Source organism: Halichoeres trimaculatus, unplaced genomic scaffold, assembly GCF_033239565.1.
Source record: "Halichoeres trimaculatus isolate MK-OKI-2021-1 unplaced genomic scaffold, fHalTri1.1 fHalTri1_scaffold_13, whole genome shotgun sequence".
In the NCBI taxonomy this organism is placed as follows: Eukaryota; Metazoa; Chordata; class Actinopteri; order Labriformes; family Labridae; genus Halichoeres; species Halichoeres trimaculatus.
This window is the reverse complement of record NW_027437191.1, coordinates 29,586,131-29,703,054: the sequence shown is the minus strand read 5'-3', so window position 1 is coordinate 29,703,054 and position 116,924 is coordinate 29,586,131. Positions and strand designations below refer to the sequence as shown.

Below are 116,924 nucleotides of genomic sequence, written 5' to 3'. Positions count from 1 at the left end.
GCCCTGGAGTTCAGTCAGTTAGTTTCAAAGAAAACATTGTTGGGTCTTGGTCAAGGTCCTTTTTAAACAAATATTTCTGCAGATTCTCTGAACCTTTGAACAATACTGTGAACTTTAGTTTATGAAATGTCCATAATCCTTTGCAAAGGCTAAAATATATTAAAGGTCTCATATTAAGCAAAAATCTCTTTATTAAGTCTTTTAGTGAAATTTGTGGGTCTTTGGCTTTCCTCCCAGCCCACAAAATGTGAAATTTGATGACAAAACCTGTACTTAGTAATGCTTGTGAATGTAAAATCCTGACCTAAAACGAGCTGTTTGGATTTTGGGGATTTGCCGATGTCAGTGATTCCCTTTTCTGACCAATCAGGAGCAAGTCTGACCTAATTGGTCCTTCGGAGCAGATACCCCCGAACCCCCTCCCCGCCCACTCCCCTCTCCACTGCTGTTCAGAATTCCATGGCTGAAGAGCTATGCTCTTTTTGGCAGTAAACAGTCACATAGTTCCATGCACAAGCTTCCCATCTCAGAAGAAGACAGACTAAGTGGCTAGAGTTCATTTATCAAGGAAATGTTCCAGCTACACTCAGTAAAACTGTGCATGTGTGTGCTAGTCACTTCACAGCCGACTACTTTTCCAACTTTGGACAGTTCAACAGAGGGCTAGCCAATAGACTGGTCCTGAATCCAGGCACATTACCAACCATCCTCCAACAAACCTGGGACCCTGGAAATGTGAGTATTTTAAATGCTGTGTGCTGTGGAGCAGATGGAAGAGCTTTTCCTCAGTGTCCCCCCCTGTTTCTATGTTAGCTTCAGGATGCTAACTTTAGCTGTGGTTAGCCTGTTGTTTTAGCCTGTAATGTTACGGTAAACGAGCTTTGCTGTTTTCTAAACATTGTGCACTCAGAGCTGGTGGCGCCGCTCTCAGTGATGTAGAAGAGCGGGGCGGTATCAGCGGTGGCTCATTTACATATGAAGGCCACGCCCACTAAATCAGAGCGTTCTGAACAGAGGGGCTATGAGAGCCTGGAAACAATGCTGCTGTGCTTGATTTATTGGCTTTTTGGACCAAAACATGTTACTACCATTTCATGAAGACATCAATGATCCATATTAAACTGCAGAAAAAGAGCAGAATATGGGACCTTTAAAACTGTTTTCCTCATTCTGAACCAGTCTCCAAACTTTTTTGGGATTGGGTTTGTACAAATCATCAAACCCCTTATCACCACGAACCCTAGCCTTAACCCTGACCCTTGACTCTGTCCTGCAGAGGTCTCTCACTTTCACAGGAAATGTTATCCAAGAGCAGCAACGTTTTTCAGACCATCCCAAACGCCAAAAAAGTTGGAAGAACTTTGTAAAATGTACCAGAAAATTAGTCAAATGATGACATATTGATGTTAAAACTGCAAAAGGAGTATGATATTATGTATGAAATCCACGTAAAGCAAAAAAAAAAAAAAATTTTTCCTTAAAGCTCCAGGACAGTACATTTGAGTTTTGACTTTTCCAAACCAGTAATCAGATTAAAGTTGCTTATCCAGGTTACTCTGTGTTACAATTTTCATTTTTATTAGTTAAAAAAAAATCAGCTGCTATTAAAACTCCTCAATTTTGGCCGATTTGTGCTTCATTTGCGCTCACAAATGTTTTCACGCCTTCATAAAGCATCACTAATTAGGGTGTCTATGGCGTCTTGTCAAACTCTGATATCTAGCCATGAATCAGGAAGTCATTGTAACTCCTTCATATGAGGTCCAAGTTCATGTATCCTTGCTAGGAAATGAGTTACTTTTTAAAAGAGTAATCAGTAATTAGTAATTGGATTACTTTTTCAAGGTAACCATGGCAACACTGGCAGTTTGAGAGAGTTGCTGTGTTGCCGAATGTGTTAATTTCTGACTAAAGGATAACATCTTTGTCCTCCATTCATCCATCAATGTGTGTCCAAAAACAATAACGTGAGTAAAAATTGAAATATTTTGGGATACACACATGAAAATATAAAATATTGCCTAATCAATCCAAAACGTCACAGACCCCCTAGGGGCCACAGACCTCCTGTTGAAGACCTGTAATGACCCTTAAGGGGAAATGAGAGGTGGAATTGTCACTACTTCATTCACATTCAAGGTTAATAACTTGAGCTCTGCAGTGATAAGTTTTCCCATCAGTGTGTTTACAACAAAGCATGGCTCAAACCGCCGTAATGACACTCCAGAGGACACGATTGAAAACCCCAGATTACAAAGCGGTAAACATGAATTACCTTTCTTTGTTTTCTCTTTAGCTGCTGCCAGCTCTGAGGAGATAATTGGAGAGAAACGGCCGAGTGGAGTTAATTTTCCATAATGAATGCATTCATTCAGCACATTGTGTCATTTTACCACAGCGCTGATAAACCATGCAGCTGGTGTTTGTTATGAGCAATAACTGGTTTACTACTGCAGATCAGGAGGAGCGTTCACTACCTTTCTCTGCTGCTGCTGCTTTGGCTTTCTTCTTTTCAGCTGCAGGAATAAATTAATTTCACTGAATAAATTCGAGGAAAAAAAGAATTAATGAGAGTAAAAGCTGTCGAATAGTTTGTACCTTTCTTGACAGTAGCAGCCTTCACTTCTTCCACAACAGCTTCTGGCTCTTTAAGAAAGTGGAGTTCAGGGGGAAAAAAATCACAACATTTTAAAACCACTCAAAAACATTTGATGTAAGTTTCTGAAAAAGTTGTATCATGTTGAAGCGGTGAAAAATATACAGGTGGAGTATTTTATCATACACTCACCAGCCACTTCATTAGGCACACCTGTCCAACTGCTCGTTAACGCAAATTTCTAATCAACCAATCACATGGCAGCTATGAGGAAGAAAGGTGATTTAAGGGACTTTGAACGTGACATGGTTGTTGGTCTGAGTATTTCAGAAACTGCTGATCTACTGGGATTTTAACCCACAACCATCTCTAGGGTTTACAGAGAATGGTCCCAAAAAGAGAAAATATCCAGTGAGCAGCAGTTCTGTGGGACAAAATGCCTTGTTGATGCCAGAGGTCAGAGGAGAATGGACAGACTGGTTGGAGCTGATAGAAAGACAACAGTAACTCAAATAACCACTGGTTACAACCGAGGTCTGCAGAAGAGCATCTCTGAACACACAACACGTCCAACCTTGAGGCAGATGGGCTACAGCAGCAGAAGACCACACCGGGTGACCCTCCTGTCAGCTAAGAACAGGAAACTGAGGCTACAATTCACACAGCAACACCAAAACTGGACAATAGAAGATTGGAAAAACGTTGCCTGGTCTGATGAGTCTGGATTTCTGCTCCACATTCAGATGGTAGGGTCAGAATTTGGCCTCAACAACATGAAAGCATGGATCCATCCTGCCTTGTATCAACGGTTCAGGCTGCTGCTGCTGGTGTAATGGTGTGGGGGATATTTTCTTGGCTCACTTTGGGCCCCTTAGTATCAACTGAGCATGGTTTAAAGTCCACAGCCTACCTGAGTATTGTTGCTGACCATGTCCATCCCTTTATGAGCACAGTGTACCCATCTTCTGATGGCTACTTCCAGCAGGATAACGCTCCATGTCATAAAGCTGGAATCATCTCAGACTGCTTTCTTCAACATGACAATGAGTTCCCTGTACTCAAATGTCCTCCACAGTCCCCAGATCTCAATCCAATAGAGCACCTTTGGGATGTGGTGGAACGGGAGATTCTCATCATGGATGTTCAGCCGACAAATCTGCAGCAACTGTGTGATGCTATCATGTCAATATGGACCAAACTCTCTGAGGAATGTTTCCAGGACCTTGTTGAATCTATGCCACAGAGGATTAAAGCAGTTCTGAAGGCAAAAGGGGGTCCAACCTGGTACTAGCAAGGTCTACCTGATAAAGTGGACGGTGAGTGTATTTTCTAACATCCTCTACCTTTACTGACAAGTTTGAATCTGCAGTGATGATTCATGGCGTCTTTGCTGTTTTCAATCCTCATCTCAAACTGTTCTTACCCTTAGCTGCAGCTGCAGCAGGTGGAGTCTCAACCTGGGCCTCTTTCTCTGTGATTTCTGGCTCAGCCTGTGGGGCTGGCTCTGGCTGGGGCTGAGGCTGCATCACTGGCGGTGGATACGGTTGATACTGAGGGTAGAGCGGCGGCTGATAATAAGGCTGCAGAGGTGGACCTCCAGGGTGGACAGGGTGAGCAGTCAGGACGGGGGCTGACGGAGCTGAACGATAACAAGAAATGAATAAAAACCCCGGCTAATCTCCATACATGCACTGTCTTTCTGACCTCTTCGTTACAGAACAGGAGTGTGAATACCTTGCATGGTGGGAGGAGGGTAAGGGTTGTCTGTGACCACATGATGAACTGGAAGAGGAAACGTTTGACATTTCAGACGGTTGTCATTCAGAGGCGAGGATAAAAGACTAAAGCAGGTTTATTTTCTGTCTTTGCTTTTTTTTTGCATTTCTTTGTAACTTACCGTACCAGCCAGGTGGAGACGGGCAGTAGACAGGTGCAGGTTTGCAGGGCCCGACTGAAGCAAAGAAAAGAAAAACATGTCGGTACTCTTTCTCTCTGAACTACTGCGACACATCCTCAGTTGGAGCGTGAGCTGCCTGAACTTTTCTGACTTGCAGCGTCTCTCTATGTCTCTGTCATCTCACATCTTCTCCTCATATCCACGCTGAGCTCTCATCCAAAAAGCACACCGCTCTCACCCACAGTAGTTTACGAGCAGGATTTTTCATTGACAAGCTCTGCCAGACACCCCACTGAAAAACATGATTTGCTTCTATAGACGCGGTAAACAGTTGTACAACTTCTATGGCAGCAAACACAGGCATTTTAATACTGGACAGTTAATTTTTAAGTATTTTTTTTAATCGCCTGACAGCAGTAGTTGGTACTAAAATAGATTCTCATGTTAAGTCTACTGTATTTGGAAATATATTTGTCCTAATTCAATCGTTTAAAATAAAAAGGATTTTCTACCCTCTTGTCCAGATTCTGCTTCATCTTCTTGTTTCTTGGTCTCCGTCTCTGTAAGAAAGGAACAACTTTTAAAAACTCTTTTTTTCGGACTCTTGTTACATAAAACATGTTGAACTTGTCTCATTAGTGTCTGATTTATTCACCGACCTGTTTTTGAAGCCTTGGTCTTTTCTGCCTTTTTGGCTTTTTGTTGAAATGAAAAGAGAAAACATCTCATTAATTCAGGAAATAGCTTGTTAATTTTCAAATGAAATTTTCATGTTTTGGTGATTTTTTTATTTGTTTTCAGGCAGAGTTAGATTATAAGAGTTATTTCCTGATTGTCAGAAAAACACATTTGTTAGTGAGTTTAAGTAATAGACTGTTTAAAAGGAAGATGTCTTCATGGTGTTTCAAAGAAAACTAAATTACTGTTCAGTTAAACTCGTCTTTTACACATCCTTAAAATAAAGACCATCATGAAAGACGTCTGAGTACCTCTCAGGACGATAGGCGTTCTTTTAATCCTCCTGACACTCGCTCCAAGACCAGGAATCCTGGGCATCGCTGTGACACAAACAGACAAAAAACATAAACAGGTTTTAACGATGAGTTTTCAACACAAGTGGGACAAACATGTCAAGAAACACTTCATTTCTACCTTTCCGTCTCGGTTCTGTTGTCACAGCCTCAGGGTCTGAAAATACAGACAGACTGGTATCATGTTTGAGATAATTAGAGCCTTTCCAGCCCTGAATCCTTCCTCTAAATGTGTGTTTACTCCAAAACCATTAATCCATCAGTCAGTGTTTACGCTAAGCTAAGGCAAACTGATACCCTCACAACACTAATTCATCAACTTCAGTATCAGGAGTTAGCTTCGCTTGGACTCAGAGATTAGAAGTTGTTTGTGTGAATCTGTTCAGTTACAAACTTTAAATTGTTGTCGGTACCTTTTTTCCTTCTGACAGCTGAAACCCTCCTCGGGGCTCCTGGAAACACAAACACAGGATCATAAACAGGAGGACTAAACACTGAGATTTTCACTGAGATTATCTTCCTCCACCAGCTCGAGGGACACAACAGAAAACTCTGTTTGCGAAAATATATAAAGTTGATTTTTCAGCATTGCTAGAAGGAAAGAACTGAGCTTTATGAGAGTATAAAAACTATACGGACCAGCTCTTTTACTTTGGAATACAATAAGAAGGCAACAATAACAGCAATAACTTCAGTTTTTATTTATGAACATTTTTGCTGATACTGAGGCAAATAATATGACAGCTCATCAAAGTGAAGACAAAACAGTTAGAGCTCCCTCTGCTGGCTGGCTACAGAATATCTCGTACAAATCACGCCTTCTATGTTCGGTGGTCTGATTTAAATTTTTGCATGTTGACTTTTCCCTCTTGAGCTCTGAACCTTCTCAAAACAATTTTTTTTAGCATTCTAAATGTTTTTAATATTTTATACATTTCAAGTTTTTGAGTTTGAATTTTTTTAAATCATAACAATAACTTTTTTCTTTGAAATCTGAATTTTAATTCTTGACTTTTTTTCTGACTCAGACCAAAACAATTTGAATTTTTCAACAAAATTCAGACTTTTGTTCTTTTTTTGTTTTTTATTATTATTATTTTTTCCATTTATTTATACAATCATAATTATTATTATTAATTCATTCATCTTTTAATCAGAGATCCAGCTATACTCTAATAGTAAGGATTTTTTAAGAACTCACATTTGATTTCCTTTTTTCCCTTTAAAATTTTATTTTCAACCAAACATTTTGACTCCCCTTCCTGAGTCCTGAGCTTTTACACACTACTTACTTTTGTCCAAAATTCAAACTTTTTTTCAACTTTTTTCAACTTTTTCAGTTTGATTTCTTAGGAATACAACTTTTTTTCTTTGAATTTTGCTTTTAAATTTTGAATACTTACTCCTCTTTAAACCAAGACCTTTTTTGCCATTTTATTTTATTTTATTATTTTATTTATTTTGTTTTTTAATTTATTTTGCCATTTTTCAGACTAATGTCTCAACATTTGACTCTTTAAAAAAAAACTTGGCCATTTCCTTTATTTATTTATTTATTTTTAATTTCTTATTTTTTTAATTTTTTTATTTTTTTAATGTATTCTTATTTGATTTTTAAAAATCCTGTTTTTTTTCTTTTCTTTCTTATTTTTGCTGCCAACTTGGTCTATTTAATTCAGATTTTTTTATCCAAGTGTTTGCTGGTTTCTTAAATCTGATTTTCATTTAATTAATCTTTTTCTTAATTTAATTTTTTATTTTTTTTTATTATTATTATTTTAGATTTTGACTAATACCCAGGAAATTTTGGCTCCTCACTCAAAATTTTGCTTTGTAAGAATTCTGAATTTTTCTGAGAACTAGATTTTAGTTTTATGTACCAAGAAAAAAGTCAGGATTTTAAAATCTATGTCGGCAAATGTTGCTCCTTCAGTGAAATGCTTTATTTTTGGTTTCACTTTTGTACAGCGGGCAGTGATGGAGAAATGTTGCCCATACTTATGTACAGTGGTGCTGGTTCTGGAGCTGCATCATTGGTGAGACTCTTTGATCTGAAACCTCTTTTTCTAATTCTTAACAAACTTGATGATCTAAACACAGGGAACTCCCTGTTAACACTGAATTAAGTCTTTCCACTGAACAGTGTGTTAAACACAGATGTAATGAAGAGATTCCTGATGTAAAGATAAACCAGCAGCTATCACAGTGGTATCACCAACCTTTCTTCTCCTCAGTCTTGGTTTCAGACTCCTCAGTCTTTGCAGAGTGCATACAGGGACACACTGAAACCACAGAGCAGAGCGCTGAATCAGTCTGAAGGTTAAAGTTATTAAACGTCTGTAATTAACCTCCCTGTCTGACCTGTGGGTTCAGTCTTTGGAGCCTCCTCCTCTGGCTCAGCCACGGGCTTGCTCACATCCACAGAGGCCTTCTCCTCTTCATCCTCATCTTCATCATACTCCTCTTTTTTATCTTCTGGTTCATCTACAGTTTTCTGTACATCAGCTGCCGGCTCTTCATCCTCTCTGTCATCATCCTCCTCCTCAGGAGCTGCAGCCGGGCTGACTGAGGGAGAAAAATCAAAGAGCCTCTGGCGTGAGTCAGAGAGGTTTTAACGGGCGGGAATCAAAGTTTTTCTGCTTTAGCCAGAGTTAAAAAGAAACAAAGGGATCAGTTTAAAGTTTAATTGACCATTTTGGTTTAAAGTCATTCATTTTAAGGTTTTCAATGTCACTGCCAAGTATTTTTCTCAGCCTTTCTTTGAAGAAACTCAGTCTGCTCCAGTGTCCCTCCATAAGTTTTCTCTTGGAGGTTATCGACTGACTTAATGTTTGATGTTACATCAGTACAAATTACTCTGCAGGTATGCTGTATGTCTGATACCAATTGTTTGTGCGTCTTCATCTTCAGCCTTGTCTTCATCAGCAGCCTGTGTGACATCATCGTCTTCCTCGTCTGTGTCTGCCTCAGTCTCTACTGCCTCCTCCTGGAGAGTCAACGCCGCTGCAGCAGAAGCTGATAGATACACAGTTTGAGGTTATGACACTTAGTGAAAAAAGACTGTGCTGTTAAATTTTAAAGTTTTATGATACAATGAGAAACATTGAACTATTATGGTAAAGGTATAATGTGGATAGGGTTTTGAATGAAAAAATAGATAAACAACACTTCACATCAAGTGACTTTCAGTGCATTCACACATTTTTTAGGAATTTTTTAAGTGTTTTATTTTTCTGCTGACAAGAATGTCACACCAAATTAAGTAAAATAAAAAATAATAAATATAAACATTGCTGAAATCAAAAGTCTGAGTAAGACTTTGTGCCCTGCCCCCATGTGACCTGCTTGTAGCATGTTGACCAATCACAGGCTGTGACATCACAGGAAACACACACAGGTTTGAACCTCACTCAGGCCCAAACTGAGAGAAGAAGTTCACAGTTGAACTAAAATCAAAGACTACATGATGCGTCAGCATGGTGAGTGAAGCTAGCTTCTTTCTTTGTGCTGTTTGATGTTTGATGCTTGTTAGCTTATAAACAGCAGCGGCTCAGGTTGTCTGGAGGAGTTTGAATGTAAAGTTTTGTGGATGGTGATGTTTTTGTGTTTGGTTGTAGTTTTCGTAGATTGTTGGACTGGAGGTTCTCATTTCTCTTGAGCAGTTTTGTTTTGTATCAGATGTTCTTTAAAATTCAAGTCTTGCTTACCCTGAACAGGAGATGTTCAGGGCCATTGGAAAATAAGTCTGACATTTTTGAATGCTGACTTAAATCTCTGTATTTTGAGGGGGGGGAAGTAACAGAACTGAAAACAATAAGGTCAGAATTCTGTCCTTAATTTCAAAATTGTGATGAAAAGAGTCGATATTTTTCACTTATCTCAGAGTTACAGGGAAATAGTCAGAATTCAGTTTCCAATCATGGGACTCTGACGCCTTTCTCTGAGTAATGAAATCTGTCTTTCCTGATAAAGGCCTTGTCTGAATGGCAGCACATCGCTCAAATCCTGAATGTAGGGCTGTAAAGGAGCTGTCAGAGAAGTGTTTGCAACCCATGCCATAAACAGAATTGACTTTTGAGCTGATAAGAGAAGAAAACGTGGCATCCATGATGTCCTTAAAAATATATTGTTTTCAGGCGACAGGACAGTTTTCTATGGGAGTGTATTCAAGAAAAAATTCTAATAGAAAATGCAATACAGGAAACATTTTTATTCCAAGAATAAAGGCACAGTATCTAAGTCAAAGTTAAAATTAAATGTAAAATATTTTTTCATTTTCATGTTCAAGACAGCACTTTATGTGACATTATTTAAATAAAAAATAAAAAGGTGTTTACCTTTTTATTTTCAAGAAATTGTCTGCTAAATACTGAACAAATGAATATGCAAACCAAAAAATTAAAAAATGATATAAAGAAATTATGTTTTCATTTCAAGAACTCAGGCGCAATATTTGAGTCAAAATGAAAATTAAATATTAAATATCAAATTATTATTTTCATTTAAATGTTCAAGACTGCACTTTATGACATTATTCAAATCAAAATGAAAATGCGCCTTTTATTCTTGAAATAAAAATGTATTTCCTGCATTGTGTTTTAATTGAATTTTGTTCCAAATACACTTCCATAGTTTTCTACTCTCTAGTATAGTTTATCTGAAATGGGCTTAGACTCAGGAAGTTGTTTGCAATTCATGATCATGTATATGAATGGTTTTTTTAAATTTTGTGTCAGGGAACATTTTTCTGAAATTGTTGAATTATTACCTCAAGTAGCTCACTGTGTTTTGCTCACACAGTCTCGTACAGACTGTTGAACCGGGCTCCATCTTCACTTAGGTGTGCATTCATACTGTTATGATACTTAACGTTTTAACTTATTTATTTATTTAGTATCTCTCAACTTTTTCACTGTTTTATTGTCCCTACCCCAACTTTTTCTTAAACTGGTTTTTGTCGTCAATCAAGTATCAAATTCTGCTTTTATTGGCATTTTACCCTAACTTAACAGTCACAAATTTGAAACATTTTAACAGTTCTAGCACTGAAGTCATAATTGATATGTTTTACCAGTCAGTATCAATCAATTCAACCCTGTTAAACTCAAACAGCTACCTCTGGTCTAAAAATATAAAAGGTGCTACAACCTGCTGTTTTTCGAGTGTCCACTTGAAGCTGGCTCTGGAAGAACCAGCAGTCACATACACACCAAACCAAAAAGCCGGTTTTACAGCAGACTGACATACTTACAGCCCGGTTCAAAAAAACCTCTCATGTCTGAATCCCTAATTTTAATATCAGCACACCCTGTACAGGGGTGAATTATTTTCTAGAGGGCCGTTTACACGACAACAGTTTAAGGATGAAACTCAAAAGTTTTGTTGCGTTTCAGCCTCGCGTTTACACGGAAACAGCGTTTCAGCCGACCTAAAAAGCAAACTTTTGAAAACAGCATCCAGAGTGGAATTTTTCTAAAACGCTGCCGACACTGTTGCTGTGTAAACAGTAAGCCAGAGTTTTCAGTGGAAACGCTGACTTCACACTCCACTTCGCACCAGCGCATACAACAGGACAACAGTACCGTTGATACGATCGTCACGAACTACCGTGTTGTGTTTGTGCTGCTTGATCTGCTGTATCTGTTGACTGTCTCCATACAAGATGTGCACCTGTTGCTCCACTTTTGCACTTAGTATTCCCAATACACCAGACGATCGGCTCAACTCTACTTCGGTGAAGCTCTACCAAAAGCGACTTCTAGACAAGACAGTTATAGCACCACCTACAGGCCTGGCATGTTTACTACAGCGCCTTTTTCTGTCAGCATTTCCGATTTTTTTTCACTGCGTTTTCACTTTCACGGGGATATTAAGACTTTGAGCTCGCCCAATCAGAAGCACAGCTCAGCTCACATGACAATGCCCCCATTACTTCCAATATGGCCACGACAGCCAATCTGCTTCAAAAATCTGCTACAGAAACAGACAGGTGACGTCGGGGAGACTACGTCTAATTATTATACAGTCTGTGGCTCAAACCCAAAAAGTCCAATATTTTGGGTTCATTTTACAAATAAATTGATTTAAGAGGACTCATCGGTTTATTTAAAGTGTTTTGTTTGTTTGTTTGTTGATTACATTTTGTATGGACGCCAGCCAGCCAATCAGAAAACAGTTTATCTCAATGGCATAATGTCAACACACTCACAACAAAAGCAATGACTATTTAATGACTGTACCTGCCAGCAAGAGGTCATCGGCATCTTCATCTTCTTCCTTTTCTTCATCATCATCTTCATCATCTTTGTCATCTTCATCTGCTAAGGACTCTGCGATGACATCATCTTCTTCTTTTTCAGCATCAATGATTGTTTCTGTGATTTCTTTGTCTTCCTCGAGGTCAAAGGTGAACTCAAACGAGCTGGTGTCGATTTCTTCATCATCTTTTTCATCATCATCATCATCATCATCATCGTCATCTAGAGTGTCATAGGAAAGGTCGTCAGTGAAGACGGTCTCTCCGACAGATTCTTCATCTGATTTGAGATCAGTGTCCTCATCTTCATCATCATCTTCATCGTCATCTTCATCACCCAAGACTCCACTGTCTGTTGTTTCCAAAGGAGGGATTTCTTCCTCTTCCTCCTTTTCTTTATCATCATCATCTTCATCATGGACGTCCTCTTTCGTGACATCATCATCATCATCATCATCAAGGTCCACATGGATGTCCAGGTCGAGGTCTTCGTCTTTGAGGTCACTCTCCTCCTCATCGTCGTCATCATCATCTTCATCGTCTGCAAAGTGCTCAGAGGAGGCAACAGAGACGTCCCCGTCTGTTTGGTCCAGATCATCTTCATCATCTTCATCCTCCTCAGCAGCTTTATCATCGTCTTCCTCCAGGTGTTCTTCATCTTTCTCCTCAGCTACCTCCTCCTCTTCCTCACTGGTGGCAGGAAGAGGAGGAAGCTCGAGCTCCAGGTCTTCATCGCTGTCCGCTGCGATGATGTCATCAGTATCTGATGATGTGACCCCCTCAGCTAATTTGTCATCTTCATCGTCATCATCGTCGTCATCATCATCTTTGTCCTCCTCTTCCTCACTGGAAAGAAGAGCAGATTCACTGACGTCCGAGGTGTCAGTGAACGCCTCATCACTGGTTTCCTCTTCTTCATGTTCATCTTCATCCTTCTCATCATCTTCCTCAGGAGGTGTCACATCTTCAGCGCTTGTTTTGACGTCGACGGGGACGTCAGAGTCAGAGTCAGGTGACACAGCCGACTCTTCATCCTCAGAGGTGGAGACGGGTTCAGGAGAAGCATCTTCATCATCATCTTCATCAGCAGCATCTGCCTTCTCTTCTTCCTCTTCATCTTCATCTTCATCATCGTCCTCTTCTGCTGCTGCTTCCTCTTTTACTTCATCCTCGTCTTCATCAATCTCAGCTGCAGCAGCTACAGGTTCCTTCTCGTCTTCCTCATCCTCATCTTTCTCTTCCTCAGCAGCTACCTCTTCCTCCTCCTCATCCTCCCCCTCCTCTTCCTCGTCAGCTTCAGCAGCAGCAACTTCCTCCTTCTCTTCTGCCTCTTCCTCCTCCTCTTCTTCCTCCTCCTCCTCCCCCTCCTCCTCCTCCTTCTCAGCTTCAGCAGCTGCAGCTCCCTCTTCCTCTCCCTCCTCCTCCTCCTCCTCCTCCTCCTCCTCCTCCTCTTCCTCTGCTTCAGCAGCACCAGCTTCCTCCTCTTCTTCCTCCTCCTCCCCTTCCTCCTCTTCCTCCTTTTCCTCTTTTATAGCTTCAGCTGCTTCCTCCTCTTCTTCCTCCTCCTCCTCCTCCTCCTTGTCCTCCTCCTCCTCAACAGCTTCTGCTGCCTCTTCCTCCTTTTCTCCCTCAACTGCTTCTTCCTCCTCCTCCTCCTCCTCTTCTTCCTCTTCTTCTGCAGCTTCAGCTCCCTCCTCCTCCTCTCCCTTCTCCTCCTCCACCTCCACTGTTTCTTCTCCCTCCTCTTCCTCTCCTTCCTCCTCTTCCTCTTCCTCTGCAGCTTCAGCTCCCTCACCCTCCTCCTCCTCTCCTTCATCCTCCTCTTCCTCCACCTCTACAGTTTCTTCCTCCTCCTCCTCCTCCTCCTCCTCCTCCTCTCCCTCAGCCTCCTCTTCTTCCTCTTCCTCCTCCTCCTCATCCACAGCTTCAGCTCCCTCCTCTTCTTCCTCGCCCTCCTCTTCCTCCTCTTCTTCTTCTACTCCCTCTTCCTCCTCCTCTTCCTCCTCATACTCCTCTTCATACTCCTCATCTTCATAGTAGTCCTCCTCATCATACTCCTCATACTCCTCATCTTCATAGTAGTCCTCCTCCTCCTCCTCTTCTTCTTCCTCCTCCTCCTCTTCCACAGCCTCCTCCGCTTGGTCTCCTTCTTCTCCCTCCTCCTCTCCTCCCTCTCCCTCTTCCTCCTCCACGACTTCAACAGCTGGTAGTTTCTGCTCCGCTTGCATCCCTACGACTGGAACAGGAAGTTGATGTTCTTTAATGTTCAGCAAACGTCTCAATGATTCAAACTTTCAAACCACTGAAGTGTGAGAAGACGATAACATCCAGTTCCTAATCGTCTGTGGCTCTTACCTTTACTCCGGGATGGAAGGAATTCGCCTGAAACACAGAGGGAGAAACAAAATTAAAAAAAAAAAAAAAAAAATCAGTCATATCTGAAAACCAAACTTCTCGCCTCTGATTGGATGATACTTTTCATGCAGGTTTAGTAGAAATGAAGCAGTTAGTAAAAAAAAAAAACAGACAAACCTTTGAGGAAAAAGTCATTAGTGGAAGTAAAACCCCTAAGATACTGGTAGTTGAGTGGTTTATCTTCTTTAAGGGTCAGGATTGATTATTTCTATGTAGTTTATCTACACGTTATCAGAAATATAAAGTATACCTTTGTTTTTCTTAATCTTCACCTCCACTTCCTGTTTCTCCTCCTCCTCCTCCTCTTCCACCTCCACCCATCTTGAATCTTTGAGACGGTTCACAAGTCAAGTCAGCTTAACACTATCAGTTACATCAAATCAGTCCAGGTTTTTAAGTAGAGATCCATTACTGAGCTTTTTAATTTCCCCGTCATTAACACAAGAATTTAAACTTTCACTAACAACTACTCTGAAAAAAAAACATAGAACAGTAAAAAAGCAGGAACAACTTTTTCAAAACAGATACATTTTTAATTACAGAATCTGCAAATAAACAATGCCAAACTGATTTGTCAAGTCTGGCTAACACTAGCAGAGTTAGCGCCTTCTGTTTTCTGTCGTCCTAGCCAATTAGCATCCATGTGCTTGTGCAGATTACGTATTGCTCAGCCTGCATGTGACTTTATCTCCAACTTCCTGTTAAAAACTTTGACAAACCAAACCTGTTCTACGAGATGCAATCTGTCATCTGTGTCTGTTTACATCCAGGTAGTACAGCTTTATGGCATTATGGCATTTACTGGAGCCGCACTCTTAGTTGCTGCTACATAACTCAGCATAGACATATATAACCTGTGTTATGAACCAACGGTTGTTGAAATACACTTGATTAAAATTTTAAGTCCTTGAAACCGTAAGTTTTTATTCTACTATCGAAAAGATTTCAAAACGAGGAGAAACTGTTGATCTTTATAGGAAATAAAGACAGAAGACATGTGAAGAGTGACACATATAATGCAGTGCAACATGAACGAAACATTCATAGCAACAAGCAACGCTCCTTCATCTTGTCATATATGCAGCAGAATGCAATCAATACATGAATATACATCAATACAAACCTTTTTTTCTCACTGCATATAGATTTCCTGGAGGAAGAAGAGACAAAAAATTAGTAAATGAAAGATAAATTGGCATACCATAATAATTGGGTGAAGTTTAAGAAATAGGGACACCCTGTGTTTTGGCTCACTGGAAACTGAATTTCACTTAAATTTCTGTTGAGATAAATTAAATATCTAGCTAGCTAGCTGTCGTGGTTATTAGGGCAGTCCATCACTGAGATGTGGCAGACTGAGGTTGTAGCTGGTTGCATGCAGTGCTAGCAGGATGCCTCTGGTTTTACTGGTTAGCATTGCATAGTTAAGAATCTGTTGCTCTTAAGGACTACAAAGCAGTTTTGATTTGCTCCTGCTGTGATGTAACGAGAGGAGCGATTTGGAAACACTCCTACCACTCATGAATTTCTGCTGTAGTTTCGCTTTAATGTTTCTGTTTAGACTCAGGCTGTTTACGAATTCGCATACTATACCAGCAGTGCCTACTGATTCGACCAAAATGCAGTATGCAGTATGCATTATGCAAACAAATGTCAGAGTTGTAGTATGAGAAAAACACCCGGATGATGTACTGAATCTGGAAAAATCCACAGTATGTATCGGACCAGTCTGCTTCGCATACTGTTACCCACAATGCAACGCGCCTGGTCCCATATCAGAAGTGAAAATGGCAGAGGGCAGAGCAACAACAACAACCGGAGTAGCAGAGGAATAAAAATATAAGAGCCATTCAAATCCTCATAATCTCCACCACTGAAAGTTAATATAAAATGCTCTCTCTGGCAATATATTTGCAGATAAGTTACTCGTGGTTCGTTTATTTTCTACATTTTCAATAAAGTTTTTTTGGGGAAAAAAGTCAGCCGTAGCCAACTTCCGTTTTCTTCGAACTGAAGACCAGCGTCGCATACTACAAAATTTAACCCAACTGAACAGTCATACTACATACTGCTTGTGAAAGTAGTATGTAGTAGGCAGTGCCTACTACATACTACTTTAATAAGCAGTATGTAGTAGGCGAATTCGAAAACAGCCTCAGACTCTGGATCTCAAGCCCCGTTTCCACCAAGCAGTCCGGTGTAGATCAGTACTGGTTGGCTCGGTTAAGCCTGGTCCTGTTGGCGTTTCCACAGCCAACCATGCCTCCCTGTGGTAAGCGGTGTGTAACCCGCAGTGTAAGGTCTTATGCACACTGAGCCTGTTTTCCAAACCACCTACTACACCAGCAGTGTCTACTTTTTTGGCAAAAACTCAGTGAGTGGCCCTAACTCTGTTTGTCCATGCGGGTGGCAGGTTTTGGTAAATTACCGCCATCTCCTGGAATTAATCAGCATTATAATTACAACAGAACACTAACGTTAAACCGTCCATGAGATAGAAGTGAAGTGATGCGAAGAAACACCTGTAAATCTTGTCTACTACAAAACAGACCCAACAGAACCGTTATACTACGTACTACAAGCAAAAGCAGTAAGTAGTATGTAGTGCCTACTACATACTACTTTCACATGTAGTATGTAGTAGGCGGTTTGGAAAACAGCCAGAGTCTGTTTTTTTTTTTTTGGGTGCATTTTTTGGATCCGTAATCCCCCCAAAAAAAGGTCACGCACAGACACCTTGCACACTGTCTGCAATGCGTTTATTTTGTATTATTTGTGAAAATTCACAATGCGAAAAAAATTGAATAAAAAAGCAGTTGATCCTGAGCAGCAGCTGTCAGTATGTGTGCCTGTGTGTGAACACACACACACACACACACAAGTCTTCATTCTTCATCTAGATGTTGCCCAAAATTTTTAGAGAAAATATGTCAGAAAATGTGATGTTGCAAGTTGCCTACGGCATCTCTGAATAGTCAAACTACCCAGGAAATGAGCTGGGCGGATCCAAAGAAACGCAAAAAATTGAACCTGTTCCTAAAAAAATACTGTCAGACGACAGTTTCGAACAAAAAAAAAAGACTCTGTGTGCAAAGGCCCAAAAGAAAAAGCAACAGTAAACAAAGAGTAACAGTGGAAGACATCCTGCAATTCGTCTTCTCTGTGATTGGCATGTAGCTCTTTGATACAAAGAACAATCAAGCTTTGTTCCAGAGAAGTCTGTGTGCTGCCAGGAGAAATACAGCAGCTGTCAAACAGGAAGTGACGATTCTTTTGACCAGTGAACGGTCTGCAGTGTTGTAGCATTATGAGATCGGATCGGTTTAGTCTGGCACCCATACGGAAGGGTCCCAAAAAGTGGGATGGTTTGTCTTGGTTATTTGGGGATCTGTCTCAGGATTAGCCATAAAATGTGTGCCAGGATGCTTTTTATTTATTGCACTAACGTAGGTTGATCATGGCTGCTTCCCATGTTTGTTTTGGTGTTTTTCCACCTCTGCATTTGTCTGCACTTTGCTACACTCTCCCTCTGAAATCAGTTCATCATTTCATTATTATTTCAATTTGAGAGGCTTAACATTCTCCACAGAGACTGGATTTAAGATTTATTGGCAACAATATTCAAAACTTAGCTTAAAACCCCCCCCCGTAAAACCTAAGAAAAAAAAAAAAGGACACGTTTTAGATACTTTTATTTGGGACCTGGTTTTGTACCTTCATCTTCTTCAGGTGCAATCAGGCTGGCAGCAAATTTGAACACTGCACCAATCATGCTCGTCGATCCCTCCACAACATCATTCACAGCCTTTAAGGGGTCTGAGCCGATCTTGGTGAGTCCTCCTGGTGGAGCAGAAAGACATTTTATTTATTTATTCAGTGACTTTGCTTGTTTTACCCTGATTATCCAAAGCAAATATGAACAGCCTTCAGTAAGAGCTTCTGCGCCCTTACTCACACATTTTCTCAGTACAGATGAGTCTTTTTTCTTCTGCATTGAGGGAATGTCCAAAATCAAAACTTCTGAGCAAAGGGTTAAACTAGGGTGGGCGTAAAAAGATGAAATCTTGATTTTGAGGAGTTTTTATATTTTAGAGAAGACTGTCCCCACCTTCCAGTTTAACCAGAGCAACAGGCCGACATATTGTTGCACAGTAAGCATCAGAATATCACTGTGATCCTCCTTCATCAAGCTAGAATGTGTTGAATCCAACCACAGACAGTAAATGGTTGTACGAAAATATACAAGTATCTCTTTGCTTTTATATTACTTTTAAAATATTTAAGGGGTGCAACGAAAAAAAAAAACAAGCTAAATCTATAAAACTGGTTTCTATGCCAGGCTGTAGATGTGCTTAATGTTGCTGTAAAAAGCATTTTAGCATGGGACCCAATGGGGATTTTGTGGCTTTTGGAACCGCCCTCAAGTGGACAATGAAAGAACTACAGTTGGTTTTTTTTTTTTGTTTGTTTGTTTGTTTGTTTGTTTGATTTTGTTTAACTTTTTAATTTATTTATCTATTTATTTATTTATTTTAAAATTTTTCAAAGCTTACATTTATTTTTATTCTATTTGTTTTATTTTACTTTATTTTATTTTATTTTATTTTATTTTATTTTATTTTATTTTATTTTATTTTATTTTATCTTATTTTATTTTATTTTATTTGCTGTTAAAACTTCAATAGAGAACAAAATCACTGTGTTTTCAAAAGATACTTTGATGGAGGAGGATCAGTGCTTTGCAGGGGACTTACTTTGAGACAGTGTTCATTTTGTAAAGCCAGAGCAATGACATTTAAATCCAAGGGGAAATAAATAAGATCTCATTTCATTTAAAAAATAAAATAAATAAAAAGAAAAAAAAACAAGATTGCTTTAACACATTTTCGGCCCAATTCAAAGCACAACCATCAAAAGTGCAAACAGAATCTGCACGGAGAAAGAGCAACAGAAAAAACAACATTTAAGAGAAATTTCAGCCTTAAAAAAAAAGAAAGAAATTCAATTTACATCCTGTTTCTCAGATCTATTTCCAGGTTGTGAAGTCAAATATGTCTAAACTTCAAAATACTTACCTTTAGTGATGCAGGTGATACTATAAACATGCTAAAGACACGACTGAACTACCTCTTCAACACAAACTCATCTACAAACTAAAATCATATTTGTCTAAACTTTAAACTGTCAACATCGAGCATGAAGGCAGAGCCACAGATAAAGCAGCTTCTTCAGATCTACAGCCTCAGCTGAGACCTCTCTAACATTGACGGCTGATATTAGCGCTCAATGTTAGCTGGTTAGTCGTTTTTAGCAGCGGTGTTAGCGATAGCAGCTGATCTATGGGGTTAGCAGCAGATAAGGTGTCTTGCCTCTACGGCTCGGGTCTTTAAAAACCTTCCTGACAGGAGGACCTGGGTGGATGAGAAAGACAGTGAGGAGAGAGACTTTGGCGTGGGAGTGGAGCAGAAAGAGAAAGAAATGACTGGTGGTGTGGGTGGACGAAGATTCTTGCATGATTTATCGTACATGTTGTATGACGTGAAGTTTAGAAGAGGACATGACGGTGTATAGGGGAGGGATCTTTGTGTTAGGGTTGTGTTAGAGTTGAATGATAGTTTTGAAGCATTGTTTGTTTTAATGTGGTGAGGAAACATTACACCAATGCTTTCAGCTTAGTGAAGTCACTGTTAAAGAAAAGAAACATGTTAACAAGTTGAATTAGATTGCAGTTTAGTGTGCTGTAGAAAAACACTGAGGAAAGAAATCAGAATTAAGTCAGAAAAAAACAAAGATTAGCAAAAACAAAACTTTACTTTTAAAAACAAGATTATAATAAATTGAAGAATGTGGAAAAAGAAAGCCACCTCTCAAAAATCAAGTTGACTTTTCCAGTTCAAACATTTGCAATCCTTGCCTGAAAACTGTAAATACCAAACTTAAAGATGCTGTGAGGAGGATCTGTTTTAATAGGGCTGCAGTGCCACCTTCTGGCCGGGAGTCTCACGCACACTGTCGTAAAGATGTGACTTTTAACCAGGCGTGTGTTTTCCTTTGTTCAAGTCAACTTTTACCAGGTACAACACGATGAGGTAAGGGATTTATCAGTACAGTTAGGTAGCGCTGTTCTTTGAAGTGTGACAACAAGCAAATGTAGTGACTTTGTACCATATGTCAGTAGTTGGCTATATGTAGTGCTATCGGCAGCCCGTTGCTGCAAGGTATCTGTAGGAAAACGTGTCAACAAGCAAACTGTCAGTTTATACAGTAGTTTAGAAGCCATCTGTACGTAGTGCTGACAGCGAGATCCTGTGAGACATATCCGTAACGTGTAACATTAGTGAATCCTGGTTAAGGCTGGTACACATTACAGGATTCTGCAAAACTTCGCACATTTAGGCCATGTCCACACATAGCCGGGAAACCGCATGTTTTTTTAAGACATTAACGCCTGTCCTCTGCAGGAAACTGCAGCTTTACATCACTAAATAGAATAGAATAGAATAGAATAGAATAGAATAGAATAGAAAATACTTTATTTATCCCCGAGGGGAAATTCAGGAGTCACCGCAGCATTTAAAAAAACAAAAGTAAGAAAGAGTGTAGAAAGTGCAAAAATGTCCATAAGAAATTAGATGACGACATCCCGTCCACCACTCGTCCACTACTCTCCAGCCCAGCCAGTCTCCACCTCCACAGGGTCCAGGACTGAGCCTCCCCAGCAGTCTGTTCAGTCTCTGTCTCCTGGATCCTGTCTGCTCACAGCAGGCGAAGCTCCTCCAATGTGGCGCCGGCGTCCGATGTCAGCTCCATCAGCCACGTCCGTGAACAGCACGATGCCGCTGGGTTAGCACAGCTAGCTCATCCATCCCCCGGAGCTAGATCCCACGTTCCCAACAACGATGGATGGAAGGACAGGTCCTCATCTCCTCCTCCTCAGCTCGAGGGAAATCATCAAGCCCTACACTAGTTAGCATTGACATGCTACAGGCTGCTAACAGCTAATTTCGCATGTAAACAATGCAGCCATGGTTACATGTAGGATCTCCAGACAAACACAGGAGAAAAGTAGTAAAAAATATCACTGAAGCCACAAAAAGTTTGGTGTCCGTGACCAACAATGAACCATACAAAGTGATGATCCACTCCAAATACAAAGATGACGAAAAAGAGACGAAAAAATTACAAGAAACGGACAAAGACGAGAGAGCTGCTGCAACAGGCAGCTACTTGGGCAGCGCCATATAAATATATAAATATAAGGTTTTCTGAAAACTCTGTCCTCAAACGTCACAGCTGAATGACGGTGGCTCATTCTGATTGGTTGGCATGGGTTTTACATCAGGAAAATACTGCCCATTATGGGTTTGCCGTGCTTGGAGCCACACTCACTGGCAGATTTACCCGCTCTGTGTGGACGAAAGTATTTTTTAAAACTAAAAAGGGGGGGGATACTCATTTTTGAAAATCCCCGGCTACGTGTGGACATGGCCTTAGAGAGCACACACTTGGTGATAACAAAAGACGGATCGGACAAGTTTTCTCTCTCCTGCACTCCAAGGACACCACACACTAACAGATTCTTCAGCAGAGCTTCAGCTTCTTCACACTCAATATTCTAAATCGCACATAATAAAACGTGACTTCGATGTTAACAAACATGACGGACAGAAAGGAAAAAGCAAAGATGTTTGTTTTCGGACTCTAGAATTTCAAAAAAAAAAAAAAAAAAAAAGGATTGTGGGAAAGGTTGTGGACATCTCGGTCTCCTCTTCAGTCAGTCAGCTGAGTCAGCTGTCGTCTTGATTGGTTTCTCTGGTCTCTGGTATGTGTGACATTACACGCTGTACCTGCTCAGCTCCTCTCAGAGCAGCACACACTACAGGATTTTTAGTCCCAAATATTTAACATGCTCATTTTCTACGATCTCTGAGTCAGAGGCCTCCCAAGTGGCTCCGACCAGAAGAAATCACTCTTAACACACCCCACACCACAGGAAAACCACACATGATGTCATCAGACAATCAGGACTTTGCTGGCTTTGATTGGAAAGGGGAGATCGGGACAAAAATCAGCCTGATTATTCTGTAGTATGTACCCGCATTTAGCTACATCCTGCCAGTCATCTACCAATCAGAGCTAACGTAACCTCACTCTTCATTTTATTGATAGACTCTCAAGTTTGAACAGACCACTGCAGAATAACTGCTGACTGTGGGTTGGAACGAACATTATCACAAACAGATTAGACCCTGTGTTAGCCTTTACCTCGTGCTCTGTCTCTCTCATGTTTATCTTTCTTCTGCTCTTCTGTCCTTTTTCTGTCTGACAGTTAGGCTCCACCATCACTACAAAATTAATCACAGAAATCTCTTCTCACTTCTAAACTTTGTCAGCTGTCGTGATGTTGTCATAGAGACAATGACATGCCGTAAACTACTAAGAAGCTTTGAAGTAGCATTTTGAAAAAAAGCCTACACTGGCGCTTATAGTCTCATTTTAAAGTGTGGATCAGGCATATATATATATTGGAGAGAGACTTTTTCAAGATCACTTTCAAACTCCTCACAGCCCCTTTAAGGAGCAGCAGCAGATTATACAGAGTGTGCTCTACAAGTTGTCTTGCAGTGGGTTTCACCTCTCAGGTTACAGACAGACTGTCCTAACTCTAAAGCAGAGAGAGAGTCGGAGCTGGATGCACGTAGCAGGGAAGAGAAAATACATACATAAATAAATAAAGACATTGGTTTTAAAGCTACATTTTGCAGAAAATTATATGTAAAATGTCAAATTCTGCAAATTCTTTTGATTACATGATTGCACACTAAATTTGTCCTAAGCAGCTATCTGTGTTTGATGCTACACCAGCCAAAAAATATTTTACTGCTGTTAAAGGAAACTGGTTTTTATTCCTAACCACACAGGTCTGAAGCTTCTCAAACCGAGAGGAGTATGAGCTAACAAACCCGGAACAGAGTTTATATGTAGTTTGTTATAATCTGTCTGACCTAGCTGGCAGATGAATTGTCATGTGGGTGTAAAAATATACATTGATGAAAGTTTATTTTTGCATATAGAACAGAAAAACAGTGATTAAATAATTGTTCCTAGGTTTTGTTCTGTCTCTGTATCCATAAATACAAATCCTGAATCCACAACAGAGAAAACAAAGACAGCTGGAATGAAACAGAAACAGCAGATGACTCCCCCTTACCTGAGATTGTCTTGTAGTCCGTCAGGTCAAACATAATAACAAAAACACAAGACCAGGTAATGACGAGGGCCAGGACCAGGATCCAGGCCAGTGGGGAGCTGAAGGTCGAGTGGAGGTCATCTGTAAAAGTTTTCTTGGGTTTCATAGGCGGCGAACCAGCCTCCCCGTTCTTACCATCGATGACCATCGTGGTAGTGGTCGACGACCGAGCTGAGGGACAGAAACAGAACAACCAGGATCAGAACTTTGTGGCCTTAGAGAATCCGTAGAGTACATGAGCCAAAATCAAAGCCTCCATTTTTTTATATATACATTAAGACAGACCATTTTCTGTAAAATCCCTGTAAAATCTATCTGCTCAGGTTACCCATGCACCCAGCTTTTAACATAACACACCGATAATTTTGTGTTCAGCAGTGTTGTCTGTTCAGCATCATCGTCATAAGATATCAAAAGCCTCAGAAGAATCAGCTGTTTGGCGTTGAGAGAGAAGACTTTGCTAATTTTTCTTGGGCCCAACCCACACACTCAGCTTTGCTGCTCTTACCAAGAAGCACTGTTACAACAAAAAACTAATCTACAAAAGACACATTTCCTTACCTCTCCTTTCTTCAGTACAATTTTATCCAATGATAACACACTGAAAAAAAAAAATCTATTCAAACGATTTGTCTTATTTTCAGTAGAAAATCCCTTTTAGACTTAATATAAGCCCGTTTAACCTGACCAGTCCAGAAAAATGTCAGATTTCAAGTTATTTAAAAACAAAAATGGGGTCTAAATTGCTTGTAAAAAGTAAAAAAAAAAAAACCTGCCAATGGAACAAGGAAAGTTACTCATATTAAGACATTATTCTAGTTTCAAGCAAATTTCAAGCAAATTTTTCTTGTTCCATTGGCACTTTTTTTTTTACTTGTTACAAGGAATTCAGACCTCATTTTTGTCTTAACATAATTTGAAAAAAGACATTTTTCTGAGTTTCTCAGTTGAATGTGGCTCATATCGAATGTAATAAGACAATATTTACTTAAAACAAGACAAAAATGCTTGATTAAGATTTCAATTTTTGGTAGTGCTGTAGTTAAGTGAGAAAAAATGTCAAATACACTTGTGTTTGTTACAGTTTCAGAGTTTGTTAATTTTTTAATTGTATTTCTTTATTTATCTATTTACGTTTTTTTATTTGTTCACTTTTTATTTATTGATTTTGTTTGTTTTATTTTATATATTTATTATTATTATTATTATTATTATTATTATTATTATTATTATTATTATTATTATTATTATTATTATTATTATTATTTATTTAATTCAATTTTATTTTTTTATTTTTTTTTTTTATTGTTTATTTTTTTTTTGGGGGGGGGGGGGGGGTAGGCATGTCAATTTTTTTATTTTTTTTTATAAATATTTATTTATTCTTTCGTAAAGTGATCTCACATAGTTCATATTCTGTACTGGAGATTGTAACCAAAATAAAATACTCATTCATTCAGCCATTCATTAAATTTAACTGAAACGCCCCAATATGTAATAATGTAATAAACTTTCACCTCATTTTGTAATAAAGCTTCATTTTTGTAATCAAATTCTTGAATGCAATATGTACTAAACTTCGCCCCATCATGTAATAATTTCTTGTATATTCTATCACTTTATTGCATAAAGCGGCAGATCGTTACGCAGTGAGCATTATTACATAACGAAATGAAAATTTGTTACATTATTATATAATGTGGCATTATTACATAAAGTGGCGTAGGGATGGGTACCGATGGGACCAAATTCTATCAAAAGTACTGATTCACATGAAACCAAAAAGTACCATTTTTAGGTACCTAAACACATCCTCGCAACTGTGAGGGAGTGGAAGAGTAGGCAATTTTCCATGCTGGACATGAACACAACATTGAAAGGTTATATATTGAAGAATAATATGTTTAATTGATTTTTTTATTCTATTATTAAACAAATTGATATTTTTTACCACATAAACACAAAAAAAGTACTGAAAATTGGTACAGTTGAGTACCGATTGCCAGGTGCTGTATTGTTTCAAAGAGTAGCAACAAGCCAACAAGTCGTTAAAATTGCGTCAACGCAGTGGGTGTTTTCACACTGAGAGGATTGGAAAACAAATTCTGCAAGTTTTCTGAAACAAGGAACTAAAAGTCCTCAAATTTTAACGCAACCAAACATTTGGGTCATTTGAAAACTCATGATTGTGTTTGAAATACATTTAGAAAACATCAAACAGCAGTGGCAGCAGCCAGAATCCACTCCAAGAAAACTGTGAATGGTGCTGTGCCGGTTTAAAAACTGTAAGAAGTTTAGGAAAAAGAACGCGGAGCTAAGACAATGAGTGACAGGACTTAAAGCTCTCTGAGGGATAACACCAAGGATTTCTCCGGCTAACAGTGAACAGTAATATCCAGAGTCCAGTGGTATCCTTACATGCTCTGTGTGATGTGATCTGTTCACACATTCACAGTCTGATCCTCAACATTATGAGGACAGACACATGGGCTCTCCCCTGACTGTGCTACCAGGAGACTGAATCTAAACCACTACATCTAGACCTGTCAGATCTGGACTACATAATCCAAGAGAGGCTGTAGACTTTTTTGGAGAAGAAATGAAATGAGAAGAAATTAACAATGTTTACAATTTAATCTTCAACATTCTCTTCAGGAGGACGGCAGATGATGGATTAACGTGTCGTTAAATCAGCCGTACTGTATTTATTTGTTAATGTCACGGTGAGTGTGCTGGGAAAGCTCAGACCACCTGTTGACTCTCTTCAGCTCACTGCTGGCAGCTACTGTAGGTTACTCTGTTACTGCTGACTCAAACAGCTTAGCAGGGCTCTACACACACACAAACACACACACACACACACACACACACACCTCAGTCTAACGTCATTACCCTGATTCCAGCTCAGTTCAAAATAGGAGAGACTGAATGCAAAACCCCAGAGGGCGGCGTGGGACCACTGTCCCAGAGCAGGTCTATGATCATATCTCTACAATGTTGCACTTCACGTTATCTAAATTGAGCGCTCATTAACACATGTTTTCAGGAATATGTTTTTGTTTGTGTTATTTCTATGTTTGTTTTTTTAGCGACTGCACTGAAAAATTGAATACGCTATATGACATGCAGTTTCTAGTGCCATCTAAATTAAGTTTAATCCATTATTTATAACATGTTTTAACAATGTGTAATAAGTAATAATGACAAGATCACTCTAAGTAAACCCACAAGTCATGTCTTCATCTGAAAACACCATGCTAGTTAGCTTCAATAGCTAACAACAACTTACAACAAGGTACCCTTAATGTTTGTGTCTAAAACTCACACATGGATTCAATTCAACTTAATGCATGCCTGATATCCATGCTACATGTCTTTACAGTCTTCAAAAATAGAAATACACTGCAAGTTTTCTTAGCTACAGCTCAAGTCAAAACCTTATGACAAGTGTGAATACTCGGTGAGGTATAGCCTGAACACACACCCAGTAAAAAGGTCAGAGTCTCAGGCTGGTGTTGAGAGTGAAATTATGAGAGCTGGCTGGTGAGATGCTATGAGGAGGATCTGTTTTGAATAGACTACAGCGCCACCTTCTGGCCCAGAGTCTCACGCATACTGTTGTGAAGATGTGATTTTTAACCAGGCGTGTGTTTGTTTAAGAACAAATTTTCATTGAAGTCAGCTTTTTACCAGATACAACGCGATAAGTAAGGTATTTATCAGAACAGTTATGGAGTGCTATTGTTTGAAAAGTTGTAAGTTTTAACAGTACGTCAGTAGCCTGCTATATGTAGTGCTAATAGCAGCCTACAACGTATCTGTAGGCTAACGTAACAACAAGCAAACTGTCAGTTTGTACAGTAGTTAAGAAGCCGTCCATATGTAGCCTTATGTCTGTAATGTGTAATGTTTTTAAATCCTCGTTAGCTATGTCCCGCCAGTCATCTACCAATCAGAGCTAACGTAACCTCACTCTTCATTTTATTGATAGACTCTCAAGTTTGAACAGACCACTGCAGAATAACTGCTGACTGTGGGTTGGAATCAACATTAGCACAAACAGTTTAGCCCCTGTGTTAGCCTTTAGCTCATGCTCTATCTCTCTCCTATTTATATTTCTTCTGCTCTTCTGTCCTTTTTCTGTCTGACAGTTAGACTCCTGTGTCCACCATCACTACAAAATTAATCACAGAAATTGTTTTCAGCAGAGAGAAACACAGATCTCTCCTCTCACTACTTCATTAGCTGGCGTGGTGTTGTCATAGAGACGTGCCGTAAACCAATCTGGTCCTGCAGTAATATTTCGAATTAACCTATATCGGTGCTGATAATCTCATTTTAAAGTGTGGGTTATGATCAGGCATATATCTAGAAGGAGACTTTTTCAAGATCACTTTTAAACTCCTCACAGCCCCTTTAAAAGTCAAATATTAGTCATAACAATATTAGCGAGCTCATGTTTCAACTATAACAGGCATTAAATTATCACTTCAATGTTTTTTGTTTGTCTTATTTTTTAAACCTTTATCAAAATCTTGATCACAGATTACAAACTAACTCATCAAGTATGAAATAACTCGTCAGCTTTTTCATCATTGGGTACCTGGGTAATAATTCCTTAAGGGTGAGACGTTGCATAACCACCCATTCACTATACATTAGGGTTGGGAGAAAATATCTAAATACGATACATTAGGATTTTATCTTTGACAATATCAAACTTGGGGTTCGTTGTCAAAAATTTGGTCCCTTTTTTCATAATCAATTTCTTTATTTCAGTCTTTGTTTATAAACTGGATTGGAAAATAGTTACCATTTTCCTCCAGCAGAGGGCGAAATGTTTCTCTCTGACTCATGTGATGTGCATTTTATGGGAAAATATGGTTCCTGATATAGTCTGTTGACATCATCATCATCATCATCATTTAACCTTTTCACATGGTCCGGAGTTAGCCAAAAAAAAACCTCAAAATCACAAAAATCGTAAATAACGAAGAATCATAATTTAAATCCAATCAGCACCCCAGACATTGTAATAGAATCAAATCCCGAGAATAGCATATCGTCCCAGCCCTTTTATACATTATTCTTTACTCAGACACCTGGTTTGCACGTTTTTAATCATAATTTCTAGCAACATGTCTGAACTACAGCTTCACACAGTTATACTAAATTTGTGATGCTCTGTATGATGTAAGGCAACTTAATGACTTCATCTGCTTAATACCTACTAATGACAGGTCAAACTAGTCCCTCAGGAAACATGTTGGAATCCTTCTGATGACCCTTTAACCTTTTCTTATGTAACAGCCTGAAGCTAAAAACAGCTGCACAAGAAACATCCAAACTGGAATCAGACTGACATAATATTCATGACTATTTTTTTCCTTGGAGGGACAAAGATGTATTTAATGAGCTTTGGCTTCAAAACATCATTGACTTGTAAATCTTTCCCTTTCCGTCACTGATACTTCCGTGGATCAACGGATTGGAAACCCAGCTCTAAATGGTTTGCTCAACCATCCCTGCATGATTCCTCCTTTTATGGCTGACCTGACAACACGCTGAGGATGACTTTTCTGTTGTTACTCTCACCGGGTATCCATGGCAGCTCAGCCCAGAGGAGTCATTAAGGGCCAGTTGTTGCCTATTCAGTCAGAATACAGAGAGTAGTCATAACATTTACTCAGTGAGAGCAGGGAGCTCAGGAAAGGGCAGCAGAGAGCTCACTGTGGGGTCTGGTTACCTTAGAAGTTTGATTCAAGCTGATGTTTACGTTTTAACCTAAATGAGAGTGATTTGTCTGCCGTAGTGTTGTGTATCGGGCTTTGGTGCCAGCATCATTGGACTTCTATGAGATTATAGTCTGTGGGTAAATTATTTCAAATAGGTTTGCAGAGTGAGGCTAAGGGCAATGGTTTTAGGATGAAAAGCCAGAGATTTCAATAGAAACACTGACCCTAACTCTTTGCATGTGCATTGTGGCAACTTCTACTATCAGTGAAAACAAATTCGGCATGTACGCTAGATAAACTCTGCCCAGATGCAGATTTTATCCACAGAGTTTTGTGTGTTTTTGGTTGAAACATTGTCATGTAAACAGTCCCTAAAACTAGCAGAGCTAGCATCACAAACTTTTGCAGGTCAACATCTGCGTGTCTGTGCTGGTTAAACATTAATCTGTTCCAGTGTTCAACCAGACACAGCCTGCATGAAACCTTATCTCTGTTATGTAAATCAAAATATCTCCACTATATGTGCTCATTTTCATCCAGGTAGTAGAGCATTGTAGCATGTTAGCTAGCTGACCAGCAGCAGGTGGCTGTTATACTGCTCAGACCAAACACATGACCAGCATTATTGGCCAACAAAAGTTAAAATATTCTTGTTTTCTTTAACTAACATGTAATTTTGTTGTCAACTAGCAAAGGCTGGATTGTCTTTCTGCACCGACCTGTTTAGGAAACCACCATCATGAGCACATACTTTTAAGTTGGACTTTTCCACCCAAACATTGGTCAGACATGTGGTTTCTATTCTCATCCTATCACCAGTGTCCAGCTCTGTAACAATATTTGCTTGTTTATGTTCAGGAAACTTGGTCTCTGCTTGAATTAGTCCAGAGCTTCTCCCGCAAAATTTAGAAAATGGGGCAAAACCAGAAATTTTGTAAATGCAGGAAACTCAAAGCGACTCAGTGAACCAGTTACATTTTTGAGAAGGTGCATGTCAGAACGGATGGGCTGTGTCCCAGTGAAACCCTTTAGAAACTCTGCAGACAAACCCTACGTACAATGTAATAATTCCCATGAATTCTCTTGTAAGACTTTCTTATTGAAACAACAACAGAGGAAACTTTAATAACTGCCTTTAGCAATACTCAAGAGATTAATTAGATCATTAGGTTATTGGTATACAATTAATTGGGTTAGTCTCACAACAGTTCACTATTCAGATGTTTCCTAGATGTAGATGTATGTTGTTTTATATACATGACTGTCCTAATCAATTTTGATCCACTCCTTTTGTTGTGATTATGACATAACTGATTAGGCTTTAATACATCAAGGTAATTAAAAGAATTCTCAAAGTTATCAGTGTTTTAGCTCAGAAAGTCATTATTTTTAACAATTCTATTATCCTTGATTTTTTTCCTAACATCTGCTTTGGTAAAAATATCAACTTTAAAACAGAGATGCACAATATATCGGTATCGACCAATGTGTAAAAATGGGATGATATTTACTCAGTAGCTGCCGGCCGTTTTTTAGAGCATCTTGAACAAACTTTCAAGACCCAAATAAAATTGAAGAAAAGATAGAGGTGAGTGCTGCACTGGGTCAAAACGTGTGATGCAAAGGTAAGATCGGGTGCTTTTCAAGGATTCAAGGGAGAACTTTAGAAAACAGCATGCAACCCGAGGCACTTCGATGAAATAAAATCTCCAAAAAGATTCGGATGAGTCAAAATGCGTAGACATGTCCCTGACATAATAAAGGATTTTATTTCATCGGAGTGCCTCGGATCGCATGCTGTTTACCCACATAATCTTGTTTTCTCTGACTATGCAAACACAAAAACTACCTAAGAAGAGTTGACTTTCTTCTTTTATGTCTCTTTTTATGTTTTTGATCCAAAAAACAGACAAAATGTACTTTTTTGATCACGTCTATCTCAGGCGCTCCATCCTTTGATCCTCTCCATGATCGTCTTTTCTCTCGATCACGCTCTTTCTCTCTGAATTATATCAACACATCATCTCAGATTGTTTTTTGTTTTTTTTTAGTAAATATGGGTTATCGGCCATAACAGCAATATTAATATCAGATATCGGTGCATCCCTACTTTAAAATGTTGGCATATGGCTGATAGGTGTCAGCTGATTTGCAAAAGCCAAAACATGAATGAAAAAGCCACAACACAACGGATGTTAAGAGGACAATTATCATTGTGGACACAGAAAAGTTGTGAGAGTCAGTAAATGTTTGTTTTCTTTTTTTACCTTCAGCTATGATGAACATAGCTTTGATGCTAACGTTATTGATTCACAAAGCTGAATATAAGATGACGTGTTTTTCCAGTAAATAAAGAAATATAAGTGTTATGAAGAATAATACAAGGTGAGACCCTTACAAAACTTTATTTATCATAGATGAAGTTAAAAAAAGATAAACATTGACTTACTTTAACAACTTTTCTGTGTCTGTTGGGATCAATAACCTCTTCTTCAGTGATAATGTTATGGTCTCATGGGATCTTAAGCTGCAACCATTGATAAAAAATGAGTAACAAGTGCTGAAAATGCTCCATAAGTTAGGAACCTGGATTTTTTTTAAAAAAATCATTATCCAGAAAATGATTCACCATCCTATCTCATCCTCTGAGCAATTCTATACTTTGGCTTCCAGGGGTCAAAGGTGAACAGACAGAGCTTTCACAGCTTCAACATTGCTGTGCTTTAGGATCCTTTCCTCGCTTCATTTCATCAACCACGCAGCAGAAAAACACGTATTACCACGCTGGAGTGTCAGCTGATGTTGTAAAATGTAACATAAGCCACAGTGATGCTGCTGATCGATCATATACAGCACTGCAGACGTCATATGGGACCCAAAGCTACATTACAAATAGCCGCTACATGATAGCAGCATATTTTTAGAAACCTCCAATCATGAAATTCTCCAACACACCAGACAACATCAGAGGGACTGTGTGCAAAACAAAACAGAGCTCAAACCAGCTCCATAAACACATCAATACACGGTGTTTGGATTGATTAGTGACACTTAATGTGATGGATTCTTTACCTTCAACAGCTTCAGTCATGCTGTCATAAAAAAGTTAGATCCCCAGTGCAGATTAAGTTGCCATAAAAAATATTTAAAGTAGATCCGTAACTCCTCTGTGCGGTTTAATCCCAGCGTTTAATCCCAATTAAGCCACGTCATATGCTGCAGAAACCACCTCTTTTTCACACTTAAATCTGCATTTTCTGTCTGGTTCCAAAAGTGAAAAACTTTTATGGGTCCAAATGTTAGCGAGCTGGTTTAGGGAGCCGACTTCCTCTGCAGTGGATGAGGCTGGGGAGACGGACAGAGACCGGTTGGAGGTGTCTTTGCCCTTTGCCTGGTTGAGGCTGGGGTTGTAGATAGAGCAGCCGGACCCCCCCTCTGCTCGCTCTGACAGAATTAGATTGACCAAGGGGACTGACGGACTGACGGAGGGGAAACAGAGACAGGGAGTGAGCTTTAAGGTAACTTTATCCCGGCAGCCAACGCTGCTGGAGTCACGTGATCACAGAGTGGATGAAACACAACTAAATATCCCAAATGGAAATAAAAAACAATCAGTAGGTTTCATTTATTGGGAATATTTGGGTTTATTTTGGAGCAGACCGTTGAACTAATTAGGAAATGTTACATTCATGCCGTGTTTCTGAGCCCCAGGCCCTGAGTTATTCTTAGAGCGGCCTGCTGCAGCTGGTACTCTGCTTCGCCTTTTTAGGCCAGAGGCGTGACCTTAACACTCCACCTTCTACACACACACACACACACACACACACACACACACACACACACACACACCCCTCGTATCAACTAATCCCCCTCCTCCAGACCTCCTTTACTGGTGCAGAGCTGTCATCAAGAGGAGAGGCAGAGGGAGAAACACCAAGATGGCAGAGGTGGAAGCAATGCACACCAAGTTGAATCAGACTGAAAACATGACTCCAGAAAAAACTGTGTCACATGGCCCTTCATCAAAAAGCCCCGTCTGAGACAAATACTGGACCAAAGACTGCAGAAAATGGACATCATCCCTGTCAAAAGCCAAACAGATGAGTGCAATTAGAGGGATTATCTATCTACGTCACAGGTGTGAAACTCGTGCCATGAAGGGCCAAGAGGCAGCAGGTTTTCACTCCAACCAAAAACTCCACCAGCTGAATTCACTGATTAGTCCCTGCTCTCTGCTTGAAGGTGAGGTAATCAGTGAATTCAGCTGGTGGAGTTTTGTGTTGGAACGAAAACCTGACTCTATAAATATTAGCATTTTGACACAGAGCCCATTGTGTATTAGTCGTCTTATGGAGGCAGCCTCAAGTGGACACTTGAAGAACTGCAGGGGTTTTTTTTTTTTGGTTTGTTTTTTTGCTCTACCACATTGACTTTGTTTTAGACACTGCCTGTGCTTCTCCTGCTTTCACTGCTCCTGGTGGGTTGAACCTGCAGAAGTCTGTAGATATTTTTCACCTAGAAGGTCCAAGCACTTTGAGTTCCTGGTAAAATATTCCCAGGAACTGAATGGTTCCTGTCGCCCATTGTTTGTGTGCATTTCTACCGAGGGCTGAAGACCTGGGCCCTGTTCTACGAAGCAGGATTACTGCCTAGCGAGGTAGCTTTGAGGATAGGTTTCAGATTCCCTGTTCTACGACACGGGATCACTCCTCAGCGAGGCGAGTCTCCATGGCAACGTACGCTGAACGGCTAACCTGCTCCGGGGCAGGTTAGGTTCCAGATTGAACTCGCGGACTATAAAAACCCCGCCCACTGACCAATGAGCCCTCACGAAAAAATGGCTTGTCCGTTCTTAGAGGATCCCGTGGACATCAGAGCCCGACCCACTCTCTTTTTCGGATGACCACCTTTATGAAAGTTACCGGTTTTCCAGAGAGGGGTTGGTAGTAGGCTATATGACACTTTCTACAGGTAGTTAAAGGAAATGAAGAACTCTCATTGCCGTAATAAGATCTTCAATGCCAACACTTCTGTTCCATGACAATAATTTAGTGCCCGTCTTAAAATTGTGACAGGAATTCATGTAGGGCTCATGTGGGCTACATATCACACAAAAAATGTAAACACGATAGGAATGAACAAATGAATAAATTCATCTAAGAAATAAATTAGGTATGGTGCATGTTACAGTAAAAGTGCATGGTGAACAGTGCTATTTCAGGATGATAATGGCACAAAATATTTTATTTGCACTACACCACTACACTTACACATTTAGACTGTCAGCAATTTTCTGCCAGCACTCCTTCCGTGCTTTAGCAGCGGCGACGGTGTTGCTTTTAACGTTAATTACATTGTTCACCTCGTCATACTTCCTCATGATCACCTCCTGCTCTTCCTGTGTGAAGTATGCGCTCCTTCTCTCTCCGCCTGCTCTGACGCACCAGACTGCTCCATGTTCGTGATTGGTCAGATGCAGCGGGCTCCGCCTTATATGTGTGCACGCGCTCATTGCCAAGCTGGATCCACTTATGAGGCTGATAACCAGCGTCGAAAAACCGTGTAGCGAGACCACCGGCTACCGCGCTCAGTTCAGCGAGGTAGCTCCAAGGCTATCTCGCTAGGCTGAACTTGCTTCGTAGAACAGGGCCCAGGGGCCTGTACTACGAAGCTGGATTAAGTCATCCAGGATAACTCTGCGACAACTCGCTGAACTTCACCGGATCTCCGTTACCCAGACCAGCTGTACTACGAAGGTCGTTATCAACTCGATAAGTGAATCCGGCTGGGATCTATGCGCGTACACATAAAATGGGCGTGGTTAGCAGCCCCGAAGCATTTTCCACAATGGAGAAGAGAGCAGCCTACTTTACAGCGGAGGGGCAGCAGATAATCCTGTAAAAATATGAGGAGTACCGCAGTATTATCCAGGCCAGGAGCAACACGACTGCGGCCGCGAGAAGCCGGAGGGATTGCTGGCAAAAACTCGCTGACTCTGTGAATGCGTAAATTTCCAAAATGCTGATATTAATAGACCTATCTCATCATGTGACGACACGGGCAGTTAGGTCCTTATTCATTCATGTTGTCAGTCAGTGTGTGTGTGATCAGCATCATATCCGACCTCATAATTAGAAAGAGTCCACTTTCCTTTACATCGCAAGGAAAACGCTCATTACAGGCAATTTCTATTGCAGATCCAATAGCAGAGGGGAAAAAGGACGTGGGAGCAAATTAAAAGTAAATATAAAAACATCCTTCAAAGTGCTCAGAATGCAAGATTCCATTTGCACACATTTCTACTTTTCCTGACAAAGTCTCAGTTAAGATGATCAGTAGATAGTTTGTTCACAGCCCATAATAAAAAATGTTGGGCCAAAAAGACAGGGGGTGGTCCCGCGCCGGAGGACTTCACTCCGGCTGAGCAAACTGGTGACTGTGTGGTCTTTCCTGCCCACCCGAGAGAACCGATTGTTCAGCGGGCGGTCTGTCACACCCCGTGAGCTCTTATCCTGGAACTTAACCTGCTCCGAACCAGGTTTGGCGTTCAGCATCAGTTACCGGGGCAACGTGTCTGGATAAAAAGAGATCCACATTCGTAGTACGGAAAACCCGAAACTTATCCAGGAAGTTATCTCTCTAAGAGCTAATCCAGCTTCGTAGTACAGGCCCCGGGATAGATAACACAAATCAAGCCCGTGGCGTACAGAAAAAAAGAAAAGTAATTGCATTACACTGGCAGACCAGTAGAGGGCAGTAAGACAATGATGAAGGCAAAAATGACACCATAGAGGCCAGCATCTGTATGTGTAGCACCACAGTTAGCCTGCAAGCATAGAGGATATTGAGCCTGTGCTGGTTTTGATCATGCTTTATTTCACTTCTGATGATTTGTTGGGACTTAGCGGACTTAGCTTCTCTTGCATTTCACCACCTCACTCATTCAGCTTTATTCTGATTCATGCTTCATAGATGGCTCAACAGAAGTAGTGACTAAAGAGAATAAAACATGAAAATGTGTGTGGAAATTATTTCAGTCATACATTCCTGAGTGAAGAATCACATCGTTAGGATTTTTTAGTTTTAACAAGAGGATCCAACCATCAATTCAACTAACATTTCAACAGATAATTCAATGTGGTTATATTTCAAAGGCACAGTATCTGTGAGAATTAAGAAACTGTGTTATTATGTGAGCTGAGTGGCTAAAATAACAGCAACAAATCCAATCACGAAACCAACGATGAAAGCGATTATCTTCTTGGTGGTGCACACCCCTAAAAAAAAAAAAGGAAATAAGTATATGAGTCGTTTTTTAATCATTATTCAAAGTTTCAACAACTTAAACCAAAATTAGTGTCAATTCTATTTTCAGTGATTTTCACAGTGAATGAGAAACTGAACTTAAGAATTTAACCAATAAATATTAAAGTGGAGCCAACCTTTAGTAAAAATTGTGTTGTTTTTAAATGCTTACAAATCAGTCGGTCGTGTATTTTATTAAAAAGAAAACCCATTAAGATTCAAAATAATTATACAGTTTCATCATTTAACAGATATAAGCCTTCCAGTTTTATTTTTCTGATTCAACCTTTTTTACAGACTTTTTTGATTTTCTGACTCTTTTAATTATATTATGTAGTTTAAATGATGAAATCTACAAAATTGAGGAAACCACGTTATATCAAAGGACTTAAGACAAAATCACAATATAATGATAATGATAATAACGCCGCAATTTTTCAACTGAAATTGAGCATAAATTTGATCATTTGTGCTATTTCAATTCATGCTTAGGGTTTAAACAATTTGCAAGGAAACAAAATCCTTATTTAACAAAATTGAAAATTGAGCATAAATTTGATCATTTGTGCTATTTCAATTCATGCTTAGGGTTTAAGCAATTTGCAAGGAAACAAAATCCTTATTTAACAAAGTGTTGCAATATTTTGATGCAAGGGTGATAAATAGTTGCACCCCTTACTCACTTAAGGCAGAAAAATTTTAGAGAATTACAAAGACGTGATCATTTAATACAAAATTAACCATATGAAGGGATTTTTAAAAAATGATTGAAATTATGTGCAGTTCACTTACTGTTCTCTCTGACGTTCTCGATGGTGATCTAAGAAACAACAAAGGCAGAAAGAGATTAACCTGGATAATCTCATATCAGTGTTTATGGGTTTGTGGTGGGGATAGGGACAGCTCCATATAATAGAGGGTATGCACGTTATGTCACAGCAAGTGGAAGTCACGGTTACGCCTACTGAGCGGCAGCATTGGCTTAAATACCGTCTAAACAAAAATCAAAAAATGGGGAAGAGCTGTTGTGCGATTGATTGAAGGAACATGTTTGAAAAGCAAAATAACTCTTCACTGTAGCTTTAAATGTTTCTTACTTAGTTCATGATTTAAATCCATGTTTTTTAACCATCCTGACCATTTTTATGAGTGACCAGTTCAAGCTTTTGAATATTGTGGATAAATATAAATCCACAGAGGGTCACTTCCCCTCATATAACACTTTCTTTTGCAACTGAGTTGGTTGCATCAGAGGGTTCAAGGTACAATGTTTTCAACAGGCAATAAAATGATGTTCCAGTAAAAGCTCATTCAGAGGAACTACGAACATCCATTTGAGCAGTGAATAACCTTTCATTTTGTACTTATTTCTTCTTATTGAAATGATGATATCAGATATTTTTTTCTTGGATGGAGAGTAAAATCCATTGCATGCCTAAAAGACTCGCTGAAAGAAGATGTAACCACAGGCTGTAATGAGTTTAAAGTAAAAAAAAACTCTGGTGGCGTTTAAGTATAAAGAGGACAGATCCATGCATGTACAAAGCAAAGACTGTAAAATTACTGGTTGTAGTCTCTGCGGCGTCACCTATCTGTGTCCGAAATGGATTTTTGAAGCAAATCTACTGGGGCAGCCATATTGGAAGTGGGGCAGGGTTTGAGTCACCACACCAAAACCATAGGGCGCTCATCAGTCATGTGAGCAGAGCTGTGCCTCTGATTGGGCAAACTTGCAATCTTAATATTTTTAAAAAGTCACCCCCTGTACAGTGTGTGCCGTAAAATTAGCAATTTAGACAGGAGACGTTTTTAGTCCCAGGCTGGAAACAGATTTATTTCTACTGTGAAAACTGCTTTTTGATTTGGTGTGTATATGACTTCCTGTTCCTCCGGAGCCAGCCTTGTTAGAGCCCAAAACCGAACAATGACCCAAAATGTAACAAAAGACTAAAATGTTCTAAAAAATAATGTAGGGGAGACTGGGCACAGTTGCAACAAGGGACGGTTGCAACAAGCCTTATTTCTCCAATCAGAAACATGCTAGAGTGATGACACTCACACTGCACATGCTCAGTTAGACCCTCTACCCACCAAGAAGAGGGAGGCCATATTGAGCATCTGGTCCTGCTTCTATCAAGTAAAGTTGTTTTGGAGGTACGAAAGTAGCTTTTTTCATGAGCTGTTTTTTTGTCACACTGTCCTGACCTTATGTATGAATGAATCCAAACCTTTCTAGTTTGAATCACTGTTTGTTGAAAATTAAATGACATGGTGAGCATGTGTTAATGTCAATGTGGCTAGCTAGCACATGGCGTTTTGTCATGACTGGTACCATGGGGACAGTTGCAACTTTTGCAACTGTCCCCATGCTTTTAGGTTAGTCATATTAGAAGAGACCACAAAACCATATTTTTAAGATTTTTAGTTCAAAATAGGCAAAATTAATATATTTTATTGCTCATGATGAACAGAACAGGCAATCATATGGAGAAACTAACGCTAATGATAAACAGAATAATTTCCCAAATAGCTTGTTAAGCAAAAATGAGCAATTCGTTATTGTTGTATGTTGTATGCGTCATATTAACTTGTCATATAGTGAATTAATCATCTAAATAGAGAAATTGTAAATATATATATATATATATATATATATATATATATATATATATATATATATATATATATATATATATATATATATATTCTTTTTTTTTTTTTTCATTCTTTTTTTCATTCTTTTTGTCCCAAAATGCAATATTGAGTTTTTATAGCTTCAGTAATATCTGCACATTGACTCAAGGTAGGCCCATGTTTTAAACAAAACAAAACTAATTAAATTCCTTAAAGCTGTACAGAAAAGAAAATTGAATTTGAGCCCACTCTGGATCATAACATTAGTATTTGTCCTATTAGTGAGAAATTAATGTTTTTTATATGTTGCAACTGTCCCTGATCTGTGTTGCAACTGTCCCCAGGTTTGAGGTCAGTTTCAACGTCTGAATTCCTCTTTTCAAATGAATATTGTGATTAATATGTTATATGTAGCCATCTTTAAATGGTATGGGCATTTAGCAGACAGATGTAGGTTTAGTATGTAAAGATTTGGTGAGACTAGTCCAAATAGTCTCTGAGTAACTGAGAGTAATGTAAAAAGTGTTGCAACTGTCCCCAGTCTCCCCTAATAAAGCCTGAAATGAAATAAATAATGATGTAATAAAGCTTGAAATGTAACAACTTGTGGATAATTTAACAAAAGTGCTGAGCCTGAAATGTAATTTGAAACAAAAATAAAACCCAAAATGTAACAAATTGTTACATTTTGGGCCAAAAGGTACAACATTTGGGTTTCATTACTTTTTTTTTAAAAATTACATTTTGGGCTCAGCACTTTTGTTACATTTTGGGTCTTACATTTCGAGTTTTATTACTTTTCTATTTTTTGTTTGTTTGTTTTTTACACTTTGAGTCATTGTTACGTTTCAGGCTCCAAAAAGCAAACAGACACTCAAGGAACAGCAAATTTTAGCACTTTAAGCCAGGTCTTTGCTGCCTTATTTTTACAAATCCTTTTGGAGAAGTCAAACTTTATCCGCGTTTCCACCAAGCAGACCGGTTTGGTTTGTCTCGGTACAGCACGCACTTTGTGACGTTTCCACTGATTTATCCCGGGACAGATCCCCAAATAACCAAGATGAGCCGTCCCACTTTTTGGGACCCTTTCGTATGGGTGCCAGACTGAACTGATCCGCTCTCAGAAGGTTGAGCTACAACGTGGATGCCCTCCATTGTTGCCCTTTGTTTACTGTGTCACATTTTTCTTCTTCGTTGGGTTTATTAGCGGGGTAAACTGTGTCGTGCTGTTAAGGCGTCATGCTGTGTTTAACAGCTGCGGCTTTCTGCATCCGGCTTACACGCTGCCAACCACGAGAGGGCCCAGTTTGCTGTGGAAACGCAAACGGGATCAGGCTGTACCAATCCGCACCACGCAGCCCATCTGAAATGGCGGGAAAGACGGATTTTAACCTATACTGCAGCCAGCCACCAGGGGGAGCAGTTTTTGTGGAGACCTCACTTCAAGCCATGCAAGCGAACGTACATTTTTTTTACAGTCTATGTTACCACCTGGTGGCTTTAGTTGGTACTGCAGCTAGACTCCTACTGTAACAGACCAGTTTGAGGGCCTCCCCTACTGTGGTTACTGATCACATGAGAGATTTTTTCATATAATTCCTGGTGACACCCCTGTCAGCAATGCACGAAAATATGGTCCAACGTCAAAGATTTCTACAATAACTGCTGCTTATTATTTAATCTTTGAGGGGCCCCTGTCACTCGAGGGCCTTGTATTTCCTGTACTTTTACAGCCCTGTCTGCATTTCTGTGACACCAGTGAGTGTTTTACCTGAGTAATAGGAGTTTTTAAAAACATCTCGATTTCCCTCCACGCAGTTTGATTGCGGTTACAGTCCAGTAGGCGTCCTTCATCGAAGACAAAGTCCACCACCAGGTGGACTCTTGAGTCGTTTACCCGTCTACTGCTGTTTGCCGTAACGTGGTCAGGACTGGAGGAGTGATGCATCGCCACCACAATGATTCGTTTGTCACCTGCACCGACAAAGGTGTATGAGCATACCTTGAACTGTTTTTAATGAAACCTCAAAACAAACCAAATAATCAGTCCGGTATCAGTCAAACCTGGTGCCTACCTGTAATCCTCCCCAAGGCCTCGTGGAGCACTGTCCAGAGTTGTGAAGCCGTGGGACAGAACAACAGGATGTAGTCACTCTCCTCCGCAGAGGACACCTCAATCTGTCCAATGCTTCGAAACTTTGCCACCAAATCAGAATGAGCTCCATTAGTTTCTCCAGAGAGTAAAACAAAGAACTTTCTCCAGGATACTGAGAGAGGAAAAGAAGACGTCAGATAAAACTGAGGGCTCATCATCTCGACAAACTCCATAAACAGATCGAGCCACTGCTTCTCTTCCTTGTTTCAAATATAACAGACTTAAATAGAAACCCATGGACTATATTTGACAGTGATCAAAGTTTTGTTAAAAAACAAGAAACTCTGGAAAAAAATTCCAATACAAGGCCACTCTTATCTTATCCATCCATGCTTTTATTTCCTCTTGTCTGGATTATTATGGGTAAATTATAATAATTTGGACAAGTTTACCTGACTAAGGTAAGACATAACCTGGAACCAAACTGTGCCAAAGTAAAAGTTTCAACTGAAAGGTGATAAATCCTTTGCTGCAAAACCTATAGAAGCCCATTTCCACCAGTTTTTAAATAAATAATGAATAGATAAAAAAATGATAGAAAAAGTTGGCATCATGAGATAATGAAACTCAAATAATGAGCTAAAAAAAGGAAAATTTATGCAATAAAAAATCAAAATAATAGGATAAAAAAGTTAATAAAAATTAGGAGATAAAAATATCTGAATTATGAAGGGAAAAAAGTTAAAACTATAAGATAAAGTCTGAATCATTAAATTAAATATCTAAATTTCCAGATAAAAATATCTGAATTATGGGGTAGAAAAAGTTATAATTATGATATGAGAAGTCTACATTATGAGATAAAAATATCTGAATTATGGAAATGAAATTTTATAATATAAGATAAAAAGTCTGAATCATGAGATAAAATATCTGAATTATGAGATCAAAAGTCTGAAATACGAAATTAAGCTGTGATTATGAAATTAAATGTCTGATTTATAAGATAAAATATCTACATTAAGAGATAAAAAGTTAACATTATAAATTCAAAGTCTTAATTTTGAGACAAAAAAAATCTGAATTATGAAATAAAAAGTTATAGTTATGAGATATGAGGTCTGAAAAATATCTGAATTCTAAGATCAAAAATCTTCATTATGAGATAAAAATACCTGAATTATGAGATTAAAAGTCTGAATTTGAAATAAAAAGTCTGAATTACGAGAGGAAAAATCCTCATTATAAGATAAAAGTCATAATTTTGAGAATAAAAAAAAATACCTGAATTCTGAATTAAATCTTTATGAGATTAAAAATCAACTATGGAATTAAAAGTCAATAGTATGAGAAAATTAAACCATAATCATGAGATAAAAATTCAAAATTATGAGGTAAAAAATGGCATTATAAGATTTAAAAGTCTAAATAATGAGATAGGTCATAAGTATGAGACAAAAAGTCAGAATTATGAAATAAAAAGTCAGAATCATGAAATAAAAAAATCTTAATTGTGAGATAAAAGGTCATAATTATCAGGTTTAATCTGATAATTATGAGATAATAAGTCATCGTCCCATTATGTTTTTTCTTCTACCGCTAGAAACAGGCTTTCTGTAAAGCATTTCAGCTTGCAATTAAAAAAAAATAAAATTAAAAAAAAAAATCTCAAACACATCTTTTTTTAAATTTGGTGTAAAATCAAACTGCTGTTTGCAGCTGCAGGTCCTGCCCCACGTCCTTTGGTTTCTCTCTTAATGCTTGGTTATCATTGGGCCACATGTTTGATTTTAACACCCAAATAAAACAACGTGTCATGAAATTTTCTCTTCGTGTGTCGATATAGGAACAGATGATCTGTGAGTGAGTGAAGCCGTCAAAGATGATCTAACAGAGTGACACCTTGTTGCAGCAACACTTTTATAACAGGGGTTTGTGTGAACTCTGATAAGACTTTGACCTCTTTTACTGCACTTACAGGAAGGATATAGACTGCCCCAACAAAGAGCAAATGCTGTACATCTTATTTGTACCAAGAAGCAAACAAAAAACTAATAATTTGCTCAACTTTTTCCACTTTATGCAACTTTGAAGCTGTTATGATAATTTACTTAGTGTCAGCACATCACTCAATCAGTTTGATATTATCTAATTGACTTCAAATTCTGCCAACATCCTCCAAATAAAAACTCATTGATCATCTTACCAGTTCCTCTTTCCAGGTCCATGTTCCTAAAGAGTGAATAAAAAGGAGAAACAGGTGCTCCACTTAGGAAAAGCTGTAATCCGCAACAACCTGTAGGAGGTGTTTAAGTCCGTTCGCAAAATTGTTTGAATTCTATCTCTGAAGTTTCTTGCTCGTCTTCACCTGCTGGAGCTGCTGTGTGTGTGTGCAGCATGTTCAAATGTGTAGCAGTTAAAGTGCCCTGGTGCTTGGCCCACCACCAAAAAGGAAGTGGACACACATAATCGTCAGTGTCAGTAAGAGGTAGAGATAAGAAAGACAGAGGTCAAGAGGCATTTGTGTAACATCTGTTTATTTGATGTTCTCTGGAAATCATCAAGATACTTCAATTTGAGATGATCTTTATCACTCCATAACATTTAAAACAATAATATCACATTGCAGGCTCAAAATACTTTTTATCAGATGATTCACATGCGTTTCATAACACTTAGGGTCTTCATTACGAGGATATTTCCATGTCAGGGTACTCAATTTTCTATTAAAAACCTCACAGTGACCCCAATACCCACAACCCCAACGAGACAAGTGATGATTTTGAATTTGTTTTCTTTCACCCCTGCAGTAAAGAACAAAGGAGAGATCAGTTACCTTGTGTGGTTCAAACACTTAACAAGAACAGGACTTTCATGAAAATCATTGAATATCACTGTTGCTGGGGAAAATAGTGTCAGTTGCCTCAGATCATGTAGCTCCGCCCACACAAACTCACAAACATCTCATATTAAATAGAGCTTAATAATTACTGTCTTATTTAAGTCAGAAGTTTAAAAATATCAAGCTTATTGAAGACATACTTACATTTCCAGAAGTGCGCTGGGGACCCTCTCTCAGGCTAAAAAGAAAGACAAAGAAAGGATTTATTAATTTAACATGACATTAGTGCCACCTACTGTGATCTTGTTGTGCACCAGTAACTGTATTCCTACCTGACGATCATAAACTCCCAGAAACCCCTGAATCTCAGAGCGTGCAGTATCATTGACAGCTGAGTCCAGGAGATGCCCGTTATGGAAGAGAGTGTCCACAACAAGGCGGACGTTTGGGTCGGCCACCTGTCTCCTGCTTTCAACTATGACGTGGTAAGGATTGAAGGTGTGATGCATCACCACCATTATTATCGGTCGATTACCTGAAACACAAAAAAAATTTAGACTGAAAAATAAAATATTTTGATGAATCTTGAGAAGAGGCAACTGTTTGGTTTCTCTCTATCAGCAGCTAGTTTCTGATAAATTATCTATAGTTTTTGTTCAACTTTTCATAGACATAGACATGATGATGTTAGTAAATACCAAGAGCACAACTGATTATTTGTGTTTATGTCCACAAGAGGGCAGCAGAAAAGCCCCAATAGAGACAGTTGTCATTTCAGTCTCACTGTAACCCTTCATGTTTATCATTTTACCCACTTTGGGGGTTCCTTATTTCTCTGAAATGATTTTCATTTAAAAAAAAAATTTGTGAATAAAAATCATTCTTAAAGATAGTCGTATCTTGAAACATGTTACAATTCATTTCCTAGCATTTGCATTAAAAGTTTCTCCCCCATGAAGCCTTTAGATACCGTCTAAAAGAGAGTGCAAAAAACTTCATATACTTTATATCACTTGTCAGGTCACATTTAGCTGAGGTTAAAATTTATTGTGATTCAGTAAGGACGGGGAAACTGTTTTGCTTTGAATGTAGCTTTTAGGAACAGTTTCCACTCTGCTGGTGTTAAGCCTTGAGGTGTTGTGGTAAAAACAGGAGAGTTACACCTGTAAAATTATAATTAAATTTTTTCTAATATATTATTTATTTATTTATTTATTTATTAAGGTCTGTCTTCATTTTCTTATCTTTTTCCTACTTTGTTTTCTTGTTTTGGGTTTATTTTGTCTTGTATGTTCATATAATGTTGAAAATAAATGTTTAAAATTTAACGACTTTTTAAATTGAATTTTTTTTCTTTTTTTCTTCTTTTGTTTTGATTTTTTTGTTTGTGTTGTTTTGTCTTATATGTTAATAAAATGTTAAAAATAAATTTTAAAAATGAAACAACTTTTTCTTAAATTTAATTTTATATATTTACATTTTTATATTTACTTTTCTTCTCTTGTTTTTTTCCTTTTTTATATTTTCCTTGTTTTTCTTGTTTTTTTGTTTAAAAAAAAAAAAAAAAAAGGAAAAAAGACACAACACAAACTAGGGCTGCAGGATATTGCCTCAATATTGCCCAATATCTCGATATTTCTACCAATATCACAATACATGATATACGCTTCAATATTCTCCTCTAAATAACTATATAAAAGTTAGACTCAACCCTTTGACGCTTAAAATGACACCAGACACCCTTCAGTTGGATTTTCAAAATTTGCGCAAACCCCAACCCGCGACTGATGAGATAGGCAAGCCGTTTTTTTCTTCGTCCCCCTTCACAAAAACACGCATGAGCAGGAGAGTTTTCTGGGTGGGCAGGAGAGTGTGCTGCTCGTCCAAAAACATTTACGTGACAATGTGTACTCAATGGTCACGATGTGGTTATTTAATACATCTCATGTGCAAAAACCTGCTACGTATTGAGTATATTTGATATATCTCCCACCTCTAACACCAATAAAACAAACAAAAAAAAAAAAATTTTTGAACACTTGAATAATCAGCATAAAGTCAGAACATGACCTCACCTGGTGCCCTTTCCAGGGCCTCGCCGATATCTGTTCCAACTCGTGAAGCGATGGGACAGAACAGCAGGATGTAGTCACTCTGTGCGACGGTGTCCACCTGAGACTGTCCAATCTGTTTCAATTCTCCAATGATGCTAAGATGAGCCCCATTGGTTATCCCAGACACTTCAACAAAGAACTTTCTCCAGGAAACTGAGGACAGAAAAAAAGAAATTTCAACACAATTATGAAGCCAAGTCGTTTCTTAGCCTCTCATGGTCTTAAGGTGGATCATACAGCATCATGAATGTAACGCCCTTTTGTCTACAGTAGTTATCTTTATTTAAAGCTGCCTGTACACAGCCTGTTGGGGATGCAGTGCAAGATAGTCTGGTAAATCACATTGTTGTGCTTCTATTTTTTCCATTTGGCTTCTTTGTGGTTTATGAGTCTGGCCCTCCAGTTCATCTGTTGAATAACTTTCTTTTAGTGTTTAGTTTGTTTTATCCTGAAAAGGTTTCAGTCAAATGCTGTGCAGGCTAAGAATGAAGTCAAAAGCCAAGAGACGTGCTGTGATCTAAGGCTGAACGATTTTGGAAAATAAGCTATATGAATTGTTTTTTTGTTTTTTTGTTTTAAACCAACATGACAGAGGACACTGTTAGCATACAAGCAGTTCTTTCCTGTAGGCCAGGCCTACATCTTTTGAAATGATGAGATGAATTGATAAAAATAACTTGTCTTAATTTAACTTTTCACTAACTATAACAATCCATGTAGAATACTGACTGATTGATTTAGGCCCCATTTACACGACAACGTTTCATCCAAGGCTAAAATGCAGGGAAAAAATCTGCATATACACGGAAATGCTGAGGGACTGAAAACACTGCAGTTGGCATGCCAGGCCTGTAGGTGCCGCCATAGCTGTCTGGCCAAGAAGCCACTTTTGGTGAGCTCCACTGAAGTAGAGTTGAGTCGGTCTTCTGGGGCCAGTTGTTCAAAGGTAATCCAATCGGATTTTGGTTATTGGATTGGATTACCTTCAATTTGTGTTGTTCAGAACTTTTCAGTAGGATTAGGATCACTTCGATTAAAAAAAAAAAAAAAAAAAGAATTATCCTGATCCTAACAGGGGGCAGGATTTCAAGGTGGATTCAGGAAGAAAATGTAGTAAAACTTAAAGATCAGTCAATCAAAAAAACATTTGTACAATTTAGTCTCGATACTTTTATTTATATTTTGCACTTGACTTGTTAAACCATTACTGTAATAGATTATAAAGTTAACTTAGGCTAGCAAACATGAGAAAAACTTCAGATCCACCTTCAGAGCTTCAAAATGCTGGACTCTCCTTCACAGATGAAGAACCATGAACATTTTTTTTTTGTTTTTCTAACTATTGGACATATAGACTCTTTTTAAAATAAATCCTTTTTCTGCATTGCTGCATTATAAACCTACCAGAACAGTCTTAGTACATACTACATTTAAGTGTAGTAGGAAGTATGCAGTGCCTACTACATACTACTTTCATACACAGTATGCAGTAGGCAAATTCAAAAACAGCCTGCGTTTTCCTTGTGACATCACGCAAACGTCTTCTCTCCAGTGGTTTCCATGGTGATGGTAAATCTCCATTCATTTAAATGGGGTAGAAATAAAAGAATCTACTCATTTCTATTGGTCTGAAACTGCAAAAGAATTTAATATAGCTAAAAATATTGTGATATAGACCTGAAAAGTCATAGCTGCATGGTCCTTTTGATTGGGAAATGGTCAATCAACAAATGTTGTTTACACATAAACATCTACTTTAGTGACTTCAGATGTTATTTCTGTGAACTTTAACTGTATATTATTCAATTCATCATGAGCAGAGCTTCCATTTTAACCTCATAGAGACTCTGTAACAAAATGGAAAAAAATGCCCCAAAAAAACACCAAGAGTGGCAGCCATCTTGAATTTGAAGGTTAAAATAAGGTCAAATCATTTTGTAACCCTGAAATGTATTTCTTAACAAAAATGAGGTCTAAAAACATGTTTTGTCCATCATTGTAGGTCGAGCCTTTAAAAAGATAATTTCAACGACAGCCACTTCGGATTTTGGACTCCAAAAATTTTTCCCGTCCATTTTAAAAAATACACCCAAGCTAAATTTGTTTTTTAGCTTTTTTTTTAGCGTTTTTTAGCGTTTTTTAGCTTTTTTTTAGCGTTTTTTAGATGACAAATCCATTGAGAAACGGACCTTCGCTCACCTCGGTCACGTTTCGCTCCAAAATAACTCAACTATCAGCAGAGTGAGCAGCACAAGCACAACACGGTAGACTGCAACGATCGCAACAACGGTACTGTTGTCCCGTTTCTTCTGAGAAAGCCGGCTTACTGTTTACTCAGCAACAGTGTCGGCAGTGTTTCAGAAAAATCCTGCTCTGGCGGCCGTTTTCAAAAGTTTGTCTTTCATTTCCGTGTAAACACAACATAACTTTTGCGTTGCACCTAAAAAAACGTTGTTGTGTAAAGGGTCCCTTAACTTCAAGCCAAAAAACATCTTGACTTTTGCTGGTTTTAAGAAAGAAGGAGTAGAAGTTACTATAATCCCTCCAGGTCTGTGAATATAAAACTTTTTTCTTTTTTGTCCTTTTTTTCTATGTTAATTTCAGCCTTTGCAATTTCAAAAATTACATTCTATCATACTGCAAAGTCAGTTTCAATTCGATTGTTTGTTCAGCCCTAATGTGATCACTAAAGTAACATCTAATGCTGATGGTTTTGTAATGATATAATATCTGATGTATTTCTTTAGCTATTATTGGTCTTCTCTTGCAGTTTTTTCTTGTTTCAGTTTCATTTTCATGCTCCTCATCAGTTATTTGTTCACTTTGATGCCAATGTGTGGCCTGTTATGGAAAGCTCTGATAGCAGAGAAAAGGGTGTGACTGGATAAGAAGCATTGAATAAGCCCTGATAGAGTGCTGATAAGCAAGCATCTCAGTGATGAGGACACGTTCAGTTAATATTCACCCAGACTGACAGATTAAGAAACATATATATAAGAGCAGAGCTACTCACATTAAAAGACTAATATTGAGTAAGGTGGATACATAAAGACATATTATTGATTTTGTCTCCTTTTTGTGGAAAAGCAACTTTAATCAATCAGAAATTAAACACAACAGAGGCATCTCAAATTCTGAAAACAATATGTCTTACCTTCTTCCATGTCTCTGAAAAAAAAAAAAAGAATTAAGGATTAATCATCGTCACTGAGCACAGAGGAAGCTGAACAGATATCATCACAAGCTGTTTTGTTACACCTGCTCTAGAGGCTCAAGCCTTCATCAAGCTACAAGACAAACGCTGTCAAAAATACCTCAAAGGAAAATAATCTGGACCCCGCCGCATTTTTGGAGAGTCTGCAGTTTTCACAGCCTGAAAGGAAGGATTTAAAATGACGTCCACTTACGGGATGGATTGATAATCTGTTTGAAGAGTCTCTGTCATGTGTCTCCCAGCCTGAGCTTCGACTTCTCTGTGAAGAACTTTCACTTTCCTTCTGACTGTGAGCTGGGTGGTATCTGTCTGAGCACCTAACAGAAAATAACAGGAAGACCTGTCAGTATAAAGAAGAAGCAAATTAAGAAATAAACCAGTAAGAGTGTGTGCACTGTTACTGGCTTGTTTCATGTGCTTCAGAGTTTTAATTTAATCTTAAGGAGCTGTGAGGAGTTTGAAAGCGATCTTGAAAAAGTCTTCCTTCTAGATATATGCCTGATCATAATCCACACTTTAAAATGAGATTATCAGCGCCAATATTACAGTTACAATTTTACAATTTTGGCCGATAACTGATATTTACCAATGCCGATATTGGTAAAAAAAAAATTACCCCAAAAAATCTGAGATGATGTGTCGAGGTGGTTCAGAGAGAAAGAAATGCGCAATCGTGAGAAAAGACGACCATGGAGAGGATCAAAGGATGTAGCGCCCGAGATGAACGCAATCGAAAAAGTTCAGGGTTTTTTTTGGATCAAAAACAGGGAGAGAGACATAAAAGAAGAGAGTCCACTCTTCTTAGGTAGTTTTGGTCTTTACATAGTCATAAAAAAAACAATATTATTTGGGTTTGAAAGATTGTTCAAGACCCTCTGAAAATGGCTGGTATGATAGTCGATAGTCAATCAATCAATCAATTAATCATATGATAAATGATGGTTCACTCTGTGTGTCTCGTTTGTTCTGCAGAGGAATGAACAGAGTGGGTGCTGCTAAGGGAGGTTGGGGCCACTAGCATCAGGCTAACGTAAACACAAAGAGCTTAGCAAGTGAGCAGGTTAACGCAGTAGAAATTAAGAAGAAAAGAGATGATTGTAAAGTGAAACGCCAGAGCCCTAGAGTAGAAATATTTCGGCTTCAAACCAAATGAGCGAGGTGAGCACATCAACACAGACGAGCCAGTGTGCAGCAACAAAAAAAGGCAGCACAACAAACTCACACACCCACCTGAAACACAACCACCTGACCCAGTTTTCCCAGCTGGGGAAGAAACTGCTGATTGATGGAGATAGAGCACAAGCTAAAGGCTAAAAGGGTTAAACTGTTATTGCTAATGTTGATTCCAACCCACAGTCAGCAGTTATTCTGCAGTGGTCTTTTCAAACTTGAGAGTCTATCAATAAAATGAAGAGTGAGGTTACGTTAGCTCTGATTGGTAGATGACAGGCAGGACATAACCAGGATTTACTAACGTTACACATTACAGACATGTCTTAGAGCCGGGGGCTGTCAGCTAGGCTAAATATAAACAGCTTCTAAACTACATACAAACTGACAGTGTTCACTTGTTGTCACGTTAGCCTACAGATACGTCGAAGCACCAAGCTGCCGATAGCACTACATATAGCAGGTTGCTACAACGTTTGCTTGATGTCATGTTTCAAACCGTAGCGCTACGTAACTGTACTGATAAATACCATACCGTGTCCATCGTATCCAGTAAAACGTTGTCTTGAACAAAGACAATTTGTTTTGATCCAATCTTCATTTAATTGTAAAACAAACACACGCCTTGCTAAAAGTAATTTCTGCGACTCCAGGCCACAAGGTGGCGAGGGAGTGCAATTGAACAAGTTCCGCCTTATAGCATCTTTAAATAAAAAGCTTCCTGATGTTGCCCCATCTAGTGGATACAGAAGGAAGTGAAAGTGACAGGAAGAAATCTCACACAATGGGGCCATAGACTGTACATATAGAAGACCATTCCTGCCTTTAAAAAAATAAATAAATAAAAAGTTGAAATTATGAGATAAAAATATAAATAATCATGAGATAAACAGCCAAATTAATGAGATAATAAAATGATGAATCTGGGGGGAAAAAAAGTCAAAACTTTTTTTCTTACTATTACAACTTTTTATCTCAAAATTTCAACTTTGTATCTCGTAATTACAAGTTCTTACCTCAGAATTATGAGTTGATTACCTCATAATTTCAACTTTCTATAATTGAAGTTTTTTTCTAACTAGCTGAAATGAGCTTCCAAAGAAACCACCTGAGCTTGCAATTGGAAAAAGAAAAGTAGCTGGGTGAATCTCAGGAATAGACTTCAAGGCAAGTCCCACTGAGGGTAAGGATGGAAAATCGCCAAACACAGTTTTGGATTTTGGGGTAAAGTTAAATTTCTGTTTGCAGTAGTATGTCTTGCCCCAGGTCCTTTGGTTTCCCAGAGATTAATGCTTAAAGCTTGGTTACCATTGGCAACATGTTTGATAATAACACCCAAACAAAACAACACGTGTCTTGAAATTTCCCCTCTGTGAGTGGATATCAGAAGAAATGAGCTGTGAGTGAGTGAGGCTGTCAAAGACGATCTAACAGAGTCTACAGTTCTGTCTGCAGTTAAAGTGCCCTGGTCCTTGGCTCACCACCAAAAAGGATGTGGACACTCATAATCATTAGTGTGAGTAGAAAAAGAGATAAGAAAGACAGAGTTCAAGAGGCATTTGTGTAACTTAGGTTTAGGTTTAAGTTTATTCAGACAAACTTATTTACTGAGCAAGAAATAGCAACAAAACAACATGGTAGTCTGAAAAGGAGCAGGCTGAAGCTGAAGCTTATTTTACCCGCCCCCAACACAAATGACACAGTTTTTAAAACATATAGATGGCTACCAGTCCATACATCACAAATTTAACAGAAACTAACAATTCATTTTAAACCAATATGCATCACAATGCTTTAATACAAGAGACAAAACAAAATATGCTGGATGCAAAAACTTTTCAGCATTTTTTTTTTTTTTTTTTTTAACAGTCATCAGTCATGCTTGGTTTTCTTTTTGAATTGAAATAATGATAAACAGTCTTTTTGCTCTGGGTCCAACTTATTCCAAATATTAACCCCAGCAACAGAAATACAATGCTGTTTTGTGTTTGTTCTTACAATCTGTTTTTTGAATATTTCACCTCCTCGGAAATTAAAAACCATATCTCTCTTTTGAAAGAATCCCTGAATGTGAACAGGTAATTTGTTGTTCTTTATGTTATACATAAACTGGGCTGTTTTAAAGACAACCAAGTCCCTAAATTTTAAAGCTTTCAATTTGATAAAAAGTTTGTTTGTGTGTTCCCTGTAGGTCACTTTATTTACAATTCTAATTGCTCTTTTTTGAATCACACAAATCGGATCAAGGTTAGTTTATTACATGGTTTATTTTATGTTCTCTGGACACTATATGATGTTAGAGGCAAGAAATTACACTCAGTATGACTACGAGTGAAAATAAAAGCAGCTCATGAATACAAACAGTAACAAAGAGGCAGTAATGTAGACAGAACAAAAAACAGATGCTCCTCAGTGTAAATGGAAACTTGAGAGATAATAAAGCACATTTTCTCCCAAAAGAGAGCTCTAATTACTGTCCACTATAAAATAAAGGCTCCTCATTGGGTTCTTTCTCCAATAATAAAAAAAACATCATCTGGTAAATGCTAAAAAGTGAACAAGACAAAAAAAAAAGACCCTAGCTCTTGGTCACAACAGTACCACAGAAAACAGTATGGATGGTAAACAACAGTATAAGATAATGATTAGATACTTTAACTCAAGATAAGCTTTATAACTCCAATGTCACACTGCAGGCTCAAAACACTTTTTATCAGATGATTCACATGCGTTTTGTTACACTTAACTTTTTCCTTCCAAGAATATTTCCATGTCACGGTTGTCTTTGATTTTTTTTCAAACACTCCCCAGTGACAACAATCACAATGACCACCGCCACAATGACAAGAAAAACAGCCAAGAACGTCTTGACAATACTTTTGTCTTCCACCCCTGCAGTAAGGAACAAAAGAGAGATCAGTTACCTTAACATGAAAAACTTAAACATGACAAAACCACAGCTAACATGAACAGGACTTAGCTTTTGTTAACGTCATTGGCTACGTTTACATGCAGCCAATATTCGGGTTAAGGTCAATACCGTTATTCCTGTTTACATGTCACCCTGATCAAAACAGCAACGCACAGAGAACGTCATGATGAAATGCACATTGTTTCCTCTTCATCCTGTATCCATAGCAACCGCAGCAGCAGCACAGTGGAAAATGAATAGCCCGGAGCAGTCTCCTGTGTTATTGACTAAGCGGTTATTGACGGACGCTACGCCATTCTCGCGATTTGATTCTATTACGATTTTTGGGGTGCTGATTCGATCTAAATTGCGATTCTTCGGCATTTACGATTTTTGCGATTTTCAGTTTGCTTTGTTAACACCAGACCATGTAAAAAAGTTAAATGATGATGATAATGTCTACAGACTATATCAGCAGCCATATTTTCCGATAAAATGCACGTCACGTGAGTCAGAGAGAAACATTTCGCCCTCTGCTGGAGAAAAATGGTAACTTTTTTACAATCCAGTTTATAAGCAAAGAAAGAAATGAAGACTTTGAGTTTGGAAAAAAAAAGTTTTTTTAACAGAGAATCTTGATTTAGGAGTCGAATTTACCTACGCAAATTGGGAAGATATTTGGCGTGATGCTATAATAACTTCCAAATCAGTCAGAGGTAGAGTGATACAATTGAAAATCCTTCATTGAGCTTATATTACTCCCTCTTGACGAAATAAAATAGACCCAAGCGTTTTAAACCTACGTTGGTATAAATGTGAACAAGTTGGGAACTTGATTCATATGTTATGGTTCTGCCTCACTGTCAAGTTATTTTAGCTGAAGTCTGTAAATTAATTTAATTGATCATTAACGTAAATATTGCCCCATGTCCGTCTGTGTGTCTGTTGGGTCACAGGGCTGAACAATTAAAAACAAGACAAGAAAGGAAGACAGTTGATTTAGCCTTCTTGGCTGCCAAAAGAATGATTCTGTCAAACTGGAAAATTCGTAATCTGAATTTTTCAATCTTTTATGTATGGAGCGAATAACAGATATTCCAAATAACACTAGGTTTAGGTCTGAAACAATCTGGAAGCAGGTGTGGGGGCATATATCATCATCTCCTATGGTGATTTGATAGAATTTCATTGGATGGACTGTTAATGGATTGTTAAATTAGGTTAATAAGAAAAGTGTTGTTGTTTCTTGTTTATGAAACCAGAGGTATGATAATGAATCGAATTGAATATTTCAGTATGAGTATGCACTAATTTCCCTTATATGTTGTTTTTTTTTAAATTCTGTGTTGTTGTTTTGTTTTGTTTTTTGTCTGTGTCTGTTTAAGTCTTGACTTATGGGTATACAATAAATATTAAAAAATATAAATTAAAAAAAATAAAATAAATAAGTTTAAAAAAAGACAAAGAATCCTGATTTTGATAGTGCCAAATGAAAAATCCTGATATACCATACAGCAATTTTTTTTCTCCTACCCCCACAACCTATGGTCAAGAAAATGAGACAATGCTTAAGTGCTAAAATCTGCTGTTTTTCGAGTGTCCGTTTGAGGCTGGCTCGGAAGTACTGGAAGTCACATACACACCAAGCCGCAAAAAGCAGTTTTTCACAGCAGAAATGAACCTATTTACAGCCTGGTTAAAAAAACCTCTCCTGTCTGAATCACTTTTTTAATTTATTTTTTCTAACTCAGTAGTTTAGAGGATATTATGATCCTGAGCTCAACCAATCATAGGCAAAGCTCAGCTCAGGTGACTGTACTCGAAGCCTTCGTCACTTCCAATATGGCTGGATAGCCGATCTGCTTCAAAAATCGTTTCAGAAACAGACAGGTGACGTCGGGAAAACTACACCTCTTAAGTATACAGTCTATGGTATTTGACACTTTTAATCGTCAATTTCGTCAATAATCAAAGGCGAGAACGTGAAGAAAACACTCTGTCCTCTATAAACCAAGATTTCTTGCAAACAGAACATGCGCAGATAGGCGCAGATAGGCGTATACATGACCAAATGTTTGGGTTAGAAAAGCAGTAACCCAGGGTTGATTTTCAGAGCAAAACAGAGCATGAGCATATTCCATTTTTAAAAAGGGGTTTTGGTGTTTACATGGCTGTGCGCAGTCGGGTTATTGCTTATATTCTGAATATGAAAGAGTTAATGACTGCATGTAAAGGTAGCCAGTGTTGTTGGGGGGGAAAGTACTATCACAAGTTCACCTCTCAGTCATTTTAACTGAAGACTTCTACAGATTCATAAACATTTCATATCAAATAGATCTTAATAAAAAAGACTGTTTCCATTGAGTAAGAAGAAGTTTAAAAATCTCAATCTTGTTGTAGACAAACTTACATTTCCGGGGATCCATTGAGGACCCTCTCCCGGGCTGAAAAGAAAGACAAAGAAAGAATCAATTAATTAAAAATGATATTAGTGCTTTCTGCTGTGATCTTGTTGCGCACCAGTAACTGTATTCCTACCTGACCAGCATGAACTCCCAGAATCCTCTGAATCTCAGAGCGTGCAACATCATTGACCTTTGAGTCCAGGAGATGCCCTTTATAGAAGAGAGTGTCCACAACAAGGCGGACGTTTGGGTCGGCCACCTGTCTCCTGCTTTCAGCTATGACGTGGTCAGGATTGAAGGTGTGGTGCATCACCACCATTATCACTGGACGATTACCTGTAACACACAAATATTAAAAATTTAAAAAATGAGATGAATCTTGAGAAGAAGCAACTGTTTGGTTTCTCTCCATCAGTTTCTGATTAATTATCTATAACTTTTTTTTCAACTTGTCAACAGACATAGACACGATGACGTTATATTTTTTTGTTGTTGTTGATGTTTTTGAGAAGTTACGGATAGAGTTATAAATACATAGAAAAGAACCAATTGTTTGTGTTTATGTCCACAAGAGGGCAGCAGAAAAGCCCCAATAGAGACAGTTGTCATTTCAGTCTCACTTTAACCCTTCATATTTATCATTTTACCCACTTTGGAGGTTCCTTTTTTCTCTGAAATGTTTTTTTATATTAAAAAAAAGAATTGTACACAAATCATTTTCAGAAATTCCCTGTCAATAGTTACTTAATTAAGTAACTTAATCAATAGGTACTTAATTCATCAAGTAAAGTGTTACTTTAAAAAAACTGTCTTTGACATGTTTCATTCATATAAGCATGTTTACAGGAAGTTTTATTTCAATGGTGAAGGGTGGTCGCTCATATTTTGGGGCCATGGGTCATCACTATAGCAATAAACCGGCCAAAACAGGAAAACAGTGACGTTAATGAAAAGGATAAAAGAGCCTGAATAAGTTTGGTCCGTCTGTCTGTCTGGGTTTCTCTAGAGTTGTGTTGTGTGCTGTATGTTCTGATTAAATCCTGCAAAATATCAATAGATTTTGCCTCCTAGTCATGTATTTATTTAGGTTGTCAGGTATAAATTTATCTAGGAAATCCTCAACAATAACTATATTTAAAGATAGTTTGTCTTGAAACATGTTCTTGTTGATTCTCCCAGAGTGCAAATTTTGCATCCAGTAATCATCAGATTAAAAGTTGAGCCTTTGAGGTATTGTGGTAAAAACAGAAAAATTACACCTTTAAAAAAATAAATTTATTCATTTATTTACTTATTTATTTATTTATTATTATACCAATAATAATAATAATATATATTATTATTCTATTTTATTTTTTTATTATTATTATTCTCACATTTTTTTCTTTTTTTTTTTATTTGTTTTCCTGTTTTGTTTTTTTTTTGTCTTTTTATAGAATTAAAAAAAAAATTAAGATAATTGAAAAAAAACAAACAAACAAAAAAAAAAAACAATCAGCACAAAGTCAGACCACTGCCCCACCTGGTGCCCTCTCCAGAGCCTCACTGATATCTGTTCCGACTCGTGAAGCGATGGGACAGAACAGCAGGATGTAGTCACTCTCTGCAACAGTTTTCACCTCATTCTGTCCATTGTGCTGCAATTCTCTGACCACGCTCAGATGAGCGTCGTTGGTTATCCCAGATACTTCAACAAAGAAATTTCTCCCAGGAACTGAGGACAGAAAAAAAGAAGTTTTCAACAAATTCATAAAGCATTAAGGTGGATCATACAGCATCATGAATGTAACGTCCTTTTGTCTTGTTAGTAGTAGTTATCTTTACTTATGGGTGCCTGTAAGCAGCCTGTGTGGGATCTAGTGCAGGATAGTCTGGTAAATTACATTGTTGAGCTTCTATTTTTTCATTTGGATTCTGCATCACAGTGACAGAATCTGACTTTCACTTTCATCTGTTGAATTACTTCCTTGTTTTGGTCTGTAAAGGCTTCAGTCAAATGCAGAGAGACATGCTGTAAACATTAAAATAACGACTAATGCTGTTTTTTTTTTTTTTCTTGTTTCAGTTTTCATTTCATGCTCTTCATCAGTTAGTTGCTCACTTTGATGATAATGTGTGGCCTGCTGTAGCTGAAAGCTTTGATAGCCATGAAAAGGGCGCGACTGGATTAATAGCATTCCATAAGAGAGCAGATAAATAAACATCTAAGAGCAAGTTCAGTTAATATTTACTCCAGAGTGACAGATTATATAGAAATATATCTAAGAGCACAGCTACTCACATTAAAAGATTAATATTGAGGAAAGTGGATACATAAAGGCAGATGTACTGTTTCTGTTGTGTTTGTTATGTTAAAGCAACTTAAAGCGGAAATAAAACACTACAGAGGCATCTCAAACTCTGACAACAATATGTCTTACCAGTTTCTCCTTCCATGGCTCTGAAAAAAATAAAGAAATAAGAGATTAATAAGAGGAAACTGAACAGGTATACATCACAAGCTGTTTTGTTGCACGCGCTGTAAAAGGAGGCTCGAGCCTTCATCAAGCCACGAGACAAGGCTGTCAAAAATACCTTAAAGGAACAAAACCTGGACCCCGCCGCATTTTTGGAGAGTCTGCAGTTTTCACAGCCTGAAAGGGAGGATTCAAAATTATGTCCACTTACGGGATGGATTGATAATCTGTTTGCAGAGTCTCTGGCATGTGTCTCCCAGCCTGAGCTTTGAATTCTCAGTGAAGAACTTTCACTTTCCTCTTCTGTAAACTGCGTGGTACCTGTCTGAGCACCTAACGGAAAATAACAGGAAGACCTGTCAGTATAAAGAAGAAGCAAATAAAGAAATAACCCAGTAAGAGTTTGTGCACTGTTACTGGTTTGTTTCATGTGCTCTAGATAATACTGAGAGTTTTGATGTAAATAAATCAAAAGCTTGCTGTCGCTGCTCCCTCTAGTGGAGACAGGAGGGAGTGAAAGTGCTGCAGTTGTGAAAATCTATACAGGAAGAAATCTCATATAATGGGACCATTACTGCTAGTTGAAAAATAGAAATGAATTAAAAAAAAAAAAAAAAAAGGCGAAATTATGAAGAAAAAAATAATTTCAGGATAGAAAATAGTTATGAGTGAAAAGTCAAAATTTTGAGATAAAATAATAATTCTGACATAAAAAGTGGAAAATATGAGATAAAAGTAAAACATAATGGGATGAAAAGGTTTAAAATTATGGCATCAAAAAATCATAATTATGAGATATAAAGTCAAAATTATGAGATTAATAAAAAAAAAATCAAAACTATGAGATCCAAACTTAACCCTAACCTTAAGCCCATTCCCACCAGTCTAAAATCACAGCATTGTCTCTTACAGCCTCACAAAATACAATGAAAAATAAATTGGGTCTATGTCATAAATATCTAAAAAAAAAAAAAAAAAAAAAAAAAAAAAAAAAAAAACCTCACCAGAGCTTCAAATGTTACCAATTTCATTTTTGCTTGTGCAGAAAGTATTTAAGGAGTACATAATAACTTATTACTTTACAATGCTTACTTTTGCAACAACAGGATTCAGAGGAAGCATCCATAAAAAAATTATAAAAACAGCCAAAGATATAATGGACAAAATATCCCTTTAAATTGTTTTCAAAGTGATGAGCTATCAAAGAAAATCAGACAAAAGACAAATATTTAGATACTAAAGGAGCTACATGGCTCACTCAGGGGAGTGAATAACCCTTTCTTGCAACCTTTAAGTTTACGTCCATGGGATCATGAAGTTTGACAAAGTAAAAATAACGCAGAAAAGAGGCTCAAAACCCTGATTTCATGTCTATAATTATGCAAAATGCCCAACAAATACAAGTCAAAAGGCCTGAGTGATGCAGACACTTCACACAAAGTGAAGGAGGACCCGCCCCCCTGTTCTTCAGCTGCTGCCTTCAGGGTCTGCTAGTAATTTTCAAAGACTGAGTGATGTAGGCTGAACATGTCTCTGGAGACAAACAAAAAATAGATAAATAGTTATAGAAAATGCAAATGATACATAAAAGGATGTTACTTTTTTGTGACAAAGATGAAAAATAGATAAATGAATTTCTTTTTTTTTTGTTTTAAGTTGCTTTTTCCATGGCCTCTTGTTACATGCTGCTGCATTTCTGTCAAAAGCTTCCTCAGAGTCAGTTAAAGTGGGTTTCTGATTTGACTGGATGTCATTATTTTTCTCCAGACACCATCATTACTCAGCTTGGATTTTTGTGCATTGCACTTGAATGAAGCACTTTGAGGAAAACGTAATCTTTCCACGCTTCAATTACCAAGCTGTTTGCTCAAATCTGTTTTAGCTTAAAGCTTTTCTTCCTGGAGTTTACCCAGGGACCAAGACAAGCTGAACATCAAGGAGGACAAATTGATGATATTTACAAAGAGATCAGGATGTTTATTCGAGCACACTTGAAATAAAAAGTATTAAAATTGAAATTATTGAGTTATCTCTCCACTAAAAATACAATTTGAAGAAATTTTGAACAAATTTTCTCTTATTCAGTTACATTTTTTTAATGTGTAAGATAAGATAAGGGATATTGACCATGCTTTCTCCACTGAAAGGTAATTCTTGGTGACTTGTGAAGTTTTTTCGTGTAAGGCTGAGCACAGAGAGTATGCATGGCAGGCCCTCATGGCTCAGAGTAGACAGGAGGTTGGCGTGTAACCAGGGGCATTTCTCCAAATTGTCTGTACTCTCAAATAAATTATGTCAAAGATTAACATAGATTCATACAGTAGAGGATTAGGGTCACATTAAAAAATCTATCATTTTTTTATATTTTTATCTTTTTTCCAAGAAAATAGTTGAGATCTGAGATTAAAGTCAGAATTCTAAGATTAGAATAAGAGTTTTGATTTTAATCTAAATATTCTGGCCTTAATCTCAGATCTCAAATTTTTTTTCTCTGAAAAAAAAGAAGTTTTTTGTTTGTTTTTGTCCCTCAGTGGCCCCAATCCTCTTCTGTAGTTTCAGGACCAGACAGGCCTCTTTTGGTCATATAGTTAAATAGGCAGTGTGCAGAACTGTAATGTATAGAGCCATTACAATGTGAAATAATTAACCAGTTATCACAGTTTAGTTTAAAGAAATTGGTAAAAAAAAAAAAAAAAAAAAAAAAAAAAAAAAAAAAGCTAATAAATAAATAAATAAATAAATAAATAATAATAATAATAATAATAATAATAATAATAATAATAATAATAATAATAATGATAATGATAAACACTAATTTATGAACACTGATAAATTTTTACTGCAATACATGTTGTAGATGCTGATACTTTTTATATTAAATTATGTATATCTTAATGTGTTTATTATTATTTTTTTATAGCTACTACAATAGCTATTTGTATTTTTTGTGTTGTTTTGTGTATATTCTGTGTTGTTTGTTTGCTGTATGTGGACCCCAGGAATAGTAACTGCTGCATTAGTAGCAGCTGATGGGGATCTGATGAAATAAAAGAATAAAGAACAAAATAAGTCACTTCTATGCTGGATGTGAAGGTGTTCACTTTGGGGGTCTACAGCCAGACCCCTCTTTTTAAAAAAAAAAAATAAAAAAAACTGCAATGAAAAATTTCACTTCATCTGTTTAATTTGATAACTAAAAAGAAAGTGGTGCCAGAACTACATACTTTCCAAATATTTGCAATGAACTCCTACAAGTACCTCCTGACTTTGAAGCGGGTGTTTCCGACAGCCCGTGAAGGCACCAGCAGATGCGGGTCTTATTTGTTCTCTCCAGCAGGAGGGCGTTCCGCTGTAGAAGACACAAATACAGTGTGCTGAATTATGCCGGCGTACATGCGTATTGGTTCATATTTAGATGCTGTCAAAGCGGAGGGTTTGTATTAGAGTGTTATTAGCACCCGGATCAGGCCTTCCTTCCTTCATGTTAGCCTCACTGGTGGTTCACACTGCCGGGGGAAAGGCGACAGAGGAGGCCAGGCTCGAAGACATGGAGGCTAGCCGTCCTTGCAGAGGGGAGTGAGCTGTAGGACGGTAGGCTCTGTCTCGCATTTCTTCCTCCGTTAAGAAACAATGAAAGGTGGACAGGTCAGGTAGACCAGAGTCCACCTTCGGAGCTAGCTCCAGTTTTTACCCAAGCTGCAGTTTCTTGGCGTCTTTCTTCCTCCTGAGCGTCGTTGCTTGAACCAAAATCTTATTTTTATCCAGACAATGATGATGGTGGTTTGAAGTCTTTTTGCCTCAGTCCTGGAATGGCCGTTTTTGAGGGTCTACTGGACCGAGAGGAAAAAAAAGGAAAACATCCTTTTTCTTCTTCTTTTGGTCATTTTCTGTCCTCTTTTCATAGCTCTGTGCAGTTTTTCCACAACTAAAGCAGCTCTTCAACATTACATGAGAGGAGGGACTCATCCACATACAAACACTGATCAGATGATGAGAATACAACACACTGTAAACATAGCGGGGCTGCAGAAAACACCATGCATGAGAGGTCTCTACATGTTAGTTTAACAAGTGTTTGGTTTTATGAAGATGCATTTTTGCAAAGAAAGAATAAATCTGTGCAGGATCTCAAATAACACATGCTTTAGGAAATCAGAGATTGATGTTTGCAGATCTTTTGTTTCTAGTAAAGGTGAAACAGTAGAGCAAAACTCAGTTACAAAAGTATTTGCATCATATTGTTTTTATTTGGCACGAAGTCCAACTTTAAAAACAAGCTCACTGAAGTCCCATTTCATCAAACTTACACATTGCTTCAGCTGTATCAATAACCTGCATGCAATTAGCTTACACGCCATCTAATTGTTTACATATAGCTGTTGCATGCACATAGTAAGTTGCAAATGTTAATTTTATTTTATTTTGAGTTTTGTTTTACATTCCTGATTGTATTTAATTGTTAACTCAGGTTTATAATGTGATTGTGTTGTATTGTTGTGTTGCCAGGGACAGAGTTGGAGTTTTAGCCTCCTATTTTGCAGGAATGGAATAAATGCGTCACCAACCGAATATTTTTTTTTACATTTTCTATCAACTGGAATCATATTACTTTAAAAATTTACACCAAATCGTCAAAAAGATTTGACTTACCTCAAGGTTTTAACATTGAAAATTACTCTTTTTAATTTTCATACTCTATATGAAATCCCAAACTTTACTATGCCAAACCCCCCCTAACAGCATTTGCCTCTGTTTCCAAGGGACCCCCTTTGGAAACCAACAGGCTAGGCTTCAAAATATGTAAAGAAATGTCACCTTTAAGAATGTTTTTCCTAACTTTTTGTCACTTTTCAATAATCATTAAGTCAGCTGAGGTGGGATACTCCCCTCTTATATGTAGTCACTAGACAGGGGGACGAGCCTAGACCATAGACAGCATATAGAGTGGACAACGTGGCTCCGCCATTTACCATTGTACAGTTCTGAAGCCAAAATTCCCCCGTCACAGACGCAGCCATTGTAGCAGTTGTGCAGCCAGAGTCTGCGCAAAAGAGACGATGAGGGATTCTGGGAGAATATGAGTGGAGCTGGGTAACAAAAATGATATATATCTTTTTTCTTTTAAGAGTCTAATCACTTCTTGACTCTACCTCCAGACATATTTTACAATCCCTGAAAATACACGAGAATGGCAGCTGTCAATCATCATTAAATGTTACGTAAAGCCTAGTTTTTAACCATGTAATTAATGAAAACAGAACTTTTCAAAAATAAGAGGACTTGGATACCAGACAGCCAAAGATATCTTCAAATCACCACAACAATCAGACGTGAGAAACATTTTTACGAGATGTATTAATTTTTTTAAGTTTGACCACAGCCCATCTGGAATGACTGGAAAGCTGGATTTTTTAACCTATACTGCAGCCAGTCACCAGGGGGAGCAGTTTTTGTGGAGACCTCACTTCAAGCAGAGCAAGTGGACATCTATTTTTTACAGTCTATGGCCTTGAAGTTGAGTTCAGTTTTTTAAATAGCTTATTAACCACCATATTGACACGGACCTTGACATCATCATGCTGAAGTTGCAGCTGTCACACAGGGCGCGGTTAGGTACTTGAGAATCCTAAAATTATGGCACTTTACGTGCTCATTTTCAAGACAAATTGTTTTTTTAAAAAATAAATAAATAAACATTCCTCATTTTTTCCATTCCCTCGAATTTTCCTTGCCACCCCCTAGGAGGCTGTGGCCCCCACTTTGAAAACTACTGGCATAGATCATAATTGAAGATGTTTGGGATAGCTACGTTGTAGGGCTGAGGTGATATACTATTCTTGCGATTTGATTCTATTATGATTTTTGGGATGCTGATTTGTTTTGAATTGAGAATTTTTACTTTTTTTTGCTTTTTCAACACCAGACCATGTGAAAAAGTTAAATGATAATGTCTACAGACAATATCAGGAGTTATATTTTCCAATAAAATGCACATTATGTGAGTCAGAAAGAAAAATTTCACCCTCTGCTGGAGAAAAGTGGTAACATTTTTCCAATCCAGTTTATTAACAAAGACTAAAATGAAGAATTTGAATTTGAAAAATAAAAGATGTTTTGACTAAGAATCCTGATTTTGATTTCGCCAAACACAAAATCTCAGTATATCGATTTTCAGTTTCTTCTCCCACCCCTACTACTAGGGTGGCCAATCAGATTTTAAAATGGGGCCTTAGCCACCCCTGGCCTCACCCTGACACCGCCCCTGTGTGTAGCATAGTTAGATTCATGAAGCAGTGTTGTATGAAAGAAAATGTTTCATTTTTGCATCTGAAGAAAGCTGGAGCTGGATAAAATTATGACAGAGATACTTTTCAAATCGGAAGATATGAACACCCAAAGGTTTCAGACATTAACACCCTGGGAAGAGAAACTCATCTAGTAGTTACGTTATAAAGTAAAATCATTGAAAAACAGTTACGTATATAAACATAACGTTTCTCTTTGTGTGTGTTTTTAAAGGGGATTTCTACAGAGTGTCTGCTCTCCTGTTATGGACCCTGCCCACACTGGAGGGGATATGTCACCTTTGTATGTGCCACGTAAGAGAAAATCTGCCCAGTCACAGCCTAAAAGTGCAGTGCCATGTCCAGGTAAAGAATATTTACACACCTATGCAGTATCACTTCTAACACTGGATATCAGATAACCTCACCTCACCCTGTTTAATGTCGAATCCTCAACAGTTGTTCAGCGTATGCCAGAAAGGAGCTGTGAATTAAATTCAGTCGAATATCCCAAGGTGAAAACAGACTTTTTAAGCTTCTTGTTTCATGCTGTTTTTAATTTGAAAATGTACTTTATGTTTAAAGATTGATGTGTTTCTAACTTTTATGTTCTTAAATATTTAAGAATGATGAGTCAGATGATCGAGACGCTGTAAAGATGAAGAGGACGTACGGAAGAAAGAGGTGAGACACTCATCCACCTGCAGATTTGGTACATGATAGATAATATGCATGATAACTGCATGATGGGCATTCATTAAAGCCCATTTTTATAGATGTGTTTCTTTATGATTTTGATGTTTTATCCCTTTGTTTTGTCTTTTTTTCCTTCTGCTTCTTTTCTGGTGCCTTTAATTTTCTTTTATCTCTTGTTTTTTTTTCTTTTTAAAGCTTTTAATCTTTTTCAGCAGCATTTTTTTCATATTTTTTTATTTAAATCTGCCTTTTCTCAGCCCTATCTTTCACTATCCTTCAGTCTGATCTCTGCTTTATTATTTTTTTTATCATATCTTTTTCCATCTTATTCAGACTTCATTTCAACCGCACTGTACTCCAATGTGTCTTTTGTGTTAGAAATGCGGTTGTTTGGGTTGGTCTGTTATTTTACTGAGTTTCCTTTTTCTTACTTTGTATTTCCAAGAGAATTTTTTATGTAACTATTTATTTATTTATTTATTTATTTATTTATTTATTTATTTATTTATTTATTCATATAAAGACTGATAGATATAGATATATATTTTATATTTTTGTATTATTATTATCATTATTTTTTAAATGTATCAGTTCAAGGCACTGAGTGTGTTAAGGCTGGAAGTCTCTGTGACATTAACACAAACCATTAAAGCACACACAAATATATTTAATTGTATGAAAACTACAAAATATATTTTCTCTTACTTCTCACAAGTTAAGGGGAATTCCCTTTTTATTTCTCTGAGGTAGGGTAAACTGTGCGAAACAAAGTTTGTTCTTTTCTTAAAAGTGTGAGTGAAGTTATATTTTCTCTTGAATAACAAAAAATAAATTGGAAAAATGACTTTCTAAACAATTGTTACATCAAAATAACTAAATGAATAATACAAATAAACAAACAAACTCAGGTTTGCATGTGTTCCTGGTTTAGGATTTACATTCTTTTTTAGGAAAACAGCTCTAAGCTGTTTAGATTGGGCATTGAAATTTTTTTTTTTTATGTAAGCCAATTTGAATAATCACACATTTGTTTCTATTCTAACTACGATGCGATGAATTGTTACATCCCTATCTTTCAGGCTGTGCACGTTTTTGTTTCTGCTGTAAAAAATGAAGCGTTTTAATTTGGGGTTTAGGCTTAAAAATGTTTGCTTTTGCAATAAAAAGTGCAAACTTTAATGTCCACAGCAGTGAGTAGTAGAGACTGATTTTGGATGAACGCTACTGTACTAGCTGGTGTTGATAACAAACATTTTAAGTTTAAACTTTATTGCCAGTGCTGACCTTTTTTAACTTTATCACGTATTTTGGGTCAGCATTGACAGATCTGGGGATTTCTAAAGTCTGAGCACACAGCCTCTGTTGTCTTTCTATTTAATATGAGTCTTTATGAGGAACTCTTGACTTTTGGAGTCAGCCTCTTGTGGATATTTGTGGAACTGCACTTTTTCTATTAAACACAGGCCTATTTTTGCATCAGCTCTTACTGAGAGGTTTAAAAACATTAATGTCTGTACATTTGAAATGAAGGTAAGTTAGAACTTTGTTTCACAGGTATGAGGAACTCCAGAGCGTTTCCATGACAACAGTAGACTACCCAACCGCCACCTGCTCAGTGATGTCATCAGGAGGTCTCTCAAATGGGGCGGACCCTGGATCCATGGCTCCTTCCACTGCCAGGTTGCCTCAAGACCAGAGCTGGACCTCCAGCAGGGACCGAGGCCCCGACGCCTGGGCCCCAGGTAGAGACCGAGATCAAGACCAGGTCTGGAACTCTGGCAGAGACAGAGGGGCTCACTCCAATCAGGACCAAACATGGATTCCAGGCAGGGACAGAGCCCATTCAGGACCAGACCAGGCTTGGATGACAGGCAGGGACAGAGGACCAGAGCAGGGCTGGGGAGCTGGCAGGGATCGGGGCCAGGATCAGGCCTGGGACGCAGGCAGGGATCCAGGGAGAGAGCGGGTGCCATCAGGACCAGAGCAGGGGTGGAATCAGGACCAAGACTGGAGCAAAGACAGGGGGCACGTGTGGAGACCAGGTACGGACTCATCACATCGGCTTCATGTCATAGTTAAGTATCTGATCTCTGTTTTTATGTTCAGGCTCCTCTGAACCAGTTCCCCTTGGGGGGACTCATGAAGCTGTCTGAACTAAATTCAGTAATGTTAGCCTCAAATAAAAATCTTTCACTGATGTGAAACAAGGTTGCATCAGCTCTCAAAGGCTCAACATGAATCTAAAAAACTGGAACAAGTTTGAAGTCTAAACTTGGCTGATTTGTTGACCACAACATGATTTCATTATTTTATTTAAGTAGATTAAAAATAAGTTACTAAGTTAAATAAAGTTTTAACTTTTATGTGGAGTAAGACTCCTCTTTGATTTTTTTTTTTGTTATGATTTTGGACATTTATTTTTCTCTGCTCATCTTTCTTTGAAGACTTGAACATGAAGAAAGTCCACAGAGAGATGGAGCGAAGCACACCTGCCAATAACTTCACACAGCCACCAGAAGGCAGAGACTCTTGTAAGTCCACGTCTGATTTATACGACTATGAAATCTATTTTTATTTTTTTCCTTTATTTTGCAACAATAAAAGACAATGACATAGACAATGACAGATGGACTAAAGGGTAATGAAGTGGTGATGGCAGTAATAATTGTGGCAATAATGTAACCATAATAGCAAAGATGACTTAAAAGAAGAAAATTAATAATAACAAAGAAAACAAAAGCATAAATTACGACATTGTGTAATGCATTCGGTAATCAAAATACTGATGGTGGCATTGATAATTGTGATGTTATTGTTAAAAGTAGTACCAATATAAGAAATAATAGCACTACCAAAAATGATGGCTAAAGATCAAATAAAGGATTAATGCTACTTCTTCTACTAATGTCAACAAATAATAACAATAAAATAAAAAAAAATTAAGTTAAAATACAAAGTATAGTACTAACAGAGCTAATAATAATTCTCAGAAAATAGATAAATAAATGAATAAATAAGATTATAATAATAAAAAATATAAATACAAAAAATTGATAAATCAGATAAAGTATAGTACTAAAATATAAGAATAATAGACATATTAGTATTAATGGAAAATATAAAAATTATATGAATATATATATATATATATATATACATATATATATATATATATATATATATATATATATATATATATATATATATATATAATAAAATATCTTTTCTGCGTTAACAGGTAAAAAGTGAGACAATTGAAATACTTCTGATAAAATGCATTAGTGCTCGTCTAAAGAGATCATGTAACACGAGCAGGAAAAGCCACACTGACTGTTTAAAAGCTGTAAATGACTCATACAATGTGGATATTTCAGGTTTAAATGCAGCCAGTGTGGGGGAAACCTCGACAGCCCTACTCAGCGAGGACCAGAAACCCCCCATCATCTCCACCAAGAAGGAGCCTCCTACCTACCCAGCAGGTGAGACAGAATGACCAGAGGAGCCCGGGTGGGTTATTAAACTGCCTGCCCTCGTTGTTTTGAATGTTGTGATTCCTTCAGTTATTGAAAGTTTTGGTTTTGCCTTGATCAAAATTTCTGCACCAGTAGAAAATATTGTAATGTCCTCCTCAGAACCAACAATGCATTTTAGTAATAAATAGTATTAATAATAGTGTGCAAGCATAAAACCTGTTGTGCTCTGTAGAAGACATCCTGGGCTTTCCACTGATGTCTGATTTTTTTTAGTTTACCCAATGAAACAAAAGATCTATCTTTCCAAAAAGGCCACCAAAATGACCTCTGTGTTTTATGAGCGTAAATTAAAAACTAGGGCTGGGCAACGATTAAAACTTCTAATTATAATAATCGCATGATTTCCCTGATTAATCATAATTAATCACATTGTGAGAGTGCAATAACATCTGTCATGCAAACACTAAATCAGTACTTGTTATACAGTAATAGTTAAATCACATATTTAGTGCAAATCAAATCTACAAATCCAAAATTAAAGCTTATTGCCACTGTCAGGGCATTAAAGTGATACTCCGGGATGGAACAAGTTGGGTCCTATCACAAGGTTTAGGGCAGAAATTACCCCTACAGCAGTGTTTTTGTGCAGCAGAAGCCCAGAGCGCTCGCACCAAACACCCCCTCCCTGCTCCTCTGCCGGTTTCCTCTGCACTCAGATGGGGCCATATTTTACTTGACCAAAAACACAAATAAACGGACTCCCACCGAAAAAAATCTGATATCGGTCTGCATTCATGCTTTATTTAGAGAATTTTCAGCACATTGCTTTCACACAAAAACACCGCTAAATAAGGCACTAGTTCTCATTGTGTCTATTCGTCCTGGCAGTCTACCTGCGTTTGTTTATATCTGGCACGCCGTGCGCGCGGACTGATACACTAAGCGGCGAGTGCCTTTAAGTTCCGTGGCGTTGCCCCTCTTCTCCATGCTTGTTTTGGTTACTCATCGTGTTTTTCCACCAATTACACTTCTGGTTCCACCGCGGTCAGCAACAGACATTTACAAAATAAAAGCATGTGAGCAACATGCACTAATGTGCGATAAAATATTCAACGGCGTTAATAGATTGACCGGTTAACGGGAAAATAATGCATTAACTTGCCCAGCACTATTAAAAACATTAAAACATCAATTTTTCTGAAGTCCTCCACAGTGGACATGGGGATTCGCTAGATCTACTTTTAGATGAAAAATGCAGGGCACCTCAGGTGACCGATGATTGACAAACTCATAAATTGACTTGCAGGAACCCATCAATACACACATACGTGAACACACACTTACATAAATACACATTCATTTACCCATAAATACATTAAATATTTATTTTGGTTCTGTCTTGGAATTGTGCTATTTCAGGGAGATGTTCATCGAGCTATTATCCGATGATGTTGCTTCTTAGTTGTTTGACAGACGATTTTTCCAGGAAATGGTCAATTTTGTCTAAAATTCCTTTTTTATTTATTTTTCTTTTAATTTTGTTGGCATCAACCAGGAAGTCAAGAGGAGCGATGGCAGCTCCAGATTGTAGCCAAAGGCAGAGTCACGTGTCCGAAGTGTAAGAGCGTGAGCAGGAAGACCGTGGAGGGGCTGAAGAAACACATGGAGAACTGCAGACTGGTGAGCACTCGGTGATCGTACAGGAGGGTAGCACTGTACATACTGCATAACTAACTTTATCACAGCACATAACACTTTGGGTCAGTGTTTTTCCTCTTGCAATCCTCTTATTCATGCAGTACAAGAGCAGAGTAAATATTTACCTCAGCTGCTGAGGATACCAGGCCTTTATTTGAAGCAGGCCTCTTTCGTTTTTTCAGATAAAAGTAAACATATTTATGTTTGGATTTAACACATTTTCTGTCTGGGATTTATGTGTAGAGTAAAACTCCTCTTTGTATCCAATATGTTTTTTTTCTGCTGTGTGCAGCAACCCTTCACCTGTCAGCACTGTGGGAAACAGCTCAAGTCTTCAACAGGGATGAAATATCACATCATGGCCGACCACAGTCATCTGGTAAAGTAGTTATCTTCTTACACACAAGTACTCTGTAGCAGCGTCTGAATTTCATAAATGTTTGATTCAGGTTTTTTCTGTCTTGTCTGTTTTCAGCCTTCAGCCGATGATGCAAAGGATCTGGATGATCGCGTCATCAAAGACAAACTTCGTAAAATCCTGAAACGACTGGGCAAGTTAAAATGCTCCAAAGAGGTAAAATGATAGTTTGGAAATATAAGATGAAAAAAAAAAACTGAGACCTGAGGTAAAAGTGTTTTCTTTATGTTTTTATCTCAGGGCTGTAATGCTGCATTCACCAGCATCATGGGGTATGTTTACCACATGAAGAAATGTGGGAAGGAGGAGTCTGAGCTCGAGAAGATGCTGCTGAACTGTTCTCACTGTGGGAAAACGTACAAGTCCAAGGCTGGTCTGGAATATCACCTGAAATCTGAGCACGCCCCTGTAAGACTCAGAGTTTAGTTCCAGCATATGATACATGAGTACAGACAGCATATGTTGAATTTGGACAGTGTCTGTTCAAACACCTGAAATCTCTGAATTCTCTGTCTTTAGACGCCTTTAAAGAGCGAGGAGGACGATGCCCTGAAGGCCCAGAGAGAAGCTAACCCAGAGAGGACGGCCAGCGGCAGAGTGCAGCGAGCGTCAGCTCAGGTGGCAAACTTCCACCTGGCTGAAATCGCCAACAATGAGCTGCCCAAAGACTGGCCCAAGAGGAAGTTTCAGTCTGATCTGGTGCCAGATGACAAAAAGGTGAGAGAAGTTTTGGTTACCACTATATGTGAGCCTGTCATTCCTGAGTGTCTTCAAGTTTAATGGGTGAGGAACTGAAAGATATTAGTAGACATCTTTGTTAACGCTACCACTGACCTGCTGTGGTTTTTTTACGGCCTCTACAGTTGAAGTATTCCCGACCGGGTCTGCCAGCCTTCAGCCAGGAGGTGCTGAGGAAGTGGAAGAATGAAGTGAAGCTGCAGAGAAAGGTGCACTGTCCAAACCAGGTGAGAAACAAGAAGTTTACACTACAATAAAACTCCTTTCTGAAAAATTAAAGTTAGAAATATTATGGATGTTTTGACCTATCTGTCAACATGCGGTGCCTTCGTGACCCTTCTTTTGGGAATCCTTTGCTTGTTTTTGAGTCATTTTGTCTCTTGATATAATTTGTCCCATGAGTGCAGCTTCATAGGGTATAAAGTTCTTTTGCACACCAGTGGCCACGTAGTCATCGTCAAAAGCTGTGGGTGTGTGCTGCCGCTGGCACTGAGCCAAGGAAGAGGAGCCAAGTTTGAACTCCTCAAAAATGTTGTCTTTATAATCGTTTTTTTGTAGTTTATTATGTATTTTGTTGTAAAGAACCTGGTGCTGGGACACAAACACAACCAAGCAGTCCTTCGTGGTAAAGGTTTTGGTATGTGACATTTCAACAACGAGCGTTTTGATTGGTTGGATGTGTACTCGTCGCAAGCAAAACTTTGGGAAAATCAACTGTGGTCTGAAAAATAAAAATGCACAGTTTCACTCAGCAAAATAACGTTACTGGTGTGAAACCTTGCTTTGACAAACATTAGGTTCGAAAAAAATAACTAACTTGGGAAATATTCACATGAAAAATATGCAACTGATGTGCAAAGGGCTTAAGACACATGAGGAATATGGTTTGGTTGGTTTTTCAGTGCTTCTAAGGTGAAATTCATACAGTTTTAGCTTTTTCATCAAAACATTGCAATGTGTGGCAGGAAAGGACATCCCATATTGGTTAAATACATTATTCTGTAATATTTCTGTTTTTGAAAACCAGTTCTTAATTGCAAAACCTGAACAGCTCGCCATGTAAAAATAGTTTTATTTGTATTTAGGATTATACTGTGTACTCTGCAGGGTTGTGGCTGCACCTACACCAGCGTGTCTGGACTCAAAGCTCATCTTGGACTCTGCACAAGGGTTTGTCACCTTATTCTTTATCTTTAAATTAAAAATGATGTTCCATCATAGTAGAAAAACCCAACCTTTACAGAGCGGTTTCAAAGTATAGGATGCCGTGCATAGTAAGGTAAACATCAGCTCATTTTAAATAGTTTGCATAAGTCTAAAAACAAAGATGGTTGACCTTTGCCACCATATTAATCGTAGAGAGATGAACTCAAAGAGTAAGATTTTTTCGCTGCAAGCCAGGATTTGGTTCTCACTTTCTTCTTTTCCGTTCTTTGAACTTCTGTCAGGGCGACTTCGAGGCTGGTAAATACAGATGTCTGATCTGCAACAAAGAGTTCAACTCTGAAAGTGGAGTGAAGTACCACATCAACTCTGTCCATTCACAGGTAACCAGTTTAAAGGTAGAGTCTGCAGGATTATCCTAAAAAATCGAATGTCAACTTTTCCAGGAATAACCCGGCTCAGTTGTCTCCTACGGGCCTCGATACATGTGTCAGTGTCTGTGTCTGCTTCGAAACCCTCTCCTCAGCCTGTTTGTTGATATTTTGGTTGTATCAGGACATTTCTGGGTGGCAAGTAACGTGGTTACTCACTGCACAAGTGACTTTGCTTGTTGATTAGTGAGTCCAAAAAGCTATCCCTTTCACATTTTAAACAATATGGTACCTGGCAATTATTAACGGTAGTCAACAGTACCAATTTTGGTACTTTTGTGTGTATTTATGAGGTAATAAATATTAATTTGTTTGATAATAAAATCTCTCTTTCTTTCAATTTAACAGTGTAATCTTTATTTATAAACTTGCAATACTCTTCCATTCCCTCACAGTCACAAGGATGTGTTAAGGTACCTTAACATGGTACCTTTTGATTTTGAGTGAATCAGTACTCTGTACTACAGACAGAATTGTCGGTACCTAAATAAGTAGCTAATTTAGTACCCATCCCTGATCCCAAGCAGCTATGATAGTGGACGTAGCACGGAGCAAGAAAATCGCAACCAAAGTCAAACAAAATATGAAACAGATGAAACATTTTACTAAACAAGGGGAAAGTTTGGCTTGACTTTCACTCGTTTTCGGGCACCTGGAGAGCAGCACGAGTTAGCTTTCTGCTAATCGGGTATGTGTCAGATTCCAGTGATTAGCTTGTGCTAACATGCCAAATTAGGTACACGGCTCTCGAGTCTCTCCCACATAGAAACACTATGGTTTTGGTGGTTGCTGGGCTGTTGAGTGAGTTCAGGTAGTCACGGTCTGAGGCTGTGGGTGTGTGCTGCAGCTGGCACTGAGCCTAAGGAGGAGGAGCAAAGTTTGAGCGTTGTGCTTAATAACAAGTAACAAAAATTCTGCAGACTCCACCTTGAAAGACCTTCTTTGACCTAATTTGGAACATTTTTTGTGTTTTAACGTGACTGTGTGTTGGTTTGACCTTACGTCCATCTTTCCTCGCAGGACTGGTTCGTGACCAACAAAAAAGCCTCCAAGAAGTTTGAAAAGTTCCTCAAAAGCCAACCCAAGGAGTTTGTTCATAACGTGGAAAAGCAGAACATGGATCACTACCACCACAACCATTTCCAGCATCATCATCATCAGCATCACCACCACCACCAACACCATCAACAGCACCAACTTCAGCACCCACCCCAACACCTGCAGCACCCTCTGCAACCTCTGCATCACCTCCAACACCAAACCCAATTCCTCCATCCAGAGCATCAGAACCTCCCTCCACAGGTGGACGCCATCCAGCAGCCGATGCTTCACTACACCCCTTTAGAGCCTCCGCCTGCGCCCATGTGGGTGGATCTGGACCGGAGAGAGGACATGCCGTGTCCTGAGCAGGCGCCGATCGAGATGGATATGGACGAAAAACCTGTCATGCACAACAGCGAGATGGAGGAGGAGAAACGGAGGGAGAAGGTGGAGAGGAGGAAGGGTGATGGACGGCAGAAGGATTGCTTTGCTTTCGGTAGCGGTGAAGGCGGTAACACCGGCAGCTCGTGTGGAGAACCAGAGGTGGAGCAGCAGGACAGGCAGAGACAGATCGACCAGTGGAATCTGAAACAGCCGGGTGTCATGGAGCCACACCCTGAGGATGGAAAACGACCGAGAAACACTTAAAAACAACACTTTTCTTAACATCGAACTGAGAGGGTTTCGGTAGAAGCGGAAAAACACCGAGTGTTTGTCTGCTCTTATGAGATATGAAGAGAATTGGAGAAACCATTGAGAAGGCAGCTGGAGTTACAACCTGTAACTTTTCAGAGTTGATGAAGCATTTATACAACAATGGATACCTTGAAAAGAACCTCACAGTCGTCAGTGTGGAAATGAAACTGTAAACTTCTGGTTGAGAAGTTTTGTCTTCAAATGGTTGTTGTTATATAGCCTTGAGAAATGTAGTATATCTATGTGTTTATGTGTAACAGGTTCTTTTCACCAACGTTCAATGTGTCTTACTCCGTTCAGACGTCTTTTCATGTTTACCCAAAAGGGAAAAAGTTACTTTAACCTGAAAGGAGGACGCTACAGTTTAGTATTCTGTTAGACTTGTTTAGCTGTTCTCTTTCTCGCTAAGATTTTGTGCCTCTAAGTATGATCTGTAGAACTTCATACTACTCTTTGTCACTTTCCCTGGCCAACTCCTGATACAAAAATATTTTTGACCCAATCCAACCAAGTCCCTTCCCATGCTTTACTTTCCAAAAGTGTGCTTTAAATTGAAGTCTTTGTCTTAAAATGGCACATAGTTCATGGCTTGCATTGGGTCCAATGCTATGGCTAGAACTGCTGCTGACCCAGACTGATTCCTTGATGTAAGTTACTCAAGCAGAAAACCCCATAAGCAACTTGATTTTCATCTATTTGAATTTTATTTAAAGCCGTTTACTGCTGCTTACTGGTGTCAACTCAAGTGGATTACTGATACGGAAAAAGTTTTTGTTTACATTTCTATTCACGAAGATTCTTAGGTTTATGTTTTAAGTCAGCAGATGTGTTCTTTATCTTACAAGCACAGGACAAGACCAGTAAGGTATGAAGGGTCCTGGGGTGTCCCAGTTTGGGTTTTTTGTCCCCCAGGCCAAGTCAAAGTCATTTGATTTTGAGTATCAGCCAATACCAAGTCCTGATCCAATACTTCTACGCTCCACTTTATGGCATTCAACCAATAGTGCCACTGCAGCAAATTGGTGACGTGTTGTTTCTGTGTTGAGCTGAGACGGTCTGACTTAAGTTCCCCATTTGTTTTGAAATATTATTGATCAGATAAAATTAAGGATAATATATACATATACATGTGTGTATAAATGTATATGTATAGGGATGGGTACCCAGTTCGGTACTTTTATAGGTACCGACCAAATTCTATCAAAAGTACAAGGAACCGATTCACGTAAAATCGAAAGGTACCATGTTTAGTTACCTAAATGCATCCTTGTGACTGTGAGGGAGTTAAAGAGTAGGCGATTTTCCATGCTGGACGTGAACACAACATTGAAAGGTTATATATTGAAGAATAAATGTGTTAAATTAAGAAAAAAATTGAGATTTTATTGTTAAACAAATTGATATTTTTTACCACATAAACACAAAAAAGTACAGAAAATTGGTACTGTTGAGTATCGATACCAATTGCCAGGAACCGGGCATCGGTACCATATCACTTCAAATGTGAAAAGTACCCATCCCTATATATAAATATATAAATATATAAATATATATATATATATATATATATATATATATATATATATATATATATATATATATATATATATATATATATATATATTTATATATACATATAAAATTTATTTATTTATTTTTTACTTTTTTTTTTTTTTCGACCTTTGATCGGGATGTGAAGTCCGATTCCAGTTGAGTCTGTAACCATGAACCTGATTTCCAAACGTGATCTGATCAGAACATCCCTTAAGGGAACCACTTTTTCCACAGGGGGCGCCAGAATCAACACAATGCAAAAATTCTTAAAGATCGCCTACATCTTGAAAAAAAGTGAAGCTGTTCCTTGTTTTAAAGTTGCACTTCAAGATTTTTTTATGTCCTTCATTTGAATTTCGACTCATGGTCCATTTGCTTTCATTTCCTTAAAACGTCATCGTCTCTGCATTTCCTTAGCAGAGGCTGTTTGTTTAGCTTTAAAGGCCATAGCTTGCACTGACATCATTAATTGTAATTTCATAAGGAACACCCTAGTTTTGTTTGAACACACTGGAAGGGTCTTTAAGATGACTTTCAATTTCAAAGTTGAAAAGTAACTCACACTAATGGAACTTATTTTAGGAGCTGCAAAACAAAAAGTATGAAAACAAAGATAATTTGCTCTTCATTACTACTAATTTGATTGTATTTAATACCTGCTACAGAAATACACTGACATGGATGAAGGAGCAAATCACACATTTAACATGAAGGATTTATTCTTACTTTCATCTTTGCTTCTGTACATTTGTTTTTATCAGCCTCACAGGATATTTATCCAACAGCATGTAGCCTAGTCTTTATGTACTCTGTGTTTTGTATCTGAAACAATGTTGTAAAGGAAGGATGTTTGTCATTTGTTTGAGATGGTTAACCAACTCTTTTTTGTCCTTTTACCAGTTTTTTTATTTGTGAATGTATTTTTGTTCTGTCCCCAATTTTGCACTTTTGACTGTTTTAACAAACATCGTGGAAAAATATCCTGTTAATATAATTACCTGGTTTGGATTCAATGCTTTAGACTTTATTATACTTCTGATGCCTTTAAGAAGAGCAGTCTGTGCTTAGGTTAAAAAACAGCAACAAGCATTTCCAACAACGTGAGGAGCAGTTCAGAATTCACAGTTTTACATGTTTTTTTTTTGTTTTCCTGATGATCAAAAGCTCTCCAACACTTTTAGTTTGAAAAGTTAAAGTTTCCAAGTGTGATCTTTCCCTCACTGTTTAAATACTTCCCATGTGCACTTCTGCTTGTGACCAAACCTGGATCAAACCTCACATACACTATGCGCAGAAAGTATCGCTGAGCATTTACACATTTCACGAGTGCAGCCATAGAGCAGCCATCGTCCCATAGCTGAAACCTCTTATTTAGTTATGAGACATGTGTCCAACTTTTCTTTGTGGTACTGAATCCACAGTAGCATTTCTGCATCTAAATACTGGAAGAAAGTACAGATATTCAGATTAAGCTTAAACAAAAAGATGCGATTGTTGTTTTTTTCTGTTTTCAAGTGCCAATAGACAAGTTTTTGTCTTCTGTAGGTGCTAAAGAGGCAACAGATTTCATTTTCCTTTAAATGCTTTGCGTTACAAACCAGGATTCCCTCATACAGTATTTGTGTAGACTTTGAGTCGGCCCTTTCTTGGATGTCATGCAGAAAATGGGTATTTTTAAATTGTACTTTTAAATTAAAGACGCCATGTGAATCCAATGAAAAATCAAAGTGATGTAAAATTGTTCTCAAATTTTGCGACAATGCAACCAAACTGAAACCTTACAACTTATTTTACCCAGGCCAGGTTTGAACAAAGAGTGAGTTTATAGTCTTACATCATTTGTAAACGCATTCAGAAAGCACTTAATTTTACCATTTGTGCAACATTTTTTCTATCCATTGGTTTCAGCCAGCTCTGCATTTAAAACCTGTACATTTAATATGATGTTTTTTAGGACTTATGTGCTGCTATTTCATAGTACCAGCAGTGTTATAATCACAGAATATTAAAGTTTAATTCCTGGAATTTTGTGCTTTGTGTCTTCATCACGGTAATGATTGTTTTTCAGGACTTTTTAACAACGAGACAATGACTTCTGCTTGATTATTATGACTGAATTATTATGCTTGGAAGGTGGTAATTATGGCTGAAATGCGCATGCTCAAACAAAATTGTAACACTGTTTGATTGTGTAATGTTGCGTTGGACTGATAGGGGGCGGTGTGGGTCACAAAGCTCGTACAGTAACATGGCGGGCTGATGTAAGCGTAATGTGACTTTCAGAAACCTCAATGTCTGAATCCTATGCGACTGGTTCGTATATTTTACCGCTCAAGAAAGAATACGGAACTTATCTATGGCGAGGATATGCGTGAGTAGCTCCGGTAACTATCAACAGCGCCCGTTAAGGTAGCGGAGATTGGGATTCGATCCCGTGTGGTCGGGGTCTGGTTTACCGGATTCGGTACGAGGCGATTCAGCCTTCGCCACTGGGGAAGAAGCTTCAACCCCTCGCATGGTGAGTTTTTAATGGTGCCTGTAATAATTTTATAACTTTTTGACCGTTAATACCTGGTCTAAAAAGTGTAAAAGTTCTCAACTGTAACTATATTCATGTGTCAACTGCCACTTTAGCCGGTTAGCATTAGCTAGCTGGGTAGTGTTAGCTTGATAGCGTGGCTACAAAAAGATGTGTCACTGGTAAATAAACCAACAACCGGAGTGTTTAATACAGTAAACCAGCATGTTTGGTGGTAAAAAGATGTGCCGAATTTATTGAAGGATACAAGTAAACCAGATTTTAATATATTAGTGACTGTATTATCAAGAAACACAGGTCTTTACGGAAAATAGTGCTAACACTGAATAGGATTTGGTCTGCCTGTCATAACCAACGGCTGTCGCGTCTCCACGTTTCCAGGACAGTAGCTTTAAACCCCTGTAATTCATTTTGCAAGATTTTGAACCATGTAAATGAAACGGAAAAATTCAGTTTCTGTGAGTTGTCGTCCTAAAAGGGTGTTCAGTCTCAAGTGACAACTTTAAATCAGTAAAATGTGACGGAATATTACATTAGCCTTCTGCATGTGTCCTGTCAACGTGTACTGTAAGATATTATACTTACCAAAACTATGATTTTGCTAATAGAATAAGGTTAATGTCTGTCTTTTCTGTTTAGCAGAAAGAGGAGCAAACCTGAGAAGAAACTTTCCCCACACATGAGGAAGCATCTACCAAGACAACCACAGCAACACAAACCCTATGGATCCCAGTGACTCTGGACAAGGTTGACAATACCATCTTTTATCCTGCTGTGACTTAATTATTAAAGTTTAATTTGAAAAATTAAAAAAATACGTGAGAAGAATTAAGGGCAGAGTTGCTCAAATATGGAGAGACATGCCGACTTGAAGGTAGGGATGGGAATTGACAAGATTTTTTCACTACTGATGCACTTATAAATTTTGCTTATTGATCTGATTTTTTTATCGATTCCCTTATCAATTGCTATTGTGAATTTTCTTGGTACAAAAAGTAGCTTTACGGGTTTTCTGTGGTAACAACATTTAATTAAGTTTATACTGTAAGTAAATAAAATGTAATTGGTCTCTGAGTCTGGATATTTCTGGGCATAATTATACAGAAACAGGTAAAAATTGCACACAATGTTACATTGATGTACTGTGTTGTAATACATTAATAATTCAAGTAGGCCATCTAGTGTCTCAAAGTGGTTATAGCAATCGTTTAAGTTGTTTGGAAGCTTTCCATAGTTATGAAGTCAGCCATGAGCCTTTTAATTGTCTGTTACATTTGAAATTCTCAGTATTTTTTACGGAGTTGATGTGATATGTTTCTGTGATGCAAGCTTGAAATTCTATTCTGAACCTGAAGTTATAGTGATGTATGCTAACTGCTAGCATATCAATGCAGTTTCCCATATACGATAGCATGAAGCTTGTGCTATTTTGTTATTCTGGTAAATAAGGTGATTTATACCGTTTTAAATGTACTGAATATTAATCTCTTGAGAGAGAGTAATGTAAATTTCTTTATGAAGCCAGTTCTTCAGTAAAACTTCAAGCTGAAAATCCTGAGTTTTCTTTGGAAACGTTATCTCACTGCAAAGCTAATATAGCTGCAGCAGAATAGTCGACGTGAGACCTGGTGGCTCCAGCACAATGTAAAGAATTGTTAAGGGAATCGTTAAGCACAAAGGCTAACAATATCGACGGATTGAAACATTTTGTATCGATTCTCAACAGGCACTGGTTTTCAATTCCCATCCCTACTTGAAGGCTTACACTGGATTATTAATGTGACAGATTTGGAATATTGTCACCTTTTCTCTTTTCTATTCTATAGTCCCAAACTGGACAAACATGTCATCAATAATTTGTAAAACAATGTAAATGCTAATCGAGAAGCTTAGTAAAATGCAAAATAATTACAACGTGCATGATGATGTTAAAATAAGGTTGAATTGACTTTTCATATCAGGTGGTGCATGTCAGCATTTACATCATGGAGATTGCTTCGTCAAGTTCAACAAAATGTATGATTAATTCATATCCTTACTGGTGACTGTAACTGCAGGAGCAATTTTAAGACTGATTTCATTCCTAGTGAGCTGTAGCATGGAGGGGTTGAATCTATGACCTTGTGTTTAGGGGGCAGTGCAGTTAATCGCTTAGCCAAGATGGCAGAGGGTGGAATTAGGTCATGATTTAGAAATACAAAAGTTCCATATCAGAGTAAAAAAGTAGATTATTTGCGTTGAGTGTAAATTAATTTTTGATTACCTAATCAAATGGCTTTAATTGATAACTATATACTATCCACCTGTAGAGTGATAACTCTTCTCTCTTCTCAGGGCAAGAGCAGCCATCAGAGCAGCCATCAGATTTTTTAGCACCCACCTCCAAGGGACGGCAACGTAAGAAAAATCCCAAATATTTTGATTTCGAGACTGAGGATACATCTGAAGTGCAGAAAAATACACCCAAAGTTAGCCCGAGAGGAGGAAGAGGAGTAACTGTTAAAAAGACTCCTACAAGGAAGAGCAAAGCTAAAAATGACACACAAGAGGCCGCAGACGGGGAAGATGAAGCAAACGTCCAAACATCTCCAGAGTGCGATGGAGTTATTTCTAAGGAAACTCCGAAAAAGGCAAACAGCTCTAGAAAGACAAAAGCGACTCCTGTGAAAAAAACTCCTGCCACTGATGAAGGGGTACAACCTATAGAGGGTGGAGTTGTTGAAGCAGAGCAGCAGGAGAATGGGACACCAAAACCAAAAAGGAAATATGTGAGGAAGCAGCCTGTGCAGAAAGTAGAACCTGTTGTAGAACCACCACCATGTGACGGGGAGGAGGGTGGTGGTGTCGAAGCGGTGCAGCAGGAGAATGGGACACCAAAGCCCAAGAGGAAATATGTGAGGAAGCAGCCTGTGCAGAAAGTAGAACCTGTTGTGGAACCACCACCTTATGAGGAGGAAGAGGAGGAGATCCAACCAGGGGGACGACGCAGGAGGAGTGCTGCTAAAGCGTGAGTTACACGTCCTCTGATTTTATTTTATATCTTCTTCAGAGATCATGGTAGTAATTCTGTAACAAAACACTGGAATGATTTTTTCCAGGGCTTTGAAGTATCTGCACTGCTTGGCTCAGGAAGTGTTCTCCCATCCCGGTGATGAGGTCGCTCCCCAGGGAGAAAGAAACGATGATACAAGCAAAACAGAATCACATACAGGCGAAGCACAGAAAAGTCTAAAAGGGAACAAAGGTACCGTAAAAAAACTTCAGGGTTAACCCAGTGCAATGTTTTCAAAACTTCACATAATCTGCTGAAACCTTGTTGATCTTTTTGAAGCGTTTCATCAGATTGTAAGGTTGAGACCGTGTGTTCTCTGATTTGTTGAACTTCCAGTAGAGTCCAGGGGTCAAAGGAGGAAGCGTTGCAACTCCGATCCTCCAGACGATGAAGACTTCGTTCCAGATGCTAAAGAAATGGAGGACGAGGAGGATAACGTTGACGATGAAGACGAAGAGTTTGAAAAGGAGGCCAACGACTCTGAGTCTGAGTTGTGGATGAATAGAAATGATAAACGTTCAACAGCTACTCCCGTCAAAAGAACCACTGTGTGTATTTTGTCTGTTACGTTTCAGAGTTTTCATTGGACCAAAATCTGATGCTTGAAGTCTTGTTCGCTGTGATCACACTGCATGTTGCATGTTGTTAGATGTTGTGACATGAAGCCTTCGGTTTTCCTTTAACCACATCTTATTTTAACAAGAATCAAGTAATTAATCAACATGACTTAGATCAAATCTGGGATAAATTTATTAGAACCTAAACCTTCAATGTTTGAAAAACAGCTCAACCCATCCCTCTCTGTCCTGCAGTTGTCCTACAAGGGAACTAGAGGTCCCAACGGGCTCCCCGTAAACATGATGCTCCCTGTGGTGAAGTCTGCTGAGGCCACCAAGAAATTGTGAGTTGCTCCAATCAGAAAGTGGGTGCAATGGTTGAAATTGTGTTATTTTTTTCAAACCATATGAGAAAAGATAAGAGAGGATTGAAATATGACGATGCAAACAATATCAGGAATTCAGACCAACTGTGTGTCTCTTTTCCAGCCGAGAAGAGCACTTCAGCAGCTGGGTGTTTCCAGAGTGGATACCTTCTAACAGTCACTGGCAGCCAGTACCAGAAAGGTACTTCAGCTTTAGTTCTTGTCTCTGTTGACCTGTGTTAATCCAGCTTTTAATAGATTAACAGATTCCAAGTGCCCCCCCCCCGAGATCCCTGAGCAGTAAACTAAAACTGACTTTTGGTTTATGCTTATTTGGAGTGTCTTACTTACTTTTCTTTTATTTACTGTATTAAGTGCTGATCTGTTGGTGCTGACAGGTGAATGTGAATGAAGATGTCTGCAGCTGTGTATGTTTTGCATTTGTTTGTTTTTATTCACTAAATATTTCAATAAATCAGGGTAAACTGCAAATTGAATTGCTCTTCAGGGATTAATAAAGTCATCTTAATCAAACCTTTTATAAATGTTATGCATTGAAGTATCTAACCTCAGAGAGCCAAGGTTGGATAATTTCAGGCTAGATGTAACTATTAACAATTTTTTATTGTTTAAAAAACTTCATGTTATAACTGAGTTCTGTGACATTTGTGTGTTTTAGGGATTTGCCGAAGTACTTACCTCGGGAACTCCAGTCAGTCGCTTTCAGTGTGTCCAGAGAAGGCCTCAATAAGGAGGAGCAGCCTCTGCAAAGACTCAGCAGGTCTAACCAGGCATCATGATCTCCTGTTCATTTACAAGACTACACAATGAGAGGCTGAAGTTTGTTTACAACACATCCATTTGTTTATGTTACAACGGGCACTCAGGGAGACCTGGAATGAAGTCAAACAGATTTTCTTAGTTAAATTTAACTCTCACTTTGCATTTTCTCCTTGTTTCTAAAGCCTCTTGTTTATTTGTCCGACCAGGTTCTCAGCATTACCTGCTCACCCACACCGCTGGGACATGTTCCTGTTTTCAGGCGGGCCGGTTTGGGCTTTGGAGTGGTGTCCCACACCTGATGGAGCTCCAGCATCTCAGTATTTAGCTCTGGCCTGCCACCGGGGGATGGATGAGAAGCACTGCTGCAATGAGACCTACACCGGACATGGGCTTGTGCAGCTGTGGGACGTATGTGAACTGGACACCAGCAGCAGGTACGGCTGAATAGAGCAGGTCTGGGTTTTGAATACTTTATTTGCTTTCATACGTGCAGCCTAACCTAAAAGAAGGCATCTATATTTGGAATCTGTTGTTTTCCCCTCTTTTGTATTTTTTTATCACATATCTTATTCTGTGTCTTTTGTCTCTGCAGACCAGAGTCCACACCAGCCTTGTCTTACGGCTTGGCTCAAGACAAAGGCTTCATCTGGCAGCTGAAGTGGTGTCCTGCAGGAGGCTGGGAGCCTCCAAACACTAACAGAAAGGTGAGATCTTCCCAACAACATGAGTACTTTGAAAAACTGTAATATCCTTTCTGATCAAAAGCTGACACTGAATTAGATTTGGATGCTGAAAACTTAATGCTCGTCTAGGGTGGGATCACTCATGGCATTGTATTCAGTTACATAAGAAACAGGTAGCTATATCTTTTATATCAGAGAGTGTCTCGAGAGGGAGCTTTGACACTCCATGCATGTATGTTACTCAGATGTTCTAGTCTACGCATTTCTGGTTGTTACACAAATGAAAGGCGCTTGAATTTCCTGCACAGAATCCCTGGTGATAACATTCAAACCTTCTCTCCCAAAGGCTCCTCTCCTGCCCAGATTGGGACTTCTGGCTATTGCATCCTCCACCAGCGTGGTCACCATTTACAGTCTGCCCCATCCTGAAGCACTGCTCTCCAACAGGAAGTCAGCTGACTCTGGTAAGTCCTAAATCAGCTGCGTAAATACCTGAATCACATTTGTATAGTCTGAAATAGACAAATGTGGTCAGCAGAGGGCAGTGTTGTCTTTCTGAAAGCTGTGGATGCTCATCCTGCTGTAGTCTGTGAGGTTACAGGACTGCAGTGAAGCAGGTTTTCACATCATGGCAGCGTTGTAAAACTTAACAGCTGGATTATAGATTTGTTCACATCCCCCTGAAGCCCACACCACAAAGATCTGCTGCGGTGTTTCACACCTCTATGCTCTTTACACACCAGAGTAAAGAGAGAAACATGAAATGAAACGGAGGAGGAAATAAGAAAAGATCCACTCTTCATGTGTTCATGCGTCTGTTCATAGATAAATCCTTCCATCTTCTGTAAGAAGAGTTTCACTGTTAGTGTTTTCCTTACATTAACACACAGGGGGCAGGCAACAGACACCACAGTCTTTCTGAAGCATCACACATCACTGGGAGTAATTTGGTATAACGTGGATCCATTTGGTGACTCAGGCTCTTCAAAGCTGTTAGGTTACTGTTCCCAAAATCCTCTGATCTCTACTCAGCCAAGATACTCCTTCACACGCCAAAACTGACATGCACAGATTCCTGTACATGCTAACATAGCCCTAAAACATGAAATTTCTTTGAGATCAGTGGATCAAAAACATGAATAGTGTTCAGGGAGATTCTTTTTACTTTCTTTGCATCAACAAATGATTTTTTCTTTTTTTTTCAGACTTTATTTACTGCTTTTCACAATTAAAACAGACATATACAACATACAGAAAACAAAAACAATACAAAACAATACCTGGAACATCTCCCATCCCCTTAAGCTTAAAAACGGCCCAACCTAGACAGAGGTATTTAGACCATCATTATGTTTGCTTACATATAGTAAATTGTGCACAGCCACATCTGTAAAAACAAAAAGCAGTTACAAGTAAATGAGCTTGGTGTACAATTATACATTCATTGTAAAGGGGGGCCTTCAACATAATCTAGAATAGTGTTTCCATACCATAGCTTGGGGATCCACAGAATAATTTAAAAATGATTGTAAAAGTATACTTTATCATTGAAAAAGCATATTGACAAACTGGGATCTCTTGCACCAATATAATCAGCTTTTGCCCAACACACTCGTTTTGTCCCATGGGATCATCTCTTATGTGATTGTGACATGTCTATCACTTCAAAGTGCGCAACAACAGAAAAAAAACCTCTTAACTGCAAAACACTTTGGTGCACCGAGCAGGGGTGGAAAAAAAGAAAGAAAAGAAGGTACATACAGCATGTGGTTTTTTTCATCCAAAAAGGACAGTTTATTGACTTTTGCCAACCGGGAGGTCACTTCAGCTGCATTACCACCAAGCAGTCTGGTTCGGTTCAGTGCGGTTTGGCATGGTTTGGTACAGTTAAGCCTGATCCCGTTTGTGTTTCCACAGCAAACTGTGCCCTCTCGTGGTAGGGGGCGTGTAAAGCCGGATGCTGAAAGCCGCATCTGTTAAACAATAGTGTGACGCCGTAGCAACACGACACAGTTTACCCCACTAAAACTAAAACAGTAAACAAAGAGCACAGATAAAAGACATCCAGCAATTCGTCCTCTTTGATACAAAGAGCAATCAAGCTTTGTTTCAGAGAAGTCTGTGTGCCTCCAGGAGAAATGCAGCAGCTGCTGCACGGTAAGTGATGATTCTTTTGACCAATCAACGGTCTGCAGTGTTGTTGCTCTACCCCAGCGGATTGGTTTAGTCTGGCACCCATACAAAAGGGTCCCAAAAAAGTGGGACAGCTCGTCTCGGTTATTTGGGGATCTGTCCCGGGATTAGTCAGTGGAAACACCACAAAATGCGCGCGTAACCAAACCGGTCTGCTTGGTGGAAACGCAGCTTTAGGCACACGTTTTGGCTCCCGAGAGGTCACCTTAGCGTGCATCTTTGCTCCCAAGAGGGCACTTCAGTGCACGTTTTGGTTTCAAAGAGGGCACTAAGGCCCCATTCACACGACGGTTCATCTGAAAATCTTAAAACGCAGTGAAAAAAATCTGTATGCTGTAGTAAGCCAGGCCTGTAGTTGGTGCTATAACGGTCTTGTCCAGAAGTACCGAAGTAGAGTTGGGCCGATCATCTGGTGTATTGGTGAATAATAAGTGCAAAAGTGGAGCAACAGATGCACATTTTGTTCAGTCAGCAGATTGAGCAGATTGAGCAGCACAAGCACAACACGGTAGTTCATTACGATCGTAACAACCGTACTGTTGTCCTGTTGTGTGTGCTTGTGTGAAGCAGAGTGTGACATCAGCGTTTCCACTGAAAACGCCAGCTTACTGTTAACACGACAACGGTGTCGGTGGCGTTTCAGAAAAATCCCACCATTTGCCGTTTGTCAAAAGTTTGTCTTTCAGGTCGGCTTAAATGCCATTTCCATAAACACAAGGGTGAAACGCAACAAAACTTTTGCGTTTTACTCTGAAACAGTTGTCGTGTGAAGGACCCCTTCAGCCCATGTTTTTCAATGATTGGACCATGAGGGGGCTGACCACCCTCCCTGTCCACCCTCTGTACACAGCACAGCCTCAGAGTCAACATTTTCTCAAAGTTTACAAAATTAATTACTTAAAAATAATAAATGTAGCCTAATTCTATCTTTCGAAAATGCTACATAGTACATTGTTAAATAGTATTAATATTAAGCTAATTATTGTTACAATGATGAGGGGGTCCTTGGGTCCCATGGTCTAAAAAAGTTTGAGAGCCCCTGATCTATAAAAAGACTCCAGGTCGAAGTTTATTTGTCTTGTAACTGAGCTAAAGGTAAAAAGGAGAGCACCTCCTTCAACCACTGTGAAAATGATGAGGATTTATTTGACTTCCAGATAAAAAATGAATTTTTCTGTCTAAGTTCCTCTTTTAATACACAACTTTTCAGCCTGTCAGAGTGTATTTTATCTGTCAGACAGCTCTTATCAGTCATGTCAGACACAGACATCATTAACGAGTCCAGCTCTCATATTCAATAACCACAGAGACCCTCAGTCTCCTTGTCTGCCTCTGAATGTTCAGATCCCCAGGCTCTATCAGACTGTTTAATGCAGCTTTAACTACGGCCACAGTTAATCACTGCTCTGAAAGACTCCATAACACACACATGCACACACAGCCTGCTCTCCAGGAGTGTGAGTTCACACTGGCATTATAGATGCTGCAGCCTGTGGTGGAGTCTATTCAGATCAGTGCATCAGCCGCCTCCAGGGCTCTGCTGATAGAAAACTGTATGAATGAGATTAATGGGCAGCTTATCTGCCACATCCATCATATGCACAAACCTGTGTATGTCTGCATGTGTAAGTGTGTGTGAATGTGTGTGTGTTTGTCTGCGTCTACACAGCACTACAGGCTTATCTGATTAAACACCATATCGGAGTGATGTTGCAGCATTTGAAGACAGCACATGACTGAAAAAAATACATACTCATACACTTTACACGCTATACATCACAGCAGATACAACCTCCTTTTACACCCCGTCACTGGATGCTGTGACAGGTGTGTGTGTGTGTGTGTTTGCAGTGTGATAATGAGGTTTGAGGGTGAAGGTTGCAGCGATGCTTCCTTTGCATTTCTTATCGCTGCCTCTGGATTCTCTGAATTTGCAGATTTTTTTCCTTGTTGCATGATTCATGGTGACATTATTCCAGCTAGAGAGTCTGCGCAGAAGGAAACTGCTCGTGGAGCCACAGTATTGGCTTCTGCCCACCTTTAATGTACCAATAAAATATCAAAGATCTCTCAAATACGTACAGTCAGCAGCACGATGGCTTTTCAGTGTCGTTTAGAGCGGAAAGTTATGAAAAGTTCAGTGACTTTATGTTCATTTCTGTCTGATTTCCTCCGAGCGCCACAAGAGGCAGGTTTTCAAAAGCCTCATTTCCACAAAGCGGTCCGGTACGGATCAATACAGTTTGGTACAGTCAACTGTGCCCTTCTTAGTTCACAGAGTGTGAGCCAGATGTCGATAGCCACCTCAGCTACATAATAGTGTGATGGTATAGCAGTGTCGCGCCCAGCTAATAAATCCAACAAAGAAGAAAAACTCGACACAGTAAACAAAGAGCATCAATGGGAGACATCCAGCAATCTATCAGAAGATCGACTAGAGATTGAAACATGGTCTAACACTGTCCCACAGGAAGTGACGATTCTTTCGACCAATCAATGGGCTGTAGTGTTTCTACTGCCACCTTCTGGGGTCAGGTTGGTATGTCTGGCACCCCAACTGAAGGGAACCCAAAAGTGGGACGGTACGGGTCGGTAATTTGAAGACCTGTCCTGGCTTTGGTCAAAGGAAATGCCACAAAATGCAGGCCATACCGTGACAAACTAAGCTGAATCACCTGGTGAAAACAGGTCTCAAGAGACCACAGGCTGGAAGGACGCAGCATGGTGACATATTAAATAGGTATTAAATATATTATTATAATATTTGGTCACAGAGGGAAACTTAAATGGCGCAACCTTTGGGCAGGAGCCAGTTGGTAAAAAGTCTGAAATCAATACAGTTTAACTTTGCAGAAGCTTTTGTCCTAAGTGATGACATCACCAAACCTAATGGCACTACAGGGGGCATCACACCTTCAACATTGAGCAGTTGGAGGGTATGGTACCTTGCTCTAGGGCACTTTGACAGTGCTCAGGAAATTGTGCCAACACCTTTTCAGCTATCAGTTTAATTCCCAATCTTGATCTTTGTTGGGACTTGTACCAGCAACCTTCTAGTTACAAACCCAAGTTCCTATGGACTGAGCTACTACCAATATTAGTTATTGATGGATATCAGCATAATTGGGACTCTTTGCTAGCATAAATAACACTCAGAGAGGCAGAGAGATGGAGGCAATTGGGGGAGAGCTAGTTATCATCATTTCAGGAAGGTTCAGGGAGAATTCAAAATCAAACAAAGTGAAGCAGTAGACTTTATAGAGTACCGCAAAATATATAGCAGGAAACAAAACATTGCAATGTCCTTTTTTCTCAATATTGTGAAGCCCTAGTACCATACGCTACGGTACGATACGATATGATATGATACGATATGATATGACACGACATGATATACTTTATGGTCCCCTTAGGGAATTTTGTTTTGGACTCGCCTAATAGGCAGTGATGGTTATGCTGCTAAAAATGCACAAATCTGTTGGCTGTGGCTCACTTGTCACTGAGAAGTGTAGCATTATCATTGCCTTGTTTTCCTGACAACTTGTCTTTTCAGTACTTTAAATACATTATGTGATACTTATATACAGAATCACACACTATTGCGAGACAATAATCAACTACTACTAGGGATGGGTACCTTTCACATTTGAAACGAGAGGGACCGATGGCCAGGTACCTGGCATCGGTACCGGTACTCACTGGTTCCAATTTTCAGTACTTTTTTTGTCTTTGTGTGGTAAAAAATACCAATTTGTTAAATACAAAAATATTGTTTTTTCAATTTAACATATTTATTCTTTCTCTCTTCCATATTTATATAACATTGCAATGCTGTGTCCATGTCCAGCAGGGAAAATTGCCTACTCTTCCACTTCCTTACAGGATGCATTTAGGTGCCTAAACATGGTACCTTTTGGTTTTATGTGAATCGGTACCCGGTTCTTTTGACAGAATTTTGTTGGTCAGTGCCCATCTGCAACTGCTACAAAATTTCTTGTTATTAAATGATCCCAAAAAAGCCTTTAGGATCAAAATACTATGACAGGGATACATGGTATTATTAGCCTACAATAGTTGATGTCTTGCAGGGTTAAAAATAAAGAAAAAAACAGTGTGTTTCCCTTTAATGGAGGCTTCTATCTTTTACCGCCATGTCTCGGCAAGAGCATCGAATGGAACTAGTAACATACATGTTTTAGGATGGGGAACCATTCTAATCTTGCACCTCTGGCACCATTTGTCCTCAGAGGCTACTGTAGCTACCTTAAGTAGGAGTGAGTCTGGGAGCATTTCCATCTATAATCTTCCTGCTAAATATTTCTTTTTCTTAAAACTTTACCTTCAAGAAAAAATACAAAAAAATAAACTGGCCTCTTCCCAAGTTTGATTCTTCTCCCAGTCTTAACCAGAGCTTCACTGAATAGCATGAAATTCAATTCTTCTCCATTAACTTCCCCAAACGAGTATTTAAGTTTCATCAAACACCATCACCAGCTTCATTATTCATCTAATTGTATTTCTCACACCAGAAGAAGCTGGAATAAGAAAAAGTACAATAGTTTTCACTTTGATTTAAGGGCATCATTAAAAAGAAGCTGCTGCACAGTCATTCGTGTGTAAATATAGAAATAAAGTGGAGCATATTAGGTGGCAACAGGCTCCACTGTACTACACTTGGCTCGGTTTTACAATTAAGACAAATTTCCACCGCATATTGGACATAAAACGTGTATAAAACCTGACATTTCCATTCTTTTTTCCGTTTTCCCCAGTGCTTCATGGCCCATGCTTTCCATTTTATTTTGCAGCTATGGGTCATTGAGTCCAGCTCTGAAGAGCTACTCCATCAGCCCCCTGCTCCCAACCATAGGTTGGACTTATTGGATAGAAAGGTTGCAGAGCGCTCACATTTGAAGACGCCGTCGTAGAAACACACACTGAGATTCACTCTCACGGCTACAGAGGACTAATAATTGAGATTCTGAACAGGGACAGAGGAAAACTGAGGTCTTCGGTCTGAGTGCGATCCAAGCACGAATAAAATAAACCTTTAAAATTTACTCCGAAGACAGAATCCACACTCAGACTCAGACTGAAGACAAGACTTTTCAGTTTTACTCATTACCTGTGATAAAATATTGATATTTCAACTCTGAATATTGACATTTTTGTTAAAATAAAAATTCATATTTTAGGTAAGTTGGAAGTACAGTAGGTCTCCCACACCTCCATTGCAGTAGATGGCGCTGAAGAGCTACTCTGCTTTATGTTGCCCATATAAACTGTATAATAAATATAATCTCAAAGTATATTCAACATATTTTATTTCTTAACTTGATGATGTGGGTTATTAAGCAGCGAACATCAATATATTCTTTCTATTCTTGGCTTATTTAGTTTAAAATAATAGTAAGTTTAGTTTTCTTGTGTAGTAGACCAATAAAACAAAAATCATAGTCATGTTTTGAGCAATATATGACTTTTTTATGAGTAACATTGGTTACACCAAGTGACATTTATCAGTTTCACCAATTGACCACGTCTTTCTCCCAATATTGTTTTAGGGCTTTAATTAGATTAATTAATTACACTGCAATTTAACATGTTGTAAAAAGTCAATGCACTGTGAACTCACTGGCTGTCAGCCAAAGCTGATATGAGATCAAAATGCAATTAATTCGATTAATTAATTACAAATCATGTAATTAATTAGACAATTTTTTTCAATCATCGACAGCACTAATTTTTTTGCAACAGTTTACTGTCACAGCGGTTTAAGTGACAAATTTGACACACTTCATGTTTTCAAGTCAAATGTATTTATGAAACACTGAATTTCACTTTCAATATTTCAAAAACAACAAGATAAAAAAAAATGTTTTAACAGTATAATATATCGCAATTAGGGATGCACAATAGATCGGTATCAGTATTGGTATCGACACATATTAACTCATTGGCTGCCAGCCATTTTCAAAGCATATTAAATGATCTTTCAATAACCAAATAATATTGTTTTCTATGACTATGTTAACACCAAAACTACCTAATAAGAGTGGATCTTCTTCTTTTATGTCTCTTCCTGTTCCCCATCCTTTGATCCTAGGGGTATCCAGGGTCGTCTTTTCTCACGATCGCAACGCTCTTTCTCTCTGAACTACCTCAACACATCATCCGCTTTGAGATTATTTTTTTTTCACCAATATCAATGTTGGTAACTATCAGTAAATATCGGTAATTATCGGCTATGGGCCATGACAGCAATATTAATATTGGTATTAGTATCAGCCAAAATGTTTAAATCAATGCATCCCTAATTTTAAGGATAGACGTTACAGTAGAGACAGTCCCCTATTGTATGTAAGCAGATCATTTTGAGTATCTACACCCAGCGATCCCCCATTAATGCAGCAGCATTTAAACTTTTGGGGGGTTTTAGTTTGGTTACTTTAGGAATGCACAATATATTAGTATCAATATTGGTATTGGCCAGAGTTGGTCTTTTTTTTTAACATATTAGTATCGGCTGGTGTGTAAAAGTGGGCCGATAATTACTCATTTCCTGAACAATCCATTTTCAGAGCATCTTGAACAATCTTTCTGGACCCAGATGATGTTGTCATCAGATCATCTTGGGTGCTCCACCCTTTGATCCTCTCCGCCGCTCTTTCTCTGAACTACCTCCACACATCTTCTGTGTCGAGATTGTTTTTTGTTTTTTTTTACCAATATTGCTATTGGTAAATGTCGGTTATCAGCCGTAACAGCAACATTAATATCGGATATTAGTATCAGCAGAAATTTATATTACAATATTGTAATATTGTGGTATTATCGTATAATACTCAACCCTAACACTTTCTCAACCCAAAATTAGCCAAACTTCACCCCTGGGGCATTCATCCTCTTTCAGACCGAGCCACTGAGCTGCAGTCCATAGTAAAGGTGAGATGGACTTTTCTAAAGGACGTGGTAAAAACTGTATTTTAAATGGACTCTTAGGAGTTGTAGAAAGGCCAGAGACAGTGGGAGCACCTTTAATCAGGTGAAAAATGACCAGTGAACTGCTTTATAGCCTCTCACTATTTCCACTCTGACATGATGAGCTCTAATTGAATCCAGATTAGCTATCTTACATGAGCATGGATGGGAATTATTCCCCAGTATCAGCTGCAAGGGTTAGAGGTGAAATAGGCTTGAACAGGGTTAAACAGGGTGTGTGTGTGGGGGTGTGTGTGTGTGTGTGTCTCTCTCTCCTTCAGCCTTGCTGCTGTTTTGCGACAGATAATTATAAATGGCCTTTGTCCGTCTATTCTCCAGAATGAATGAGGGAGTGAATGAGAAGAGGAGGCTGTTAAAGCTGCAGAATCAGAGGGCAGGAGAGAGGAGGAGGCGTGTGAAAAGAGAAGGGGGGAGAAAAAAGACAAAAGCGAGAATGTGAGATGGCGTAGTGAACGCACATAATTTACAGCTCCGTTCTCCATCAGACAAGGATCTATAATTGAAATGACAAAGAAGATGCATCACCGAGCCAGTTGTTAGTGTTGGAAGCGATGAATTTTGGGTCCAGTGGCTGACACCTCTTCTATCCACTCTCTGTCAGTCATCGGAAACGTTAGCGGGAGAGGGCGGGGAGGGTGATGGAGAGGAGGGGTTCATAGGAAGTTAAAACACACAAACCTTGTGTGTGAAGCTAATTAGCATCATCACTTACAAGACACCAGACTGTGAGTCACAAGAAGACTCTTCTCATGGTAGTTTACACACAGCCTGGTGCTACATCTGTTTGTGATCTTTTAAAGAGAGGTATTTCTGCCTTCTCATATTCTAAACATGGGGATAAAATAACAATGCTGGATGTTCATACTTAACGCGTGTAGATTTTCAAACAGCTTCATATTCATGTTTGGTAGAAATCCCTGAATCTGTCGGTGGGCCTGTTTTAAAGAAACTAGCACAAGATCCTCACAAGACTTGCTGAAATGTTGAGGTCATCATATGAGCTGTATTAACTAGTTTATGACACATTGAAGGAGTAAGCCTCAAACTCTAAGGACCACCAATAGCTCTGCCCCTGACAGGCCTTCAGAGGGCTGGCCAATCAGAAGAAAGGGGGTTTGTGGCACAGTCAGCCTTAAAGAGAGCTCAAACAAAGGATTTCAGACGGGGGCTGAGTTTTCTAAATCTTGGTTTCCACCAAGTGGTTCAGTTCTATTTGTCTAGGTACGGCCTACATTTTGTGGTGTTTCCACTGACTAATCCCAGGACAGGTCTCCAAATTACCAAACCGTACTGTAGGGGTGGGAGAAGAAATCATTATACGATCTATCTGTATTTTTAGTTTGGTTGTATCAAAATGGGGATTATTTATCAAAAAGTCATTTTTGGGATTCAAATTCTTTATTTCAATTTTTGTTCATTCATTCATTCATTTTCCGAACCACTTATCAGTCGTGGGTGGCTGGAGCCTATCCCAGCTGTCATAGGGTGAGAGGCAGGGTACACCCTGGACTGGTCACCAGTCAATCACAGGGCTGACACAGAGACAGACAACCTTTCACGCACGCACTACACTTACAGACAATTTAGAGTGACCAATTAACCTGCCAGGCATGTTTTTGGACTGTGGGAGGGAACCCACGCATGCATGGGGCAAACATGCAAACTCCACACAGAAAGGCCCACTGGCCAAGTTAGGAATCGAACCAATGACCTTCTTGCTGTGAGGCTGCAGCGCTAACTGTTGCACCACTGTGCAGCCCTCAGTCTTTGTTTATAAACTGGATTGGAAAGATGTTACCACTTTCCTCCAGCAGAGGGTGAAATGTTTCTCTCTGACTCATGTGATGTGCATCTATGGGAAAATATGGCTCCTGATGTAGTCTGTAGACATTATCATCATCATTTAACTTTTTCACATGGTCTGGTGTTAAAAAAGCAAACTAAAAATCGCAAAAATTGTAAATATCAAAGAATTACAATTTAAATCGAATCAGCACCCCAAAAATCGCAATAGAATGGAATCGCAAGATAACCCCAGGTGTCAGACATACCAATCTGATTCCAGAAGGTGGAGCTACAATGCTGCAGTCTGTTGATTGGTCAAAAGGATTGTCACTTACCGTACGACAGCCACAGCCTCCTCAGAAACAAAGTTTAAAGACATGGCAGTCACAAAGAAGATGAATTGCTGGATGTCTGCTCTTTGTTTATTGTGTTGGGTTTTTCTTTTTCGTTGGATTTATTAGCAGGGTACACTGTGTTGCACAGCTATGGTGTCACGCTATTACGTAACTGACCCGGCTATCTCCGTCCAGCTTACACACCGCCCACCACTGGGGGCCTCGTTGGCTGTGGAAACACAAACAGGATCAGACTTTGCCTGATCCAAACTGTGAACCAAACTGTGCTGATCCAAACTGGGCTGCTTGGTGGAAACGGGGCTTAAAACAACAGTTTGAGGAAAAAGGGGAAAAGCATAATACCCCTTCTTTAATTTGTATTATTCTGCAGAATGAACTGTCCTGTGCAAGGCAATGAAAAATTATTGATTTGGCAGAATTATGAAAAAAAAACAGCTACCGTTCCTTTATATGTCTTCTGCAAATCTGCATCAAGACTTTAGGCCTGTTAATTGCAAGAAAATTTGTCAATATTTGGATGACTGGAGATAAGGTGGTGTCTGATTAAACTGGGGTATAACATCTTTGCCTGAGCAATGTAAAGTGGTGGTGCGAGCTAATGTTAGCCCTACTTAGCACCCCAGTTTGAAATAACTTACCTGTACACTCTGTGATCCCGCCTTAAGCTGGTTGTAAACAGGGTTCAAGTAGAGTTAGAGTAAAGCTTTGGTGTAACTTATACTTTCTGTGAAACTGAGTCTTCTGTCAACAAAGATCACTTGGGAGGAATAAAGGAAAATGCAATATGTAATAACATAATTATTCATCAAAGCAAACAAGGTGTCAGCCCTCTTTACATTTGATCTCAGCTTCAGGAAGCCATGTTTATATAAGATAACATAAGATGAAGTACTCCCACCGACAACTAGACTGGGGTTACCCAGGGTCTGGAGATGGTCTGGAAGTGATTTAGTACAGATCAGGTTTATGTCAAAGTACGAGTGTGTGTTTTTCTGAAGCTGAGGCCAGTTGATGGAAGGTGTGGTCTGGAGAGGAGGACAGTGTATTGATCTGAAGTCTCACTGATCTAAACTGGGGGGAGAAAGAAAACTAATGATGGGGAACAGTCTGACACCTTTTTTTTTAGTTATTGGATTTTACATTTATTAAAGCCAACAGTGATTGTCAGGGCAGGCTCTGCAGAATGACTTTTAAAGTGGTGCTTAACGTCCAGTCATTTTTAACTCCAGCAGTGCAGGAGCTACGGAGAAAGTCCGTCACATCAGTCAGTCTGTTTGGTCAGCAGGTGCAGTAGTACGGTGGAGTGTTCACTTAAGTGAAAATACAGGTCAGCATGTCCGGTACCAGCAAAGAAGATATCAGATATCATGATATCATGAAGATATCATGAGTGCAACCACATACTCAGCTCTGCTGCTCATCCCACATCATCATCATCATCATCATCATCATCATCACCTTTATTGGCAGACTCAAAGAGTCAATTTAAAATAAACATACAGTAATTAAAAAAAAATAAAGAGCATTCCGTCAGACACATCAAACTTAGAGAAGACAACTGTACCAGTGTTACCACAAGGATGACTGGTATCGCACAGAACTGTGTCATAATGATGGAATTTTTGTGAGTCCTTTGAATGGCAGATAAATTTGTGCATTAAGTTTCTCATGAGAGCATTACAAAACAACTCTCTTGCACTGGTCCATCAAAGTTTTTAAACAGTACTCTCATACAATCATTATATGCAATTTTGAGTTTTTGTAAGCTTGCCTTTTTAAACCTAAGCCCCAGGGGGGCAGTATAAAGAGGAGTACAATATGCTCTGAAGAGATTGTTCTTAACATTATCCGTACACAAAGACAATTTACTGGCCAGCACATTGGTCTGAGCATATAACATAGAACTTTGGCTGTACAGGTCATCTTCATCATGTATTTGATCGGTAATGATGTGGCCTAGATACTTTATTTGGGTGCTGACACTCACCACCTGTCCTGACAGATAAAAATCAGGGAAGTTTAGGTCTTTGTCCCCTCTTGTTCTGCAGATCAGAACAGTGCTCTTTGAGGACAATGCTTTCACCTTTAATACTAATATCAAAATGTCAACTCTTTGTATCATTATTTTTGTGAAAAAAATTCACATCTTTGCCAAGTTTGGAGTCAAATATAACTTCCGCACCTCCACTGCAGTAGATGGCGCCAAAGAGCTACTCCATTCTGTATTGCCCATAGACTATTTAATAAATGTCATATCAGTAAGGGATGCACCAATCCAACTTTTCATGTCCCAATACCGATACTGATACTTGGGCTTTGAGTAACTACCAATACCAATACGGATTCGATATCAGTGTTTTGTATAAACTGCATGCCCTACTGTGGGAAAAGACAAAAAATGTTTACATATGGAATTACTGAGGTTGACAATCGTTCAAACTGAAAAAGTTTAAATGTTTAACAGCAGCTTGGTTAAAACAGGGCTTCAGAACTTACAGAAATGACTATTCAATCGTACATTTCTATACCCTGTAGAGTAAATCATAGTTTAATGTCAAGTTCTGTGCATCTCTAATCAGAGTATATAAAATATGTTTTTATTATATTCCCAAACTCGATGATATGGATTTTGATGCTTCAGACATCATTGTTTTTCTCCATTTTTGGGTCAGCTGGTTGTTTTAAGTTTAACTTTTTTAGTGCAGTAGAATAATTAAGTCATAACCGCAGTACATTTTTACACAATATCAGGTTTTTTATGTGTAACATTGGTGAAACCATGAGACATTTATCAGTTACACCAATGTCTTTGCAACATCATTTTGATGTCACAGTGGTTTAAGTGACAAATTTGACACACTTTATGTGTCCAAAATAAGTGTATGTATGAAACCCTGTATATCACTTTCAGGATTTCAAAAACAATACGAAAGAAATGTTGTTTTCCATCAAATATTTTTGACTTAATTTGCCTTTTAAAATTTGAGTAATATCGTATGATTTATAAAAACATCTCTATTTTTTTCTTAGATTACTGTGTAGAATATTGCAATTCATCACAATATTGTGATATATCGCGATACTAATTATTATCCAAGTTTCTTGATGCCTATCATATCGTGAGGTTTATTATTTATTTATTCATTTATTTTTTGCACATATAAGAAATGAAACACAAAATGAATCATACTTAACGATTAAGTAAAAGAACAAAACAAAACTGAACAAAGCAACAAACTAACATCAGGAAATGTGCAGGAGGGGCCAATAAAACCAGTAGGGGCTTGTTGAGTGGTCCTCCTAAAACCCTCCAAGAATGAAATATACCAATACATTTACACAAAAAATGAACATATTTAGGGAATTCAAACAAATAAAATACAGTTAAACAGGGGAACAATCAATATAGTATTAGCAAAAGAGGTATAGGAGGATGAAAAAAATAGGAAAAGGAGAAAAAGATTATGCATTGTTACATCAAAGATAAAATCCACCTAACACAAATGTCCTTTTTTTTTTTCCAAGTTTAGAAAACTACGCCTTAATGTGACCAAAATATTTGAGGTATCTGTTGACTTTTGTAAAGTTCCTACAATTAAAGTGATTTCTTATTCCTATTATAGGAAACGTCAACAAACAGCTTCCAATATACAAGGTAAGATCCTCTTTAAATGAGCTTTTTCTGTCTTTTTAAACTAGTTAACTTTGTCACACACTGTCTAGCAGAACATGTAAATATAAAGTGTTTGACTATAGATTTTACTGGTGATATTTTAACCCCCTGTTATTTTATACAGGCAGAAGGGGTGTTAACACTGAAGCTGGGCTCCTTCAGAGCTCCTCACCACGAGAAGAGCGGTCAGGTCCTGTCTATGGATTGGCTGCCTGAGAAACCACACAACATAATGGCTATTGGATTCTATGATGGTATGAATTGATTTCTTGGAGATGCGCATGATTAATAGCTCCATTTAAAGAAAGAAAAGCAAACGCTCGGTCTGAACTGCCTCAGGTTTTATCTACACGAGTCTTAACTCTGAATCAGTGTTCCTTCTTCAGTGTTTCTTCTCTTCGTCTATTTCTCTGGTGATGTGTTCTTGCTGTCTCTCCCTTCAGGCGTCGTAGGTCTGTGGGACTTGTCTTCTAGGACCGGGTTGTTGCGAGTGCGAGAGTCTGATACATCGCTCAGTTTGCTTCCCTATCGATGTTTCCAGGCTCATGACCACGCTATCCGAGCTCTGGCTTTCTGCTCTGCCAGCAGGTAAACACTCACCACCCAAACTCACCTGTACACAGATGCTAGCACATTGGGTCCCATTAAGTAACAAACTCCAGCTAAACCAAGGTCTCCAACCTGTGGCTCTGGAGCCTCATGCGGCCCTTTGACTCCTTTGCAGTAGCTCCTTGTAAAATATTGTGTAAAATATTATTGAAATAAAGAATTGTCATTTTTCTTACAGAGGGTATTGATGGTTCAAGACACTGACACTAAATAACATCATGCATTGACATAATGTTGATCTAAATATTCATCACATCTGTCAACACAGCTTTTCAGATTTTTTGTTTGAGTTTTTGCATTTTTTTTTTTTCATTTAGAAAACAACAAATTTTTTTAATTTTAGCAAGTTTTTGAAATTTTTGTTGTAGTTTCTTTTTTTTGCAATTTATTTAAACATCTAATTTTTTTTTAATTCATTTTTTTTATTAAACAAGTCTCAAAATTACAACTTTTAATTTTTTTTTGCAAATGTATGAAATTTTAGCAACTTTTTGAAATTTCAAAATTTTAGGGATTGTTGCACATTTTTTAATTTTCTATTTTTAAAAAATGCCCATTTTTGAAAATTTCAAAATTTCTTAAAACATTTGCAACTTGTTGAAATTTCATAAAGATCGGGCTCATAAAGATCGCAAATTTATGAAACTACAAATTTTTCATTTTTTTTAAATATGTGTTAATTTATTAAAAATACAAAAAATGAAGAAATCACATGTACAATGTTATAAACACAAACACTTCTGGTTTAGATGATTTTTTACCAGATTTTAATATCTGTAGAATTTTCACACTTTTTGTCTTTATTGTGAAGACAATGTCGATTTTGTGGCTCTTGAACGACTTTAATCCAGGTGAGCTGAAGCTAAATGGCTCCTATGACTGTTAACGTTGCAGACCCCTGAGCTAAACAAAACCGAGAACACTGTGACACATTTTCTGTCCTAAAATGCTTCAATTTTAAACTCTGTGGTTCCAAAATAAACATTTGTTGTGCTTAAATACATGTTGAAAGTTTATTTGGGAGATGATACTTCTGAAATTGTTAGTTGGGTTTTTTTAGCAACTTTCAGGAAGGAAGAACTTAAATTCAGATTTAGAGCAGAAAACTTCCTGATACAAGCTGAACATCACTGACTCCACACGCTGACCTCCAGTTTTTGATACGTTATAAAAGGTCATCACTCAACTTTTTTTCCTCAGCCCTCAACTCTCTCAAAGGTTTCTCTGCTTCACTGCTCCAGTGATGAATGTGGAGATGAGGAGGAAGATGGAGGGTCATTTACATCCCTCGAGTCTGCGACAAGAGTTCACTGATAGACTCTGCAAGTCAGCACAAGGGCTGGAGTAATATCCCCGGCTAAAATTGGCTTTTTATTCACAGTACGGTGTCAGACACTCGGGGTGTCATCCTCCCTTAAGAGTCTGCTTTTTTCCCTTAAAGTGATCCTGATATGCAGTGATGGAAAAATCTGCACTTTTACTGTAAAGATGCTGACAACCACAGTGAGAAATTGTTCCACCAGTTTCTGACTAACAGATTATTTTCTGCCTCCACAAAACTAGAATTTGATAGCACTGCTAAGATTATAATTCTTAGAGGAGCACTCCTTCAGAAATTTTCTAAATTACACATGAACTTCCTTTACTTTTGTTCATATATTTCTGCAATGTAAACAAACCAGGATTCAAACAGCTCTAAACCTGTTGATCTCTAATCTCTTTATCTCTCAGGTTTTTGTTGGTGACAGCAGGAGAGGACCGTTATTTGAAGACCTGGGATCTGAGAAGGCTCCAGGATCCACTCACCGTCCAGAAACGTCAAGTGACCAATGAAGTCTGCTGGCCGCTGAATACACCCGGCATCATTTGGGCCCAGGATAACGCCTATGCAGCGTGAGACATTCTCTATGACCTGTCTGTCCTTTGTCTTTCTAGTTTGTCTGCTGAAAAGGATTTCTGTGATTAATCTTGTAGTGATGGTGGACACTGGAGCCTAACTGTCGGACAGAAAAGGACAGAAGAGCAGAAGAAAGATAAACAGGAGAGAGATAGAGCACAATCTAAAGGCTAACACAGGGGCTAAACTGTTTGTGCTAATTTTCCAACCCACAGTCAGCAGTTATTCTGCAGTGGTCTGTTCAAACTTGAGAGTCTATCAACAAAATGAAGAGTGAGGTTACGTTAGCTCTGATTGGTAGATGACTGGCAGGACATAACCAGGATTCACTAACGTTACACATTACATGTCTTAGAGCATCTGGCTGTCAATAGCGCTACATATGGACGGCTACTAAACTACTGTACAAACTGACAGTGTTTACTTGTTGTCGCGTTAGCCTACAGATGCGTCAGCGCACCAGGCTGCCGATAGCACTACATATAGCCGGCTACAACAACATTTGCTTGATGTCACGTTTCAAACCGTAGCCCTGCGTAACTGTACTGATAAATACCTGACCTTGGCGCGTTATATCCTGTAAAAAGTTGTCTAGAACAAAGAAAATTTGTTTCAATCCGATCTACATTTAATTTCAAAACAAACACACGCCTCGCTAAAATTAGTTTACGACAGTGTGCAGAGACTCCAGGCCAGTAAACCACATAACTATCATGTCTCTGTAACCTGACCTCTGTGGCCTGATTTTGTTTTTAGTTTTTTTTGTTGTTGTTGTTTGTCTTTTGTGTTACTGGTGTTCTCTCACATGCTTCATGTCATGGAGAGCCCCTGTTTGTAATGTTACGTTTCTGCAAAGTGAACAAAAGCTGACCTTTTTTACCTTATAACATTTTCTCGTATCACAAGCCTGTAATCGTGGATTTGGCTTTGTGTGTGGCACTGAGTGAATTGGCACTGCTGTGTTTTTTCTTTGTGTAATATTTTTTTTATTTTAATTCTTATCTATGCAGGAGTGGTTCACATGGAGTTCATTACATTGACCACACGATGCGCACCTTCTTTGGGGTTCCCAGGACTGGCACTTTGTGGGTGAGTCTCCATCCTTCAGTCATCATCCTCTTAGATTCCTCTGGAGCAAAAGATTGACTACCTTAGTTGTTATTGGAGTCCATGAATTGCGGGCATGATGTTAATCTTGTCAGGGATGAAAATATGCAACGGAAGTTGTGTGTTCTTTGACAGAGTGAAGGGGTTTTTGGCATTTTATTTCTATTTTCAGAGCTCCTGTCAGTCTACAGTTCTACAGTTTTATTTAACAGATACTTCTGTCCAAAGCGATGTACAACAAGAGCAAGAATATAGACAGAAGGAAAAACCTAGTTAATGTGACAAAGTGCTGTAAGGTTTTTGGCTGCAGGTGCTTCCATTAAGTGCAGGATCATTTTATTTTTTTAATAATGTAGAACAATGTAGCCAACTAACCACAATCAATTGCTGCAACATTATACTTAAACCTTCAACAACATTCAGTAATTAGTGCTAAAATTCACCAAGAGCTGAGTCTGAGACCTTCTGACTCATTCTCCCCCTGAGGACAAAGAGGAGAAGGCTCAGATTAAGGGCCTAAGTGTTCCCTGAACAGATGAGTCTTCAGACGTCTCTTAAAGTAGAAAGGGACTCTGTGGATCGTATAGACTTAAGTAATTCATTTCACCATTTGGAAACAACACAGGAGAAGAGTCTGGCTAGTGATTTGGAGCCACACTGGGCTGGGAGCACCAGGCGTCTTTCACAAGCAGAGCGTAGTGGGCAAAAAGGAGTTTAGACCAGGATGAGGGACCCCAGGTAGGCAGGAGCTGTTCTTGTCTGTGTTTTGCAAGCCAGAGGATGAGCTTTGAAATTGATATAGACTTAAGTTGGGTTACCTGATAGAAAATTAAGAAAATTAAGTTACTCTGATAGTTTCACAGTTGGGTCCTGGATTTTTCTTTTGTCGTAAGCAATGATGGATTGTATGATTCCTCACATTATCTTTGTAACTGTTAGTCATTTTATGATGATTTGTGCAGCAGGACCCAAAGTGCAGACCGGAAGACAAAGGAAGTTTTAAACAGGTTTATTAGGATGGATAGGTGCTGGGGGGAAAAGGGGATATCCAAAGTCCAGGGTGAGGGAGAGAATGCTGGGTGGTGGGCTGGTGTGAGGCGAGGAGGGAGGCACTGAAAAAAAGTGAGAAGACAAAGGTCAGTCTCCAAAAATCCACACACATAAAAAAGTTCAGCTACTTGCTAAATTGTTCCTGATAGTAGGCCGTACTACCGCTCGTGAAGGAGACAATACTCTGGCGCTGAGGCTGGAGTCTGCAGCAGTCTTGTAGCTCCCTTGATTGCAGAGTGGAAGCAGGTGAGAACAATCAGCCTCAGCGCTCTGGAGGGAAGGGAGCTTCCTCTGGGGAAAGGTGAAGTGCAAAACAAAACACAGCCCACACAGGAAACCCAAAATAAAAGCGTGTAGGGTGCAGCTCACCACACATTTTGCACTTTTCACGCACAGCTGCATCTTTGAGTAAACATAACTGAGTATGTGTTTACAAAGCTCCTAAAAAAACTGATCAGCAGAGAAAAAACTTCCTACTGATTGGTCATTGTTTGTGTCTTTGCAGTCTTTATCCTTCTCTGATTGGTTGAACGCTGTGGTGACAGCAGACAGCCTCGGTGAGGTGATAATCTCATTGATACCATGCGCATTCATCAGTCTACCATACCTCAAACGCACGAAAGATCGACGATTCGTAAGTTAGATGTTACACCGTTTAGTTTTACTTTCTTTTAATGTTTCTCTTCACGGTAACTCTTCTAAAACCCACATTTTATAATCCAAACAATGAATAAGCTAGTTGTGTCCTTATGTTTCTGCAGCCCGTCTACCTCACGACTATGGTGCCTCATGATGCGACTAAAGAAGGAAATCAAGTGATGGGAGGAGAGGAGGAAGAGGAGGAGGGAGACTCTGCCGAAGAGCAGGAAGGAGAAGAGACAGAAGGTCAGAACGGATCTGAAGGTGGAAACGAGAACAGTAATGAAAACAGAGGAGGTGGAAGAAGAGCGGGGAGGACAAAGAACCCCTTACTGCGCCTCCGTAAATACAGACAAGCTGCAAAGCGATACTTCCTCCATCACGCAGACAACAATATGGTGGGTAGATCCAAAAGATACAGAGCTTTAATCTAAAATTAATCAAAGTCGTTAAAGGCAGAAAATTAATGGCTGTGGTTAAGAAACCAGGGGAGAATGAGGGATAAGAGCACAGCATCAATACTTTATGAGAGTCAGTGTCTTGTTTATGTTTTTACTTACTTTGCCCGTGTGTTTTTGATAGAGGAATTTAAAACAGTAATAAAAAATGTCTCCCTGAGAAAACTAGAATAAGCCAAAAGTTTGTTGTAGTTAATTATAGCGGAAATCTCAATTTTTGGCTGTAGTTTTAGTAAAAGTAATAAAGCAGACGATTCATAATTAATTAAAATGATGGATATTATCTAACAGAATGATAAAATTCAACCTTTTTTGGCTCACTAGGAAGTAATGGATCGTCCAACAGGAGTTAATATATCTTTCCAAATCAGCCATTTAATTTCTGGTATTAAATTCTAATAAATTCTCTTAAACGAGTTAATTCTTCAATTGGAAAAACGGATTTGAGAAGGATAGTCTCATAGGAATAATACAAAAGGAGATTTCAAAGAAATTGTCATTTAACATTGGAACACTGAACGCTCGTTATTTTCTTCGATTGCAGCTGACGTTTTCAGGATCTGACAAGCGAGCGATTTGGAAACGTATGATTGACACGGAGCAGAAGGGGAAGCTGAACATGGATGAGATGTCACTGGCAGCACTACACAAGGTATTCATACACACACACACATACTAAGGATGGATCGGTTCATGAAAAAAGTTAGTGATGCACGATATATTGGTATCAATATCTGTATCAGCCGATGTGTAAAAATGGGCTGATATTTACTCATTAGCTGCCGGCCTAAGAACAGTGGACGCTCCTCTTTTATGTCTCTTTTATGATTTTGATCCAAAAAACAGACAAAACATACTTTTTACCAATGTTGATATCAGTAAATATGGGTTATCAGATATAACAGCAATATTAATATCGGGATCGGCCAAAATTGTCATATCGGTGCATCCATAGACTGTAGAGTGGACAGCGTGGCTCCACCATTTCTTATTGTACAGTTTAAAGGCCAAATTTCCCCCGTCACAGGCACAGACATTGGCAGAAGTTGTGCAGCCAGAGTCTGTAGAGACTGTGAGGGGTTCTGGGAGAATCCGAATGGAGCTAGGTGACAAAAACATTATATATTTTTCTCTCTCTCGAGTGTCATCACTTCTTGATTCTACCTCCAGACATATTTTACTTTCCCGCCAAAAAATGCACAAGATCGTCAGCTGTCAATCATCGTTGAACGTGACAGAAAGCCTCGTTTTTAACCTCTTATAACTAATAAAAACAAAACATTTCAGAAAAAAAGAGGACTTGAATACAAGAGAGCCTAATGGGATCTTCAAATCACCACAACGATCGGACATGAGAAACATTTCTACGAGGAGTATTAAGTTTTTAAAGTTTGACCACAGCCCATCTGGAATGACTGGGGAGATAGATTTTTTTTACCTATACTGCAGCCAGCCACCAGGACAAAGTCAATTTTTTCAACATCTATGGGTGCATCCCAAAAAGAATCTCAACAGTTCGGTTTTCCTCACTCGTGCGCGTCGTTCAGTTTGTGTTTTTCTTTTTTCTTCATTTTACTCCTTAGTTTGAAGTGAGTATGTAGCTCCTATCATACGCATGCTCAAGTCAAGGTGAAGGAGTACAGGAGGGCAGTTTGTTGGGAGGTGTGTGTGTTATTTACATGGCATGCAGAGAGGATAGAGTTAGAGGGTGTACCTGTGGCATTTTGTCATTCTGCTGTCTGGGAGCACTTTGGATTCAGTGTGAGCTCTGATGAAGGTGGTAAGAAAGTGGAGGATAAAACCACGACTGAGTGTTTTTAACTTAGAGACTTTGTTGCTACATTTAATAACTTTTTAGACCCCTCTGGAGAGTTTTTTTCAAGACGGCAATTCTTCAAGCGTGTTTCAATCTCCTTGATGGGCAGTGTGTGTGAGCCCCTCCCCTATCCAAAAACACAGACAGACAGTCCTCACTCACAGCAGATGAAATCATACAAGTGTGTGTCTCATTATGATCACTTCTGCTGGTCTCCAGCCCAGATAAAGGAGGAGGGTTGATATTTAGACATAAAATAACAAGGATGGACAGAAGAAAGATAATTTATAGTTCTAAACATATTTATGATGTTGTGTTTCACCTGCTTTCTGTCTCTCCCATGTTATTTCTCTCTCCTAAAGAGTCCATGACAATTACATGCAAATTGATTATTCTGCAAATCAGACAGCAGCGTCATTTAGTGACTTTTGGTGACTTCTGGGACAACCAATAGTGACTTTCCTTACTGAGGAGTTGGCATGTTGAAACTAGCAATGTTTCACTCAGCTTTAATGATGTTTGAAATGAGAAACAGACTCATTCTTTCAGGGTTTTCATAACTATACATGAGGTAATTGATTAAAGTAATCTGTTAATGGTGGATTATTAGGGTGTATGATAATCTGGCGTGTTAAAAACAACAACGATGTACGCAGAACCGAAAACCGTGATAAGAACCGAAACGTGGATTTTGTGAACCATTCCATCCCTAACACACACACTCCTGCAGCTGCTTAACATGTTTTGGGAGGGGAGAAAAAGATAAACACAACGATGGAAACAGAGGTGAGCGATGGCAGGAGAGCGTCCTCCTCTTCCCTCTTCTTTCTCCTCCTCTGACGGGCAGCTATAAAGACGGGCTGAATGTAATGATGTGTAAAATGAGAAAAATGTCACCCTCGGTCGAAGGAGGGAGGGGGGAGATGGAAAGCAGCCATTTGAGGATTTGATGTGTTTAATTTTAAGAGAGGCTGAGTGGGAGCTGCGACGTTGCCCTCTGGGATGAGATGATGGACGGGCACTTCACGAGACTGCTCAAAAACAAAGCGCCATCAGCTTTTTGACTGTTTTTTCTTGAGGGGGATAAATGGATTAGACGAGGGGAAGAGAGTGACTCGAGAAGAGGAAGAAAAAATAAAAGGAGTCGCAGGCTGAGAGGATTTATAGTGATGAAGGGGGAGATAAATGAGTGGTGGTAAAGATGGAAGGGAGGGGCAGTAATATTGACTCAGTGAGAGCTACGGCTGAGTCATTCACAGCGGAGGGGGGAGTGGACAAATAACTATGTGTATGAAAGTATTCTGAAGTGATAGTGACACTAGATCAAGTTAAATTAAAGGTAGTTATGAAGATAAATACTTTTAAAACTGTCCTGCTAGGTTTACATGAAATATGGAGTCCCTCAGGGATCAATACTCGATCCTCTGGAGTAAATCCTGGGTCTGTTTTTTAAAATGTGATTCCACCTCCTCATAGTTAAAGATTTTTATGCAGAAGGTGTTTATAGAGATAAAGTTTGTAGGGATGTTAAATTGACCCAACATTTAAACAAGTTGTCAAACACTTTTTCACTCATCCAACGACGTATCTTCCTCCCTTCAGGTACGTTTCAGCCCAAACCTGCTCAGCCACACCTGGGTTGCCTCTGGGGGGCAGGCTGGGCTGGTCAGACTGATCTGTCTGCAGAGTTTGACCTGCCCTGTAACAGAGAAGATAATGAAGAAGAGTAAATCCAAGTTCAGCACTCGGCCATCTGCTGGAGACCAGAACGAGGCCGTCCAGTCTGTGGGAGAGGAGCTTTAGCAAGAGACGGAGTCAGTGTGGAGAGTAGGTAGGACTGCAAAAACACAACGCTCTAAAGAAATATTTTAAGGATTCTTAAAAGACGGCAGTATTTAAGTAGTTTTTGTTAGAAAATGTGTATTTATCACCAGGTCGAAGGCTGGAACTGATACTTAACACATCATCCACCAATATATCAGACTGTCCCAAAAAGATGAAGACATCCATGAATCTCCTGTAGCCTGAAAGTCCTCAAAGTGTAGGAGGAAAAACATCATTTATTCAAGAAATCACCCAAAACTGAACGACACTTCACTTCCTGTTTTTTCTATCATCAAAATTACTCATGATGAATGTTTAATTTTTGCATCCAAGAAGTTTGAGCAACTAGCAGTGAAGTGCCTTATTTAGAATGTGTCACATTGTCCGTTTTTAAGTTTGCTGATTCAGTGCGGTTTTAAGTTCCTTTAGTGTCGAAAAATTCTGACCTTTTTTAGAGACATAGACAGAATTCAGACTTCTTTTTTTTCTTTCTATGAATTCTGAAATATACGACAGACAAATCCCCTGAAAAGCTTTCAACTTGAGCTGCCTAGGTTGACAGTCCTCATTATGATTTCTATCATTTTAAATTACATTCTAAAGAAAAACAAGTCCCAATATTTGGTTTGAGCTCACTATTTCTGAAATATAAATCAGAATTTTCATAAAAGGGTAATACCAGAAAGAAAACAAAATTTTCGATCGTCTTCCACCCGTTTTGTATAATTTGGACTACAAGCTGCAAATGACAAACATGGCACCAGTCAAAGGTCATAAACAAAAGCATCAGGTTGTTTGCTTGTTTGTGATTGAGCTACACTCAGGAGAAGTTATCGATACCTGAAGCTTTGTTAGCCTATGTTAGGTCATGATGACTAAAAAGAGTTAACTTATTTACTTGCTGTGGTTAAAGTTGTTCGAAGTATTGAAGACGAGTACTTCAAAGTGTTTCAGTTCACTCTGACGTCATCAGTGGGTGTGGCTACAGGGGCAATAGGCTTTAACCATAAAAAATTATTCAGAGTACCAGAAATCACCTTTTTGTCAGAACTGAAGTGACTTAAAACCTTGTTGCTTTATTTACTTTTTAAAAACATTTTTTATTTATTAAGCGATCAGGAAGATCTATCAGTGTAGATGTCTGGCTTGGCAATGTTGCCAATCAGAAACAAGTTTTCTCATTCTCCCCATGTTCTCTCCATGTTTTCTTGTATTGTTTTAACAGAATCTCAGAGGTAACTCAAATTCTCCAAACTTGCTCTTAATGTCTCGAGCATTGGCAGCGAGCTGGACACATTGGGGTGTATCTTTGAGATCAACTCAGCTGCTGAACTTTTGTCATTTTTCCTTCTATCGTGTCAGAAACAGCTCAGGATTCAACTGAGAGGGAATACTTGAATTTTTTATTGTAAATGATGAATGTAAGATTAATTAATGAGAGATTTTAAGGCTTATTTTAGTGTAACATTCATCATCAGCTGAGTCTACTTCTGGTTATTCTCATTATTCAAAAGTTTGTTTTATTTTTGATACTTAATTTTCAGCAACGGCTGAAATTTTGTCCGGAAAAATATTTTTACAGGGTTATGTGAAATGTGTTTCTCTTTTAAGTTATTTTAGGGGTTTGTAAATATGTTTTGTTTTTTTTTAACGTACAAATCTCATTGCAGTTTCACTTTGAGTAACCATCACTGTGTTAACATCATTCATTAATCTAAGTCATATAAACATCACATTGTACAGCACACGCTCTTTGTTGTTTAGCTTTTTTGCTATTTTTGTAATGTAAATGTCATAAAGGTTTTGTAATAAAGATTAATTTGAATGAGTATGAAGTAAGTATTATGATGCCAAGATTCAAAGGCGAACCCTGAAGCAAGTGTTGGACCAGATCCATATGACCCATTAAAGAGTCTTTATCCCCCATAATGTCCTCCCATGTGCCATAGACCTTTTGATCTCTGGGGTCAGAAATGACCTTTGTCATTTGTTATTTTAAGCATATAGTATAACTTGTTATCAATTCTGTTGCCCCTCTAGTTTTATTTAAGTCCAACCAGTGAACATGATTTTTCCCTATTTTTGGAATTTAGGGCCAATAAATGAAGATGGTTAAAGAAAGAGTCTGCAAGAAACATTCTGCTCAATCGTCTCCTATGGGTCTCTATAAATGGGTGTCAGTGTCCGTGTCTGCCTCAACTCCCCCTCCTCAGCCTGTGTGTTGATGTTTTGGTTGTTTTGGGTCCAGGTGGAGAGTAAGCATGGTTACATCAGCCAATCACAGTGCGCAATTGGCTTCGCGTGCTGATTAGCAAGTGGAAGAAGCTATCTTAAGCAGCTACAATAGTGGACCATAGAGTGTATAAAACATGGACGTAGCCTCTGCAACGTCACCCGTCTGTTTCTGACGCTTGAAATGAAGCCAATCCACAGACGCAGCCACATTCGTTGTGACTCCGGCTGTAAGTTTCATTTCTAATAGCTACAGCATGCTCGTCAGTCAGTTGACCGAGCTGTGTCTCTGATTAGACAATCAAATGATCCAAATAACTTCTAATCCACTGAGTTAGAAAAAATCAGCTCACCATACAGTATGTGCTGATAATGAAATAAGTGTTTTAGACCCAAACCATTTTTTGAACCAGGCTCTAAATCTGCTTTTTAATGCCGTAAAAGTCTGTTTTTTTTGGCTGGGTGTGTACGTGACTTCTGGTCTTTTTGAAACCACCCTCAAGCAACATTTAGCACTTGGCTTGAGAGTGAAGCTTGGCTTGACTTTCACTCTCTTTTGGGCACTTGGAGAGCAGCACGGGACGAAGACGAAGCTAGCTTCCAGCTAACCAGGTATGTGTCAAATACCCATGATTAGCTTGCGCTAACATGCCAAGTCAGGTGCACGGCTCTTGAGTTTCTCCTACGTAGAAACTCAATCCTACTGGTGGTTGCTGGTCTAGTGAGTGTGTTTACCTGTGCTTCGGTCGGAGGCTGTGGGTGTGGGCTGCTGCTGGCACTGAGCTAAGGAGTAGGAGCTTAGTTTGAATGTTTTGTTTACTAACACTGTAACAAAAACAAAAAATTCCTGCAGATCCTACCTTTAAAGGCCCTGTGAGGTCTTGATAAGTCACCTTGAACCAGTCTTACTCTTATGTTACAGTGGGTGAGAAAACACTACCGATCCTGGCCACAGGTGTCACTGTAACCAACACCAATGAAAGTTTCTCACATGAGCTTTAAAACATCTTCCAAAATGATCCACCCTTTCTCCATCTTCTGCACTCTTTTATTTCACTTTACAAAAGAAAAACTCTCTCCACACTTAAAAATGAAATATCAAACACCACAGATGTGACATGTGGATTTATGCAACATTACCAGAACACATAGACAAATCTGACTATTTAAAGATCGATTGTACAAGTGAGATAAAATTATATCCGTATTTACACATGTACACACCAAATCATACACACAAAATACACAATATTTGACATATTTACAAAAGTCACACAGAGGAAAACTGTCACAGACGTCAACGACACAACACAGAGCATTCTCAGACATGACACTTCCGCTAACGAATGAAAGAGAAAAGAGTTTTCTGGAAATAATTCCACTTCCTCAGACTGTAAAGAAACTTTGGCTCTGGTTTGTGTTTACGTATCAAAACGAGTCCAGGAAAACGTGTTGGTCGGTACATTCACTTTGTTTGAGCTGAAACATTTGAAAAGAAGAAAACGTATTGAAATTTACAGGATCTCCTTAAAAAGTGGTGAAAATATAGAATTTTAAAGTCTTTGATAAATCCTCCACATGGTGTAACATCAACATGTTCTGATTGGCAGTTGAACAAGGAACTTCGTACTGTACGTTTTTTTATTTAACAGCTAACAACCATGCAAGTGTTTGGACCAGGATGGATGCCATCGAGGCGTTTACGATGCACAAGTTCTTCGTTCTTTGAGAGCGACTACAAACATCCAGACTGTTAGAGTAACTGCGAAACATTACAGGCGTGTCTACAGGCTTGTTGGTTTTTCTTTTTGGTGCTGAATGATTAAAAAAATCCATATTTTTAGACAAAGTATAGACTTAAAACGAACGAAAATAACAAAAGTTGCGTTTAAGTGAATATGCCTGGTCCCTTGAAACTCTACTTCTACTAACACCACTATCGTGCTGAAACAGGTTTGATATCATACTTAAAGGGCAGTTCTGTGTTTTTAAAGCAGATTTTAGCTTCAAGGAGCATGAAACTTCTACAAAAGACTCCAAGATTTGGACAATTTTCCTAAACAAGCTGTGTTGGAGAGAGTTTCAGTGAAGTCTTGTAAAAGTTTGTGAGTGATTCTATAATCAGGGGAACATTTCAGGTTTACAAAAAGGTGACAAGATACGTGCTTTTTTGTTTCATATTCTATTCGTTTGCAAATGATACACCTGGAGTGTACTAAATTCATTAGTTGGCAAGCTTAAGCTCTAATAAATTTTTGAATATTTAAGTAACAAAAAAAATTTGGAGCATAATTTTGTCAACCATGTTATAGACATAAATTGTGACAACTTTTTTAACATAAATCCATATTATACTGAATTCAGAGTTATTCAACATTTCTATGAAAGACTACACTCCCTAGAAATGTCCCTCATCATTTAAATCACAGTTTAGACAAAATTAAAAAGAATTATGGCACACAGTAACATGGTTGACATTTTCTCCATTTTTTGGTTCTCATGCTAACTGCAGACCTTGAACATGCCACCACCTGACCTCCATCACCTCATATTTCTGCTAATTTTCTTCACAGTTTGGTCTTTATAACATCTATAGTAAGAACAGCAGAAAATGTTGGTAACACAGTTGATGAACAATTAATGCGCCCCATGTACAGACAATCATTCTGAGGAAATATTGATAAGGAGCTGAAACATGACACACTTTCTTTAAGGTTCCCACCAAAAAGGATGTGACTCCAATTGATGTAAAGGTCTCATATTTTTCAAAAATCACTTTATTAAGTCTTTTAGTGCAATTTGTGGGTCTTTGTCTTTCCTCCCAGCCCACAAAATGTGATATTTGATGACAAAACCTGTACTTAGTAGTGCCTGTGAATGTAAAATCCTGACTTAAAACGAGCTGTTTGAGTTTCGGGGATTTGCTGACATCAGCAGTTCCCTTTTTTGACCAATCAGGAGCAAGTCTGACCTGATTGGGCCACTGAAGTAGATAACCCGAACTCCCTCGCCACTGCTGGAGAGAAATCTCTCAGTGGGGAGGAGAATGCCAAAGTTGAAGAGCCATCACTGCTCTGTTTTTGGATGTAAACAGCCACATAGTTCCATGCACAAGCTTCCCAACTCGGAAGAAGACAAGACTAAGTGACTAGAGTTCATTTATCAAGAAAATGTGCCAGCTACACTCAGTAAAACTGTGCATGTGTGTGCTAGTCACTTCACAGCCGACTGCTTTTCCAACTTTGGACAGTCCAACAGAGGGCTAGCCAATAGACTGGTCCTGAACCTGGGACCCTGGAAATGTGAGTATTTTAAATACTGTGTGCTTTGGAGCAGATGGAAGAGCTTTTCCTCAGTGTCCCCCCTGTCTCTGTGTTAGCTTCAGGATGCTAACTTTAGCTGCAGATAGCCTGTTGTTTTAGCCTATAATGTTACGGTAAATGAGCTTCTCTGTTTTCTAAACATTGTGCACTCAGAGCTCGTGGCGCCGCTCTCAGTGACGCCGAAGAGCGGGGCGGTATCAACGGTGGCTCATTTACATATGAAGGCCACGCCCACCAAATCAGAGCGTTCTGAACAGAGGGGCTATGAGAGCCTGGAAACAATGCTGCTGTGCTTGATTTGTTGGCTTTTTGGACCAAAACATGTTACTACCATTTCATGAAGACATTAATGATCCATATTAAACTGCAGAAAAGGAGCAGAATATGGGACCTGTAAGTCATGTGACTTTGGAGCAAACCATTGCAGATTTACAGGGGGTTTTTTTCAATGGGTAACACGGTTGACACTGATTTCTCAGACACACAAAAAAAATAATTATTTCATCCATATTAATAAAAGAGCAAACTTGACATTTGAGAAATCGGACAGCACAAAAACTGCAATTTTTCCTACACATGATTTGCATTTTTAGTTGAATAAAAGTGAAATATCACCCAGATGACCCACTGTAAAATTGGCCATTTCTTGAAATTCATACTTAGTAAAATTGATAAGTGTATCCAATGGACATGAAATGTACCCCTAATTATAGAATCACTCTTTCATGTGCACAGACAGTGTGTTTATGTGTCATTCAGTTGTCTGTTAATGGTAAGCCTGCAGAAAGAAAGATGGATCACAGCAAAAAGAACTAATGTCCGACTGCCAGACTAAATCATTTCCTTCCTCTGCTCTGGGCGCAGCTGAATCCTTTCACCGTCTGACACTTCCTCATCAAACCTCTGCTCAATCAATTCAGCTGTGTGAGAAGACAAAACTGATAGTGGGTTTTTTTCTGTGAATCTGACAAAACAAAACGTCCTCCAAAATGAGCCCTTAACGAGTGCAGATGTGAAGCTGTGGTGTCTTAAGAAGCATCAATCACCATATTTCCAGAGATGACCCTTCATCTTTGGCACCATGTGATGAAAACAAAGTGCTGGATGTAAGACAGACGCTTGAGCAGCTTTGTGTGATAGAGTACAGTACGTAAAATGTTTAAAGGGAGCAATAAAGAACAGTCGAGATGAAAGTTTTAAGACCATGTGAGAGGGGCAGACATGAACCTGTCAGGCTTCAGTTTTCACATCTGCTGCTCCAATCGTAAAAACTACTACATGCTTTTAAAGAGGCATCATTCAGAATTTTTCCCTTTTACAGACAACGCCTGTTCTTGTGTCGTCATACAAAGTAACCGTCATGTTCGCAGAAGACAAATTTTCAGGAAATAAAAATCTCAGGTCCATGTGTTTGTGGCAGAACTTTGTATCCCGTGCTCTGTGCTAACATCTGGGCTAAAGCTATGGTTGCCCTGAGAGCACAGCGCAGCAACTTAAGAAGACAAATGCAAAAAGACAAAACACAAGCAACGACCACAACACAATGGAAGTGTTTCCAGAGGATACTTTAAAACTGATGCACATGTCCAGACAGGCTTGTTGTTGCTCTAATATAATGTTAAATAAATCAAAAACACATGATTTTTACCTCATTTTCCAACACAACTGACGGAAAAAGAACCATGATAAAGCTGTGACTGAAAATCTGCTTCAACAACAAGCGTGTCTGGTAGGGATGGGTACCGAATTGGGTACTTTTATAGGTACCAACCGAAATCTGTCAAAATTACCGGGTACCGGTTCACGAAAAATCAAAAGGTACCATATTTAGGTACCTAAATGCGTCTTTGTGAGTATGAGGGAGTAGAAGAGTAGGTGATTGTCCATGCTGGACATGAACACAGCATTACAAGGTTGTATATTAAAGAACAAATAATAACATATAATAATAATATATAGAAATATATTATTAAACAAACTTATATTTTTTACCAAATATGCACAAAAAAGTACCAAAAATTGGTACCGTTGATTACCGGTACCGATTGCCAGGTACCGGGCATTGGTACCGTATTGTTTCATACGTGAAAGGTACCCATCCCTAGTGTCTGGACATGTGCATCACTTTAAAGTGTCCTCTGGAAACACTTCTGTTGTGTTGCGGTGTATCTCCAGCACGTTTTTCTAATGTATTGTGTTGTTGTCTTTGCAGCATGTTTTCTAAATGCTGTGCATGTATTGTGAAATTGATGAAGATGTTTTCTCAAATTGCTTGTTTTGTTTTTTTCATGTATTTTCTTAAGTTGCACTGTGAGCTTCAGGGCCACCGTATAAAGCTATGGAAAAAAAAATGACACCACAGCTTGTAAAAATGTATGCTCTGGCAGATTTGGTATGGTAGGTCATAAAGGGTTACAAAGGGCTGAAGTGAAGCTGAAAAATTTCCTGGGATCTAAGGAATC

The 116,924-nt window shown here is 38.7% G+C and overlaps 3 protein-coding genes across 6 annotated transcripts; 2 read left to right on the top strand and 1 right to left on the bottom strand.

The window, feature by feature from the left end:
- Positions 1-52,173: 52,173 nt before the first annotated feature.
- LOC141801923 (uncharacterized) lies at positions 52,174-61,707 on the bottom strand. Of its 2 annotated transcripts, XM_074685261.1 has the most exons (7): positions 61,585-61,707; positions 58,538-58,659; positions 58,291-58,310; positions 57,393-57,584; positions 56,004-56,206; positions 55,876-55,909; positions 52,174-53,446 (listed from the first exon to the last, which is right to left on the bottom strand). In XM_074685261.1, the coding sequence occupies exons 2-7, from the start codon at positions 58,573-58,575 to the stop codon at positions 53,328-53,330; spliced, it is 606 nt and encodes a 201-aa protein (XP_074541362.1). In that variant the 5' UTR covers positions 58,576-58,659; positions 61,585-61,707; the 3' UTR covers positions 52,174-53,327. The 2 variants fall into 2 exon arrangements, with proteins under 2 accessions (XP_074541362.1, XP_074541363.1); XM_074685262.1 differs by lacking the exon at positions 61,585-61,707 and having other exon boundaries at positions 58,445-58,810.
- Positions 61,708-61,783: 76 nt separating this feature from the next.
- Positions 61,784-76,512, top strand: znf512 (zinc finger protein 512). The gene is made up of 16 exons (XM_074685260.1): positions 61,784-61,917; positions 64,846-64,976; positions 65,070-65,125; positions 65,236-65,294; positions 66,861-67,348; positions 67,751-67,837; positions 68,681-68,785; positions 70,335-70,459; positions 70,770-70,856; positions 70,953-71,051; positions 71,136-71,303; positions 71,415-71,612; positions 71,759-71,860; positions 72,741-72,803; positions 73,082-73,180; positions 74,249-76,512. The coding sequence occupies exons 2-16, from the start codon at positions 64,877-64,879 to the stop codon at positions 74,915-74,917; spliced, it is 2,505 nt and encodes an 834-aa protein (XP_074541361.1). The 5' UTR covers positions 61,784-61,917; positions 64,846-64,876; the 3' UTR covers positions 74,918-76,512.
- A 2,243-nt stretch (positions 76,513-78,755) lies between these two features.
- Positions 78,756-110,954, top strand: gtf3c2 (general transcription factor IIIC, polypeptide 2, beta). 3 transcript variants are annotated; one of them, XM_074685816.1, is made up of 21 exons: positions 78,756-79,037; positions 79,698-79,805; positions 81,393-82,065; positions 82,157-82,302; positions 82,447-82,658; positions 82,923-83,011; positions 83,157-83,234; positions 83,712-83,813; positions 84,022-84,249; positions 84,408-84,519; positions 84,845-84,962; positions 99,458-99,489; positions 99,632-99,761; positions 99,951-100,095; positions 101,848-102,009; positions 103,024-103,102; positions 104,676-104,804; positions 104,932-105,207; positions 105,812-105,919; positions 108,686-108,914; positions 109,018-110,954. In XM_074685816.1, the coding sequence occupies exons 2-20, from the start codon at positions 79,781-79,783 to the stop codon at positions 108,884-108,886; spliced, it is 3,045 nt and encodes a 1,014-aa protein (XP_074541917.1). In that variant the 5' UTR covers positions 78,756-79,037; positions 79,698-79,780; the 3' UTR covers positions 108,887-108,914; positions 109,018-110,954. The 3 variants fall into 3 exon arrangements, with proteins under 3 accessions (XP_074541917.1, XP_074541916.1, XP_074541915.1); XM_074685815.1 differs by having other exon boundaries at positions 79,701-79,805; positions 108,686-110,954; XM_074685814.1 differs by having other exon boundaries at positions 108,686-110,954.
- Positions 110,955-116,924: the final 5,970 nt, after the last annotated feature.

Excerpts from the sequence above, each read along its gene's own strand:
- LOC141801923 (XM_074685261.1), bottom strand. The coding sequence starts at position 58,575 with ATGCCAGAGACTCTGCAAACAGATTATCAATCCATCCC. Across the intron at positions 58,311-58,537 it reads ACAGATTATCAATCCATCCC|AGCCATGGAAGGAGAAACTG; the intron begins GTAAGTGGACAT and ends TATTTTTTTCAG. Across the intron at positions 53,447-55,875 it reads CTCAATGGATCCCCGGAAAT|GGGTGGAAGACAAAAGTATT; the intron begins GTAAGTTTGTCT and ends TCCTTACTGCAG.
- znf512 (XM_074685260.1), top strand. The coding sequence starts at position 64,877 with ATGGACCCTGCCCACACTGGAGGGGATATGTCACCTTTGTATGTGCCA. Across the intron at positions 72,804-73,081 it reads ATCTTGGACTCTGCACAAGG|GGCGACTTCGAGGCTGGTAA; the intron begins GTTTGTCACCTT and ends AACTTCTGTCAG. Across the intron at positions 73,181-74,248 it reads TCAACTCTGTCCATTCACAG|GACTGGTTCGTGACCAACAA; the intron begins GTAACCAGTTTA and ends CTTTCCTCGCAG.
- gtf3c2 (XM_074685815.1), top strand. The coding sequence starts at position 79,781 with ATGGATCCCAGTGACTCTGGACAAG. Across the intron at positions 79,806-81,392 it reads TCCCAGTGACTCTGGACAAG|GGCAAGAGCAGCCATCAGAG; the intron begins GTTGACAATACC and ends CTCTCTTCTCAG. Across the intron at positions 84,963-99,457 it reads CAGGAAGTCAGCTGACTCTG|GAAACGTCAACAAACAGCTT; the intron begins GTAAGTCCTAAA and ends TTCCTATTATAG.